We start from the raw sequence: 144,179 nt of genomic DNA on the forward strand, positions 1-144,179 counted from the left end.
TTAATTACCCCAATTGATCAAACAATTCACCATCTATAATTAATTAGTTAAGCCCTAATCCCTTAGTGATCTTAACTTTATTAACCCTATTGGAATCCTAATCCCTTAGAAATTCTTTTTCAAGTTAATCTTTTAGCCCAGTGAATTTTCCACGTTTGCAGTTCATGTAGCCTATCCCTAGTTCATACATGAACAGTTATTTTACCCTTTGTCAGGAACTAGAATCCCAATATTCCTATTGAAAACCCTAACCCTCGCAATCCTAATAGAGTCGCGAATTCTAAAAGAATTATGGATGAAGAACAGAGTAAAATAAATTCAATTGAAATAATTAACTATAAAATTAACCAAACTACAAGGAGTTCACATCAAGGGTTGCGACCCTTACCACAATATAAAAAGACTAGCCAGACATACTCATGTCTGACAAAAAAAATATTCAAAAGAATTCATAAAACTAAAAATAACCGGAAAGAATGGAAGAAGAAATCTTGAATCTTCACTCACCGAAAGCTTGCTCCGATTCCTGTCGCTCGCAATTTCTCCCGTGCCAAAAGTTTTTTTTTACTTTGGTTTCTGACTTCTTTTTATAAGCAACAATCCAATCAGGTCATAATCTTGTCAAATATTTGATTTTCCTTCCGGCTTTAACAATTTCCAGCAATGACGAACTTGAAATTACGAAGACCGACGCCAACCGCGCCAATTCCACGCCATTCGCGCGGGCGATTAATGAGGCTTCTTTGTTTGGCGCGATTTGCGTGGCATTTCACGCCATTAGCGTGAAGAAACAGTGGTTGGCTTCAATTTGGCGCGCCTAGCAAGGAGTTAGCGCCACTTGCGTGAAGTTAGAACAATTTTCACGCCATTAGCGTGAAGAAACAGTGAGTGTGGCGCCACTAGCTTCATTTCAACGCCATTAGCGTGGGATGGCAGTGGACATAGCTCTTTTGGCGCGGTTAGCGTGATTTTCACGCTATTCGAGCGAAACTTGCTTTCCTCCTGTAAAAATATAAAATCAGAATGAATGTGTGTCTGAAGATGGATTATCAATAATTCATTAAAAATAATACTTTTTATCGCTGAATTATAGTCAAATCCTTATTCTTTTTACGCTGAAATATCTATATTCTGAAGGCACATCAAGCACCTACTTGTTCGACGGAGATTGGAGAGAGACAGTTAATGGGGCCAGACTTGGTCCAAGAGACCACAGAGCAGATTGAGATGATTAGAGATAGGCTGAAGAAAGCCCAAAGCCGTCAGAAGAGTTACTACGATGCCAAGCACAAACCCCTCGAGTTTTTTTGAAGGGGATCATGTATTCATTCGATTATCCCCCACTACAGGTGTTGGACGTGCCTTGGGAGTGAGGAAGTCGAGTCCATAGTTCATTGGGCCCTACCAGATAATCAAGAGGGTCGAACCGGTGGCGTATCAACTTGCTTTACCTCCCAACTTAGCGAATCTACATGACGTCTTCCATGTGAGTCAGCTCCGCAGATATATATCCAATGACTCACACATTGTACAGCCTGATGACATAGATGTTAGAAGGATTTGAAGTTCGTTGTTGGACCTTCTAAGGTTCTTGCTCGAGATGAGAAATGGCTTCGAAGTAGAGTTATTCCCATGATCAGGATTCAATGGGAGGGATTGACACCTGAGGATGCCACATGGGAGCGGGAGGATGATATTCTCTGGCGTTATCCCGATTTTGATATCAGGTATGATCCGATTTTAAGGACAAAATCTTTTTAAAATGTGTGGTGAATATAATAACCCTAATTATATGACTTTTAAATTAGAGTTATAATGAGAAACTTATGGTCATAAATAGAATGAAGATAAAATTCTAAGAATTTTGATACCTATATTGAGGGTATTCTGCACAGATGAATTTTCATCTGTTAATTTTGACTGCTGACGCAGTAACAGTTAGTAGAATAGCTCCAAGTTAGCAAATTATAGTTAGAGAGCTAATCTAATGATATAAACATCATGAATGAGGTTAGGATATGATTTGGTGAAAATTGATACCCATATTGGAGTATTTTTGAAAAGTCACTTCTGCCGGGTATTTTGTACTGTTGTAGCAGCAGCCGGTAGAGTCCCGAAACGGAAAAAAGATGAGCCAATAGAAATAGAAATAACCGACTCGCCTCAAAAGATAATTGTGGTCGGTATAAAAAAAATCTTATGAGCAAATCCTCGTGTTGGATCGCATATGCACTTGATTAAACCACAATATATAGGGTTTAATGTTTCTGCTTTTATTGCAGAAAATATTTCTCTGCTATATTCACATAAAAGTGAGTGAGTCCCAATATATATATATATATGGGCTTATCATTTCTCAAGCTTCTTGAGATAACTTTATCTCCGGCCACTAAATTATAATCGTACAAAGATAGATCAATAGTGATAAAGGAAGAGAGAAAAAAAGAGAATCATAATCATTCAAAGGTGAATAAATTAATATAAGAAAATTAATAAACAAAACGACGTAGTTTAGGAGTAACAAGAGAGAAATATATCTCAGGCAGTTTGAGAAATATTTCTCTCTATATATGTGTGTGTGTGTGTGTGTGTGTGTGTGTGTGTGTGTGTGTGTGTGTGTGTGTGTGTGTGGGTAGAATCCTTTTATACTGGAGTCAAACTTTGAAATTTGACATCAAATCATAATCGTTGACTTTCGCCAATCAACAGTTATTGTTTATTGGGAATCAAACTTATCAATTAACTCCAAATAAAAATAGAGTAAATGTTTGTAGAACTAAAAATGGCTATATTTAAAAATAGAGTAAATACCATTTTTGATCATTAGTAAATTTCACGATACCCTTATTAGTCCCAAAGTAAAAAAGGGAAATTATGGTCCTTGTTATTTTAAAATTAGGCCCATGTTTGTCCTTCTGTTAGTGGGCCCCCAACGTCGTTTATAACCTTGCACACATAGAACATTAAGTTGCTGAGTCACAATCCACCTTGGACAAAATACGATGCCGTTGTGTGTATCACTTGCATCTCCCTGGAAGTTGTTGGATTTGGGGTGCTGTGTACGTGTAATAAGAGAAGATGAGTGTTTCTTCTGGCATGGGGGCTCAAGTGGAAGCACTTCAATTGGTGGTAGAACCCTTAGAAGGAGTGCTGGTCCAAGGTGTAAATGCGGGAGGCCAAGTGTTGTGTATACCTCCAAAACTCAGAGAAACCCAAACAGATCATTCTTTGGGTACCCCAATCTCAAGCTATTAATCTTTAATTTGTTTTGATTTAAGTTGAAAGTTATTCTCACCTTGTTTTATTTGCTGGCAAGAGAAGAAACCATATTATGATTTTTTTAGATGGGTGGATGATGCTACTAATGATGTGATGGAGCTGGAAGAAGGTAGAATAATTAAGCTGGAGTTGAATGTAGCTGAAATGGAATTCAAGTTGAAGTATGTGGACATGAAGTTGAATGAGCAAGAAATAAAGATTAATGAGCAACAAAGAAAGATTAACGAGCTATCACTAAAGATGGTTGCAGAGTCTAATAGGGTTGAGAAAGAAATTAGACATGTGGGTAGGTGTGCTAGGGTGTTAGTTGCTACTATTACTGTTGTGGTTAAGATATGTATTTTTGTTGAAAGTAAGCTAGCAATGAAGGAAAGTGTACCAATGTATTTTTGCTGAAATGAAATGTAATGAATATTGTTGTGAATGAATGAGTAAAAAAGCTTGATTTACATGGGTAATTTTTTCGATTTCTATCTTTATTTTTTGTGGTTTCTTTCTTTGCTTGCATGAGGATTTCCAATTGTCAGTGGTAACAGAACCACAATCCAACAAAATCAATTATAATAGGTTGAAGTAATAAGATTTACAAGTGCATATTAACATAAGATCTAACTACTCTAACAGGTTGAGGTATTAAGATATGTTTGATCTGTTTTTTTTAGTAAGAAAGAAGATATTTGTTTTTGAAAATGCAGTAAGTTCAGATGGTGCACTTTCTAGATAGAAAACTTGGACATTTTCTGAGTCTACATTTTGCTGTCATTGTGGTGGCTTAGATACCACATTTCTTGTATAACTAGCTATAGTGCTATTTGAAATGACATGGATAAGACAACCTTCCCTCTAGCTAGTTTAAGGGGACTGAAGAGGAAAAAGAAATGGGATTGAAGACAGGAACTCAACGTTTGACATAATCATAAAAGATTATTGTTGCCATCTGGTCTTATATCTCCTTTACTTTTGATAACACCGGTTGGACAGTTATGGTCTACATAATTTGATTTTTCCAAGTCCAATGCAACCTCAACAACATTCAACAATGCAACCTCATTGCACCTTAACAACATTTTTCGTTTGATAACAAACTCAAACTCATTGCATCAGTCCAACATATGGTCTTTCTGGCAGTAACATGTTAACAAACTCAAACACAAGAGCTGGACAGTATAACCAACAGGAGCAGAAACATGATTACAGCAACTCAATGTTAACAAATTGCTTACGGTCTTTCTGGCAGTAACATGTTAACAAAATTTTTCAACTTAGATTGAAATAAGTAATACATATCAGATTAAAATCAGTACAATAACCAATAGCAACATATATTTCAACTCAATATGCGAGCCAAACCAACAGTTCCCATTTACAAATTATAATCAAATGACTTGTTCTCATTTTTCAGTTACTAAAAAAAGGGCTTGTAATACAAAAAATGACCTGTAACACATTAGGTCCTAGTTACACTGACTAGGATTGTCAACACTAAAGTTCTCCCAAAAGGGGCCTAATTACATTTACATATAATCAGTTCGCCATACAAAAATATATAAAAGCTACTTTGCATAAACTCCAACTACTCATTTTCGTGAAGTTGGGCTTGGTGGCTTAAAATCAGGTGTGGACATGAAGGTGATAAATCTATTCCGTGTGCCACTGTTAGTTGCATTGATAGTCTCATTGGAGACAACTTCAGTTGTTTATGGTGGGATTGACGGAGCTGGGCTGCTACCTATAACATTAAATTCAGCTGGCTGAGAACTGCCTTCTGGTGCAGGGCCTCCCAGGCTGCTACCTCTAACATTAAATTCAACATACATTACACAATCATTGTGAGGAGGGACCACATACAACGAATTTTATTGGGATAATAAACAAAGTCTCAGAACACGTAACTTCTTTGAAGGAATTAAAATGCTAAGCGTATTCTCGTACTACCACCAGAAATCACCCCACTTCCTAGTACTTGCAAGTCACAAGGTTCACCAGTAATGTTGCTCACGAGTAAGGTTGGGGTTTTTCGATAGTAAGCAAAGTCAAAGGAGTGTGTCACAAGATGAATGCAAGGTTGTTGATGAGTAAGGCTGGGGTTCAAATCCTAAACTATGTTGTCTGCTTGTAATACACACAACAACGTCGTATTCTTTCCAAGGTGGATTGTGACTCAACAATTAAACGTTCCATGTGTGCAATGTTACAAACGACGTTGGACGCCCACTAACGGAAGGACTAACGAGGACTTAATTTTAAAATAACAAGGACCACAAATGCCCTTTTTTTTACTTAGGGACTAATGAGAGCATCCTGAAATTTGTTGAGGACCGAAAAAAGTATTTACTTTTAAAAATAATTCTAGATTCAGGAAAAATTAATTTAGACCATAGCCAAAAAAATATATATATTGCTTTCAAATTCAAGAAATAAGAAAGAACTATTCCATATATTCTAAATTTGCAATGGTAACAATAATATTGAAGCAAAATAGGGGACTCTAAAATAAGAAAACATAATCATAAAAGATAAGAAAATAAGGAAACTAATTTAAGACATCGATATTCTAAAGTATATCAAGATATAATTTTAATATTACATGATATCTATTAAAGCTAAAAATACTCTAACATCCTCACATGAAGTGAATACTCTTGGAGCTTTGAAGCTAAAAATACAAAATACAAAATGTAAATAACTAGTATATAACTCATGCCTCAATCAACATTTCATAAGTAATCTCATTGGGAGAGATGGAAACCATTCACATGCTGACTACTCATGCCACACCATGCAGAACCACTAATTCTTGCATTATATGACATTATTGTTAGTTAAATTCCTAATTTTACCATCTCCAGAATGATGGTTTCAACTCTATCAACCCCACCCAGACTATATGTTCCCACACATGGAGGACCACATCATAGAGTTTTCCGTTTTGAAGAAGGAACATCTTACTTAAAGATGGAGATTAGCCAAAGCCAAGACTTGGAAGGGAATGCTATAAAGGAACAAACAGCAACAGTAGTCCAAACCACAGTGATAATTCCTAAGGTGATTTTGGAGATTGATTAATTTCCACGCTGCAAAAAACATTTAACAAAATGTAAAATCATTATATATACATGAAATGTTTCAAATGGGGTTGGATCTAAGTTATACAATTAGGTGAATAAGGGAATGAAATACCTCATATATTGTGACTTGGAACAATAACACTGCAGTCAACAGAACAACATGTGTTGAGAAGGCTACATCATTTGCAGCTACAGGTATCATCTACAATAGTAAAAAGCCAAAATATTACTCATTTGCTTAAAAGAAGATTTAATCATATACACCAACATTCTTAGAATGTCGTATTTCTATTTAACAACCACAGGTAGGGACACAAGTTTCAAATTTCCTTCACATCACAAAACTTTCGAGTGGATAACTTTAGGGGGCGTTTGGTTAAGGAAATTTTTTTGGAATAGTAGGAAAATGTAATAGATAGAGAAATGATTGGAAAGATAGATAAGGTGAGATAGGTAGAAAAATGTAAAAAAAAGTTGTTTGGTGAGAAAAAACTTTACTGAAAAAATTAGGTAACTTTGTAAAATCAACAGTGCATTAAAAGTCAGATAACCGGTTTTCCGAAAAATTCCACCTTCAAATTGGGTTTCTAAACAGTGCGGATATCTATGTTTCTCATAAATCCATACAAATTGGATAGATAGGTTTTTGGTGAAAATACGTTGAAACAAACATGGTGTTTCTAAAAGCCATACTTGAGAAACATAGATATCTGCTGAAAACCTCCCAACCAAACACCACCTAGGAGTTTAATTTAATTCATTAAAAATCACTCCCTATTAAACCCCGATTAGGGAGGATAGGGGTGAGAGCAATCCATTCAAATCCGTGACATTTCGAATATAAAAAACAATTTTACCTTTAATTTAGGAGAAAAGAAGTATAATATAATAGAAAAGTTGGTAGGTTATGATATAGAGATAGAGATTGTGGGACCCATACTTATTTTCAAAAAACAAAAAAGTACGGGTCTTACAATCTCTATCTCTATAACATAACCTAACAACTTTTCTACAACATTATAATTCTATTTCCCTTTAATTTAATCCATTGTTAGGAGAAATTTTTTATATAATTACTAAGGGTTTTCGTTTTATCCTTTAACATAACACAACAAACTTTCCTACCCTCACAACATTTTGTGGGACTCACACTTTTTAAAACAAAAAAATAAATAAAAAATTAAGGCACGCAAAACGAATATTTATAACATTACACAATCACTTTTCCTACAACATAACTCTTATAAAACTCAATTACTAAATCATATAATAATATGATAATGCATAATTTAGTGTGGGATTAGTATTTCTCCCGCAAACGAGAGGTTCTGAGCTCACTCACGTGAAAATAGATGGAATCCATTTTTCTCTTTTTCTTTCCTCTCTCACAGGCCTTATCCACTCCCATGTGTGCGCAAAAGATAACTCATTAATGCTACGAGGAGAAACATTAAACTCATTGTTTTTTTTTTAAAGAACTCATTTAGCATAGCATTGCACTTTTTACACCATCAACATGTAAAAACTAAATTCTATATCTATTGTTTTCGCCATGTTTGTTTAAATTTTTGAAGACAAGAAACAAAATAAAAATTACATGACATATTTATAATTATTAATGAAAACAGATTTTTGGGCATGGCTCGTAAGAATATGCAAGAGGAAATATTTCTGGTCTGGGGAAAGGAGTGGGCCCCATGTCTTGTCAAGATGGGCTTGTGGATGGTGAACCAAAGGATCATGTATCAAATTCATTTTTTATAAGGGAAATAGTACTCTTATGCTACATAAGAGTACATCATTTTCCTACACTAATTCGTTTTTCGTGTCAATTAATTTTTTTTTTCTTTTTTAATATAAAATATGGGACCCACATTTAACTTCTCTCTACTTTTTTTCTCTCCTACAATCCTATAACATAAGAAAACTTAAACCCTTTTTATAATTAAGAAAACCAAATAAATTCTAAAAATATAATACCTATAAAATAAAGAGTTTTGTATTTTTCATGTTACATTACCTGAAAAGATATTCATAATCAAATAATAGTAGCTCAGTTGGCATATAGGAGCTGAGTCGGTGAGGTGAGAGCATGTGTTCGATCCTTTCCGGTACTATTTTTGGGAGGGGTTTAAAACTTTTATCCTGAATTCGCCCCGAACAGAATTGCTTCCCTTGGATGATACATGTGATTTATCCAAAGAAAGAAAAAGATGTTCCTACACAGAGATAAGGTCCACATGATTTTTTTTTCTCTTTCATCATTTCACTTTCTCTCTTATTTTGAATGTGTGTAGGAACATTTTTTTAAGTCATATAACATGACAAATATAAAACCCTAAAATAAATTTAGGGGAAAATAATTATTATATTGTAGGATTTTTTTTTTTCTTACTAATGAGACATCGAATTGATTGCAACAATTTTTTATTTTTATTTTTTTTAATGGGTGGAGGTTCAACCCCTTCTTATGTCCAGGAGAAAAAAAATCTCATGTTGTATTAGAAAAAAGAGACCCATAAATTTATCCCTAAAATAAATAACAATGAATCTCTCATTAATTTAGTTTAAGTATTTCCTAATTTTAAATCACTAAAGTTTTAAAAAATATTGCATATTTTTACCTACTCATTTTAAAATAAATTAAGTTTAAAAGGTTTTTCCTAATTTTAATTCTTTATGATGTCTGTCGTAACCATATCTATCCATTTCCATTTTTTCCATCAATTAAATGTAAGAAATTAAGAATCAACATTGCATGAAATGACCTATTGTGGGACCAGCAGATACCAAATAGGCAAATATCCTAACTTACATCACAACAATTATTTTATTTGTTTTCTTCATTGTAACATCACAATATCCACAGTTAATTCATTACTTTGCATTGAACTCTTGATCTATGATAAAATTTAACAGAAAGGTAGAAAAATCAGAGACAAATTAAATAGAAAATACACAAGAAAAAAAAAAGTGAAATGAAAATAAATACCTGGTCAAAGCCATATTTTTCATGATACTGAAGCCGCGAGGTGTTGTAGATGAGGTACAAGGTGTGCTTTGTGTTGTTCAATAGCAAATAGTTGAAATTCAAACCAACCACACTAAAATTCAATTTTTAATGGTTGAAATTAAAGTTTGGGGTTAAAAAAAAAAAACATAACATAACATAACAGAAGAGAGTGGTGTGAAGTGAAGGAAATAATGAAAAAAGTGAATACCTTTTCCTGAAGAAGTTTAAGAAAACTTGAGGGTAGAAACTGGACGACCAAACAACAAAAGCAGTCCATCCTAATACAGTGTATGCAACTTCAAGGGTACGAGAGTTCCATGTTGTTGTAGAAAATAAGAATATGAAGGCTGAAAGAGAACTTATTTTTCACTATATTTTCTGGTATGAATATAAAATGTATATATAGAGAGCAAGTCATAATCTACAGCCTACGAAATTGGTCTAAATCAAATAATTGATTGACCTAAAATCACTCCCTAAAATTACTCCTTAATTTTCTAATTACAATAAAATCAATTAATGATTTTTTAATCACAATCATAATCTTAAACATTTAGAAATAATATTCCATAAATATTGCTCACGCCAACACTCCCCCTCAAGTTGGTGTATAGATGTCACTATTGCCCAACTTGTCAAGTGAGCTATGAAACACTTTACTTGAAACCGCCTTTGTCAATATGTCATCCAATTGATCCTCGGATTTTACAAATGGGAACTTAACGACCTTTCTATCCAAATTGTGCTTGATAGAATTTCAATCAATCTTAATATGTGTAGTCCTGTTGTGTTGAACTGGATTATGAGATATATCAATTGTGGCTTTATTGTCACAAAAAGCTTCATTTCGGTCTTTGAGGAATACCACAACTCACACATCAATTTCTTCAACCACAACAATTCACATAAGCCTTTTGCCATTCCCTTGAATTCTGCCTCAGCACTAGATAATTCCACCATCTTTTGCTTCTTACTTCTCCAGGTTACTAAATTTCCCCCCACAAATGTGAAGTATCCCGAAGTTGACCTCCTATCCTGCAAGCTACCAGCCCAATCAGCATCAGTATATCCAACAATCTCCAAATTTGGTCCCTTTCGAAACCAAAGTCCTCGTCCAGGAGCACCTTTCAAATAGCGAAGGATTCTTTCAACTGCATTCATATGATCTTCACTAGGAGCATGCTTGAACTGACTAATGACACTGACTGCATAAGCAAGATCAGGTCGTGTATGTGATAAATAGGTCAACTTACCAACCAATCTTTGGTACTCTCCTTGTTTGGTTGCACTTGATCAGGGTAGTTGGCTAACCTGTGATTTTGAACAACGGGGGTATCTGTTGGCTTACAACCTAACATCCCCACTTCAGCAAGCAAGTCTAAAACATATTTCCTTTGAAATAGAAAAATTCCCTTCTTTGATCGTGTAACCTCTATACCCAAGAAGTATTTTAACTCTCCCAATTTTTTCATCTCAAACTCTATAGACAATCTTTCTCGAAGTAAAGCAATTTTCTCTAAATCGTTTCCAGTAATAATCATATCATCGGTATAAATTACTAGAGATGTTACCTTCCCCTCCTATTGTCGAAGAAATAGCGTATGGTCAGACTCACATTGCAAATAGCCATACTTTTTCATTGCAGCACTAAATCGGCCAAACCAAGCCCTTGGTGACTGCTTTAGACCGTATAAAGAACGCTCTAATTTATATACCACCTTAGGATTGGACTGAGAACAATACCCTGGTGGGATATCCATACAAATTTCCTCTTCCAAATCACCATGAAAAAAGGTATTTTTCACATCAAATTGTTGTGATGGCCAATCTAAGTTGGCAACGAGTGATAACAAGACTCAGATTGTATTCAGTTTTGCAACTGGGGAGAAGATTTCTTTGTAGTCTATCCCATATGTTTGAGTATATCCTTTTGCTACTAGCCTGGCCTTGTACCTTTCGATAGACCCATATGGTTTGTATTTCACAGAGAAGACGCATTTGCACCCCACAGTTTTCTTCCCATTAGGAAGTGGTACTAGCCTACATGTTTTATTTTCCTGCAAGGCCTCCATTTCTTCTTCCATAGCCTTTACCCATTTCGATCCTCCATTGCTTCGTGTACCCCTCATGGAGCATGAATAGAAGATACATTCATAACAAAACTCTTCAAGGAGTCAGACAGCTTCTCAGTACACACACAATTTGCAATAGGGTATGTCATTTTTTCTCTCTTCAGCATCCGGATAATATCTATTAGGGGGCTTCCCCCTGTTGATCCTATCAGGCAATTTATAACTCATAGGTACATTAGAATCATTAGGTAAGTGATGGTTTCTTACTTGAGGGATATCCTCGGACAATTGGTCACGTGTTTGGGAAGAGGGGAGCTGTATGATACCTACTTCTTCTTGTGGAGGTATATCATCAACTTCTTCCTGTGTGAAAATATGTTTCAACTACAGTGGATAGACTAGGCTTTACGTCATCAACCATATGTCTGGGAATCTCTACAACATTATTATATTCATCTGAATTGCTTCCATGGTGGGATCACTGCTATTAAGAGACACCTTGTCCCACCAATTCACCTTTTCACCAGTTGTCTCCCCCTAAAAGGTAGAATTGGTAGGCGTGAAGAAACTTTCACCTTCCACGAAGGTAACATCCGTTGTCACATAGGTACGTCGTGTAGTAGGATTGTAGCAGCGATAACCTTTTTGATGGACCCCATATCCTACAAAAATGCACTAAAGAGCACACAGATCTAATTTAGAGCGTCGATTCATGGGAATATGCACAAATGCTACACAACACAGACGCGAGGAGGGATAGTTAACACTGATGGCAATGGAGTGAAGCGCGAAAGAACCTCCAAAGGTGTAGAGAAGTCCATAACTCTTAAAGGCATTCGATTGAGTAGGTGCACGACAGTCACCACAGCAGCGTCCCAGAAACGAGATGGAACATGATGGTTGAAAAGGAGAGCCCTAGAAGTTTCATGTAACATCCCGAGCGCTGACGAGGACGAGGAGTGATCGCCGGTGCAAAGAGGCACGGACAAGGAGCGGCTCCTGACAGGCTTCTAGCGTGGGGTTACATGCATGAATGAATCGAATCGACACCCGAAAAAGAGGGATTCCAAAGACAGTGCAGGTGTGATACTGCACAGTTTGGGATGACTTATAAGAATTAATTGGTACTACCTATACCAACAAGATGCATCTGCTTTTCGGTAGCCCAGAACGGAAGAACTCCACAGTTAAGCGTGCTTGACTTGGAGCAATTCTGGGATAGGTGACCTCCTGGGAAGTTTTTCCAGGAAGTGTGCGAGTGAGGAAAAAGCACATTGAAAAGTCTAGTGTTAGTATGTGGGGATAGTCATTGATTCTTGAAGCGGCCGGGCGTTACAAGTGGTATCAGAGCAGGCCTCTCTTTCAGTATGGTGTGGTTCGAGGACGAACCAGGCGGAAGCTGGTGGACATGTAACATCCCAAGCGCTGACGAGGACGGGGAGTGATCGCCGGTTCAAAGAGGCACGGACAAGGAGCGGCTCCTGACAGGCTTCCAGCGTGGGGTTACATGCATGAATGAATCGAATCGACACCCGAAAGAGAGGGATTCCAAAGACAGTGCAGGTGTGAGACTGCACAGTTTGGGATAGCTTATAAGAATTAATTGGTACTACCTATACTAACAAGATGCATATGCTTTTCGGTAGCCCGGAACGGAAGAACTCACAGTTAAGCGTGCTTGACTTGGAGCAATTCTGGGATTGGTGACCTCCTGGGAAGTTTTTCCAGGAAGTGTGCGAGTGAGGAAAAAGAACATTGAAAAGTCTAGTGTTAGTATGTGGGGATTGTCATTGATTCTTGAAGCGGCCGGGCGTTACAAGTGGTATCAGAGCAGGCCTCTCTTCCAGTATGGTGTGGTTCAAGGACGAACCAGGCGGAAGCTGGTGGGCATGTAACATCCCAAGCGCTGACGAGGACGGGGAGTGATCGCCGGTTCAAAGAGGCACGGACAAGGAGCGGCTCCTGACAGGCTTCCAGCGTGGGGTTACATGCATGAATGAATCGAATCGACACCCGAAAGAGAGGGATTCCAAAGACAGTGCAGGTGTGAGACTGCACAGTTTGGGATAGCTTATAAGAATTAATTGGTACTACCTATACTAACAAGATGCATCTGCTTTTCGGTAGCCCGGAACGGAAGAACTCACAGTTAAGCGTGCTTGACTTGGAGCAATTCTGGGATTGGTGACCTCCTGGGAAGTTTTTCCAGGAAGTGTGCGAGTGAGGAAAAAGAACATTGAAAAGTCTAGTGTTAGTATGTGGGGATTGTCATTGATTCTTGAAGCGGCCGGGCGTTACAAGTGGTATCAGAGCAGGCCTCTCTTCCAGTATGGTGTGGTTCAAGGATGAACCAGGCGGAAGCTGGTGGGCATGTAACATCCCAAGCGCTGACGAGGACGGGGAGTGATCGCCGGTGCAAAGAGGCACGGACAAGGAGCGGCTCCTGACAGGCTTCCAGCGTGGGGTTACATGCATGAATGAATCGAATCGACACCCGAAAGAAAGGGATTCCAAAGACAGTGCAGGTGTGAGACTGCACAGTTTGGGATAGCTTATAAGAATTAATTGGTACTACCTATACTAACAAGATGCATCTGCTTTTCGGTAGCCCGGAACGGAAGAACTCCACAGTTAAGCGTGCTTGACTTGGAGCAATTCTGGGATGGGTGACCTCATGGGAAGTTTTTCCAGGAAGTGTGCGAGTGAGGAAAAAGCACATTGAAAAGTCTAGTGTTAGTATGTGGGGATAATCATTGATTCTTGAAGCGGCCGGGCGTTACAAGTGGTATTAGAGCAGGCCTCTCTTCCAGTACGGTGTGGTTCGAGGATGAACCAGGCGGAAGCTGGTGGGCATGTAACATCCCAAGCGCTGACGAGGACGGGGAGTGATCGCCGGTGCAAAGAGGCACGGACAAGGAGCAGCTCCTGACAGGCTTCCAGCGTGGGGTTACATGCATGAATGAATCGAATCGACACCCGAAAGAGAGAGATTCCAAAGAAAGTGTAGGTGTGAGACTGCACAGTTTGGGATAACTTATAAGAATTAATTGGTACTACCTATACTAACTAGATGCATCTGCTTTTCGGTAGCCCGGAACGGAAGAACTCCACAGTTAAGCGTGCTTGACTTGGAGCAATTCTGGGATTGGTGACCTCTTGGGAAGTTTTTCTAGAAAGTGTGCGAGTGAGGAAAAAGCACATTGAAAAGTCTAGTGTTAGTATGTGGGGATAGTCATTGATTCTTGAAGCGGTCGGGCGTTACATTTCAAGAATATGCATTTTTTTCACTCAGCCACGCCGTTCTGTTGTGAAGTCTCGGGACAAGAAGTTTCATGAATAAGACCATGTCGGTGGAAATATTCATAAAGATATCTATTCATGTACTGCCCACCATTGTCACTGCGGACTACTTGAATCTTGGCATTGAACTGAGTTTGGATCATTTTGTGAAATCCTTGGAATATAGTAATCACTTCACTCTTATCTTTCATCAAATATAACCATGTCAATCCTAGTGCAATCATCTATAAAGACCACAAACCAACGACCCCCCCAGAGAAACCAGGAATAGATAAGGGACCCCACATATCAGAGTGAATTAATGAAAAAGGTACATTATTTCGATTAAAAATAATTGGAAAAGATATCGATGGCTTTTCGCCAAACAAGTTTCACAACTAAATTCAAACTCCTTCAAATCAACAAATAAAGTTGGAAACAATTTTTCAAATAGCCAAATTGTGTTTTAAGTTTGATTAATTTATTGCCTTTGTTTTTTGGATATATCGGCCAATTTTATTGAAAAAGACACTCCTATATATCATCGAAATAAAAGGCCATGTTCCCAATTTTGTTGCCTTGAAAGCGAGAATCTAAATCGGTGTTTATAGAAATAAAACGTGTAAATTGATGCAATTCACCAGTCACGTTCGAAAAATCGTTACATTTTTCATGATGAGAGAAAACCTATTTTTTGGTGATGTCTTGAAAAATAGTTACAACTGGTTATTCTATGATAATACAAATTCATTATAAACTGGTTTTATTTCAGTTTTTGGTTTTCTTTCTTCCACAAAAGGAACTAGCAAATCGTACTTAGGAATGATTGCAAAAGGAACTTATAGCCTTGGATTTCCTCAACTGGTTTTTAACATAAACTTTTTTTCTTTTGGGGGTTTCCTTTTTAACTTTTTAGCATCTTTTATATATCAGAATTAGTTGTTTATGATTTGGCCTGAAGTCACAAAAGATCATTGTCCTTGTACATACATATTTAAGAATGTGCATAAGCAAGCATGTATAAAAAAAAAAAGGTGCATAAGCATGCATATGGACCGTTGTTTATGCAAATCTTATCATCATGCTTCCTCTTTATCTTACAAGAAACTCATATGAATCAACTCCAGAGATATCTGCTGTCAGCAATTTGAACAACATCACAGAAACAAAACAATGTCACATTTTTAGAACATCAATTTTACCATGTTAACCATGTGAAAGATATAGTTCATTATTTTATTTTTTTTGGGTTTGTAAAGTATATTGTATTTTTGGCCTGGTCTCTCTATCTCCTTAAGATAATTAAATATAGAAGGTATATGCCAATAAATTTGTGGATTTATGTATTGTTTAATTTGCAGTTGCATTTTGATTCTCAAGTTTGTCAATTTTCACTTAAGGCCCAAGAAACTAAATTGTCTCTGAAATTATAAGTAGGAAACATTCAGGTGAGATCCCTACAGTGACAAGGTTTGGACTCTCAACATCCTTTAAAAGCACTGAAATGATTTCATCATGAGATCCTTTTTTGAGACCCTTGGTAGAGTGCCAAGTCATAGAAACATGATCTGTTTTCAAAACCCATGAATCCCCAACAACACCAACAAGCTCCCCCCATCAATGCTTTTATACTTAAAATCATCCAAAGCAGTGAAATCACTGTCACTGTGAGACAAAAGCTTAAGGTGAACAGGGTGTGCTAAATGCTAATAGTAGCAAATCACCAGATCCTTTCTTCTCCCACTTATATTCAACAATAAATGGTTCTCGGAGCACAGCTTCACCTGACTCAGGGTAACAAGAACTGAACCTATCAAGAACACCCTCATGTTTCGAATCAGAATCCGGTAACAAAGCTATCCGAATTATGCCAGAAAATGCATCAAAAGTGATTTAGATTGGCTAAGACTAAACTTGATTGGCGAGGAGGCAGATAGGAGCCATGTTTGACTGTTGTTAAAATGGAAGGAGAACTTTATAAGAGAATCATTTCTTGAAAGGATTTCTTTCATGAACTTCACGTAAATAGGCATTTGTTCTAATGCATCCACAAAAGGATTATTGATGTGAAGTTCTTTTAGGAGGTCAAGAAACTTCCTAAATTGAGTGTCTTGCTTCTGTTTTAGGAATATTGATGTGAAGTTATTTTAGGAGCTCATTTACATGTCCATGATTGCCTGTAATTTGTTAAGATAGATGGAAATAGCTTATTCATAGTTTCCCAATTGCTTTCTTATTGGCCGTTAAACATGCCCTTTTTACTATTTTTTTTGTAGTTACTAATTGCAAGGTTTTTCTGTTTCATTACATAATATTGGTCAGGCACCTTCAACACCTGGGAAAAATCTGCTGAAAAAGCTACTGAAAAGAAGCGAAAGAAAATAGAACCAGTAGAGGAAGGACCATATGATCCTGTGGCTAAAAAACTTTGTCGACAAAGGTGTATTAGAATGTATTGTATGGGTACAGTTATCATAGTTTTTTACACACTACAAGTAACAATGTGTAGGTTTCCTATGTATGCTGGTTAGAAAAATATGAATATGAGCAAGTGCAGCTTATATGGTATCTTGGTTTTGGTTGCATGATAAAGTGGTATGTCAGTACTCAGTGTGTTACAATATCTCTGTTAGAGCTAGATCTTCTTTTAGTTCTACTTGAACATTTATTACAATGATTTTTAAGATTTTCTTTAACTAGCTATGGTACTAACACAAGCTTTGAAGATTTGAGGTGAGTTAGATACTTTAGCATTTTATTGGTTTACTTAAGGAAATAATGAGACAATCAGTGAATTATCTAAGCGGAGCCAAAGCTGAAGATATTGCATCTTCTTTCTATAACTTCCATTGCAAATTAAAAGATAAAAGCAAAGGAAGAAGTCAACTCTGCAAAAAAGAAGATAGGTAACTTCATCTTAGATTAGAACCTTTTATGCTGCTTTTACATTTGTGTTTATTTGTTGTGTCTACAGGTGACAAGAAAAATCAGCTTCTTGCTTATCGATATGATCGTTTGATGGAACCTGAGTTATTGAAAAATTGATTAGGCATCATGACTATTTCTCTTTTAGTCAATATAATATGGAAGAGATGTTGGAAATGAATATATGCACATTATTAATGTGAGTGTGTGTATCTTGAGATGTTAAGAATTAATGATGACATTAGATACATGTATGACATGATTGAACGATGAATCTTGCATTTCATTTTGCACGATGAATGTCTTATGGAATGGAACCATTAGACACTAATCTAAGGGTTCTAACCTTGTATGTCTTTTCTCTACAAGCTTCAGTGACATTATACAAAACTTTCACTAAAATATTCCATGTGATTGTGGTTGACCAAAAATGTCACTCCCAGTTATCTTGTATGTATATTGATATTATCCAATAGCTCATTGATTATTCGATTAGTCCGATTCGAGCCGAATAGAACTATATGAGCGGCAAAGCTCCCCTACCAAGTTTTAACACAATTGCATTTTTAGGGATTTGATGAGACAATTGATTAAGCTGAAACAACCTCTTACGAGTTCTATGTTCTTGGTGGTCTTGTAAGAATATTGTCAGACATTCAATTTGTTGGTCATGTGGTCAAAAAATATAAAAGAAAAAAAAGGTAACCTCGAGTTCCTACATCTCTTAATTGTTTCTAATCAAATAATGCAATGCAGTTGGGCTGAGATTGATTGATATTTACAGTTGGTGAAGTTTTCCTTGAGGCTTCCAAATCAACTGATGAAGGACAGAACCAAGAAATTTCAGAATCAACAAATCATAGGGAAATAGATTGGAAAAGAGATCAAAGCCTCTCAAATATTCGATGCATATATATTTCTCTTGGATGACAATGCGGTTCAACCACAACTCAAGGGTGGATTTATTCCAATCACCTTAAACATTCTCTGGTAATGGTTGATTCAAAGACTTGGCATTGTCAAGTTCAACAGAGGTCTGTGATCTTGTATTTTTTTCTGATATAGCAGATAATGCTGGCACATGAAGATGATGTCAAAAAAGACAGACACCTGAAACGGTTTATTCGATCAAAAACAATAAACAAGTAACTTTTATTTCTTAACAGAGACTAAATGTTAAGTGGATGTCACGTTAATAGTTTTATATTATATTTCTCTAATACGGTCTTTCAAGTGACTTAAAGGGTAGACAATGCACAGATTCATCTACTTATTTCAAGTGTAAAGAGTCAATTCAACACAAAAGTTTAAATTGTTAGATGAAGACCGCATTAATAGTTTTATATTATCTTTTTTTTAAAATGAGGTTTTAAGTGGAAGGAATCATGCAACCGTAATTATAAAAGAAATAAAAAATATCTCATATAATAAGAGAATATTTCACAGTTCATACCAGAGATACCAGTAGTTTCCCTGTATTTCCATTCTATTCTTCCAAGAACCTGAAAATTAAAGATAAGAAGTGAAAAATGTGAGTTCAAAGTTCAAACTACAAAGTGAGACATCTAAGATATCTTGGTAAAGGATATGACAGACCTTGATCTATTGATTGCATAACCATTTGAGCATAGTTTTCCATCCCTCCAAAAAAATCCAGTAGAGTGAAACCAATACTCCAACCTTCTCAGGAAATTCATTACTGCCTATATTTATAACACAATCTATTAATTGAAATGAAAAAAAATAATGTCAATAACAATCATTCCTAACTTAAAGGAGAAAGCAATCTTCAGACACATTCAAGCCAAATTAGTAAACAGCCCTTCTTCAGATTATATATTTTCATTCCAAAATATTATTCATTAATGGTAGTTTTGAAAAAGTTTATACATATATCGGCAATCAAACTGAATAATATATCAAAAGCATCAAATTAGAATATGAGAGAAAGAAATTAAAAAGAAATTACTGCAAATTACGATAAGTCCCTGACCGTATTTGTCTTTGTACTGCTTATGAACTGAAGAGCTGAAGTACAAAGACACATTGTACATCAAATACGCCATTTGCTTCACAACATTTATCAAGGCGTAATCAAAGTCAAACCCCACCACTCTAAACCATAAACGAAAAACTCAAATTAAAAATAAAAAAAGGTCTAAAGATTTTATGAACTTCCAACTCTATATTATAAGAGTTTTTTTAGAACATTAAATTTACCATGTTAATCATGTGAAAGATATTGTTCATTATTTATTTTTTTGGGTTTATAAAGTATATTGTATTTTTTGCATGGCCTCCCTGAATGTATTTATCCACTCGAGATAATTAAATATAGAATGTATGTGCCAAGAGTGGATTTATATATAAGAAATCATACTCTCCTATTGTATGAAATTGATCTCTCATGTAATAACATAAAAAAATGTGCCTATTTTTTTTCTTATTTTTTTAAATTTGGTTTGTTTCACTGTTTGTCTCTCAACGTTAGAGAATTTATCTCCTACACTTAGAAGTAATTTTCTTTATATATTGTTTGATTTACTACCACGTCTTGATTCTCAATATGATCAATTTTCGCTTAAGGCCCAAAAAGCTAAATTGTCTCAGGTGAGAGCCCAATAGTGACAAGGTTTGGACTTCGGTCAAATTTTGTAAGTCAAATGCATTTAGCTTCAGGAATTTTAAGGTATGTGGTTTGGGTCTTGATTGATACAAACTTGCACCATACTCTGCTTTATATCTTAATATTTTATTTATTTAATTTAATTTAATTTTAGCTAGTTTTACTTGAATTTTTCATATTTTTACATTCGTTATATATTGTATATGGTTTTGTTTTAATTTTCAGGTGTAATTCAAATAAAAAAAATATGGAGATAATCAAGTAATTTTTATCCTTATCAAAAAATCGAAAAGAGAGCTGAAAAACCTATAACATTATATATATATATATATATATATATATATATATATATATATATATATATATATATATATATATGACTAGTAGACCTAATCTGTAAAGAAGAATACTAAAGAGAAAGAGAGCCCTTATCATCAAAAAGTTATCGTATAAGGGAAGCATACATTTAGAATAAGGAAGAAAGTTATGAGTCGAGCACATTTTTGATATTATATACTCCCTTAATAAAAATAAGAAAAAAAATGGGATGTAAGTGTCAATAATCATAAAAATATGGATAAAATTGATTATATGACTTTTTAGTAAATTTAATAAAAGATGTACCCGTCTCTTCTAGTACCGAAGATATTTTCGGAAGCTACGACAAAGATTCAAGATCAATGCCAAAAGGGATATCAAACCTAATCTACTTCTATCTTTTCCATTTTGAAATCCCTTATGTAGTGATTTTATTTTTTGATTCTAAGATTCGAAAAGTAACTCATCCATGGATTTTTTTATTGGACCTACTTCTTTCCATAGTTAATGAAAGATATTTGATTCTTAATTCAATTATAGCCACTATGTTGTGGGTGCATAGATATAAGACATTTGAGTGAAAGATATTTGATCATCATAATTAAAATCTTGATTTATCACAATATTTTTATGTGTTTATAATTTTTTTTCTTCATCAAAACATTTTTATCAATGTTTCAAGCGCTTTTACGATTTTACAATTTTTTATGATATTTTTTACTTTATGATTTTACGTTTTACGAGTTTTTATCCTCTTTTTATTTTTACGTAAAATCTCATTTTTAACAACCTTGTCTATGATAGTTAAATACTAATATGTTCTTCTGAATTCGTGATGGATTTGAAGGGTAATAAATTATCAAAATCTTAAGAACTTTCAATTAACTAGTACACACTAGAGTTGTTATTATTTTAATTCTTACATGTTCATTTGAACTCAAGAGGAGAATTTAAACTACCTTAAGATAATTTATCTTTAAGAAAAATATCAAACTTCATAAAGATCGTTACAATTAGTTGTAGCAAAACCTCAATCCTTGATGTTCGAATGATTGAATTTCTTTCCATCACTTTTGATTGCTTGTTTCTTTGGTTATTTAAATCAGATTTGCTTAATTTTCTTCTGAATTTAATTTGATTTAATTTCCAATTTAATTGTTATCCTAAATAATTAAAATCACATTAATTTGGTAATTGTTCAATTTGTGAACGATAAGCGGCTCATCGTTTTATTACGTTTCACTTTACTATCTGTTCATAACCGTGCATTTGTGGCAAGCAGCAACCCCAACTATCTTGAGCAAGAACTAGTCTCACTCTCAAAAGACCGCGAGAAAACCTTGTAAAACAAAACATATCCAAATAATATATGAGATTTATATTTCTCATTTAACATGAGATTAGAAAATTTTTTACATATACATAATTCAAATGGGTCGTACTATAAATAAAAAAAAATATATTGCACGCAAAAAGATCTCTCACTGACATGAGAAAACAATTCTCCTATTAAAGAAGAAAGTGTTTTCCGATAATATATAGGCATTAACTTAACTTGATGAAGATATTAAAATAATGAAAACATATTTTCTCATGTTGTGACCTTTCGATTTGCGTGCAAAGCTTTTTTTCCTTTTTTTCTTTTTAATAAATATGGGACCCACTATTAGTTGAGTCACAAAATGATAATTGAATTTTTATGCAACGTGAGAAAATTAAACCCCTAAAATAATATATAAGGAAATTGTGATTCCTAGATCTCTGAGCAATGGTTTTCTGTACGATGGATAGGAAATTTATATGGTGCCAGAATGACAAAACAATAGATGTGACTTTTTTATTCTAATGTCATGATTAATTTCACGAGACAGAACCATGACATATACTTTGAGATGTTTCTGCTCCAAATAAAAAACTTGCTGTTGAATATGTAAATTTAAAGATTGAAGATATTCCATGTGTGAATGCTCTCTCAAAAATATTACGAATCCGAAGGAGAGTCGGCTACACGTTTTAGGTTCTAGAGGAAGAGTAGGAGCCAATTTGCAGTTATAACTTATAAGGAATCCAAATTATAATCCTACGAAAGTAAAAATAAATATAAAATATTAAATATAAAAAATCATAATCACACCAAGTAGAAATAAATATAATATTTCCATTTTCTATAATTAATTTTGAATGCAAACTTCCTTTATTCAACTCAAAACGATATAGTTTTTAAGTGACTGCACCAATACTTATATACAGTCACATTACAAATTCTTTTGCCATATAATAAATATATAATTAGAAGAATTATAGCTAATAAATAGAGTTGGTTTAATGAAAAGTGTTGTAAGTTATAATCCGGTCTAGATCCAAACCCCATTGGTGGTATTTTTCAAGCATTATGTCAAAATTTCACAAAATTAATTTTTTTAAAAACTTGTGCAAGTTTAACACCGATCGAACTAGTTTAAGACCGATTCACCAATTTTGTACCAGATCAACCGATCTAACCGGCTAGGTCGAGTCAATTTTTACAAGCATCAAATTTCAAAATTATATAACATTGGGCCGATTATCATTTGACACCCTTAGTAAAGCCATTTTTGGATATGAAAATGTGGATCTTGTACCTTATATTGTGTGTGTTTTTTTTATTATTATTATTATTATGTATACCCACAGAATCCTTTCCCATACTTCAAATTAATTTACGTTCTCATTAAGGTTTTCATGGAGCTCAATTTTGTACAATCTTATCTGTCTTATCTTTTTAAATCTAGAGACTTACCATCTCAGTACATAAAATATTTGAAAAATTAATTTACCATTATTTCAATCTAGACACTATATATTAAATTTGAGCACTAAGTTAAGCTGGTATCATGCACCCTACATTGCTCCACCAAGTGACCATTTAACGAGATTTCAATTATATAGGCCTTTGCATGTATCAAAAATGAGAAAGACCCCAGAAAAACATGTTATTTGAGAGTAAATATATATGATGTTCTTATTGAAATTATTTGGTTTTTATTTGTAGAATTTTTTATATTATTATTATTAATTTGTGTGAAAAAGCCTATTACATAGAAAAGGCAAAAAGATACTCACTTGAACATATATTAATACAAGATGCATCTAGCTTATACCCCAAAAAACAAAAACTTGCAGGCCTAAATCATGTTTACATGTTCCCCTTGCAACATTGTACCTTCCTAATGATTATCAACTAACTACTAACCAAAAGGGTAGGTACCAATTCAGCACTGGATTAAGAATAACAAATTAGTTACATGTTGAAGGTCGTGGTGCACTTTGGGCATAATAGACAACCTTCAAGACTCTCATAGGTATGTCACCCTTTCAACTGGTATAAGTAAGTCTTGTCATCTTTCTGTTGAATTAGAACATAAAGTCTTGAGGAAACAAGATTTCTTAATTTTGAACCAACTAAAGCTAATGAGAAAAGATTGTTGCAATTACATGAGTTAGATGAATTCAGGTTAGCTGCATAAGAGAATGCCAAGATCTACAAGGAAAAGACATAGAGGTTGTAACATCCCTGTCTCGAGCCGGTTCAATTAACATGCATATGATATAAACAGAAACAGCGGAAGACTTAACTTACAAAAATACGAGCTAACTTTTTCTTTTTCTTTTTAAATTCTCATTCGACGTAAACGAAAATCGGACAGAGTTTCCTCTATAAATCGAACAACTGGGGATTTTTCAATCCCACTCAGAATCATTTCCTGATAACAGTTTATACAGCACAACAATCCAGAAGTACAAGTCATGCAAATATAATCAGATACCCATCCATGGGCGCATGCATAACTTGGCTCAGTGCCGCTAATCTAACAGCATGCAGTCCAATACATAAACATAACTGAATACTACATCATCATATAACGTGCCTGAATACTCAAATGTACATGCATCAAACTGACAGACATGTACAAAACATATACAGACCATATACAAAATAAAGGATCAATGTCATGATCCATCAAAGGTGGAAATACAAAATGACATGAATATACTTCCAAAAAGTAGTAGCCTACAGCCACTCAAAATCCGATCTGTCAACTGCCTCAGCCACGTGTCGCGTCCCTGCCTAGTGAGGACTCACCGGGAATCTGGGCACCTGAAAATATGTCCCCAACGAGGGGTGAGATTACAAATCTCAATAAGCTCCAGGTTTATAGAGAATTCTCCATACCCCTGGCTCACTCCTGCATGAAAGTCAGATACAGAGTATACAAATACAACATATAACAGATATCATAACAGAACAGAGCATATATCCATATCATATCAGAGATGTGTGCCGTCATTCCCAAGGGAGGACCCCAAGCAGTAATCAACGCACGTGTTCCCGAGGGAGGACCCCAAAGCGGACATCCGGGTACTATACAATCAATGGCCAGAGATTGTTACAGAAATCATATTACAGAAGTCATATCAGAGCAAAACATATCATGTTATCAAATAATTCTATATGAATGCATCTATACAAAGCATCTAAATAACAGTCATACAGTCCAACCATAGTGCACTAACCATGGTGGAGCACTCAAGCAGGAAAAGACTCCTTAAACATAGAGCTTACCTCTTAAAGCTTTATCAATCTGCTTACTTGTGACACAAGTTACTTTTATATCTTCTAGAGATTTCGATCTTTTTCAGTCCCTAGGCGCACCTAGAGAAAGAATCCAAAATACAAATCAACAAAATGCTATCATGCCTAGATTTTACATAAGGCATGCATTTTATCGCTTATTTTCGTTTCTTTACGTTTTTGCCAATACACAAGTCTAGACTTCTTTATAACCGTTGGTGTTCTTTAATTTAATCAAACATTCCCTTAAGAATTTTCCACATAAATCATGCTATTTTTCTTCAAAAGCCGCGGACATACCCTTAGGAAATCAAAGTATTTTTCAACCATTTTTCAAGTCATTTCACTTCTTAACTCATCAATTTTATACAATGAATTACAACACATTTTATTTACAATAAAATGTAGCAAAATATACCCCTATACCACCCTCTAGGTCGAACACTACAAGGACATAGGCAAAGGTTCTTTTTCTTCACTTACATGTAACTTACACATACAAATACATGTTTTCATAAGGTTCCAACTTAATTTTTGGAGCATAAAGTCCCTCCAAAGCTCCACAAGGCCTAAACCTAAGGGCATATTTCATATAATTTTTCCCACTTTGGCATTCTCACTAATTTATCAAATTTCCACTTAATTCCTACACATTAAACCTTCCTAATACTTAAGATAAAATTGTGCACAACATCCTACTCTTCACCTATGATGGCCGAACATGTAGAGGAAAGCATAGGATTTTTTTCTAATTTTTTTACATACATACAAATGCTTATTTTCATTTCTTAAATCCAAAACATCAAAGATTCATCATTAAATCAAAGCTTAATACACAATGCTTTCCTACCAAAACATACTCATAACTTTTATAACTTAAATCATCAAAATAATACCATGGAAATAGAGGTTTGTTACCTCTAATCAACTACCCAAAGCCTAGAAGACATCCACCAAGCAAAGCTCCATGAAAAGCTCACTTTTTCTCCTCCAATGAATAGTAACTCGAAAATGGGGGGAGGAAGAACTCTTTCCACACTCAACTATAGCTCAAATTGATAGGTGGAATGGACTCATTGAGTGGTTTACAATCGATTTCATGTGGTGGGTCTTTGGATTTGGTGTAAGATTCAAAGAGAAATCAACAAAACCCTACCCCCCCTTTCCTTGGCTGAAGCTCGGGCATGTAGAGAGAGAAGAGAGTATTTTGTGAGTGAATAGTGCTCACTTTAGTAAGTGGGACATGTATGTATAGGTGGCTCTTTTTACCGGTTGTTTTTCTTTCGCGTATTTTTACTTAAATTGCCCCGGAACCAACTTAAAGCTACAAACATATTTTTATCTTTCTAAAATCATTTACATTAATTTTTATTTCCTAAGAAACAATATTCATAATTCACAGTATGGTTTTTGCACCGTTTTTGACGAAATGCATTGTGCATCACTAATTGTACTTCATTTACTTATGAAACTTAAAACTTATAAACTTATCATTTTCTTGGGCCTATATTGACTTGCTTGGCATATATTGGTCTTTCTTATTCTTATTTCATCAATTATTTATTTCTGGACTCTACCGGTTGCTTAAACAGCAGTACAAAATATCCGGTAGAAACACTATTCACGAGATTTTCACGGAAAGTGTCATACTATACAATTTTTTGTTTTGAACTCATATTTGTCGACAGAATTATCAAATTATGTCTCTAAAATTATTTTGCTCTTTTAAGCTCTACCGGTTAATTCACAAAACTGTAAATTCTCCGGCAGAACGCATTGTTCATAACATAGTCATGATTACAGTCAAAATACTCGGAATCACTCACTGAATCTAATTATGGCATTTAAATTCTTAAATTAAATCTCTAATTAAGATTTACCATTTATGGTCATTATAGAGGTGGCATGATAAGAAGATTATCCCGAAGAAATTTTAGCTAGCACAACAGGTATTATTGTACAACTCTCACATGAGGTTGTTTCCATGTAAACTCAAATCCCGCTAGTCGAGTCCCTTTGTCATTATAAAGGTATTTTCCTAGGATACAGTTGAAATTTCATCCATAGATACGGATAAACCTTTCAAGATTAATGGGTGTAGATTGAAATTATACCATGGAGGACAAGTGAATAGGGACAGAGTGTATGTCCCTTTATCTTCACCTGATAGTTAAGTTGTGCACATCAGGCTTGAAACGTAAAATAAGCGCTAATTGGGAGGCAAGTTAGTAGTTTTTAGTATTCTCTTTTCTTTTCTTTTATTTTTTTCTGTGTCATAGGTAGTTTAATTTTTGCAACATTGATGGTGTGTGCATGCATTAAATTCAAATAGGAAATTGTTAAAGTTTTAAATATGGTGCCACTAGCGCAAGTAATCAAGTTTCCATATTATGACCTTGCTAGTAGCGCGGAAATGGTGCTACCAGCGCTAGAATCAAAGATTGCTTCTGTTTCACCGCGCTGAGAGCGAGGACTAACAGCCAACAAAACCCAACACTATTGCCATCTCCTCTACCCATTCAAATCGAATCACCATAACCAGTAACCGTCTTCTTCTCCCATAAACCTCCCCATCATCTTTTGACTGTTTCACTCTTCATCCACTTCACACACCACCATCTTCTCCCTCATCTCCTTCAACAATAAGGGAGAAGAATAAAAATTCTTATATATACTTGAAATAAAAGGGTATTTGAAATATTATTGAATCGTATTTGAATCTGTACATAGGGGTCTCTATTTATAGAGACTTCTTGACCTAATTTTGACCTAATGGGCTTGGCCCAATATACAAGTTAACGGACTAAATAAATACAAATAAATGACTACATAATTACTAATAAATGACTACATAATTACTATTTACAACAGCAATAAATGACTACATGATTACTAATAAATGACTACATAATTACTATTTACAACACTCCCCCTCAAGCTGAGGAATAGATATTTATCATTCCCAGCTTGCTAGCAAGTTCTTGAAATCTATCTGAAGGAAGCCCCTTTGTCAATAGATCAGCTAATTGACGCCCAGTGGGAATGTATGGAGTGGTAATCAACCCGCTATCAAGTTTCTCTTTGATGAAATGGCGGTCGACCTCAATATGTTTAGTCCGATCATGTTGAACTGGATTATGAGCTATACAAATAGCGGACTTATTATCACATAGCAGCTTCATAGGTCCCTCATATTATATTTTTAGATCGTCAAGTACAATTTTCAGCCACAGTAACTCACAAATGCCTTGAGCCATAGCTCGAAATTCAGCTTCTGCACTTGATCTGGCGACCACATCTTGTTTCTTACTTCTCCATGTCACCAAGTTACCACAAAGAAACATGCAATAACCAGTGGTAGAACGACGGTCAGTCACGGATCCAGCATAATCAGCATCTGTGTAGACTTCTAAAGATAGATTGCCATCACGTCGGAATAACAATCCTTTACCAGGAGTACCTTTTAGATACTGAAGAATTCTCTCTACTGCCTGCATATGTTTCTCCTTTGGATCGTGCATAAATTGACTGACAACACTAACAGCATAAGCTAAGTCTGGTCTAGTATGGGCCAAATATATCAATTTCCCAACTAGCCGTTGATATTGTCCTTTATCAACTGGAGGACTCTGCTCTTCATAGCCCATCTTGTGATTCTGCTCAATAGGAGTATTAGAGGGTTTACACCCGAGCTTTCCTGCTTCTTTGAGAAGATCAAGAACATATTTCCTCTGGCTGATAAAGATTCCTTTGCTCGAATGAGCTACTTCTATCCCTAGGAAATATCTCAGTTTCCCAAGGTCTTTGACTTCAAACTCAGAGGCAAGCCGTGTTTGCAGAATCTGTCTCTCCACAAAATCATCACCTGTGATAATAATATCATCAACATATACAACGAGCACAGTAAGCTTCCCATTTTGGGAGTGCTTGAAAAAAAGAGTGTGATCTCCTTGACTTTGTTTATATCCTAAGGTCATCATAACCTTAGTAAACTTTCCAAACCAGGCACGAGGTGACTGCTTCAATCCATACAAGGCCTTTTTTAATTTACAAACTTTATTTTCTCCCTTCACAGAATCAAAACCAGGCGGAATTTCCATGTAGACTTCTTCTAACTCACCATTGAGGAAAGCATTCTTCACATCAAATTGGTTTATATCCCAATTGTAATGGGAAGCAAGGGATAACAAAACTCTCACCGTATTCATCTTTGCAACTGGAGCAAATGTTTCTTCATAATCAATGCCATAGGTTTGAGAGTAACCTTTGGCAACTAATCGAGCTTTGTATCTCTCAAGAGTTCCATCAGAATTATATTTCAGGGCATAAACCCATCTGCACCCTACTGCTTTCTTTCCAGTAGGTCTATCAATAACCTCCCATGTTTTATTTTTCTCCAATGCATTCATCTCCTCTTGCATGGCTTGAGCCCAATTCCTATCTTTCAAGGCTTCATGTACTGATTTTGGGATTGCAATAGAGTCTAGTGCTGAAACAAAGCTTTTGTGCTGCACAGAAATATTAGCAGAGGAAACAAACTAGGAGATAGGGTATTGAGTACAAGAGGGACAAGATTTCTTGGGACAAGCTCTTTTTCCTTTTCTAAGAGCAATTGGTAAATCATCAGAATCAGTAGTAATGGGTAAGTCATCAGAAGTATTAACATCATGATCAGAAATATGAGATTCAGGACTTACCAGTGGTTCAGACGATTGAGGTTGCTGCTGAGACAATGTGGGTTGTTTCCTTCTTTCAGGTGTCATAATCTTTCGTATCTCTGGTGTACTTGATGTATCAATCACAGGAGAATCAGTCACAGGAGAATTACTCACAAGAGGATCAGACACAGGAGGAACAGACAAAGGAGAAACAGACACAGGAGGAACAGGACCAGGTGGAGGATACACTGACATAGGTAAAGGAGTAGACACTGATTATTCAAACTCAAAGAAGGGAGGTGATGAGATTTCTGGTGAAGGATTCTCCCCCTGAAGATGAGGACCTTGGAAAAAGGACTCAGATTCTTGAAATGTAACATCCATAGAAACAAAAAATTTCCTACTACTAGGGTGATAGCACTTGTAGCCCTTCTTATCAGGAACATAACCAAGAAAAACACATTTAATAGCCCTAGGGTCCAACTTACTGCGATGATGTTTATGAACATGAACAAAAGCAACACACCCAAACACTCGTGGAGGAAGACTCATCATAGTTGGAATAGAAGGGAAAAAAGAAGTCATAGAGTGAATAGGACTTACATGGTCAAGTACCCGAGTGGGTAAACGGTTGATCAAGAATGCTGCAGTAAGAATAGCATCTCCCCAATAGTATTTGGGTACATGTGTCTGAAACATTAATGCACGAGCCACTTCAAGAAGGTGACAATTTTTTCTTTCAGCAACCCCATTCTGTTGGGGGGTGTCAACACAAGTAAGTTCATGAATCATACCGTTATTTCTTATAAATTGGGAAAAGCTATGATTAACATATTCAGTACCATTATCTGTTCTTAGTCTCTTGAGTTTTTTACCAAACTGGGTCTCAATCATTTTATAAAATTGAAAGAACAGTTGTGGTACCTCAGACTTTTCATGCATTAAGTACACCCAAGTTACACGAGTGCAATCATCAATAAAAGAAACAAACCATCTATTTCCAGAACCATGAGGGACTTTAGAGGGACCCCAAACATCAGAATGAATAAGATCAAAAGGTTCAACACTCTTAGTAATACTAGAAGGAAAAGACACACGATGATGCTTAGCAAATTCACAAACATCACAATGAAAAGACTCAACAGATTTAGACAAAAACAATGACGGAAATAAAGATTTGAGTAAACTAAATGGAGGATGACCTAAGCGCTTATGATGAAGCCAAATCAAAGAATCAGCAGTTGATTGACCATGAGACATCAAGATGTGATTTGTTACTTTATTTGCAAGAGATTGTGACACCAGATAGAACAGCCCACCTTGCTCTTTAGCACTACCAATCGTCTTCCCCGTGGCGAGATCCTGAAAAACACAATGGGTAGGATAGAAGGTTACAGTACAATTCAAATCTTTTGTAATTTTATGAATAGAAAGAAGATTCGTGGAGAGTTTAGGAACATGAAGAACATCCTTAAGATGTAAGGACTGCTGTAAGTTTATGGCACCAGAACCCGCAACTGATGTATGAGAGCCATCAGCTACGGCTATTGTATGAGTTCCAATGGTAGGATGATAAGAGGTAAAGGAGTCAGCACAACAAGCCATATGATCAGTAGCACCAGAATCAACAACCCAAGAATGTTTAAAATCATTACATGAAGAAATGAAAGAATAAGTTTTGGAGCTCATACCAGTCATAGTCAAAGCACTAGTATCAGATGGCTTACTCATAGAATCAAGAATGGTTCGGAGCCGTTCCAACTCATCTGGACGAAATGCAGGTTGGGTCTTATTAGGTGTAGGAGTTATTTCAGAGGAAGTAAAATGCGCTTGACCACGCAACTTTGCCATCTTTTCTAAGACAGATTGCTTTCCATAAAGGCGAAAGCATAAATCCTTGATATGACCTGTTCTTTTACAATAAGAACACCATCGATCATCTCTCTTAGGTCTAGAAGAGGTACCATCATAAAATTTTGAAAAAGAACTCCTTTGAGAAGAGGCCATACTGCACAGAAAATGGTCAAAGAAAAGCTCCAAGAAGCCAAAAAATCACAAATAAATACCAAATGATGTCCGATCAAAGAGAGGAGCACAGATCCAGTATAACAGAGATCTTCTCGGTCCAAGAGGTCCCCGGAAAAAATCCGGTGGCGGCTGATGGCAGCGAGAGACAAAAAGAATAAAAAGGTTCTTGTTCTAAAGACAATAGGCGCGGAAGCAGAGCCCTCAGGATCGAGAGCTCTGATACCAACTTGAAATAAAAGGGTATTTGAAATATTATTGAATCGTATTTGAATCTGTACATAGGGGTCTCTATTTATAGAGACTTCTTGACCTAATTTTGACCTAATGGGCTTGGCCCAATATACAAGTTAACGGACTAAATAAATACAAATAAATGACTACATAATTACTAATAAATGACTACATAATTACTATTTACAACATATATCTTGATATTATACTTGTCCTTGACCTTCACTGGTACACATGATCATTTCGATTCCTTGCATAATTGCCACTGGTATATATGGTTAAAAAATTGAGTTGGTAACATGATTGATCAAATCTAGAAATTGTGCATTCTTATTCATATGTGATGTATTCCGAATAATCATGTAGAATGATGTGCAACTTAGAGTGAATTTGATGAGATGGATTAAATCTACTGTTAGATTAAAATTGGATTATTGTTAATGAAATTGGTAATTAACTTGCCATGAGAGCATCTGGTTTGCTGAAGAATTTGCAGATAAGGGTGTTAATGTGTTACATACATAGCACCATAAACTGACTTGCCTCCAGTTTTTATATACTGTTGTGTGCTATATCCATTGCTTGTCAATTCTTACATAATTATTATTTCAATTGGCAAATAGTGGATAATAAAGTATGAATACATGACTTGTGATTGTGGGTGTTATGATTTAATTGATATGGGAAATAGTTGATTCCAAATCTGGGAATTGGGGATATTCAACTTGATTGCAAGTAGGACATCAAATCTAAGTGTTGTAAACCACATTTCAACTTCAGAAAGGGAATAAACTTATCTTTAGAATAAAATTTTTGTGCTTGTTGGTTACTGATTGCAAAACATTCCTAAGTATTACATTGAGCTGTATACACATATGAGGTGACCATTTGACAGATGCATAGCACATTGATCAGTCTGATTTCTTGTGATGGACTGATGAATTTTTGTTTTAGTGGTTCAGATATAGACTTTAACTTTGATTGCACAATACTAGTTAAGTCTGGAAATTGTGCAACTGGAATTGAACTATATACATATTTATTTTTCCCAATTCCCTATTATACTCTCTGATATATATGTTTGGTACTCTTCTGAATTTCAGGGCAAACAGATCTCAAAATCAAAGAAAGGTGCCAATTCAGGTGCCAAGAAAGGGAGTGCAGCAGGGAACAAAAGGCCTAGAACCTTTTCTGAATTTTATGGCAACTGGTTGCTTTTTGCAGCATACCAGGAAAGATATGAAAAGTGGCTCGTGCCAAAACGCATAATACTAGCGAGGCAGATTAGCCTGGAGCTGCCAGAAGACTCCCTCATCCTTGCTACTGTTAGAAAGAGGAAGCGGGAGACCCTGGTCACATTTCTAGCTCCCATCTCGAGCACTATTCTAAGAGAGTTTTGTGCCAATGCAGATAAGGACACCAATGAGACCATCAGAAAGACGTGGTGAAAGGGAAGAAAGTTCCCTTTGATGCAGCCACCATAGATAGCTTCCTTCATACCAATTACTATGCTGATAGGAACTGTGGTTTCATAAAAACTTCCAACAAGATGCAACCCACATTGAGAAAGTCGGTTATACAGAGAAGATATGCCTCAGGTGGCAGAGACACATATGATGGGAATCACTCACCCACATTCTTTTTGGAAAAAGAAGCTAGGGCTGCCAGGAATTCCAGAAAAAGTTGGAGAGGATAGACCTGATTGGTGAGGCTAGCTTTTGGCACCAGTTCATAAATTCTACTATCATCCCCTCCACCAACCTGAGTGATATGAATCTTGAGAGAGCACTATGCTATATGTGCTGATGAGTGAGCAGAACCTGCACATCACTTCTGTCCTGTCTGATCGTACAGTGCACATTATCACTAATGGCAGTAGTAATGCCAAACTTGCTCATAACTCATTGATTACACAGCTCTGCATCAGAGTAGGTGTAGAGATTCCAGATGAGGAGCCAGTTGATGTGAAGGTGGATCATCCTATGACTCAGAGCCATTCATTTCTCTGAGTAATGAAGCTCAGAGAAATGCCATCTAGAAGGCTTCTCTCCATCAGACAGGATCACTAGCTACACAGAGTCCACACGCAGGGGACCCTATTGCTCCTTCTTCTGCCCCTTCATCCTCTACTCGGAGAGCACTTGCTGGACTACTCTATGAGGACTCTCTATCATTGTTGACATGTAGAGACAGATTGAGAGATTGACAATCCAGGGAGACTATTGGACACACATGCTGGAGGACCTATGCAGGGATTGGGGCATTGACACTACGGGCATTGACACTACTGCTTACAGACCTCACTTTCCATCCTCACTAGGTACGAAGCACCGACATTTCAAAAACTCTGACGTGTCATGTCCGACACTTCCTAACACTTTCCGACACTCCAACACGCGTTATAGAAATTCAAAAAAAAGTTCAAAGGTTGTGTTGTGTTAAGTTTTTAGTTCCAACTATTAGATTCGGTTGATTATGATTACCATTTTATTGACTTTAATATAAATATTTAGGATATCTTATGTTTCATTGTAAAATTAATGAATATTATAAGTTTAATTTCATTTTTTTGTTAAATTATTGAATATTAAATATAATATACACTACATAAATTAAAAATATTATTTAATCCTAACGTGTCGAAATCTAACATTTTTTAGAATTAACGTGTCGGAGTGTTGTGTCGTGTCATGCGTCTCGTGTCAGTATCGGTGCTACATAGCTCACCAGCACCTGGAGAGCCTACCGAGCCACTAATTCAACAGCAGCCACAGAGACAACACAAGATGACACTATGGAGGATGCATAGACTGATCATTTGCTGCACCATTCACCATCTATCTTTTACTTTCATTTTTAGTTTCCATTTTGATGTTTTACTTAGGTTTATTTCAGTTCAGTTGAGACATTGGGGCTATATATATGTCTTTTGATACATTCATCTATTTTTATTCTGTTATTGATGTTTAATCAGGGTGTGTGTTCCATTTGGGCAGAAGTTTCATCCTTCGACTAGTTTAGTTCTATTGCTAGGGACAATATTTTTTAAATCCGAGAATTAGGCGCATCATTTGCGATAACTGATGAACTCACACAAAGAGGACGTCTAATAGAAATTTTTTTTTCTGATTCAGGGGAGATATCTTAACCCTTCTATTATTTTTGTTTTTAAATTTTTTTAGTGTTAATAACTCTCTAAAAAACATGCCTAGATTCACATGAGCTTACTAGACAATGCATGACTGTCATGATATTGTATGGAATGTGACATAAGTTTATGACTGCTCGATTGTTTGATTTTCTTGTTGAGAATTCTTGAATAATGCTTAATGTGAAAATTAGGAATTAGATTCTAGCTTGGAAAGAAAAAAATAAAATAAAAATATGTACAACAGTGAAAAAAGAAAAGTGTGGTAGTAAAGGAACAAAAATAGTGAGTTGAAAAAAAGAAAAGTGATGGCAATATTGATTAAGTTGTGAATGAACCTTGAAAGAATATTTGTGTTTCAATCTCAACAATAAATTAGCTAATTTTCAAATATTTCTATCCCTAAACCAAGCCACGTTAAAACCTTGAAAAGACCTTTTGATCAGTTTGTGCATGTTGTCTATGTTCCTCATCTTTAGGAACTTGAGAATAGGATCAAGCCTATAGTAGTGCTATTACATTGATGGAGTGAGTGATGAGATCCCAAACACCAGAGTGATGAGTGTATTGTATATCTTAACGAGGATACTCAAGTTAGATTCTTATTTTCTTTTTGAAACTGATAAGTTATTGGGGATCAGTCATGCTTCACGTAGTAATCTCTGAGAATGTCCATGCAATGTTATGCTTGAGTTCCATGTGTTCTTCTCACATATTTAATTCTTGCTTCCCATTGTTTAATCTTATTGTTGAGGACAACAATATCTAAATCTGAAAATTATTTGAAATATCTCCGGTATATATAGTTTTAAAGGGTAAAAAGAGCAAGAATTTCAAAAAGGCTTATAATTGTTAGAAAGATTGATAATCCATGTTAGGGAAAAGGGCAAAAATCAAGTTACCGCGCCATTGGCCCGGGACTGGCACTGTTGACGCTAGAAGATGAGGAAGCCCCAGTTTTGCCGCACTAGAAGCGCCAATTTTGCACGAATTGTCCACCCCAGTAGCATGGGGTCCACGTTTTTAGTGCCAGAACCAATATTTAAATTCATAACCTTTTATAAAATATAACTTAGAAGAATACACAGTTTTTATTGAATAACTGAATAAAAATAATCTATTGAACTAATATATAAAAAGAAAAAAAAAATGAACATATTACACAAAATGAGAAAAAATCTTTTCAATGAAGGTAAATTATCACCGTTGCGAGAAGCATATAACACTTGCGTAGAACACTTTTTTGTGTATAGAGGCATGTGTTTACGAATAAATTTCACATTCATTCATTTGCCTAACATCCCTTTTCTCACACGAGAACAGTTCATACCATGTACTTAATTATAATGTGTTAATTTGATCTTATTAAAAAAGAAAAAAATTATATTAATCATTAGTTAATATAATAGACTAATATTAAAGTTTAAACATATGTTATGGATATTTTTAAGATAACAGAAGATTTTATAAACTATTTATCTTTTAAAAAAATACATATCCTAATAAGTGTGTCCAATATGGATATGTTATGATATTAAAGTGTATCCAATATCATATCTCAACTCAAAATCTTAAAACATGTCATCTCACTTGTATTGTCTTCACCTAATACTGAAACACATAATCAACAAATACGAGACTTGATCACATTATAACATTAAACTGATAAAGAAATAATAAATAATTACTAATGAGTCATTGAAAAAAGTAATCCGCAAACGCTATTGAAATCAATGTTCTACTCAAGCCAAATTCTAGATTCTAGAATTTTATGGCCACCAGGGACATTGAAATATAGACAGCGCCCACAGTGTTTGATATGGGTGATTTGTAAACGCAACTTAATCTCCTAAAAACCAGGAGTCTTCGGCAAGTGCCTAGTGGAGAAACTATGCGGTGAAATGGAGTGCCATAAAGTGCCCCACTGTGCCAACTTAATTTGAACTTTGACAAATTTTCTTCTCATCCTTATCTTTTCCACGTTTCCATCCACAATTTGTCTCTCTAATATATTGATTCGCCATGCTTTTCTTATCTTCGGTATCTATCTTGGTTCTTCTCAGAATCTCAAGAATTAAAATGATAATTATTCTTTATTGAACTGAAAAGATTTGTACTACTTGTCAATATCATTATCATATATATTTGGAAAAAGTCTTTCTTCTTTTAAACAAGATAGCTTGTGTTATTTTACTTCCACAAAGAGGTGAGATTCATGTTTTTATTTTTATTTTTTTGTTCTCTTATACGATCTATCTCTTTCTCTAACTTAAAATGATACAACTTTACACTTTTTCTATATATTAATTTGGTTTTATACTTTTCATGTAATATGTGAAGAAAATTTTTCCTATATACCATTCGATTTTTGTGTTGATATGGATTCTACATATAATTTTTTCTAATATATGAATATCAGATGACTTTTATTTCTATAATATAAAAAGACTCATTTCATATAAAAAAAAAATATAAAACCCATATTAATTAGTGTAACTTTCATAAAGTGATAATCAACTTTCAAAACCCCATAGTAATCCAATTGTCTTTTCATACATCTTCAGCTGTAGATTCCTATCTCTGGAAAATCTATTTCATAGCATTATTTTTATCTTTATCTCTAGTCAGTAATTACCCGGTAAGCTTTGACATATTTAGAATGCACGTGACTTGAAATTTCTGTCAACTTGGCACAAGTGACGAAAAGGATATTAAAGGATAAATTTCGGTAATATAGGTCTTCCTGATTTATAAGGATAGAAATTGTAATATCCTCGTCTCGAGCCGATTCAATTAACATGCATATGATATAAACAGAAATAGTAGAAGACTTAACTTACGAAAATACAAGCTAACTTTTTCTTTTTCTACTTTAATTCTTACTCGACATAAACGAAAATCGGGCAGAGTTTCCTCTATAAATCAGACAACTGGAGGTTTTCCAATCCCACTCAAAAGCATTTTCTGATAAACAGTTTATACAGCACATCAATCCAGAAGTACCAGTCATGCAGATATAGTTAGATACCCATCTATGGGCACATGCATAACTTGGCTCAGTGCCGCTAATCTAACAGCATGCAATCCAATACATAAACATAACTGAATACTACATCATCATATAACGTGCCTGAATACTCAAATGTACATGCATCAAACTGACAGACATGTACAAAACATATACAGGCCATATACAAAATAAATGATCTAACATCATGATCCACAAAATACTAAAATACTAAATGAAAGCACTATACTCCAAAATAGAAGTAGCCTACAGCTACTCAAAATCCAATACGTCCAAAATCCTCAGCCACGGGTCGCGTCCCTAACTAGAGAGGTCTCACCGGGGATCTGGGCACTTGAAAATATGGCCCCAACGAGGGGTGAGATTACAAATCTCAATAAGCTCCAGGTTTATAGAGAATTCTCCATACTCCTGGCTCACTCCTACATGAAAGTCAGATACAGAGTATACAAATACAACATATAGCAGATATCATAACAGAACAGAGCATATATCCATATCATATCGGAGGAGTGCGCCGTCATTCCCAAGGGAGGACCCCAAGCGGAAATCAACGCACGTGTTTCCAAGGGAGGACCCCAAGCGAAACCAGCAGAGGCGTGCGCCGTCATTCCCAAGGGAGGACCCCAAGCGAAAATCAACGCACGTGTTCCCAAGGGAGGACCCCAAGGGAAACCAGAACATGTCAGAGGTGTACATCGTCAATCCCAGGGAAGCCCCAAGAAGACATCAGTGTACCATATATCAATACAGAAATCATATCAGAGCAAGTCATATCATGTTATCAAATAACTCTATATTAATGCATCTATGCAAAGTATCATATCAACAGTCATACATTCCAACCACAGTCCACTAACTATGGTGGAGCACTCGAGCAGGAAAAGACTCCTTAAATATAGAGCTTACCTCTTGAAGCTTTATCAATCTGCTTACTTGTGGCACAAGTTACTTTTTTTATCTTCAAGAGATCCCGATCCTTTTCAGTCCCTAGGTACACCTAGAGAGAGAATCCAAAATACAAATCAATAAAATGCTATCATGCCTAGCTTTCACATAAGGCATACATTTTATCGCTTCTTTTCGTTTCTTTATGTTTTTGTCAATACTATGCCAATACACAAGTCTAGACCTCTTTATAATCATTGGTATTCTTTAATTTAAATCAAATATTCCCTTTAGAATTTTCAACATAAATCATGCCATTTTACTTTAAGAGGCCGTGGACCTACCCTTATGGAATCAAGGTATTTTTCAACCATTTTTCAAGTCATTTAACTTCTTAACTGATCAATTTTATACCTTGAATTACCACACATTTTATTAAAATAAAATGTAATAAAATATACTCCTATACCACCCTCTAGGTCGAACACTATAACGAAATAGGCAAGGGTTCTTTTCTTTTTAATTATATGTAACTTACACATACAAATGTATGTTTCCCTATTATTCCAACTTAATGTTTGGACATCAAGTCCCTCACAACTCTCCCTAGCCGAATCATAGGGATCAAGACACAAAGGATTTTTCCCACATTAGCCTTCACACTAATTTACCAAATTCATACTCACTCCAACACATTAGACCCTCTAAATATATCAAATAAAATTTTGCACAATGAACCCTATGTGACCCATCATGGCCGAACCTAAGGAGATGCCACACAAGGAATTTCTTTTTCATTTAACACATGTATACATGCTTAGTTCATATGCTTATATTCAAAACATCAAAAATCCATCATCAAATTTCCTTTTAAACTAATTTATTTCACACCCAACCTATGCTCACAATTTCTATGACTCATATCATCAAAATAACATCATGGAATTAAAGGTTTCTTACCCCTAATCAACTTCCCAAAGCCTAGAAGATATCCACCAAGCAAAGCTCCACCAAAAATGTCATTTCTCCTCCTTGATGAATAGTAGCTCGAAAATGGGGGAAGGAAAAACTCCTCACACACTCAACTATAGCTCAAATTGATTGGTGGAATGGATTCATTGAGTGGTTTCCAATCAATTTCATGTGGTGGGTCTTTGAATTTGGAGAATGGATGATGAAGAAATCAAAGAAAGAAAATTTGAAACCCTAGCCCCTTCTCCTCCATGTGCAGCTCGGCCATGCAAGAGAGAGAAGAAGAAAATCTGAAATGAATAGTGTTTCATTTAAGTGACAAGGCTATATAGGCACATGTGGCCCTTTTCATCAGATGTTTTTCTATCGCGTATTTTAACTTAAACTGACTCGGAACTCACCTACAGCTACGAACATATTTTTATTTTTCTAAAATCATTTACATTAATTTTTATTTCCTAAGGAACAATTATTCAAAATTCACAGTAGGGTTTCTGCACCTTTTTTGACGAAATGCACTGTGAAACACTAACTGTACTTCGTTAACTTACGAAACTTAAAACTTATGAACCTATCATTTTCTTGGGCCTATATTGACTCACTTGGCATATATTGGACTTTCTTATTCTTATTTCATCAGTTATTTGCTTCTGGACTCTACCGGTTGCTTAAACAGCAGTACAAAATACCCGGTAGAAACACTATTCACGAGATTTTCACGGAAAGTGCCAGACTACACAATTTTTTGTTCTGAACTCATATTTGACGTCAGAATTGTCAAATTATGTTTCTAAAATCATTTTACTCATTTAGGCTCTACCGGTTAATTCACAAAACTGTAAATTCTCCGGCAGAATGCACTGTTCATAACATAGTCATGATTACAGTCAAAATACTCGAAATCACTCACTGAATCTAATTATGGCATTTAAATCCTTAAATTAAATCTCTAATTAAGATTTACCATTTAGGGTCATTATAAAAATAAAAGTCAATTATATGTAATTTTATCTCTATATTTTTATAAAGAGATATATTTTTAAATTTAAATCCATAACCTTCCTGTCATAAGAAATAACAATAGTACTGGCTGTTGTTCTAAGACTCTGCCCTCATCACCGAAATATCATTAAAAATGAGATTATGCAGCAAAAGAGGGTACAGAGAAATGTAATTAGAGGAGTTGCAATGCTTTCTTTGTTTTTGGCTTAGAGTATATATCCATCATCTTTTAAGTATAAAATCAATTCTTTTGAGTACATATATAGTAATACAATTAAGTCCTTTTTTATGAGTAATATCTCTATAGATCTCAGATGAATGTTCTTTTTCTTGATTGTGTTTTTATTAGGCTTTCTTTCCATCCTCTTATATTACTTTTCTAGTAGAGGTACACATGCATATGGTGTCACGTCTAATATTATAGTCTAATCTATATTATTGTTTACAAAAGTTTCGTATAGGTTCCACGAACCCTTATATGTGCATTGTATGTGCACCTACTTCTTTGATTAATATTCATAACTCAATATTCTAAATTCTCTATTATATGTCATCAGCCTCTTACTTTTCTTTTCTTTTTCTTAATATGACAAGCTTCTTACTTTTTAATATACACGATTGCAAATTCTTTTTATTTACATTATTATTATTATTTATAAAAAATATACTTACAAGATTATTTAATATTTGGCTTTCTTTTATTCATTTAGGGATTTCTATATATTAATTACAAATAAGTTTAACTTTTTTAAAGCATAGTGAAATATTAATTATTTTCATAGATAAAAGTATTTATATTAATAAAGATGTGAGAAATCATAAAATTTTCAATACATTGATTCAAAATTTATTTTTATTTACTTAATATTTAAAGTCATCTAAATTTTAAATATATTTTTATAATATTTTTATATCATGAATAAAGGTAGTGCATAATTTTTCTCACTTCATTTCTGCAGACAATATTTATATATATATATATATATATATATATATATATATATATATATATATATATATATATATATCATTCTCTCTTCTTCTTTTTTGTAAAAGAGATTTTATTATTATCTGTCTAAAATAAATAGAATAATTTTACCCCATAAGATCAAAATAAAAATTATCGATCAAATATTGAGTTAACTCTTTTTTTTTTTTAATATTTCTTCACCGATTAATTGACTAATCGATAAGTTAGAATAACACTGAATCCGTTGTTGATCCACGTGCTTGGCGGTGATTGTGTGAACTTTTTTAACTTATATTTTCTCTCACACACATATATGACAATATTAAAAGGAAAAAATGTTTCTGAGATAAATTATCTGTATTTATTTTCAAAAGCCGTCGTTTTGGTATTGAAATTTTAAAAAATTGCAAATATAAAGACTATAATAACCTTGAAATAAATTAAAATTACAAAAATACCATGATTTTTACCCCAAAACCACGTCGTATTGATTTACTGTAGATAATTTATCTCCGGTAACTGCAGAAAAAGCAAACTCATATTAAAAATTAGGAAATTATTGTTATACGATCTTAACTATATGATTTAATATGTTAAAATTGTAAACTTAGTGTAATGAATATCACTCTGCACTTTACAGTTTTTCATTTCCTCTTTACACCAAGTTATCAAACTCTTTTGTTAAAAAAGAAAAAAAAAACCTGTATCCTTCCCTTGGAGTCATCATTTGGGTAACAACTAGAAAGTATGAGTTCTTAGATTTTCCTTAAAATTCTTGGAATACACCTTGGGCAGTTTTACATTTGAAATAAGCTAAAATAGCTAATCCAACATGTGCATTTTGTCTTTTGTTCAAAAAACATAGCGGTTGGTTGTGGCAATACTAAATTACTTTGATTGACAAACACACTACACATCACAATTAGAAAAAGGACATTGGTTTGTGTCTACACTCGCAATCCTGCAAATAAATTGTTAAAGCAACATATTGATATGGTACAACAACCAAATGCATGCACCAATTAGTTCGATTAATAACTTAATGCGTATATATAGTCAATTAAAAATATAAAATACAGAGAGAGCACTAACCTTGAATAAGTTCAAAAACATTAAATTTAAACTGGTGTCTATAAGAATATTAGACCCGGGAGACTAGAATAAAATGTCTCTATATGTATCTAGCTAGTACTCAGAATAATTAAATAATTAAAAAATTAAGCGGTGTTAATATAAATTTAAATTACAATGAATTTTATATATAACAAAATATATAACAGGTTAGATTGGGGCTTATCGACAGGACAATTATTTAAAAATAAAATAAATAATAGGAATATAAATTTAAATACTTACAAATATAAAATTAGTTATAAATATAATTTATATATATAATTCTATATTTTAAATATTCAATAATTTTTTATTTTAAAAGTTGTTCTGAACTATTTTAAGTGCAAAATATTTCCTTGCTTATTTACAATTATTGTTATTCACTTTTATATTTATTTACAATAAAACTAACTACAAATTTAAAAAGGTATATAAATTCAATACTTAAAAATTCACTTATGTCAAACTTTAGAAAATTTAAAAGAAATAAAGTTTTATTAAAATATGAATTTACCTTCCATAATTCATCTAAATTTGAATCCATTGGTTTGGAATGTTAAAAAAATGGTATTCGCCTAATAAGTGAGAACTAATATTGCATGCAAGGATAAGTTCTATGAGAAAGGATCGTCTCATATCTAATTTTAATATTACCATGTTATGTGATAAATCTCAATTATGATGGTCGTTAATTTGTCATTGAATGATTGAAATTTATATAATCTGATCATGTTAAAATTAAACATTAGAGAATCAATTTCCTTATTCTTTTAATTTTTCTCTTTTTCTATTAAACAAAATGACAAATATTAAACTCTTGATATTTGTATTTAAGACTTTATAACTAGATAAATTTACTTTGTAAATATTTATAACTTCATTAAATTTTAAACAAGTTCATATAATTCAAAAAATTTAATAAGATTTTTATGTTTTTAATTTCTTTTATAATTTAAAAAAGTTTTCAATTAAATGTTTACTAATTATAAAATTATAACCAAGTTCTTAAAATCTATAATAGCAATACAAAATATCTTCCATAGCTACAAATATCCATTTATATTTTAAAAAAAGTTAAAAGTATGAAACTTTAGTAAAAACATTAAATTATGGTAAATTATTTAAAATTCTAGTATTACTTAATTTGTTGTCACAAAAAAATTGAGAGGGTTATATAAAGTATTGTTTGAATAATTTGCACTGAAAAAATCAAACCGCTAAATTTTTACCTATGCTGAATAGATTGTCGAATAATAAAAATCTTCATTATAAGTATTATTTAATTAAAAGTATCTTAAAATATCCTTATTTAAGGAGATAATAAGAAGTGAGGATTTCAAAATATTTTATATTGAACAAATTGTTCATGGATTATAAGGAAAATAATCAAAATTTTGCTCACATTTATGTTGTATATTTGTGTGTAAATATTATTAAACTAGAAAAAATTAAATTATAAAAAAAACAATATTTTGTTTATTGAATGCATCAAGTCTAATGAAAGAGATGAAATCTTTTGATATTGTAATTTTTGATGACCTACGGATTAACCTTAACCTATAAGGCCGAATAAGACTTTGGCCTATACGAGCCTTTATTATTATGAGTTTTTTGGCCTTACGAGCTTTTTGGTCATAACCTACATAGACTAAAGTGACCGTTTTGATAGCTCTACAATAGATCTTATTGGGAGTGGATTCTCTCATATATTAGTTAACATGATCATGTTATGTGGAAGAATCTTGTCCATACAAGGGTGGATTAGTTGTGATAAGGGAAGAGAGAAAAAATGTAAGGATAAGAAATTACAAAATCTTGATGGTTAAGATCCTTTTACATGACAAGCTTATGTTAATTAACACATGAGAGGATCCATTTTCAACCTTATTAAAAAATTATCATGGTGACAAGTCTTGAAGATTTATATGTGATAAATTTAATTAGTACAATACAATTAAAAAAATAAAAACAAAAAGTTTCATTATTTGAGAATAAAGATGATAACAACTAAAAATGTTGAACAAATAAAAGGAAACAAAATCACGACAACTTAAGAATGGAGTCTAGTGTAACATTCAAATAATAATAATAACAAGGTATATATTAAAAAAATATGAAAATAGAATAATAAATAAATAAATATTAAAATGATTAAAATAATATAATTAAAAAAATAACATGACAAAGAGGGGGGCAACGTGGAGGCACTCCCTCCAAACCAAATTGATGACTAAGTTTTAGATTTTATCAAAGTAATGATTAGTTTAGAATTTTATTAGGATATAATTAAGAAAGGGAGAAAACAAAAGAAAATCAGCGGCCACTATATAATATATAACACCCACCCACCCTAATGTTACGTTGAAAGAAGAAGAAAAAAACAAGGAGAGAGAGAAAAGCAAAGGAGAAAAAGAAAGAGAAAGATAGAGAAAAAAGAGAAGAGAGAGAGAGATAAAGATAATATTGAGAGAGCACTTCATTCTCCTATTTTCCTTCTTTTTCAATTATTTTTAAAGTTGATATTTTTGGTTAATTTTTTTAAAGTTGTGATGGTGTCGTTACTATGGCAAACTATTTTCATGAATTTCTTCTTCTAGTTGGCTTTATTTCTATCTTTAGTTTTATTTTATCTTTGTTATATTTAGTTTTCAAATTTTAGTTTTATGAAGCTGGTTATAACACTGATAATTTCTTCGGTAGCAAATTAATATTAACAGAATACATAATTTTTAACTGCATTATTCTGATGTGAACTAACCCACAAATGTTTGGATTCAGATGATAATATTATAAAGGACGTCTTACTTGACTTTGAGCTCAGCCACTTAGAACCTTTTACAATCAGAGACCCTCAGAAGCTGGGTTTTAGAAGTTTTAGTTAAATATTACACATTCTTTACAGTGTTTATTAGTTATTTTTTTATTACGAACATGCTTGAGAGAATGATATTTTTTGTTATTGCGGCAGGACTAGTTATAGTTGAAAAACCTCAATATTATTGAGATTTATCTCACGTGTGTTTATTTTGATGCTACCCTTTCCAGAAAATCAACATGTCTAGTGTTATTCTTACTAGTGATGGATGAGGAGTAGCCATCTACTTTTTTTAGGATTGAACAGAATTCTATATCGTATTGGCAAATGAAGAAGTGGCTGCAATATTTTACCCAGATATGATAGAGACTTTTATAAATAGATCAGACTAGATGAGACTCTAGCGGTGTACATATTTATGATCCCAAATAGTTAGGATGTAACCAATGTAATCCACTAATGTAAGATAGCCTAGGATGTAGGAATCAAAGTATTTTACTAATGTGAAATAGCTTAGAATGTACAAATCTATGTACTTATCTCTGATATATGTATAATTAACTCAAGGGTGTCTACTTTTATCTTATGTATAATATGATCCTATGTCTATTTATATTCTTTTACTCTTTCTTTAATTTTTTATATGAGTCAAGAAGCAATGTGATATTCTCCCTGCTAACTAGTTATAGAGGATGTTGCATTTTATGGTTGAGGTAAATAAAAGACTTAAACTATTCATATGTATCATAGTTGTTTGGAACCTGTCATAGATCATGCATATCTCGAATTATTTAGTAATGAGCGTGATCTACTCATTACCATGAAACAATATATGCAGGTCTATGGAAGATACAAGACAAACATCTTCAATTTCTGAACTAGAAGTTAACCTAGTAACTGATGCATTTACCCGGTTGTCAGAAGCTCTTAGAGAACAAACTGTAACAAACCCGCAAATTATTCAGGAGGTAAGAGAGGACCGTGCAACCAAAAACCACACCTATAACTTTGAAAGTAAAAGTGGACCTACTACTCAGGGAGGACCTAATCATGATTACAAAGGACTAACTGAATTCCGCAAGCATAAATCTTCCACCTTTCGGGAAGATTATAACCCGAGGCAGCTGTGGAATGGTTGCAAGAACTTGAGAAAATATTCCTAATAATTCACCGTGTAAATTTTGCCACATATATGCTGATTGGAGAAGCAGACCATTGGTGGACAAGTACAAAAAGATATTTTCAAAGCCAAATAACATAGATTACTTAAGCGACATTTAAATCTGCCTTTTTCGAAAAATATTTTCCTAAAAGTATAAGAAACAGGAAAGAAATAAAATTCCTTGAACTAAAACAAGGTAATACGACTGTTGGTGAATATGTGGCAAAATTTAAAGAACTATTCAGATATTTCAATTATGTACAAAACCAACCTAATGAAGAATGCTTGAAAACTAAGTTTGAATATGGATTAAAACCTGCACATATTTCATCACTAATTAACGGGTGCAGAGACATTGAGGCAAGTAAGATGGAAACTGAGGAGGCAAGGGACAAAGTTAGAGGTAGAAAACGGAGAAGGAAAAATGAAAACAACAAATGGATGTTTCCACGAGCACAAAACTTAGGAAACAACTTTACTAGCAAGGAAGGGAAGGAAAATGCAAGTTGAATGAATTCTCAGATACAGGCATGTCTAAAATGCAAGAAGAATCATGTTGGAGAGTGCCTAGCAGAAAAATTTGTGTGCTTTATATGTGAGAATTCAAGACACATAATGAAGCAGTGCCCTCAAAATCAAGGTCAAAATTCATTTAACCAACCTATAGCCAAAGGAAGAGTTTTTACCCTCAGTGGCCAAGAAGCGGCTCAAGCTTCAAACTTGGTTTAAGGTACGGGTCTAATACAAGATTCTCTTATAACTATACGTTATGATTCTAGGGCTAACCATTCTTTCATCTCCCTATCTTCTCCTTAGAGATTAAAGTTACTGATTTCCATTTCACCTTCTCATCTTAAAGTCTTTCTTCTACGAGAGGAAAAATAACCATATTCCAAAAGTCTAGGGGAATTGTCCTCTTCAAATCAAAGGGAAATTATTTGAAATAGATTTAATTTGTCTGCCTATGATTGACATAGAAGTGGTTCTTAGCATGAATTGGTTATTTGTCAATTATGTGGTCATTGATTATCATAATAAAAATTAATTTTTATAAAAGAATTATAACTTCCAATTAATCTTTTATTTTTGTCAACCTCACAACTTAGGAAGAGTTTATTAGAAGGGTCACAAGGATAAGTTCTCTTTAATCTTTCAGAAACAAAGGTTAAACTTGATATAACTAGTATTCCTATTGTCTCTAAATACTCGGAGGTTTTTTCAGATGATATTCCATGTTTTCCCCCGATAAGAGAAATTGAATTTTCCATTTATTTGATACCTGGAGTAGGTCCAATTTTTATTGCACCATATAAGATGTCACCCTTGAAGCTCTTTGAACGAAAGAAACAAATAGAGCAACTTCTATCAAAGTAATTCATCACACTACATGTGTCACACTAGGGAGCACCAATGCTCTTCGTCAAGAAAAATGATGGAAGTGTGAGGCTGTGTGTGAATTATAGGCAACAGAGCAAGGTTATCATTAAAAATTAATATCATTTGCCTACAGTAAAAGAATTTTTAGATCAGTTGAGAGGAACCACAGTATTTTCTAAAATAGATTTGAGGTCAAGATATAACCAGATCAGGATCAAGACAGAAGATATTTAAAAGACGGCTTTTAGAACTAGGTACAAACATTATGAGCATCTAGTGATGCCTTTTGGGTTAACAAATGCTCCAGCTGTATTTATGGATTTCATGAACAAAATTTTTAGGTCTTACCTGGATTAATTTATAGTAGTGTTTATTGATGATATTTTAACATATTCTAGGAATGAAGAAGAACATAAGGAGCATTTGAGGATAGGTGTACAAGTTTTAAAAGATACTTAATTATATGCTAAACTTAAAAAATATGAATTCTGGATAAAGGAAGTTAAATTTTTAGGGCATGTGATATCAAAAGAGGGAGTATCAGTGATCCTAGAAAAATTTAGGCTGTAGTGCACTGGGAGAGACCTAAGACTATCACTGAAATATGAAGTTTCCTAGGATTGGCAGAATTATATAAGATGTAATAAAGGGTTTTCAGAATTAGTATTACCTTTAACTAGGTTGACTAGAAATGGAATTCCTTTTGTTTGGACATAACAGTGTGAGGATTGGTTTCAAGATTTGAAAAATAAGTTAACATCTGCACCAATTTTAAAATAATTGATCCATTAGGAAAGTTTGAAGATATATTGATGCATCTAAAAAGGTATTAGAATGTGTTTTAATGTAAGAAAGAAAAGTTGTAGCTTATGGATAAAGACAATTAAGACCTTATGAGAAAATTTATTCAACTCGTGACTTAGAATTGATTGCAGTAGTTTTTGTACTCACAATTTGGAGGCATTATTTGCGTAGGTCAAATTTGAGGTTTTTAGCGATCATAAGAGTCTTAAATATTTATTTGACCAAAAAGAATTAAATATGAGGCAAAAGAGATGGATGTAACTTTTGAAGGATTATGATTTTGAACTTATATATCATCTAGGAAAAGCAAATGTGGCAGCTGATGTTTTAAGGAAAAAATCTCTTCATATGTCACATTTAATGATTAAAGAGATGGAGTTATTAGAAAAATTTAGATACATAAGATTATATGTAACTGTTTTACCTCGAAGATTGGGTATTAGTAAAATAAAGGTGGACAATGAGTTAATAGATAAAATTAGAAAAACTCAGCAGGAGGATTCAAGTTTAGAAAAACTTCTTGAACATGAAGGATTTATCAAGGGGGAAGATGAATTAGTGAAATTTCAAGGAACGATTATTATAACTAAGAAAGAAGAGTTGGTGAAAGAGGTATTAGATGAGGCACAAAACAATAAATTCATGATTTACCCTAGTTCCACTAAAATGTATCAAGATTTGAAAAAGATGTTCTGGTGGTCTTGAATGAAAAGAGATATTGTTGAGTATGTTTCAAAATGTCTAATTTGTCAAAAAGCTAAAGTTGAACATCAAAAGCCTTCAAGATTACTTCAACCATTAGAATACTAGAATGGAAGTGGAAAAGTGTAACCACAGATTTTGTGATGGGTTTGCCAAGAACCCATGAGGGGTATAATGCAATTTGGGTAATCATTGATTGATTAATCAAATCTGCTCATTCTCTTTCAATTAGAGCTCAATATTTCATTGAGATATTAGCCCAATTGTATATAAAAAAATTGTCAAACTTTATAGGATACCTCTAAGTATTGTATCAAATAGATACTCTAGATTTACTTCTAGATTTTGGGGATCTTGCAGCAAACTTTTGGAACTAAGTTAAGACTTAGTACAACCTATCACCCTCTAACTGATGGTCAAAATGGTAGAACCATTTAAACTTTAGAGAATATGCTTAGAGCTTGTATTCTTGAACAAAGAGATAGCTACGATAAATACTTATCATTAATAGAGTTTGCCTATAACAATAGTTTTCACTCTGACATTAAAATGGCTCCATATGAGACACTCTATGGAAGGAAGTGTAGATCTTCACTATGTTGAAATAAAAAAGGGGAAAACAATTGTTAGGACCAGAATTAGTCCTAGAAACCTCAAGACAAATTCAGATGATTAAGAAAAATCTTGAAAAAGCTCAAAGCAAATAGAAAAGTTATTCCGATAAAAGATGAAAACCTTTGGATTTTGAGGAAGGAGAACATGTCTTTCTAAAATTTTCTCCTACCATAGGTGTAGGCAGGACACTTAGAGTTAGGAAACTGAGTCGTAGGAACATTGGTCCATTTCAAATACTCTAAAAGATAAGGTCAGTTGCTTACAAACTTGCTCTTTCACCTCATCTTTTTAATCTCCATAATATTTTTCATGTTTCTCAGCTTAAAAAATATGTCCCAGATCGGTTTCATATTCTTGATGTAGACTCAGTACGAGTTAAAGAAAACTTAACTATTAAAGTAAGCCAGTTGAAATCCTTGATAAGAGTTTAAAGCAACTGATAAATAGGATGGTTCCAATATTTAAAGTATGTTGGGAAGAACTTTCACCACAAGAAGCTACATAGGATAAATAAGAAGATTTACGATAGAATTATCCAGAATTTTTTCTAGAAGGTATGTTTAAATTTTGAGGACAAATTTTTTTTGTAGGGAAGGATAAATGTAACATTCAAATAATAATAATCAAGGTATATATTAAAAAATATGAAAATAGAATAATAAATAAATAAATAATAAAAATATAATTAAAAAATAACATGGCAAGGAGGGGGGCAACGTGGAGGCACCCCTCCATGCCAAAGTGATGACTAAGTTTTAGATTTTATCAAAGTAATGATTAGTTTAGATTTTATTAGGATATGATTAAAAAAAAAATCAACAACCACTATATATGTAAAAATAAAGTGAAAGGAAAGGAAAGGAAAGGAAAGGAGAAAAATAAAGAGATAAAAAAGGTAATGTTGGGATATCACCTCATTATCCTATTTTCCTTCTTTTTCATTTATTTTTAAAGTTGATATTTTTTTTGTTATTTTTATTAAGCTGTGATAGTGTCGTTACTCTAGCAAACTATTTTCATGAATTTCTTCTTCTAATTGACTTTATTTCTACCTTTAGTTTTATTTTTTATCTTTTATTTAGTTTTCAAAATTTAGTTTTATTAAGTTGGTTATAAGACTGATAATTCCTGTGGTATCAAATGAATGTTAACATAATATGTGATTTTTAATTGTATAATTCTGATGTGAACTGGTCTACAAAGGTTTGGGTTCAGATGGTAGTATGGTAAGGGACACCTTACTTGGCTTTGAGCTTAGCCATTTAGAACCTTTCACATTCAGCGACCCTCAGAGGCTAGACTTTATGGGCCTGTTTAGAGCACCTGATAAAGAAGATATGATATGATAACTTATCATATCCTACTTTTATCTCTTGTTTGGGGGGTCAATAGGATATGATTAGGTTATTCTATTGTCTCATTTTATCCTATCCAATACATGATTTCTTATCCTATGGGGGGAGCTGGGTTATGATTCAACAGGATATGATATCAATATTGGATACCCAATATATACCCACACTACTCAATATATACTCACGCTACCCAATATATTTGTATTTATTGCATTATATTTTGTTTTTTGTTTTTTCCTTTTTCCTTCTACATAATCTTATCAGATTGCTAATCAGGTGCTTATCAAACACAGGACATGATATAGGCTTATCAGCTCCATATCATATCCTACCCTTATCAGCCTCATATCATATCCTACCCTTATCCTATCTTGTCCACCAAACGAGCCCTAATAGTTTCAGTTAAATATTAGACATTTTTTTCTGTGTTTATTATTTCTATTATTATTTTCTTATTATGAATATGCTAGAGAGAATGACATTTTCTATTATTGAGGTTAGACTGATTATAGTTGGAAAACTTCAATATTACCGAGGTTTATCTTAGATGTGTTTATTTTTATGCTAATCTTTTGAGAAAATCAACATGTCTAGTGTTGTTTTTACTGGTGACAAATGAGGAGTAGCCATCTATTTTTTTGAGGATCGAACGAATACTGCAACAAGCTGGAAAATGAAGGAGTGGCTACAATATTTTACACGGATGGGATAGAGACTTTGATAAATAGATCGGACTATATGAGAACATATTTATGATCCCAAATAGTTAGGATGTAACCAATATTGTACTCCACTAATGTAAAATAGCCTAGGCTGTAGGAATCAAAGTATTTTACTAATGTGAAATAGCTTAGAAGGTAAAAAAACTATGTACTTATCTCTAATGGGAGAGTTATAATTATTATCTATTTTTTTACTATATCTTATTATCAAATCTTAACTGTTGATTTCCGTCCATCTAACGGTTATAATTTATTAAAAATTAAAAATTAATTAAAAATTAATAATTAATTAATAAATATAACCCAATAAATTACAACCGTTAGATTGACAGAAATCAACGGTTAAGATTTAGTAGTAAGAAGTAGTAACTATAAATTCCCCATATCTAATATATGTATAATTAACTCAAGAGTATTTGCTTTCATCATACGTGTAATATGATCCTATGTCTATTTATTTTTCTTTTATTCTTTCTTTAATTTTTTATATAAGTTAAGAAATAATATGATATTCTCTATGCTAATTAGTTATAGAGAATGTTACATCTACAATTGAAATAATCATTTCTTGATAGAAGAGATCAGAAATATTTTTCCTATCGATTAAAAATTAAAATCCAGGCTTTTAAATTATATTACTTACGAAATTAATTCTAGGTGACTTAATTAAGCATTTGTTCTAATTAATAACATCTATTACTAAAAAAGTTTAATTTCAACCAAAAATTTTAAAGGATTTGAAATCGAAATTTGCTGAGAAAAAGCAAAAACATGATTTCCCTGTCGATTACAATCAGATACAACATTTGTTTAGAAATATATATAATTTTTAATGTTTTTTTAAAGTATATAAATTCAGCTATGTAAATATAAAAAATTTACAACTTTCGCATATGAAAAATAATTTTTTTTTTCTTTTATGAATAAAAAAATTCATATATCTTTTATAAAATTTTGCTAACACATATATTAAAATATAAAATTTAATTTATATGTGCTACAATTACACTGTTATTTAATATTTATCGTAAGGAAAAAATATGTATTATTTTAAAGGATGTAAAGTTGTGTCATTTTAGGTGAGAGAAAGAGATAAATCATGGGGAGAGAGAATGGACAAAAAAACATAAAGATGTGGATCTCACTTCTTTGTAAGAGTGAAATGATACAAGTTGTGTCATTTAAAAGGACAAATATTTTTCTCATGTCGTAATACCTCTCTCCATGTTTTTTTTTCCACCAATATAAATTATAAGTTAATTGTTAAAGTGATAAACTCGAAATCACATGTTTAACCATTGATAAGTACATACATAAAAATTCTTATAAAGTTATTTCAATTTAATTAATGATATCGAGTTCGAATCTGAATATGTAATTACATTAAAAACTTAATAAGGAATATTTTGTCGTGATTGTGATCTTAATCGATTAGACTGAATAATTTGATTAATCAAAGTATTAATAAAAAAAATTCAAAAAATAAATAAATTGCATGTTTGAAGGAACCAAACTCATTCCACTCAAATTAATACATAAATATTAATATGTGTTAGTACATGATTTGATAATATTCAAAATAAAAAATAACGGGATAAATTAATTGTAATATTTTTTAATAAACCATTTAGTATCAAGTCATCAACAGGAACTGATTAATCCAGAATCGAATTGGGTATGATAAAAAATGACAAACTCTCTTTATTAAATTTTTAACACAATTAACCCCAATTAATTTAATTTTTTATACCAAAAATGTATTAAAAATAAGGGTTCAGTTTTTCTACAGTTAATATAGATAAGTTATTTATATTAAGTCAAAAACGATGTCGTTTTAAAAAGAAAATCAAGGTATTTTATAATTATAATTTATTTCAGGGTTATAATAGTCTTTCTCATTATGATTTTTTTAATTTTTCAACCTAAAATGACATCGTTTCGAGAATAAATATAAATAACTTATATACATTTACTGTAGAACGTTAAAGCCTAAAAATAAATTCATACAAAGTATTTTTTATAACTACTTTTATTTAATGAAAAAGTATTTCTCCGGTCACTAGAAATAAAATTATCTCCAGTGAGCTCAAAATGACATCATTTTAAGTTATAAAATTAAAAAATTATAATGATAAAAACTAATATAATCCTACAATATATTATAATTACAAAAATATCTTAATTTTCATCTCAAAACGACATTATTTTAGACTCACCAAAAATAACTTATATTCGTTCTCTAAAAAATCCTTTAGCCTTTATTTAAATATTCAACCGAATTCAGAATGTACATAGCTAAGATTCATAGACCGACAAATTGGAACACCCTCCCAGATTTTTCAATTCAAAATTGTGACGCTGAAGAATAAATATCGAATCCAGGTAATTAAATGATTAAAATCTTGGCCAACCAAACAAACTACACAATCCTAAGACTAAAGTAGTAATTATCTTAGTTGACGAGCGCAGAATTTAACCATTATTATTATGAAATTAATATTTCTTATATTATAAGAAATAATTTTATATCTTTTATATATATATATATGGAAAAGATAAAATTATTTTTAACACTATAAGAAATATTAATTATCCTGTCGAAGAATCAAGAAGAAGACAAAATAGCAATGAATTGGAAAACACGTGTATTAAAACCTAAGCTGCTATTTTAATGCATTCAACAAAACTCAGCCACTTAACACTTCCAAGTGGAAGGGTTATAATAAAACTATTAAGACAAGTATTTGATTATGATTATCACTTTATTAGAACAAGTTTTAAAAAACAAAAACCATTGGCATTATATGCTTTTAAGTTTTATATCTCTACTTCTAGTTTCTTCAGCTGCGCCCACAGTCCCAACACCAAAACCGGAAACCGGTCTTTGGTTTTCTTCGAAACCTGTTTTCATTCCCGAAAACCAGGAGCTTTTTTTTGGTTTGTTCTTTTTTTTTTTCCTCATTGAAAAACCACTGCCAGTGGAATCTTACTCCACAGTATGTGGCGACTCGTTCGCACTCTGACATCTGAGCGTGCGTGCCACGCGCCTCTCTCTTCACCTCTCTAATTTAATAATTTTGTATCCATTTGCATGCATCTGACACGACATCTGATGTATTTTGACAAAAATATTTCTCTTTTTAAGTCACATAATTTATAATATTTTATTTTCGAATTCACACTTTTATATTTTTTATTTTTTTTTTCTTTTATTTATTTTTTTTCTCACTTGAAATGACACAACTTTATATCTTTTAAAATGATACACATTTTTTTATATATTTTTACCCTTCTCCATTTCATTTTTTGTTTGCTTTCTATGTTCGGCATTTGAACCTTGACAACGAGGAAATTGTTCTACAACAATTGCGACATCGACCACAAATGCCGGTCCATTTCATTTTTTTTTTGTTATTACAGATTTCATAATGTCCGCGTCTTTCAGAGGGTAATTTCGAACACAAAAAAACAAATATGATCCATTCCCATTCACCGAATCACCGGTTTAATTCTGTTAGTAAATAATTTATTAATTTAATACGAAAAGATATGTATTATGGATTATGCATTTAAATAGCATATAATCTCATGTGTTATTTGTGAAAAAATTAGCACACACTATTTACGCTTTTCAAGACATACATTATTTTCATGCGCGTCTTGCAGGTTCAACGCACAGTAGGTGTGCTGTAACGTCTGGCCACTTACAAGAATAATGACTGTCCTCACACACTAATATGAGACTTTTCAGTGTGCTTTGTCTTCACTCGCACACTTCCCAGGAGGTCACCCATCCCAGAATTACTCCAAGTCAAGCACGCTTAACTGTTGAGTTCTTTCGATCCGGGCTACCGAAAAGTTGCCAGCTCTTGGGATGTTACATGTCCATCAGCTTCCGCCTGGTTCGCCCTCGAACCACACCTTACTGGAAGAGAGGCCCTGATCTGATACCACTTGTAACGCCCGGCCACTTGCAAGAATCAATGACTGTCCCTTCCCTGCACACTAACACGAGACTTTTCAGTGTGCTTTGTCCTCACTCGTACACTTCCCGAGAAAACTTCTCAGGAGATCACTCATCCCATAATTACTCCAAGTCAAGCACGCTTAACTGTAGAGTTCTTCCGATCCGGGCTACCGAAAAAAGTAGTATAGGTAGTACCAATTAATTCTTATAAGTCATTCCTAACTGTACCGTCCCATGCCAACACAGTCTATGGAATCCCTCTCTTTTGGGTGTTGATTCGATTCATTCATGAACCCCCAAGCTGCAAGATTTGGCATGAGCCGCTCATTGTCCGTGCCCTTTCGCACCAGCGATCACTCCCTGCCCTTGCCCAGCTCTTGGGATGTTACATGTGCGCTGTCTTTTATTCAAGTTAAATAATTTTAATGAGACAAGTTAATGCGAGATGATAGAAAAAAAATTGTTGAGATAAGAAATGATTAAAATTATTATCATTAATTTGTCTATAAATAAATAAGATATTCTCACATGATATAGTCATTTTAAATAACACATAAATGAATTTACTCCCAAATCAACGGTGATATTAAATAACACATGAAAAAATTGACTTCAAAAGCAATAGTAATTAAAGTTAACAAAACCCCCAAGGGTAGCTCAGTTGGCAGCTGAGCTCCCAAGGGATTGCTTGGTGCAGAGATCAAACCCTGCCTCAAGCAGTTTTTTGGAAAATCTTTGGGGGCCAGAGGATAAGCCAAAAAATTTCGGTTGGGGGATTAGTCTCGTCCTTTCTCCGGTTGCGAAGCTTAGTGCACCCACTGTTACAATGAGGGGCTAGCCCAAACGGGCCGTACCCCGAGGGCATGGTGTCCAGAAGGTTGAATGGGGATACCTCCTGGCAATGTACCAAAAAAAAAAAAAAGTTAACAAGAGATGAGAGAAAAAAATTATTGGGAGAGAAAATAATAAAATTATCACAATTAATTTAGGGTTGCTTTTTCTGCAGTTACTGCAGATAAATTATCTGCAGTAAGTCCAATATGACATCGTTTTGAGACAGAAATCATGGTATTTTTCTAATTTTAATTTATTTCACGGTTATTATAGTCTTTATAATTATAATTTTTAATATTCCAATCCCAAGACGACGTCGTTTTGAGAATAAATGCAGATAACTTATCTGCAGAAATATTTTTCTGATTAATTTATCCATAAATAATTACAAAAATTCACATAACATATTAGAGAATCCCCTCCCACCATGGGATTGGCTTTTTTACCCATCTATATCAAATGGTAAATAGTTTAATTTATTTGATAAGTTATTGAGTTTTATTAATCTCATGCAATAGGAGAGAACTCTCTCATGTAATAGCGATAATCATGTGTGGGACCCACCTATTATAGAAAAAGAAAAAAGGAATAAAAAAGTAACACGAAAATCGATGTATGTGTAGAAGAGAAAAATTCTCTCCTATAACTTAAGAGTATATTTTTCCTAAGTTATTTATCATTTTAATGCGAAAAGATGCATGTTTTTTTTTTTTTTGGTAAGCAAAAGATGCATGTTTAAATAACACATGAGACTATCCATTCTCTATGCTCATTTTATTTGTAATATAATGATTCTCATATTTTCTAATTGTACTCTTACTGCATCACTTTACCGAAAGCATATAGTAATTCATGTCATTTATGAATATAATGTTACTAAATTAAATCTAAACGAGTGCTATAATTAATTGATTTTTTATATTTTATTTTTTAAATAAAAATAATTAGTTACATTTTTATATTTTAATATGTTTATTAATCAAAATAAAAACATTAACTAAATGACAGCGTAGTTTAGCTAAATTGATATAATTATATTTTTAAAATTAGAGTATTAAATAATTTATTTTAATTTTCGTTCTAAAACTCTAAATAGTATTTATTTTAAAATGAGTGGAAGTAATAAATATTCTGTTTGTTTCCATATGATTATTATTTTATAAATTTTAATCTTTTTTCACTTTAAGAATAAAAAATAATAATTTTTTTTATCTTTTATTAGCTATATTAAGTAAAATGAATTGGAATAAGATTAAATTATCAAAATTTAATTATTATTTTTTTAAATTAAAGATGTTTAAGAAATTATTTAATCATTATATAAAAGCACTATAATTACAAGTGCGCCACGCCACTCATCAGATTTCGATAAAAGTGAATTGTGTGCATAAAAAGGTGGCATTTATGTGATGTTCCACGCCAGTGACGTGAGCTCCCATGATAGGGAGTTGAATTCACGCGCTTGAAATGAGAATGGGTTTTCTCACCCCCCACAGAATGGAAAATGAACTCGTTTAAGCTACGTTTGAAACTTAGAAAGTGGTTCGAACTTTCAAACATCGAGAAAAAACAAAAAACAAAAAAAAATACCATTGTTGTTTATTCAAATTCCGTTTTTTAGAAAAAAAAAAAAAAAAGGTTAAAAACAGCTGCTTCCCCCAGAACATGTGAAAAACCCAGCAGCGCCGTAACCCACAACACAACCACTATATAGCTGGTTTCCCTTACACGCACTTTCACAATCTTCTCTCTCTCTGACCCTCACACACATTCCTTTTTCCTCTTCACACAAATTCTGAATTGTGAGGTTTTTAATAAAAAAAAGAAAAGAAAAAAAGAGAAAAAGTTGTGACGAAATGCGAATGAGTTGTAATGGATGTCGGGTATTACGAAAAGGTTGTAGTGAAGATTGTAGCATAAGACCGTGTTTGGAGTGGATCAAGAGTTCACAATCACAAGCCAATGCAACTCTGTTCCTTGCTAAATTCTATGGTCGTGCTGGCCTCATGAATCTCATCAACGCTGGTCCTCACCACCTTCGTCCAGGTAATAATAATAATAATTATTATTATTTTTATACCTTCCTTTGTTCTTAGAAACTTCACACAATTGTTATTGTTTTCATCACAAGTTACATGTTATAATCATACAATTATGTTACAATAGACTCACACAATGCATTATAATTGGAGGGGTTGATTCACGTGATAATATGAGTCTAACATGAATTAAATGTTAAAAGAGCATGTTTAAATCAAGAGATTGGGTCAAACCTAGATATTTGTCTCAATTGTTTCAGTAACTTGATTCTAAAGGATAATTAAGGTGGAGTTCGAGTTGCCGGAGAATTTTATCAGCTACTTCTTCTTATTTGAGTCGAATTGAATTGGATTAATTGCATAATAAATAAATTAAATTGGACTAATGAAGTTATATATATATATAATTTGGGTGATGAGATAAAAAATAATAATGGAAGATTTTCAGCCCCACTTTACTATTATTTTTGTTAATTCTTTTATTTTATTTTATTTTGTATGGGAAACAAGTAGAAAAATTTTATTGATTGTGTTTTGGGTTTTTTTTTTTTTTGGGTTTGTTGCAGCGATTTTTCGTTCGTTGTTATACGAGGCATGTGGGAGGATCGTGAACCCGATTTATGGGTCGGTGGGTTTGTTGTGGTCGGGGAGCTGGCAGCTTTGTCAAGCCGCCGTTGAAGCCGTCTTGAAGGGTTCGCCAATAACTCCGATAACCTCCGATGCGGCGGCGTTTGGGCGGGGTCCACCACTTAAGGCCTACGACATACGCCACGTGTCCAAGGATGAGAACTTGGCCGCTTTACATGAAGGTCACCGAGTCAAGACTCGGTCCCGGTTCAAGAGAACCGGAAGTGGAGCCATCATCAAGCCTAAGACCCTCAAAGGAACCGAGGCCGGTTCTTCTGAACCGGATGTGGAGAACCGGTCGGCTAGTCATGAGTCTACGCTGAGCCGTCAGTCCGAGGCAGCGATGGCGGAGAGTGTGGTATCCGTGGAGACTTCGATCCTCTTCCATGATGAACCGGAGTCAAACGTGAAGGTGAGTGACCGAGCCGATGAGAGTGGTGGTGATGTTGGTTTAGAGCTGACGCTCGGGTTCGAACCGGATTCACGTGCGCATCACGTGATTCCCATGAAGAAGAGAAGGATTGAGTTGAAGGATTGGGAGAGCGGTTCATGCAAGATGGAATTGGGTCTTGAGTTTCCGGTTTGAACCGCTCACTCGGTTTTCACTCAATCGGCTTCTCGCAATACTTCTAGTAGAGATTAGAAGTTTTGAACCATTGTTATTAATTTTTTTTTTTTTTTTAATTTTTTGTTCTTTTTTTTCTTGGGTCAATCTTTGTGAATGCGGTACTGTATAATCATGGTTGGTATGTAGAGGGAAAAAGTAAACTTTAAAATTACAAGCACTTATTACAAAGAGAGTGATTTCATTTATGTACCGCACGTGTCACTAAAAACGAAAATTGTGGGATAATATAGGTAAATATGGAATTTTATTTTAATTATAAAAATAATATGAACTAAGATGTGTGTTGGGTATTTACTTAAGATGATAATTCCAATAGTTTTCTTCTAAACTTGGGAATTAATGAATCATTGGATAATACTTCGAAAAGCTAAGGAGATTGAACTATGGAAAGTGTTTTAGGTATGTGCCTATTAACTTAAGAGGTCATTCTTATAAATTTTGTTCCCTGTTAAACTTTGGAATGGATTGTTAGGATACTCTAACCAAAAAATTGGGAAGGACTTTGTGTAGCTGGATCATGCTATTTGGGCCAAATTGGGCTAGGTTGTTCTCAATCAGGATGGTTAATCACGGGTGAATGTCTAACGTTCAAATGTGAAATACATATCCTAAAGTCAAAATTCAAAGCAAAGCTCTTCTTTATTGGAGTTTATATGAATGCCAAACCTTTTTTTTTAAAGTGATTCTACTTGTATCAATTTGAATTATTCATCCTTTGTATAGTACATAATTTACCTCGGAGTACCTTTACTTATGCTTTATGGCTCACAAGAATCATATATATAAATATGGAGGGCAAAAGTTTTGAGAAAGATGTCCTATATTATTTCGAAGGCAATATAACCTAAAGGGTTGGCTTATACGGTGCTTTCCCCAATTGCATTGGGTTAATACAGCGAATGTGGCCTTCACTTGACATATATATATTTTTTAAGTTAAAAGTTATTTTCAAATTAAAAATAAAAAAAATAGCTTAAAAATAAAACTATTCTTAAGGTTTAAAGGGATAAGATGAAATGATTTGTCATTAGAATAAATCATTAGGGTAATGGACAAAATTTATAAATACAAATTTAAAAGAAGAGTAAAACTATGAAATACATATAAGGAATCCAAAAAGCTGTCATACACTTTAAAATAGCTCATTCTGAAAGTTTTTATTTTTTTTAATCATAAAAAAGTTTTTTTTTATAATAAGAGCTGTTCGAAAATTATGTTAGGTCAAATTTCTGCTATAAAAAAAAAAAACTAAAAATAAGACATGTCAAACAAGCACTAAATTTTTTTTTGTCACAATTGACATGGAAGAAGTCTAGTCTCAGGTATATGAAAGTTGACTAAAAAATATATTGTATCATAATAAAAAAAAATTATTTTTGTGCCATTTATGATCCTAAACCTCATAAAGAAAGTTATTACGTGGATTTTATAGGCTCTAAAAGATAATGGCTCAAGGCAATCCCGATTCCAAGTGTGAATAATAAATAATGGGCTTTATCCAACTAAGAAATTTGTGTTCTACCCAAATTCTATCACCTCATGTAAACCCTACCTATTTAGAGAGAGTTTAACTCTACATATACACGCTTCTTAAATCCTAGCTCTCACTACATATCACTCCTTTGGATTCTAGTCTTATTGTGTATAAGTGATGTGCGATTTTCTCCTCTATAGATACCGTCAATTATCAAATCCAATATTAGCTACAATTTCTCTTGGATCGAATATAGTCTTTCTCTTGAAGTTTATGGTATACCTTTACTTAATTAGAATGAGCTAATTCTTCCATTCCAAAACTTTTTATGCATCGAAAGAAAAATAAAAGATATTAAGGTATGAGAATTTTACCACAAAGTTTAACTCAATTATATCTATTCCTTAAGCAAAAACTTGAGAATTAATTTCCCCCGTATGAACAATATGGAACAAACCACAGCTTCTCAAATTGAATTAAATTAGTGATTTTTTGTTTTAAGTGCCATCGGAAGATACCTTCCTCCACTTCTATGCCTAGTATAGAGTAATCAAATTGAAGTTCATAGAATGAATCCTTCACTCTCTTTCTATTGGAATAATATATAATTACTTTATTTCTTTCGAAAATGCTCTTGCTCAAACCCTCTTTCTACAACTTTTTTTTACCGTAAAAAATAATGTGTCACAATTACGGTGTTTTCATGTATAGCATTGCCATTTGTACATGCATGCGAAGAGGTTTAAGTTAGGGTGACAATTTTGAAAATAATTCATGGGTATAACACGAAATATTTGTGTTTGAGTTAACCTATTTTTGAATTTGTGTCGTGTTCGTGTTGATAAATTTTGACACGAAAAAATTTATATCGTGTCGTGTATCAATCCGCAAGCATAACTCTGACCTGCGTTAATCTTTTTTTAGATTATTCGTGTCTTCATGAGACATTACAACGACGTTGGTGAAAGTAATATTCAGTATATAAGTTATTCGTGTCCTATCAATCTGAATAATAAGATTGTCAGATTATTTATGTCTTGTCAATCCGGAAAATAAACGGATCATGTTAGTGTAGAAAGTTTTTTTTTTTTGGTAAACAAAAGGCGTAAGCCAAAAACCAAACAAAGGAGGAAAAGAAAACCTAACTACTGCAAACTATAGAGTGAATCCTTCCCACACCAGCAATGTCCTCAAGCAACAAAAGGTGGAATACTAGGGGAATCCCCCCAATCTGTGGCGGACACAGGATTTTGTATAATGGGGGGAGAAAATAAATTTTTCTATATTATAAACAAAAGTACATACAATCATACATGAATCTAATATAAAAAATTTGAAAGAGTTTTATTACAAAATTCATGGTCAATTGAGGCTCGTTCAATTTTTGATAGGTCGACTTTTTAGCTTGTTGACCAGAATGCCATTACCAAAATCAAATTAAAGGAATTCATGTTTAGAAAGAGAGAAAAAAATTCTTACAAGAAGGAGACAATGTGTACTGCAGTGTGATGTATCCGCTAATTAAAGGAGAAGAAATAAAAGAATCAGCGATCAAGAGTAGGTTTCATTTTTCAAAAAAGAGAGAGTAGGTTTTGTAAAAAGAATATATAAAAAAAAAATGAAGGTTGCTATTCTTAAATATTAAATAGAGATAGAGTAAAATCAAGGAGTATTGGACTAATAGTTAAAAAATAGCCCACGAAGCCCATTAAAATTTTCCAGCCCAACATTAACATAAAGGAGTGTGCAATTCTGAAAATTATATATATTTATTAAAAAAAAATCTGAAAATCTGGGAGGGGCGGTGGCCAACCCTAACCCCTCCCGTGCGTCCGTCTCTGGAAAAAATATTCAGTGGTTATCTTTTTTTTTCTTTTCTCTTTTCTCTTTCTCTCTCACTCTCTCTTTTCCCGGCACACATGTGCCGGGATCACTACATATTCTCTCCCGCCTCTGCCCCCAATACAGATGATCTTCCTACTCCTCATTATTTAGTATATAATTAGCCATCCAATCTGCACAAGTGTTATCCTCGCTTAAAGTATGATTAAAAGTCACAAACCAGTCTCTACGAATCCATGTTCGTATGCGAGAAATCAGATAATTTTCACGGAATGCTTCACCTTGTCTGGTGAGTACAATAATCACACTAGCTGAGTTACTTTCAATAATCACATCCCGAAACCCAGCATTTCATGTCATCTCCAACCCCCTTCGTACACCCCAAATTCCGCTCTAAATGAAGAATATATCCCCACCTTGAAAGCACAGCCCCCCAGCCACCTACCTTGTCAATCATGCATAACACCATCGCAAGCAGTTGGGCCTATATTTGTATTTTGTTCATGGCGAGTGCCTATATATTCATATCTGACCTCGACTCGACACAAACATGACCCGCACCACTAATTTAAATACATATTTATCTCATGCATTCATTTACTTGCATCCAAAATCCTTACCATCATTATTCACACACGTCTCACATATTCCTATGCAAATTATGAAATAACACCTAAGCCTCGTTCGATCTAAACTTTTCTGTTTGATCCTCGTTGTAAAGATACCTTGTATAACATTGTGCAACTATATTTAAGAAAATACATGAAGTAGATGTCAAACAGTGCCAGAAATAAATGTTGGTTGGAATAAAAGAGTGAGAAAACCAAGTAGTGGGATAAGCAGAATCATGGACTAGTGGAAGCAGATGATAAGGTGGCGGAGAAAAAAAACCCTTTAAGGTCCAAAATGTAGATACTGACCCTACTATTATTAGTTGTGTCAAACACATGGGGGCATTCTTCATCATTGAAAGTAGATCAAATGACATTATAATCAAATCAAATCATTATTCTCAAGTTTTGTGGAGCGAAGCAAAAGAATATCTCTTTCTTAAACCATAAAATGGCATTTGTGTCGTTTTTAATTTTTGTTTATGGGCCCTTTAAATTTTATCTAAACATCACGTGTAATTGTGCAAAAGAAAAAAGAAAAAAGAAAAGTCATAGTTAAGGTGATACCAAATTTCTTTAAACTTGTTTGTATTTTAATTATCATCATCCTCTTCCACATCATGTCATGAACTTTATAACAAAAAATATAATCCCCCTCTATTATCTTTGCTAGTTTGGAAGAGTTTTTTAATTAGTGTGCATATCGTAATCCTTGCAATCATTACTTCATGTCTTTCTTCATTGTAAAATTTGAAAATAAAAAATAAAAATAAAGGAAAAAACATAAAGTCATTACAACTTGAGTCATGATAGAACTCTATTAAAGTCTACAAAATGAAGGAACATGTCTTATGTATCCAAGGGCTTCAAACAAACTTGAACCCCATATTTAGGCTTAATTGTGAGGACAACCACAGGTGCATGCTTATAATTCTCTGAAATTGTAAAGCTAAACTTTGAGATCAACATGGCCAATATAATCTTAGCTTCCATCATGGCAAATGATTGTCCAACACAATTTCTAGGGCCAGAAGCAAATGGTATAAAACGGCCAGGTATGAATGACTTTGAAGCAAACCTCTCAGGGTTAAACTCATTTGCATCTTTGCCCCATAGTTCTTCACTATGATGAATAGCCAGCACTGGAATCCAAATTGATAAGCCTTTAGGAATATAAAGGTCACCTAACATAAAGTCTTCAAAGGTCATTCTAGGAAGCACAGTTGCTGGAGGATAGAGCCTCATTGACTCATTAATTACCATATGTAACTGCAACATCAAATAAGACCATAGTTTAGTTTATTATTGTGTTGGCTAACAAAGATAAAAGCTACCCTTTTTTTTTTTGTGGCAGTTACAATATTTTAAGGTAAAGCTGATTCTTTGACCATCTTTTCAAAAATCTAGCCTATTATAAAAAATTTAGTACTGTACTATTTGGTTCACATGAATTTTCTATTGGGCCTTCTTAGCTCTATGAGATAAATAAATACTCATAAATTTCTGAAGTGGGTAGCCATAAAACCATGTCATTGAGTAGAATAGGGTCCACTCATTTTTTTTTTTCATTTTAGTTTTCTTTCTCCTCCAAGAATAATAAAAATGTTAGGAGTCACCAAGAGGTGGTCTTACAATTCTTTATAGAATTAAGTTTTCCATAAATCTATTTAAAAATATTGATATAAATTGTTCATGAAGTAAAATATAATCTAATAATACTAAGATATGTAATGGGGGAGAATCTTAATTTTTTTTAAAAAAGTATGGCTGTAACCTTATTCTAAAATTCAAGCCTTCGCGTACTGAATTAAATAGTTTTTAATTTTTAAGCATTTGGATGCTCTCAAAGAAAGATAACCCATTTTAAATATCCTTGAAAATAACATCAATTACAGTTTCATGAGTGCCAAGATGATCTTTAAATCATTAATATATTTTTTTTGTTTCTTTATAGAGTCATGTCCTAGTTAAACTATAATATTTCTAGATTGTCTTTTCTAAAATTCGAGCCAATAAAATATTTAACATATTTAATCTTAATTGGGCTTTTGCAAAGAGACTACAATGTAACCAGGCAAAAAGAACCTACAGTATAAGAATAAATATTACTAGCTAATAATTTAAAAAGTTAATTACATAGTTTTTTTACTTTAGATTTGACTCATTAGGAAAAGTGTGTATTATTTTAAAGGAGACAAAGTTATGTCATTTTAAGAGAAAGAAAGAGATAGATAAAAAATGAGAGGGAGTTGACAAAAAAAAATAAGGTGTAAATCCACCTCTTTATGAGAGTAAAAAAATATAAATTCTGTCATTTAAAAGAATAAATTTTTTTCCCTGATTCATTATAAGGAAATTTATCTCTCCTTTTATAGGAGAAAGAAAAAATTTTCTACACATGTGCTAACTTTTTTTTGAAAAAAAAAATACAGCGGAGCTCATGTCAGTTTGTGTCTACCCTACAATAGGACAAGTTATTATCCCTTCATTACAAAGTAAATTTTTTAATTGTTATTTAATTATGTACTATTATATTATTAAAAAAACTTACTTTTTAAAAATAAATATTATAGACTCATGTGTCCTAGTTAGAATATAATAATCTAGATCGTCTTGTCTTTTCTTATACTCGAGCTAATAACTAGAAGCTCAAAATCTTCAAGCTTAATTGGGCTTTTTGCAAAGAAGTTACAGTGCAATCAGCAGCAAAAAGAAGCTAGATTAAAAAGTAATATATTATTCTACTTATTTTTTTTTTCATACTTATTTTATCTATCACTTTCTAATATTGTGAGATTAGATTTTCAACTAACAATTTATCATTTCTCTGTTCTTTTAAGATTTTGATCTAACGATATTAAAAAGTAATAAATAAGGTAGGCACGGAAAAATATAGATAAAATAATCTTTCTCTATTAACAAATACTATTTACTAAAAGAATTTTTTTTTTAACAAATACTAGCTATAATTATCTTCCCCATGCTATTATAGGTTATTTCGTCTTTTATATTTATAATTTTTATCAAAAACTTTGTTGTGTTAGATTATTATTTTTGGCAAACTAATTCTACAAAATATTTTTTCAAAAAGAAATTTTCAAATATAGATAATAGAGAAAATTAATTTTTGCCATGTTATTGTCGATGTTATTCAATTTTTTTTTCTTTTCAATTCTTTCAGAATTTAGAAGTTTGTGCTTTTTTATTATTTTGGATATTTGAATTCACAAATCTATTTTTATATAATTATTATTAAATGTAGATAAGAAAATGTTGAAAATTAATTTCAACTTTTTAAATGTTGTCATTTTTTATTTTATTTAATAGTTTCTTTTCAACACTTCCACCGAATGCATTTAATGATATTATTATTTATTTTTCATAATAATAATATTAGTAATAGTAATAATAAATAAATAAATGTTATCACTAAATCTAGCTCTATATTTTAATTTCATTTTTAATTCATTCTCAAAAAAATAATGTTATAGTTATATTTTTTAATTTTTTGAGTTTTCTCTGGATATTCATCAGCCTACAGTCGAAGACTAATTCTTTCGAGGTGTAAAGATCATCGAAGTGAGTTTTGCCTAAATCAACAAAGCATTTTCCATATACAGGACCAGAGATCAAACCTCTGTCAGCATGCTTAAGGGACACAACCATTTACCTACATACCAGGATTTGAAAAAGTTTTGGTCATAACTTTTTACTTTATCTATTACTTTTTTGAAAAAAAAGAAAAATTATTTAAAAAAAGAAAAGAAATAACACTATGCATTTAATGATTTTGAAATTTCCACTAAAGAGAATTTTACTAATATACATATATCTATAATGAAACATATTAATTACAATTTCTTTTTGATAGTATTTGAATCATTATTATTATTATAGTAGAACATTAATTTTTGTTCAATCATAACTAACATGTTATTAAAAAAATTTAAAATATTATAAAAATAATAATTTTCGAATCAATATTATTATAATAAAATATTTATAATGATTTGATAATAAATGAAGGGTTCGCTTTTTCTGCAGTTACTTATCTTCAGTAAGCCAAATACGACGTCGTTTTGGGCGGAAATTATGATATTTTTGTAATTTTAATTTATTTCAGGGTTATAATAGTTTTTATATTTATAATTTTTTAAGATTTCAATACCAAAATGACGTCGTTTTAGAAATAAATATAGATAACTTATCTGCATTAACTGCAGAAATATTTTTTCCATAAATAAATATATGACAAGATGAAATTAAACTAAATCCTTATTATAAATATTTTTTATTCTTTTTATCGTCAACAATTGTACAAATGATTCTTTTCTGTGTTTAATAACCCAATTAAACGTTTTCTTCAATCTGACTTGTGCGGGGTTAGAAAGGCAATTATTATATTGGATCTATAAAAAATGAATTGATATTTCAAAAAATCTGATGTGTCATGTTTGACATACTCTGACACTCCCTGATATTCCAACGCGCGGTGCAAAGACTCAAAAAAGAATTCAAAGATTGCATTGTGTTGCGTTTTTAGTTCTAACTATTAGATTTTTTGGAATATGATTATTATTTTATTAAGTTTAATATAAATATTTGTGATATCTTATGTTTCTTTATAAAATTGATGGGTATTATAAGTTTAGCTTCAATTTTTTATTAAATTATTGAATATTAAATATAATACACATTACATATATTAAAAATATTATTTAATATCAAAACATGTCCTAATGTGTCGAAATCTATTTATTTTTTTAAAATTAACGTGTCAGAATGTTGTGTCGTATCCCACTGTTCCATGTTAGTTTCGATGCAAGATTGACACAATTAAAATTAAAGTACCTATACAAAATGAAACGTATTCTAATGGCTTGATGTAAAGATTTTTTAAAAGCAAATAATTGGAAGAGTAAATTGTTACTAACCACAGTGAGCTTTGATAGTTGATCAACAGAAGGAGTTCCACCATTGAAGAGTTCTTTAACTTCAGCTCTAACTTTGTCTTGCCAATATGGATTACTTGCAAGCAACATAGTTGTCCAAGTGAGTAAGAGTGCAGTAGTTTCATGTCCAGCAAAGAAAAATGTTTTGCATTCATCCATAACTAGCTGCAGATTCAAGTTACCACCATTCTTCTGAATCTCACCAAGAAGCATACCTAACAAATCATTCCCATATGAATTGCTTCTACCCATTTCCACACAATCTTTCCTACTTTGTATGATCTCTATCAACAATCTTTCCACTTCCATCTTTAATGACTTTATCTCCCTGTTATAAGTACTAGGGAAAAACCTACACATATAAATTTAACCATAAGTTCTATATTAACATTTTAAAAAATAAGGGGGACACAGGAATAAAAAATAACAATGTCTATAACTATATATAGAATCAAATATATTCACATATATAAGGGGGTGAATTTGTCACTCAATACATATCACATATATTTACATAAGGTTTATTGTTTATCTGTTCTACGCATACATAGAAGTGTGTAGTGTTCATATTTTTTTTTTCTCTCTTCTCTTTATATAGGTCCATATGAATCCCACATACTTTTATATATGTGTAGGAGAAAAATTGATAAAATTGATCTCGTACGACACGAGAAACGTTAATCTCATTTACATATATGGGGTGATTTTGAATTCTATAAACTCACACACCTGCTTCCAGGAAAGCAAAGATGGCGAGTTGCTTGAGCACAAAGATTCTGCAGCTCTGTGAGGAGATGAAAAATTTGCTTTCCCTTTTCATAGCTTGTACCAAACTCGGTTCTAGAGATGATATCTGCAGTGAGTTTAGTCAAGTACTCTCCAATCTCAACCTCAGTTTTGCCGGATTCTAACACATTTTGCAGTGATTGTAGCATCTCCTTAGTACATTCCACCATATGCCCAGCATAGCCCTATATATACATACAATTATACCCATCAAATTTTTAAGACCAACCATTTCTGACTAATCTCTACAACCCCATATCAATTAGTACCAATATATATATAAACCCAAAATAAATTAAAATTATAAAAATACATTTCTTCCGATTCCAAAACAATATCGTTTTGAGATGATTTTATCTTTAGTGACAGGAGAAACATTAAAACCATTTATGTGTCAGTGTGTGTCACTGATTAATTAGTATCAACAATACCTTAAGTCTGTCTCCCATGAATGCAGGGGCAACAAGGTGGCGTTGGTGGTACCAATCTTCACCATTTGCCATTAACAAACCTCTCCCAATGAAATGTTTGGACCCTTGTTGTTGCTGCCATGATTTCCCAGATATGTTACTGTACTTTGATAAAAATTCTTTGATCAATCCAGTTTCTGTTAGGCACAACCTTGGCTCTATACCATTCCAATATAGAAATCTCTTCCCTGCACAGTCCCATAATTAACATGAATATAAAAAATAAAAAATAAAAAAAATTGAGATACACACACATGAATTGGTATATATATATATATATGTATTTATGTGCATATATATATATATATATATATATTACCATATTGGTTAGACCAAGCAACAAAATGTGGCAAAAGGCGAGCAACAATATCATGGTTGATGGTTTTCATGTCTTGTGAAATGGCTATTGAAACAAGGGAAGCCATGTCTTTGATGTTGCCTGTGAGAAAGCGAGGTTTGGGGCCATGAACACCTTGCTTCTCCATGATTTTCTTGATGCGTATTGGAGTAAGCCAATAACATGAGATGGTGTCATAGGCAACTTTTAAAAGCAGGGTCATAAGAATGACTAGAAGGGTTGTGAGAAACACCATCACCATGGTTGTAATTGCAAGAGAGTGTTTTTTATTTTTATTTTTGGGTATGAGATGTGAATTAGATGCTTGACTCTACCTATATATATATATATATAGCTAGAATTTGAAGGTGACCCCTTTATTTATATATATATAATGTAATAATATAATATTGTGTACATTTGCTAATATAAAAAGGTGTGAATTTTGATGATGGTTTTTTTTTTTTTTTTGAGATTATCCCCCAATAATTTCATAGGTTTCTTATGGAGTAATACAGAGTTCGGGATGGATTCAGGATTAAGATTTTAAATTTCTCCCAAAAATGATATTAAAGAGATCGAACACATACTATCACCCTTACCTAGTTAATTCTCATGCGCCAACTGAACTACCATCATTATAAAGACTTATTTTTCGGCTTGAATGGTAACTCCAGAAACATACCTTTAATGTAACTGGAGTTAGTGGATGCATGAATCATGTTGAGATGCAGGATTTTTTTTTGTAAAAAAATAGGAATTATTAATGTATTGGTAACGTTTACTGATTTGTGTAGCAAGAAGTTTAATTTTCATAAATTAAGGTTTCATGTTGGAGTCTTGTGAATGAAAAAAAAAACGTTAATAGAGCTTTGGTTCCTTAAATGAACTTACGTGGCTGAATTTGGATTTGTTAGGTTCAAAAGTCATTTGAAATAATCGATTAATTCATGAATTGGTGTAGAAATCTAAAACAAAACAAAAAACGCTTTAGAATACATATACAAAAAAGAGAGTAAAATTTAGGACCACAAAATAATCTTCCATTAATTGTGAAGTTTTATTTTGTGAGTAGATCAATTATATGAATTTTCTTTTAGACAAGAATACAAAGTAGAGATATTTTTTATAATTCATTTATTGCATTTAATGTGATTGGGGTTGGTAGAGATTTGAATAAAATATTTTATAGATAAAAAAAAAGTTATTAATTAAATAAATAAAATTCCTTAAATAGGGTATCCTGTAACTGTCGGATTGAAGCATGAAATACAATAATCAAATATGGAATTGTTGAAAATTCTTTAAGATGCAATATCATTAATTGTTGAAATTTTATTTTGGGGAGTGGATTGATTACATTAATATACAAGTGTAACAATCCCAAATATTGTTAATAACTGAAAATTCACCTATACCTTCAAATTAATTGAATTTGGTAGAGATTTGAATAAACGGTCTTGTAAATTTTAAATTTATATAAAAGTTATGACTATAATTTATGAAACAGCGACACTTCAAAAATCCTGACGTGTCGTATCCGACACTTCCTAACACTCTCCGATACTTCGACACTCCAACACGCATTCTAGAGACTCAAGAAAGAATTCAAATGTGGCGTTGCATTGAGTTTTTAGTACCAACTATTAGATTCGTTGGATTACGATTACCATTTCATTGAGTTTAATATAAATATTTAAGAATCTTATGTTTTTTTTGCAAAATTGATTGGTATTATAAGTCTAGTTTCACTTTTTTGTTAAATTGTTGAATATTAAATATAATATACACTACATAAATTAAAAATATTATTAAATATTAAAACGTGTCCTAATGTGTCAAAAACTAACATATTTTAGAATTAACGTGTCAGAGTGCCATGTCATATCCCGTGTGCCGTGTCCTGTGTCGATGTCGATGCAATATAGACTGTAATATTTAAAAAAAAAAAAAAAAAACTCAAACACCATGTGACATAGGACGGTGCACCAGGTTGAGACAAACGGTGCATAGGACGGTGAGTGTGTTAAGGTTTGTGACCCTTAATAGGAGAGTCTTTTAGATTTTGCTATAATCAGACAAAGTCCAATTTTTACTTCCTGCAAATTTAAGATATATTCTTTTATTTAAGTGATGCTGATTTAGTATTGTCCCATTTAGATTTTAGGATTTAATTTATTCAAAAGATAATGTATTTGATTTCTTTGAGTTGTCACTATTATATAGAATGAAGAAACTCAAAACCGAAATCGGATTAGTTGAGTTTGTCAGGACTTTAAATAAAAGGATTAAAAACTATCAAATTGTGGTAGTTCAGTTGGCGCATGGCAATTGAGCAGGTGGAGAGAGAGAGCATGTGTTCGAATCCTTTCAGTACCATCTTTGAGAATGGTTTAAAGCCTTAATCCTGGACTCGCCCCGAATCGGATTAGTTGCGAAGCGATGAACCGATTGGAATATTTTTAAAAAAAAAAGATTAAAAACTTTTCATGTTATATGACAAGAATTTCTTCTCTTATACACAACAAATATGTGGATTTCACTGAATTTTTTTTTCTTTTTTCTCTTTTCAATAGGATCTACATATTTGTTGTATGCATAGGAAAAAAAAATTGTTCCCATTTACATGAGAAAGTCTTTAACCTTTAATAGAAAGCCACTTATTAATTATCATTAATGAATTTAGAAAGAACTTTACCACGTAACAGACAATATAATCTTTCCATCTTTGTGCAAAATCAACGATAAATGCATGTAAGATTTTTAATAGCATATCGTTGGTGTTTTGGATTTCATATTGCAGCAATTTATGTTTACGTATGTATTAGAACTTTGTTGTATAAATACTAAATCCAAAGTCTTATGTTTTTTAAAGGATACGTTTGTACTTTTAATTCTTATGGCACAATTGATGAATTGAATCTGAAACCTTAAGAATGTTGTACCATAAATGTGTAGATCCATGTTAAATAAGTCTACAAAAGAGTAATATCGCTTACAATTTTCGAGTCCAACTCATTAGGCTTTGGATTGAATCTTTACATAAATTTTACACATATGATAAGCATGGCCCTTTTTGTGTTATATATATAATTGAAGGATTATGAATATTTAGTAAGATTATAAAAATTTCTCAATTAAATTTAATTTCATTAAATAAAATGTCAACATGAGATTAGATGCTGGTATGAAAAAATTATACTAAAGATACATCAGACTTACACAATTCTCAGTTTACACCATAATCTCATTTAAGAGCAAAGCTGTTTGACACTTTCAATTGTTTACATTCTCAACTAATGATTTTTGTACTTTCTAAATTAATCCTGAAATAGACGCATATGATTGTAATTAAGGTTCGATTTAAAAATCTATTCAATCAAAGATAATTTAAGAATTAGAAGAAAAATGGTAAATACAAAGTGTAAATAAGCAATTTAGCATGAACCAGCAGTGAAATATGCATTCTCATTGAATGCACTTTCTTCTTTGCTGATTTAAAAAATAGTATTAGTGTTTGAGTCAAAAATTAAAACAACTAATTTCAAGTAGCTTTTTCAAAGTTGAAATCATTGTACCAAAGGGTACTTTAGAAAATATAAATGGTTTTTTCTGTAGCACCAATAAAATCTGAATAAATATAGACATGGGAAATGAACAACCAAACCATAGAGGGAAGTAATCAAACAAGACTAAAGATTATAAAATCATTACAAAAGAGGTCAATGCAGGCCAAGATCTTGTATTCACTTTCTATATCCCATAACTGAAGTGCATCGAAGATGCTACCACCCCTACATCCAACTGTCTATAACAAGAACAACCCATCTAACTCAAAAAGTGAAACCAATGTCAAATGAGCTTCTTTTTTGTTCCTTGTAATCTGACAGGTTTATGTAATACCCACTGCGTTATATTGCAGCCAAGAGTTACAAGCACAAACTGAGAGAAGCACAGATTCATAATCAATGCTTCAAAAAGGAAAGGATACTTCTCAGGAGGATGCATGGTCAAGTAAACTACATGAAGAATAAAAAAGCAACATAAAATAAGGTGTATGGTTGTTGTGCCGAAATAGTTACTAAAATAATTATTCTCTCTAACTCTTTGTTGACCAGGTGCATTGAGTATCAGCATAAAGAGAGCAAGTAAAGCCAAATACGGAACAACCAAGTCGTCACGACATATCAGAGGAAACATGGAGAGCATGGCAAATTGCATGAACCACCTAAAAATAAAGGGCTCTTCAACAGCCAGCAGAGTTGCCGGAAGAAGTGGCAGCAAAATGGACTTCTCATGCACTGAAAGGGCACAAAAGGAGCACAGATAATTTCTCATAAGATAATTCTTAACAAAATCGTCTCCATTCATGAATGTGAAAAGAAAAAGAAGTGCTACCAACCTTGAAAAGAAAACAAGTAAAAGGAGAAAGAACTATTTAGCAGTCCATAAAGGAAACCCAGTTTACTAGGAGACTTTATTTGTAGAATCATTGAGGGAAGACAGGTTATAACTGTTGCAGTGAAGCTGAGGAGCTTCAGTGACTCTGTTGTAAACAATCTCTTCCACTTGATGATAATTGAAGAGGCACACCAAAAGTTGGCCACATAATCCTCAAATATTCCCCTTTCAAAAGGAGCAAGACGAGAGAGTACCTGTTACAAGTGTCACACGTAATTAACAAGGGTCCTTATAAATATCAGAAAATAGTTTTTGCAAAAAGAAAGCATATATATTGTTTAATTTGATGTATCAATCCACGACTTGGGTTGAACTTACTTATACTACTGCCATATCTATATTTATATCCCTCAATTAGATTTAGATCTATTGCTTCCATCTCAAAAAACGTACTTTTAATAACTCATTTAAGGCTCAAGATTCCTAAATTTGTTTGCAAACTTTCAATTTGCAAAAAATATAATTATCTATGAATATCAAACTTGGCTATGATTTTTTTATCTGGGATATTCTCTGTGGCCTACATCATCAGAACTTTTACAAAATATTGAAGCAACACAAAAAGTTTCACTACTTTGGAAGAAAGGTAACACAAAGCAAACCAGTAAGCATGCCTGGATTGAGAATGATAATGATATTCTTTTACTAACGTGAATATTTTGTTGAAATGAAATCATAATTTTTAATTATGTAGTAAGTAGTCACAATCTTTCCTATAGCAAATAAAATACAATGAGGGAAACAGGCAGCATTATTTAATTTACAAACATGCTGCACAATGATGTTTAAACTATCACTGCATCCACATATACCAATTATTGGAATATAAGAGAAATACAGAGCGTGAGGATCATGAATCCTCCTAATAGCAATGAAAATAGTAATAATAATAATAATAATAATAATAAACCCTTAAAGGAGCTATCAAATAGCTCTATATAACCAACAAAGAAACCAATTTAAAAAAAGCAAGGGCAAAAGCCAACAACGAAGCAAGAGAAAATATCCTATGATTCCTATCCCGATTAAAATTCACATGCAGACCAATGGCTGAAAATCCTAGTATTTCCCTGAAACCAAATAAACCACAAGCCCAAACAGATACTATCTATGCCTCCACAAAACCATCATCTCATTTTCCCAAAACTGTACTTGAATTTTAAAGAGGAATTCTGATTGGGTGAATTTGGGTGTCTACAACAGACTATACTGACAAATCAGGCAAAAGACAAACACTAATGCAAGGCTCCCCAACTTGCAAGGGTTGAGGTCTCTATATATTAGTGTGGGTATTAATTACAATGATTCAATCCCTCTTATACACAGTCCTAACTTATTCGATAGTATATACATGATATCCTACCATAATCATCTACAATATTCTCAGATGGTCCATATTCTATCAAGATATTTTAATACTCCCTCTCATGCTAGTGCTTATAGAACATATCTGCCAAACTTGATCGCATATATAGTTGACTCGGAGATCTCTAAGAGCCTTAATGAAAAAATCTGCAATCATGATAATTAGAAAAGAAGAAAATCTGGAGTAGGAGGACAAATTCAATGCTCATTGAACAATCCAAACAACTTTATCAACAAACTGTCAAGCAGACTCAGTGCAAAGGATCTGACTAGGAAATTCCAAACTCCTATACAACATTGGAGACATAGCCTTATATGATGTAAGTACTTGCAAGTTGCAACAGATCCCTTATCTGTGAAGGCCCAACAATCATAAAAACTTAACCTATTAGGTGGAGGCCCATGAATGATTTTATATTTAGCAAGCCCTCATGCAAAATACTATCGACCTTGAAGTTTGGACAATGCGTAGAATTATTTCACGTGTTGAAATTTAATTTAATTATGAAAAATGGGGGAACCATGGATTGAAATTCTAATACACTCATTCATAGGAGCTTTAATACTATGTCGAGGATTAACTTTCCTAAAAACTTAAGCAGTTAGGCACCTTCCAAAAGTAGTAGGGATTCTAGGGAACATTTACAGTGAACGGGCTATGAAATAGAAAATAGAAAAAAAAAGGGAATTTATATATGAATAATCTGGAAGAGTGGAAATTCTACATGTACTCGAATCAGGTAACTAGAAAATTGAAAAGAGTCTAGACTCTAGAATAAGAAACATGGAGTCCAAGCCAGAAGGTTCTCAGTCATAGAGATTCCTAACGTAGTATAAATCCAAGAAACCTGATATCTTTATAAAAATAAAAATAAAAAACATAAAGGCGCATTATGCAAAGCTGAAAGTCTCTATGAGAGAAGGAAAAGAGTGAATAATGAAGTTCCCCCAATCCACAAATCCTCCCAAAGCAGGATATTAGAACCATCTGCCATGAAAGAGAAAAGAAAGGAAAGAATGAGAGAGATACTACAGAAATGAACTCCTACGGTATTGCATGACAAGCATTGACCTCCATCTTAGCATCCCAACCACTCTAACGCAAACCATATATAACACAAACAACCAAACTCCAGAGAAAGATATACAAAAACTGGAATCGACAATTGTATTTCAACTTCTGTAATGCTCTTTGTAACTACACAGAACAGAACTTTCCAATACAAACTAATACCCACAAAATAAACCCCAAATTCCAAATACAAATTAATTTTTTGAGACAATTTCACAAATGGAAAATAAAAGCAAAGTAAAGGATAGATTCAAAGGAGTTGGAGAGCCCCTGATCTCCCAACAGCCCAGAACCCCAAATGATCCAAAGATGCCACACTCCTTGCGTCCTCCCCTCCTTATTCTTTCTCTTCTAACCGTTTTCCACCTTCTCCTCACTTGATGGTGACTCAGCAGCCACGCCAGCATTATTCACGCTCTCCTCACGTGCTGATGGTGATTCAGCATCCAGATCAGCAATCACGGAGTCTAATTCTTTGAAACGCTTCCTACGGTAAGCTATAAATTTAGGGGGGTTGTATCAATACTCCCTCCCCCAATTTAAGCACCTTGCCGGTGCAGCAGTTTTCCTCCATTGCAAGACCTCATGTTGTGTTATCTGTAGCTCAAACTCGACTGTAAGCATTGGTGGTAAGGTTGGACCTAATCAGAAATAGAAATTTCCTTCTTCAACAGAGATATGTGAAAAACTGGATGTATAAGACAATTGGCAGGTAAAGCTAGTTTATATACTACTGCTCCCACCCTTTCTATGACCTTGTAGGGGCCATAGTATCAAGGACTGAGCTTCTCATTAATGCGCCTAGCTAGTGTCTTCAGCCAATAGGGGTGAATCCTAAGATAAAACATATCATTGACCCCCAATTCGATGTCCCTTCTATGCCTATCAGCTTGGACCTTTATACGGTTTTGGGCCATAATCAGATGTTGTTTTAGCTCTTGTAGGATAAGATCTGTAACATCTTTTCCACTTCTACCACCTTAGCACCATGCCCCATTCTAAATAAAGATGGGGGGTCAGTCCCATATAAAGCCTTAAATGGGGTAATTCCAGTGGACGCCTTATACTTGGTATTGTACCAATATTTACCCAACGCAGCCAATGAGGCCACTATTTAGGCTGAGGATGGCAAAAACACCGGAGATAAGTCTCTAAGCATTTATTTACAATCTCTGTTTGCCCGTTGGACTGGGGTGATAAGCGGTACTAAACCGCAAATAGGTGCCAGCTTGTTTAAAGAGCTCTGACCAGAAATGGCTAAGGAAAACTTTATCCCTGTCTGAAACAATTGACCGTGGGAAGCCATGCAGTTTAACAATATTTTTAATAAAAAGCATTGCGACCTCTTTAGCACTGTAGGGGTGACATAATGGCAAAAAATGGGCATACTTTGAGAGCCTATCCATTACCACTAGAACTGTATCAACGCTACAAGCTTTAGGCAGTCCCCCAACAAAATCTAAAGACACATCTGTCCATACCTGATCTGGGACTGCAACAATCCGGCTGGTGTCAAGTTAGAGGCTTTACTGTGTTGGCAGATTTCACACTGGGAGACATAGGACTGAATGGTTTTCTTTATTCCTTCCCAATAGATCAGATTAGAGATCCTTTTGAAGGTTCTAAAGAACCCAGAGTGCCCTCCACTAGGGGTGTCATGAAATTCGCATAGGAGACTGGCTACCAGTTTAGAATTTTTAGGTACCACCAACTCCCTTCGTGCACTCGAAAACCTTGATGGCTTGCTGGATTATGCAGCAGATCCAGTATAACTTGCCGCAAGTAGGGATCTGATTGCTGCTCTTCCTCAACCTGTTCAATCAGTGGCAGCGAAGCAATTGAAGTGGGGGAAAATAGTGCATATTACGTGAGAGAGCATCAGCCACCATATTCTCACGACCTGGCTAATACTGCATCTCAAAATCAAACCCCAACAGTTTGGATGTCCTTGTTGGTCCTCCCCCAATACCCTTTGGTCCATTAGGAATTTCAGGCTTTTTTGATCGGTTTTAACAACAAAGTGCCTTCCCATAAGATAGTGTCTCAACTTCTGGATAGCAAAGACAAGCGTCATTAAATCCTTTTCATAAACTGACTTTACTTGGGCTCTTGGTGAGAACCCCTGACTAATAAATGCCAAGGGTCTGCCCTCTTGCATTAGTACAACCCCAATCCCTTTTCCTGAGAATGATATAAAAAACTGGAATCGACAATTGTATTTCAACTTCTGTAATGCTCTTTGCAACTGCATAGAACAGAACTTTCCAATACAAATTAATACCCACAAAATAAACCCCAAATTCCAAATACAGATTAACTTTCTAAGACAATTTCACAAATGGAAAATAAAAGCAAAGTAAAGGATAGATTCAGATGAGTTGAAGAGCCTCTAATCTCTCCCAAGAGCCCAAAATTCCAAATGATCCAAAGATGCCACACTCCTTGCATCCTCCCCTCCTTATTCTCTTTCTTCTAACCATTTTCCACCTTCTCCTCACTTGATGGTGACTCGGCAGCCACGCCAGCATTATTCACGCTCTCCTCATCTGCTGATGGTGATTCAGCAGCCAGATCAGCAGTCATGGAGTCTAATTCTCTGAAATGCTTCCTACGGTAAGCTATAAATTTAGGGGGAGTTGTATCACCATATTAGCTCCTCAACACTCTATGCTAAAAGGACTAAGGCTCTAAAGGAAATCACCACAATTATTTAACCACAAGGGAACCATTTTAGACACCGAATTCCATTCCCCGATGCCCACTTCTTGCTTCAGTTAACAGAAAACCTTGCGCAACTAACTAAATGATCTGTCTCAGAATCTCTAATGCATGACCATATCCATAAGGAATCATTAATAATTTTGTCTGCCACCCTTACAGGAATCTTAAACAACAACAATAATAACAACCAAGCCTTATGCACTAAGTGTTGCATCATTGATTCAGGTCAAAAAGATTCAACGAAGTTTTATGTTGGCCAACTGCCCACAGGAACCTTAAGCAAGGACAAAATATGCACTCAACAAATAATTCTAGATAAGGGTTCACGCTCTCTGAGAGAAAAGTATGCCCACTTCAAATTGTCAAGTCCTTAAGTAATCTTTTGAAAACCTAAGTAAAAAAAAAAAAAATCAGTCAATAGAGGATTTCCATTCAAAGGCGTATCAAAATACCAAGGGCCTTTGTTAGATCCCCCAACAAATCAAAGTGGCTAAACAAACTTGAACATTAGACTCTACATCTAAACCTTCCATGCTGCTCTTGCCACATTAAGCCAAAAACATCAAGCAAAAGGGTTAACACCAGTATTAAAATATCTGTATCATAGCACAAGATTCTTCTGATGAATAATGTAGCACCAAAATAGAATGAGAAGCATATGTAACTCTGAGACAAGAAGCCAAGAATTTTTCAATGAATTAATAAATTCAAAGGGAAGGGAAGGGTAAAGGGGGTTGACTGTTGAGATTATAACCTAGAAATTTCAGAAATCTGCTTCTTTGTTTGAAAGATATGCCTAATATAATCACATATACATACTTCATTCATGCTCTAAAATGAATAGAAAAATCCCTTCTCATAGACATATACCAGGCTCTAAGTTACTCATTCAATAACTTGAGTCCAGCTTTTTGACTATTTTCTTATACATGCAACTAGGTCTGCATGATTAACTGAACCAAGATGATTATTAATTAGTCTATTGACTACTCAGCAGACAGCACAAAGGATAAATAAATAGTACTAATAATTCTGTACCAAAAAAAAATAGTACTAATAATTATAAATAATAAACATCAAAAGAATTTCAAATGCAAATAAAAAAACAAATTAAATATTTAGGATAACTCTTTGATGCCACAGGGGGAACACATACCACAACCATGTGGCAAAATCAGGAGCATACACACTAAAAGTCAAGATCATATCATCCTACAACATAGACTGGAAAATATGATCAGACAGTCTACTTGATTGTGTCATATGTGCCACTTGTGGGCTTGTGGCACCAACAAATTATCCAATTATCTACCATCATTACAAAGCTTTCTGAAGCTACAAATGCAACATCAATTTACAGTGGCCGTCAAGATTAAACCCAATAACTAGGCATTTAGTAGCCCAAGCTGGATTTCATGCATGTGGCATATATATAATTTAACAAGAAGAATTGCACTAGGCATTTCTGGGCGATAAAAAGAAGAAAATTTTTAACAAAAAAGTAAAATACTACAACCTCTCTGTTTAAAGTAAGCACAACAGCAAAAGTAATATGCTTGTTGTAAGAATAAAAGTAAACAAATGAGAAGTTAGTTTCTAGTAGCCAAGTTAAATAACAATGTTACCTCCAAAATGGAATGTGTTGAATAGAGATAAGGCCACCACACAGCTGCAAAGGTTCCTAAAACCAACAACCCCAGTTTTGACACCTCAAGGATTGGATGTTTACGCCTCAGGCATTTACCCAGGAGATGGCTGAAAAAAGCAGGTGCAAAATATGCACTCATCTGGAAAAGATTACATGCAACAGTTATCATGCCGCGAAGGGAAGTAAAAGGAAAAAATAAGAGGGCATGTGATTGTTACTTCAGATACAGTTCATGATATCCTTAGCTTATTAACAGGGCTACCCAAACCATTTCTTCCATCTGTTATTTTCCTAGCAAGTGTATGGTTCTGTCAACTAAAGACCATCTTCAACTAAACAACCAAAAAGTTCATTGTCACTTATTCCTAGTGATACACAACCGACAGTAACAAAGTCATCAAATTGATCTTATTAAATATTTAGAAATTTTATTCAATTCAAACAAGTGTATAGGCTAATAAGTATATTAGGATACAATTCGGGACATACAAATTAATTAATAAATTATAAGAATCGACCAAGAAAAAGGAAAAATAATCTACAAATCCAACTAATTAATATCCCAACTTCACCGCCAATACCACAAAGAGGACATGTAAATGAATGAAGCAACTGACAGACAAAAAAGATGAAAATTCCCTTAAGAGGAAGAAGCTTACTATAACAATATAAGCACATACACAAAACTTGAATAATATTTCCTCTTTGGGTAGGGTTGAGTAATCATATATCACTACATAGACCATGTAGAATAGCTGGAAAGTATAAAACAAATGAACACTAGACCTATGCAATAATGAAGGAGATTAACCTGTTTATGATTTAGAGCTAGACAATAAAGAACAGAAGCAACAAGATCTTTCTCAGAGAGAATAGCAGCAACAGCTCCAACGGTAAAGCCCAGGCTGATGCAGTTGTACTGGAATACCACAAAATGCAACATTCAAAATCAAGGCACTACCAAACCTGTGACTGAAAACTAAGTAAAGAGCCAAAGGCCATTAAACAACATAATTTTCATCTGAAACCTGAAAATGACCATGATCAATTAAGATCAAACATGGATTTAGCAGAATCATGGTAGTGTGCCATGCCAAGTCATTACGGCTCCTCGAAGTTCGACTGTACTGAACAATAACAAAGTACAGGACAGCTGGAAAGAATATCAGAGCATCAGATGATAACACAGTCCACCTCATGAGTAGTTTTCTGCAGAAGTAAGAAGAAAAATTGTAACAATTGATAGGATCCTAAATGGATAAACTTTCATTTTGGTCCCTGAAAATGTAACTCACTCGTAATTTACTCATTGATTCAAGTCACATTACAAGATTCCTTAAATTAGTCAAACTCATTCCAAGTTACTCCATCTGCCATCTCTAGTAGTAGGGACTAACATAATCAAGTTTGAATAATTCAAAAACTCAATCATACACATAATTTAAAATCAACATCAACATCACCTTGATCCCAAACTAATCGGGATCAAAAGTCAATAAAGCTATATAAAAACAAGAACACATTTACGGATAAATAAATAATAAACAAGTACATGAGGGACTAAATTGCAAGTGAGGTACATTTCCAAGTTCCAAGGACCAAAACACGATTTTAATAAATCTGTTAAATTAGGACTGAAAACAAGTAAAATGCCTACCCAAGATAGGACTCATGACCTCTGGAAGTGAAAAGAGAAACGGAGTCAGGGTGAAAGAATCTAAGAAAAAGGCCATGAATGAAACTCTGATAAGCAGTGAGAGGAGGGTAATCAAGTCCCCAATATCTCAAATCATTGCTGGTGCTGTTTCTATACCATTCTTGAATTGGAAGGTTAAGAGTGATCTCCATCCAATGCCTCTGTGCCTCATAATCCCCAAACTTTGGAGGGTTGGCAGCACCAGAATAAGGATGAAGTGAAACTAACACACGGATTAACATTGCAAACAACCCAACAGTGATGAACATAGATGTTGTTCCTTTCTGAACCAACCAATACCAACAATTGTCATCCCTATCATCATCAACAACAACAGCAGCAACATCAACATCACTTGAAGTGTCTTTCTTCATCTTTCCCTTCTTCTCCATTTTTGAAAGTCAACTCAGTTTCATTTATGCACAAAACTAAAAGTCATAGCACAAAATGAAAATTCAAAAAAAAAAAAAAAGACCCGTTAGCGAAATTATATATTGTTCAAAGTGTTGTCAAATCTTGTGAGAGAGAAAACATGCGAACATACCAAGATGGGTGAGCAACGTTGTTGCTTTGCGGCTGTTTGATGCAGAACAGGATTCACATAGAAACAGATCGTGTGCGAGTGTTGCAACATTCGATTTCGTAGGTTAATTGTACTGAACAATTACCGGACCATTAATTTACGTATAGTCTGGTTTCATTTTATAAATTAGAGTATTCAACAAAATAACACAAAATTCATTTTAATCCCACAAAAAAAAAAAAATATTTTTATTAATTTTTTTATAAGAATTAATATGAATCTTTTTTAAATTCATGAGAAATCATAATTTCAAAGAACTGTAAATTTCATATGAATCACAAGTCAATTTTTTTCTAAGGGATTAAAATGAGTTTCGTGTTTTTTTTTTTAGGACCTAAAAAGATATTTATTCTATAAATTATTTAAGAAAAAATTGTTTATCCTCGAGATAGTTTTATAATTTTATGCAATTCAAAATAACGTTTTTGAGATTTGAAAAAAAATGGGTTTGGTGTTTGTAAGAGATAAAATTATCTCCTAAACATATAAAAATGTGTGGGATCAATATGGGGTCATGGGAAAATAAAAAAACAAAAATAAAATATGGCTCTACATACTTAAATATGAGATAAAATTATTTCTAATAGTATGAGAGATATTAAACTCAAAAAAAATATAGAATATTTTTCAAAATCCAAGACGATGTCTTTTGTACTCACAAGTTGACAACTTGGAGAAGAAGAGGTAGAGGGATAAAATATAAAGAGAAAAAGATGAATTCAGGCTCGTTTGGTGAATTGAATAAGATGAAAGGACCGAAGAAGGATATGATATGAGCATCATAAGGTCATATTATATATTGTGTTTGACGTGCACTATATAAGCTGTTTGATGTTTGCGGCGAACCATAGAATGTTATTTTATGATTTAAAATATAAATATAAAACAAACACTTTTTAAAAAAAATTCATATATTTTTTAAAATACTTTTTATTACTTATTTATACATTAGTTCTTATTTAAATTATCAGAAAATTTAAAAGTTAAAATTTTAAATAAAATATATTATAATACATAAATAACTTATAGTTTTTTTATGAAAAAAAATATATTCTCGCTAAATAAATTTTTAAAATTAAGTTTTAAATTAATTATCAATATTGGTGGTCGGTGGCTAGTGAAAATGGTTGGTAGTGGTGGCACCTGGTGCAGTGGGTGACCGAATGAATTGATGGTGGTGGTTGTGACGCTGATAATAGCCGGTGACAATTGTGATAGCTGACTGATGGCAGTGGCCCAAAGTAGTGGTGGTGGTGGCCAGTGGCAACGACGACGATAGTGGTGGTTGTTATGATGGTGGTAGGCGAGGATGGTTGGTGGAAATAAGGGTGGCGACGACAATGTCGATGCTAGCTGATGGCAATTGTGATGGATAACTGATGGCAGTGGTGGTGGCGGTGGCCAGTGGTGATGGTAGCGATGGTGGTGGTGGTTGGTGTAGTGGTGGCTAGTGGGAGTAGCCAGTCGAAGTGGTGGCGGCAACGCCGATGGTGATTGGTGGCAATCATGAGGCTGATCAGTGTGAAGGGTGGATATGCATAGGGATGTCGAAACAGGTTATGACACGCGGGTCGACCTGCAACACGACACTAATTTGTGTTCGGGTTAACCCGCAAAAAAATTCGTGTCATGTCGCGTGTCAAATTTGTGTTGACCTGTATTTTTTAATTATTTTTTATTATTATTATTTTAGTTTTTTAATTTCGACCACTTTTTTTTGTCAATTACCGTTTCAACCTTATTTTGCTTGTTATTTATGTCATATCATGTCAACCCGCAAAAAATTCGTGTTGAAGATTTTAACAGGAATAAAAATTCATATCGTGTTTGTGTTGATTTAAATTTTGCTTTTTTAAAAAGTTGTTATCCAAACATCTAAAACTTCTCAAAATGACTTTTATTTTAAAAAAGGTAACTTTTTTAAGAATAAAAGCCCATCCAAACGGACACTAAGTCTAATTCTAACAATCAATTTTAGACATGTAAGTTCAAGCCTTCATGACCAAAGGCCTTGGTTCGTTTAGGTTTAGCACCCCTAATCATAATAAAGTTGTGTATTAAGTATTAACCATGTGCCTAATTAAATACAGTCAAACATGTAATATTTTTAAAAACGCAATTAATAAGTTTTGTTTTTTGCCGTTTTTAACCAATTGAACTAACCGGAATTAATCTGGATATAACATGAAGATAAAATTATAACTTGATCATCTAAAGAAATATTTGACATTAATGTGGTCATTTAAAAAATTTGACACCAGATAAATCTTTTAAATATTAAAAGTAATGTCAAACCAAACTGTCATTTTAGTCCCATATAAATCCATTCATTATTATATTATTAAATTTTTTTCCAATCATCATGACTATGGATGGGTTTAGCACGAAATATTTTGAAATTGGTCAATTTGTTTAATGTAGGCTAAATCATAAGTTTGATCTGGTTTATTTTTTAATTGATATGGTCTACTTAGTAAGTTAGTAGTATATTTAAGTCTATTACACCTTTTAGACTTATTAAGAGTTAGAATAATTTAGATGATATTATTTTATTAATTTGAATTATTTAAATAATTTTTTTTATTTGAAAAATAATATAATATAGATTAATTTATAAATTTATAGGTCATGCCTTTTAAAAGTATTTCTATTGCCTTTTTTTCAATATATTTTTTATTTTTAGGTTCAAACTTATTCTATTTTACTAAATATATTACGTAGGGCATATGTAAGTTTCTGATATGTTAAATTGCCTATTCAGATCTTGGATGGATAATTTCTAGTTATGTAAATGATTCTCTCCCATTTAAAATATTATGCGGAAGGATATACTTACCATCAAAAAAGTTTATAACCTTTACAATGAATTTAATCGTTGATTTCCGACAATCTAACGGTTATAATTTATTGGGAATAATAATTAATTAATAAATGCGACCCAATAATTTTCAATAAATAATAACAGTTAGATTGATGGAAATCAACGTTGATTAAGTTAGTTGTAAATGTTGTAAACTTTTTTAGTGGTAAATATATTGTGCTCTATAGTTTATTTACCAATAATTTATGCAATTTCACCAATCCATTAAGGGAGAGGTTATAATTACTACCTTTTATTGTTACTACTTGTTACTACTAAATCATAACCGCTGATTTCCGTCAATCTAACAGTTATAATGTATTGGGTCATACTTATTAATTAATTATTAATTTCTAATATATTATAACCGTTAGATTGACAGAAATCAACAGTTACGATTTAGTAGTAACAATAAAAGGTAGTAACTATAACCTTTCCCATTAATGTATTCAACATTTTCACCTCGTAAGCCTAACAAAACCAATTAATCAAATATCTCAACATACAAATTCCGTTGATATTTTGGAAGTTTGTCCTAAAAGTTGACATCCCAAAAGATACATTACCCTATACATAAATATATAGCCAAAGAAGAAGGATATTCTAACTATCAAAATTTTTTACTACCAACTTACTACTTATCTAATCACCATTAAATTAATATTTTCTCTCTCTTCAAAAACTTTTTAACATTCTCTCTCTTTGATCCAATGGTGATGTTATTTTCTCTCTCTTCAAAAACTTTTTAACATTCTCTCTCTTTGATCCAATGGTGATGTGACGGGTAGTAAATTAGTAGTGAGAATTTTTAGTAGTTAGAATATCCTCACTCTATAGCCAAAGCAAACATTTTTCCATATATTCGCTGAAAAGCTATATAGTAGGGATGTTCACGATCTGGATTGGATCGGTTTTGAAGCAAAAAGTATTTGATCCAATCTTTTTGGTTTCATCATTAAATCATCCATTCGGTTTGGATTTTTTAAAAAAATTTATCCAATCCAATCCAATTTTATTAGGTTTGGATTTGATCAATTTTTGGTTTTTTCGAAAACCTAAAATTTTCTTTTCGGTATTTCTTTAGATATTAATTCCTGGCATTATGTGACAGATTAGTGGGCAGCTAAAATCATTGCAAATAGTTGCAAGTTTGACGGCAGAAATAATGGGAACCTAGTTATGTCTTGAACTGAATCAAATATTAAATTTCATTCCGAGAAATGTGAGATTCAAAGGATAAAATTGTATTAATCTCTCTGTGCAGTGAATATGATAGAGCAGCCATTAAGTTCCCAGGAGTAGAGGCAGACATAAACTTCAACATTTTTGAGTGTTTTATGTACAACTACCATTGATGACCCATTATCAGACACATACAACAAATTGGGTTGCTCAATTTCTCCATTGGAAAAAAATTCAAATGATTATGAGATGATTGTGAAATACCTGGAAAAAACTCAAAGGATCATGAAGCTCAAATCATTTGAGGAACTTGCACAAAGGGTTCTTGCTAGCGATATGTTCACTATTGATTCCAAGTTATATGGTATTTAGAAATACAAATGGTAGTTTATTTAATTCTAATGAGTGAGCATTTTCTCATCAGGTCTGTGTTTTTGGCAATAGTTTGACAAAACTATTGTTTGTTCTGATGCTGCAGCAGAGACTGCAAGATATGGTTTTACTGCTGTGGACAGGCCAGAAGGGTTCTTGGTTTTGGCCATTACTTCTCTAGGAAATGAGATTACCAAGTTGAAAAGCCCACCTGAGGTAGGCACTCATGGTATCCTTTTTTGATTTTCACTCTCAGGAATGTTATTGATGTGGTTTTAACAATGATTGAATCAAGACACAAAATCTTTTGCAGGAAAAGAAGCTTGGAGTGAAGGAGCTAGGAAAGAAGAAAACAGATGAATCAGAGCATTTTGTTTGGAAAGATGACATAAAAATTCCTTCTGGTAGGGAGTGTATTGGATTAGGATTTTAAAAGATTTTTTTGAGATAAAAAACCCTACAGATCTTAAATGACATTTTAGAATTGGAGAGACTTTATAGACTTTTTTAAAAGACTTTTTTTACAATCAAGATTTCATAGGATTGGATTTTAAAGGATTTTAATAGAATTCATAAGATTTGAAATGACAATATGCATCTATAAGATTTTAAAAAACCATATGAATTTTTAACAAACATTCAAAATTACAAGAGTTAATACAAAAGGGAAAGGTTATACTTACAACCTATTTTTGTTTACAATATTTTACAACTATATCTTAACCGTTGATTTCTGTCAATCAACGGTTATCATTCATTGCAAATGAAATATTAATTAATAAGTTTGATTTGTAAAAATAATAACCATTGATTGACGAAAATCAACGGTTAAGATATGGTTGTAAAATGTTGTAAAAAAATAGGTTGTAAGTATAATCTTTCCCATAAAAAAATAACAAAGAAATACAATGAAATTAATAAAAAAAGTAAAACCAAATATAATTTTCTCAATCAGTAAAACATAATGGGGAAGGATATACTTACCACAAAAAAAGTTTACAACATTTACAACTAACTTAATCACCATTGATTTCCGTCAATCTAACGGTTATAATTTATTGGAAATTATTAGGTGGTATTTATTAATTTCCAATAAATTATAACTGTTACATTGAAGGAAATTAATGGTGATTATGTTAGTTGTAAAGGTGGTAAAAATTTTTGGTGGTAAGTATATTCTGCCCCAAACATGAATATAATTTTTAACAAACATTCAAAATTACTAAACAACAGCTTTTCACATAACTAATGGGTTGAAAATTATTTTCTTCATTTGGTATCAAAGCTATGCATATATGAGTATAAGACCCAATTTTTTTTAATTATAAAAAATAATTCTAAATTTGCATATAGAACCTAAAGTTCATGACAAAATTTCGTTTGGAATTTTTTGCAATTGATCTTGAAAACCTTGAGGTTTTAGGAATTTTCTAACCATATATCATATGCATATTTTCATTGAATATTAAGAAAATTTTGAATCTGAAATTTTGGGTTTAATTACAAGAAAGTTTAGAAAATTTCTCAAATTTTTTTCAATCGATACATTGAAACCTTAAATTGCTTTGGGGCTTTTGAGAAACAAGCTTTTAATTATCTATTGACACAAAAATTGTTTGAAATCGTTTCCTATAGTGAAGGAATTTCGTTCATGAATGTATTGTTACGAAATATAGGGTTCATATTATGAAAATTTCAATCTTTCTTTAAATTAATATTGTTTCATTGAAATAAAACGAAAATAATACGAAAGTTCCCCTATTATTTTTTCACTGTTTTATGTTATTTTTAATACAAAAAACACATTTTTGTGCCAAGAAAAATCGCGACCCATAACTTGAAAAATCACTTTTTAAACTTCCAAAATTTCTCAAAAAATGGCTCAAAAATATGTTATTTTTGAGATAGATTGTATTAAAATCTCGTTGGTTTGTTGTTTCTGGATTATTTTGTGATGAAAATCGCTCTAAAATATGCTCTCTTTTTTAGTTTTGACGAAGTTCTCATGGCAGAACCCAATTTCGAGCAGTCAATCTACAAGGAAGAAGAAAACACTGCAATAAAAGAATCTCAAGAAATCCTAGGGGTTGAGGTGAGATTGTGAGAGAGACATCTTTTTTATATTTTTCACTAAAAAGTCTCACGAAATCCACACCAATAGAAAATCCATTAAAATCGTCGGATTTTTGAATACTACGAGATTGTGATTCCATTGTTTAAAGTCCTGATTGAATACCAACGGATTTGGACGGATTCTAAAATAATCCTTTAAAATCCTAATTGAATACCACGTGACTTTTTTTCAATCCATTAAAATCCTAATCGAATACCAACGGATTTTTTTGTCCAAAAACAATCTATTAAAATCCTTTGAAATCTCAATCCAATACACCCCGTAGAATACACCCCGTAGAATAGTTGCCTCAGATGATCAAGATAGCCCCTTGAAATACAATGAGTATGCTATCTACCATCCTAAGCATGTATAACCCATCTTTGATAAGTATGAGCCAGTGTTTCAATCAAGAAAAACACATTTTTGCGTATAGCTGGATCCATGCACTTTTGTTCACAGGTACACATAAGCTACTTGGTGGGAGTGAAGTATGAAGACAAGGGTGTGGTGATGAACGCAACAGAGTGAAAGGGCCAAAAATTTTATGTGTTCTTGTTGTGGATAATTTTAAATTTTCTACTTTTTCTCGTTTACACAATTTTGAATCAACCTCAGGCATACTCTACTATGAATGCCTTTATGCCCCTCATTAAGAGAATATTATGTAAATTTTTGTTTTGTCTAATACAACTTCATATAATAGTAAATGAGTGTTAGAGTGTATTTATACTTTTACTTATTTAAAAAAATGTTAACCAAGTGCGAGCATGAATATGAACTATGATTAGTATGTTATACTGTTGCTTTTGGATAACTAGTATTTAGTAATTATTTTCAAGAAAATGTAAAGAGATTAACTAAATAATAAATTGGCTAACAAATCAAGTGATGGGGCCCAATTCTCAAATTATGGTATATAAATCTTTCAACTTAGATAATGACAGTCTAAAACTGTTACAACATATGACAAATAGTAGATATTTAAACCTGCCAAAATAACAAATAAATTGTGCAAGTTTATGCCCTCCAGGAAGTGATAAATATTGTGGGGGTTGACAGAAAGTCAAACATGTTGTGAAGGTTAGTAAACCTCCATAAATACAATATTTATGGGGGTCTAGAACCTTCAGAAAGTGCAACATTTGTGGAGATCTGAAATCTTCAGAAAATACTCTAACAAATTGTGGCGTTGCACAAAAAGATTCCAGAAAATGTGTTGTGGTACATGCAACACTAGGGGTTGTCGTTTGTGGGGGTCAAAGACTGCCATAATTTAGAAATATGACCCCACAAAATACCCGAATTTTTGTAGTGTAAACATTATTGAGGTGGCACCATCAAATCATCAACTTTGAGTGCACATGATGCAAGATAATATATCTTTATTTGTTAAATTAATACATTTAGTTGGGAGTGAGTTAATTTCATATTATTCTCTCTCAAAAGAATAAATTTTGTTATTATTAATTCTATTCTTTGTTTTCAAATTACAAGTTATTTCCTTTTTTATTTAAAAAATTATTTTTAATTATTTTTTTAATATATACTTTTTTTTTGAAAAAAACTACACCCAAAGTCAAACGATCATATTCAATCCACAAATAACATACCAACATATATTTATATAACATAATATTTTCTTAATATACAATAGTCATATCACTTATATGGTGATTTAATCATTAAATCTGTTATTCCATGGATAATAATTCAATAAATTTGCTTTGGAAAAGTTTTTTTTTTTTGGTAAAGCAAAAATATAGCTTTTGTCTAATAGTATTGCTTTATATAATAATTTCTCGTAGTATTAACCAAATTCTTGCATACAATCATTTTTGGTAACTATATTAATTTGGTTGTCATTATAAAGTTTCCTTATGATATTATATGCTGGATTGAGAATAAATATATTTTTGGTACATTAATTAAAAACCATTATTATAATCAGTGTTTTAAAACTTGAATCTAACCAGGAAGTGAGTAGTGTTATCACTTATCACTAGGTTGCTATCAATTGTTGGTCAAAATACACCTTATAATATATTTATTATATAATTTAATATAAATTTAATTAAACCGGTTGAACTAATGACCCAGTACTTTGATCAAGTCGATGACTGAACCAAGTTTTAAAACACTAATTATAATAATAAATTTTTATATCTAGCATATCTAATAAATCTCCACCTACCACAATCACATTAAGGTGCAAGTATTTGCTTATGTCTTTTTATGTGCATATCTGCAATTTCAAATTTGGAGATTTTTATTTCCTAATTTGTATTTTTTTCAATTTTCATCTTTATTCTAATAAATAACTTACCTAAAGTATGACACAAAATTAAATGAATTTGTCATTAAATTTCCTTTGTGTTTTCTCATAGTGACATTCATGCTATATAAATAACCTTAAGCGAATAACAATATCAACAAAAACACTCTATTGCCCTATTTAACTTCATCTAAAACCTATAACAGGTGAAAGCAATAAGCTTGTCTTCATTTCTCCTCTACTTTATTCAACAAAATATGGTATCTTTGAGCAAGTAGAAGAAATGTTATATCCTCTCTTTATGTATTACTAATATATGATATTATATAGTCTATCCTTTTGTTTATCATATTTTATAATCGTTTATTCTTTTGTGTATCCATTATAGGTTGAATCTTGTTATATATTTAGGGAGAAGATAATTTGATACTTTGACATCTCATTTGAGAATCATTGATCTTGTTTTGAACTAATAACTCTGATTTATAAGTATGCGACACTGTTTATCTGCTTTGATAGGATAATCTGATATTCTTTTTTTTTCAGATTTTAAAAAGGAATAAACATGGCTTTCCCTTGTTCTGCATCCCTTTCCAAGAAGGTTCTCTTCATAATGGGTTCAACTGGCACCGGAAAAACCAAACTTTCCATCAACTTGGGCATGCAATTTCCCTCTGAAATTATCAACTCTGACAAAATCCAAGTATACAAGGGTCTTGACATTGTAGTGAACAAGATACCAAAATCTGAACGTTGTGGCATTCCCCATCACTTGTTAGATGTCATTGAAAATCTTGATTATGACTTCACTGTTGATGACTTTTGCAAGCAGGCAATTGCTGCTATTGATCTCATTCATGAAAATGGGCACTTGCCCATAATTGTTGGAGGCTCCAATAACTATTTAGAAGCACTAGTGGAGGACCCCAACAATGCATTTCGTTCCAAATATGAATGTTGCTTCATTTGGCTTCATGTGTCTTTGCCTGTGTTATTTCAATACTTAGACAAAAGGGTTGATGAAATGGTGGATGCAGGGCTTGTGGATGAGATTCGAAGAGCTTTTGTCCCTGGAGCAGATTACTCTAATGGGATTAGAAGAGCCATTGGAATTCCTGAGTTTGAACAATATATTCTGGTGGAGAAAGAAACAAATGATGAGGCTTATAGACAAAAGATATTTCACGATGCAATTAAGAAAACTAAAGAAAATACTCGTGTGTTGGCTGAAGTTCAACTTGGGAAGATCCAAAGGCTAAATGATGAGCTTGGATGGGGAATGAACATGATTGATTCTACTGAAGTGTTTGAGGCTATTTTAAAAGGAGAAAATTATAAGGATTTGTACCAAGAGATTGTATCTGATCCAAGCATGGATATAGTGAAAAGGTTTCTAGAGGAGACAACAGAAGACCTTACAAGTTACCAAAATGGTGAAGAAGCAGAAAATTGTGCTTAAATGGGCTAGTTTGTTCTTGAAAGTATGATGACTATTTGAATAAAAGAATATAGAATAATTATTATAGCGAGTTTTGTTTTTTATTTGGGTTTAGTGCGTGTACTTTAAAATGATATAAGTTGTGTCATTTTAGTTTTTTATACTATATATGTATTACGAATAGTACATAATTATAATATGAAAAGTTATTTTTTTTCACTTTCCAAGTCAGCTGAAGTGACAAACGAGAGAGAAAAAAAAACTTTTCATATTATAACTATGTATTATCCATAATATATAGTGTTAAAAATTAAAAGGACACAACTTATGTCCTTTAATAGGACAAACCTTTTTCCTTTTTATTTTTCCCTAAAATAAAAGTTTTCTTTTGAGTGTTGCAAAATAATTATGTATGAATTTTCATATGCATATGAAATGTATGTCTCTTTGTTTTTTCATGACCTTTAATGTTCCATATAACAACTACATAACTCAACTTAGACATCGATTCAAATTATCGCAGTGTGAGATGTTGTCAGTTATATTGTGCTTGAGGAATGATAACAGTGTTTGTATGATCATATTATCTTTCTTCTTTTTTTTGGAAATATTTCAATCGGTTCATCATTATGTGATTAGTCTCATTAGGGACGGGTCCCAGGATTAAGGCTTTAAACTCCTCCCAAAGACAGTACTGGGGAGAATCATATCTATCCTTCAAACTTTCTCAAACGGATAAATATTGAGTATACAGACTCTCTTTCAAATGATGACGAATAAACATTAATGCATTTGTTTTATCATTTTCATCTAATGTTCCAATTTTTGTTATTGCATTAGCTAGACATTGCCCTTAAATATGCATTTTCATGTCATCAGGACAAATAATTATTTCCACAAATATTTCACAACACTCTCTCTTAATGACTACACAATATGAACATGTTTTGTCAAATATATGACTTTTTATTTTCTCATGACCTTTGTTGTATAATATAACCATCACATTAATAGCGTGTTATTAACTTATATATGTTTAGAGTCCTATGCAAGGATATAGAGCTTCTATGGAAAACGGTTGTCGTTAATGAATTTAGAATTTAGTGATATTCCCATACTTTTCCAAGAATTTTTAATTTGATTTTTTTTTTCTACACTTTCATTTCTTTCTCTCATATTGCCAATTAATTCTATAACATTGAGAACATTTTCTTTGAATAATAATGAATGAATGTGTTTATGTATAAACAAAAAAATGACTAATTCTTGGCATTTGTATTCTGATTTGCTTGTTCATATAGTATTAGTGGCTAAGGTGTTAAATTCTTAATTCTTAGAATCTAATGTGTTAAATTCTTGATTGAACATGTTCCTTTTAATCCCTTGAACTGTGTTAATACCTTTATTGGCATATTGGGAGCATATCTTTAATATTACAAAAGTAGATACTCTTTTACTTAAAAATAGGAAAAAGAGGGATTTAAGTGATAATAATTATAAATGAGTGGTAGAATAAATATAATTGGATGAGTTATTATTTATCAACTTTAAAAAATTGTAAATTGAATCTTTAATATTATGAGAGTAGTAAAGATATTTTTGCATTAGAGGATTAAATTAATGATGAAGGATAGATATTTTTTACTATAATTTTCAAGGGCAACCATTATCCAAACTTGTTGTTAATAGTATGCGCTTGTGGGGTTTCAAATTATTTCATATATATGTAGTTTCAAATTATTTCATATATGTAGTTTCATTTGTCATAACTCATAAGCATCTTGTAAGAGATTTAGATGCCCTCATTCCTTGGATCAGCCAACGCTAATGCTAATAAGTCTTCTCTTTAACCTAGGCGTGAAACTGAATATTAGTTTGCTACTTTGAAAATATAGAAGAAAATGACCATTAAATTTTAAATTAAGCTGCAAGATCATCAACAACATGTGTCAATTTATGTCTTGACAAAGAAGTGATACCAACTATTGTCACATAATTCCCATTTATAATTCATTGTTTTACAAAGAGATTACTCTCTTCCAAATCTATCATCTCAAGTTCTAAAACCTACTTACAGATAGAGAGAAAAAAACTCTAATTTTGAGTCAGAATTTGTAATTTTTCTTCTCTGATTGTAATTTTTTTTTTTTTTTTGGTTTTTTGGTAAAGATTGTAAGTTTTTAATAATAGTTAAATCCTATAAACAATTTAAAATAGCTCTAATTTCTCTAATTGGTATCTCATACTACAAATAGAGGCTAATAAAATTGTAGTAATGATACGCAACTATTAATAACACATAAATTTTGAATAATAGTCAAATCCTTTAAAGATTTTAAAATAGTTTAAACTGTTAATACATTCTAAATATATCTATTCAATTATTATTATTATTATTATTTACAAAATTGTATATATTTATGTAAATTCATACTTCTATACGTTAGATTTCATGATTGACTTCTTTTCTTGGGACAATGACCATATTGCCACTTTTTAGGCAAAATTTTACCTGATTGCCACTTCTGAAATTTTTTTTGCCAAAATGCCACGCCTGAATCCCGCTGGTCTGACAAGCGGGAATGGACTGGACACGTGTCAGCGTCTGAATGGTCAACCATTCTCGCTGGGCTGCCCAGCTAGAATGACAGAATGCTGACACGTGGCAAAAGCACAGGCATTCTCTGGATGTCTGTACTTTTGCCACGTGTCAGCATTCTGTCATTCTAGCTGGGCAGCCCAGCGAGAATGGTTGACCATTCAGACGCTGACACATGTCCAGTCCATTCCCGCTTGTCAGACCAGCGGGATTCAGGGGTGGCATTTTGGCAAAAAAAAATCAGAAGTGGCAATCAAGTAAATTTTTATTAAAAGAGTGGCAATATGGTCAATGTCCCTCTTTTCTTTTACCATAAATGATACTCTTTGATAGAATCCAACATGAATTGTAAGAGAATCACCTCTCTATCTACTAATCGATAATAACATCAACTAATTTAGATAAAACTCCAAATAAAAGATTTCTAATCATTTAATATTTTTCTTTCTTTTATAATTAGTCTCTCTTTTCCTCGTCTCTTGTTTGGTTTTTTAACTTTCTTTTGAACTAAAAGTAAAAAACAGCAAATACCTTTCTTTTTAAAAGAGAAAAGAAACTGTAAGTCTGTAACCTAGTTTAAATTCGACTAAAAGAAAGAAACAAATTATGTAATGAAGAAGCATCGCAAATATATTAACTCTATTCATTAACCAATTTTAAAACTTGGCTTGGTCATCGACTCAGTCGAGGTACTGGGTTATAGTTCAACCAGTTTAATTAAATTTATATTAAATTATATAATAAATATATTACAAGTTGCATTTTGACCAACAATTGAGGGTAGCCTAGCGATAAGCGGTAGAACTACTCATTCCTATAGGCTGGGTTTGATTTCCAGCCTATGGTGCATTTTGTCAATTTTTTTTCTAAATTTATATTAAATTATACAATAAATATATTATAAGGGTAATTTTGACCAACAATTTGGGGGTAGCCTAGTGGTACATTTTGTCCATTTTTTGAAAAATCCATTTGACCTGCGAGTCACTGAGACTCGACCGAGTCAGCCGGTCAAAGACTAGTTCAACTGCATGACTGATCCAATAGCCAGTTCGCATCGGTGCCCTCATAGAGTTACCAAAACCCGAGTTGAGTTGACCCAGTCGATCCGATCAGGGTTTTAAAACACCATCATTAACTATTCAATATTTAGCAAACCTAACATGTTTTTGCAATGTCACATTTGTGTTGAGTGTCATTCTATATAAGCCTAATGCTACCATTCCATTATAATGTTATATACGCATAATGCAATGGAGTCCACACTTAATGGTGAATTGAGGAAGGCGCTAGGGAGACCGTGTTGGGTTTTCTCTTTCACTAAAGTTCAGTTGGGTCTAGAGTGTAAGAAGAGCCCAAGAAACTTAGAGCTCATTCATCTTTAGGCCAAGGTTTCTTGGAACCCATACATATTCTACATTTATAGTCACCAGCCTCTCAAGAGTCTTCACTTTGTGGTAGCAGAGGCTGAGGTAAGGTCATCTTTCTGAAAGTGAGAGAGTGCTCACACACTGTCCTCTTTCCCTTGAGAGATAGATAGTTTGGAAGGTCTGCCTCAAACCAGCTACAAGGAGATTGTTCATGCTATGACGTAGACGAGATCAGTTCGTGAATGGATTTTACACATAAGGAGGTTGCTCATAGATCTGTGCTTAAAGAGGTATGCTTGTGTGTTAGTGAGATGATGATGATTAAGTAAGAATACCAATGTACTAGGTCTTAAATAGTTTCCATGTAATTCCAATAGTTCCTACAATTGGTATCAGAGCCTTGGTTGTACATTGGTATGTGAATCTAGTTTCACTATTCATGTAATTAGTTTGCTTCATGAAATATGGCACCTAGGATTCTATATTTGTTAGTCATATGAATTGTATGTGTATCCTTTATAATTCTTTACATAAAAATTGATGCTTTCATTTGGTTAATGGCTTTAATCTGTTGTAGAGATTTGATTGTATTTTCTTAGGTTGTAACAAGGAGGCTAATCCCTTATGATTAGATTTCCTCCTTGATTTTTTATTCTAATTTTTGTATATTTTACACAAAAAATTGTAACAAAAGAATATCAAGAAAATGAAAAAAGAAGGATGTTTGTCAATGTTTGGACGTGTTCGTGACTTTTCGGTAGCCGATTGAGAAACTAACCACATGGCGTGAAAGGGGATAAAAGCACGAGATACACGATGGATGAAACGACTAGAAAGGACACCAGACGCATGGCTGCGCGTGGGCCTCACTCGCCGGTACAAATCTGGCGCGTGTAGGCGCGTGGATAACTAGTTTCTTGTGGTTCCAGCGGCATCGTGTTCGTCTCTTCATGGTGGTCCTTCCTCTAGAGTTTCGTGTTGAGATGAGTTTGAGTGACGACACAGTAGACGTGACAGCTAGAGTTTTCAAGAAATAGGTTAGGGTTTCTCGCCAAAGTTTGGTATTTGGTCCCATGTTACCATAAATGGCTTGAACTACATCCCTATGGACCAAAAGAAAGGACAAGAAGGACTGAAGAGTTTTTTTTATCTTATTTGTAATTTTATTTTTATTCTTCTCTAGAGAACCATGGATTACAATATAGTTTATAATTGCTTTGTTTTTATGACTGATTGAATTATATGATTGATAACATGCTTAATGTTATAACATGCCATAAAGAATAGATGGTGCCATATTGTTGGATAACTTGTTAATTACTTAAGCATGATGACTTTTATGTTTATACAACTAAATTAATAGTCATTAGGGTAATTAATTCATATTTCAAAATTTAAATGTAATGGTTATTACATTTGATAGGCTGGATTAATGGCCATTATAACATTAATTCTAATTTTCAAAATATGTGTATAACGAATTTAATAATTTAATGATCGTTATCGTAATTATTTTGGTTTCAAATTATCCTCATAAATGACAATTATTATGATTCCTATAATCTAGATTAATAATTAAGTAAATTTATAGGATAATTTAAATCTAGATAAGTGATTTAAAATTTCCTAAGAGAACTGTTTATTTTGCGAGTAAATTATGGGTATGCTAAAATGGTCATGTGTAAAGCATATGTTGTTTATCATGATTGGATTTTAAGGCCTTAATGATTTCAAAAATTTAGTAAAGTAATGTACGACACATCGCCAGCAATGATTGGATGCTAAGGATAATTTTTGAAATTAAAAAATGGTTTCTCTCAATTGAACAATTCTAGGAAATTAAAAAACTGCTTATGTTGAATGGGAGGAGATTTAAAATAAGAAACTAATTTAACCTCTAGGCGCACTATAGAAGCATTAATAAAATAATCATCCGATGACCCACCGAATAAGCATGATTGAATTTTATTAGATTGGACTTATATAATTATAAGAGGAGATTTAAAATACGAAATTAATCTAGCCTCCAGCACATTGTGGGCCTATCAATAAAATAGTCATGTGAAGCTCCACCAGATATGCATGATTGGATTTAACTGGACTTTAATAATTTCTAAATTTTAATAAAATATTGTACGACCCATCGCTCGACAATACTAAGTTATTAAAGATAATTTTGAAATCAAACAATGAATTTTACAACAAAGCTTATGAAAATTCTCAATAAAAATATTGAATGGGAGAAGGTTATAAATTAAGTAATTAATTTTAAAATCTGCAGGCTCCATTATGGGTCCATTAATAAAATGGTCATGTCATGCCCAGACAAATAAGCATGATCGGATTTATTTAATTGGACCTAGGGGTGTTAACGGGTTGAGCCGAGCCGAGCTTTGGTCTTAAAAGGCTAAGCCTGTGTTTAAATGTGTCATCCTGATCAAGCTTGTTACCTGTTATAAATATAATTATCAGCCTGTGGCCTGACTTATTTACAAAACATAAAAAGCCTTGTTTAGCCTTTTAGCCTGTTTATAAAAAATAAGACAACAAAAATTTATCCAAACAGAATATACAATCAACAAAACTAGTAATTTCATGAATATTCATAAATTCAATTTATATCCAAACAACATAATATAGAACAAAATCGTTCAAAAAGTCTGTTTAACCAATAAAATGAGGTGAAATGGATTGAGGAGAAAGATAGGGCTATTACAAGTAGTATAAAAAAATATAAAATATAAATATAAAATAATATGTTAGGCCGAACTTTTAAATTGGAGTCCGAGGCCTTTTTATTAAACGAGATTTTATACAAGTCTAAGTCTAGTGCCAACAACCAATTTTAGACATATAAGCTAAGGCCTTCACGAGCCGAGCCAAAGGTCCCTGAAAGGCCCCTGGTTTGTTTAACACCCCTAAATTTGGACCTTAATAATTTCAAAATTTTAGTAATATATTGTACGACCTAACGTTGGCAATAATAGGATACTAAGGATAATTTTGAATTAAATAATGGTTAATTACATTTAACTTTGGTAAAGTTATTAACCCTCCAAACGAGGCTCTGGTAATGACACCGAAGATCCAAATAACAATTTTAGATTTTACAAGTGACTTGCCCGACGTAAGCCTTGTAAAGAAAACTAAAGGGTTGTTAAACAAAAGTAGTTAAGAAAATCTATTTGCACCTAATTTGTTTATTGCATTATTTGTTTGTAATTGTGTGTCTTGTTTATTTTTCATAAAATATTTTCTTTCAATCCTTTAGCAATTATTTTGAGTCAAAAACCTCTAGATGGTACCAACTATGAAGAGTAGAAAACATACCTAGATGTTATTCTTAAACAAGAGAAGCTGAATTTTGTCCTTACGATACCAAAGTCATGACCACCTGTAGAGGGCCGCATCTAAGGAAACTAAGACGCAATACTCAAATTAGGAAATGGCAGATATGGTAGTTTGCTACTATGTTATTGTCAGTCTTTCCAAACACTTGTAAAAGAAAATGTACATGGTTAATAGTGGAGTAGAGATGCTTGAGACTCTTAATGACATGTTTACTGCATCTAGCAACTCTGCTAGACAAAATGCAGTCAATGTAGGTTTTGCAAAGAGTCTTGTTAAATCTAAGGGGAAACTGAAGGGTTGTAACAAAAATAAAATGACTTGTTTATCAGTTGTCAAATCAAATGTTATGAAGAAACCATAAGGCAAGTGCTTCAAGTGCGAACTGAAGGGACACAAAAAGAAAAATTACCCAAAGATGTTGAAAAGAACCAGACATGGGTAAGTTAAGGCTTGGTTAGTGGATGAATCAATGATTCAAGAACCACTGATTATGTTTGCTACTATTTGTAGTAGTTCAAACATCGCATGCCTATCAATTGTGGACAAAGAAATTTTAAGCTTGAAAATGGGGAACTTGTTTCTGCATTAGCAGTATGATAAGTTATTTAAAAGACTTTGGTTTTGGGTGATTGTTTATTTGTTCTAGATTTCAAGAGGAATTCAATTATTGTTAGTTGTTTGGTTAAAACATGGTTTGACAATGCAATTGATTCCTCAGTTACATTTTGAAGTTCATCTTCATCTTGTTAGTTTTGATACATTGTTTAAATTGTCTTTATTACCTATGTCATATATCCTATTGAATTGATTATGTTGAATTAAAAGGATGATGAACAAGAATATTCACCAAGGAAATAAAAGTTTCAAATGAAACATATCTTTGACCTTTATGATTGAGTCAGATTACCTTAAATAGGAAATATGATTTAGTTAAAAGAAGGACTGAAAGTTCCATACTCTTTGAGCTAAAAGCTACATATAAGTCTTATTTCTAAGGTAAAATGGCTAAGCCATCTTACAAGGTCAAAGGGATTTACACAACTATTCAACTAGAATTTGTACATACTGATGTATGTGGACCAATTAACGTTTTAGCCAGAAGAGGTTATGAGTACTTCATTATATGAATGGTTACTTTGGATTTGCACAGATGAACATAGTGCGCTATAAGTCTTAAACATTTGAAAAATTCCAAGAGTTTTAAGTCTAAGGCAGAAAAACATCTAGGTGTTCAAATCATAACATTTTGGTCTGACTGAAGTGTTGGATACCTGTCTGATCAGTTCAGGTCTTACATGATTTAAGAGGGGATAATTTTCACAACTATCAACTCTAGGAACGTGTTAGTTGAACGAAGTTGCAGTATGCAGAAATCAAATATTTATAGACTTGGTGAAATGCATGTTCAATTAGTAATCCTTGCTAATGTTGTTTTGGGAGATGCCTAGAAGAAGGCAATATACCTTTTTAACTTGATTCCATTCAAGTCTATTATAGAGACACCTAAAGAATTATGAAAAGGGTGCAAGCCCCGTTCAAACCATATTCAAATTTAGGATGCTCCGACACACGTTCTACAACAGTGGTCAAATAAAATGGAATCTTGTACAGAAGTGTGCATATCTTTTGGCTACCCTAAGAGAATTGGGGATGAGATCTTATTTAGTTCAAAGGATAAGATGATCTAAAAGAACACTCATGTGATTTTATTAGAGGAGGACTAGATGAGAAACTATAAGCCCTTGAGTAAAGTTATTCTTGATGAGACTTATCTCAGATCAAGAATTTTCAAGATCTCTAGAAACTTCATCCTCTGTTCCCTTGATTGTTCAAAGAGGAAAAATATATACCTCTAGGAGATATACCTCTAACTGAATAAATACGGGAACCATAATTGGAAATTCAACATGATAATATATAAGTGGAACTAGTAGAAATATTAGTATCACATGTGGAAGAACAATATCAAGGAGTTGTTAACACATAATACATGGATTCTCAAGAAATTGAAGATCCAAGATCTGACCCAATCTTGGATATACATGTAAATACACAAGGTCTAGTGCAGTATATTCATAGTGGGAGAGAGCCTTGTTAACTCTCAAGTTACCTCTTGTTGAGTGACATTGATCCCACAAGTTACAATAATGCACTAGAAGATGTTGTTGATCAAGTGCTGCTCAAAGCTATGAACCATAAGCTGGAATACATATATTTCAACTATGTTCGATCTCTAGTAAAGGCACCAAGAGGGATAAGACCCACTAGGTGTATGTGGACCTCCAAGGCAAATGAGAGAATGGACAAGAAGGTGAAAACCTTCAAAGCTAGCTTTGAGGCAATTTTTGCCAGACGCCATGCTTGAGTCTATCCAGATTCTCTTAGTTACTGCTACAAGTCTCAATTATGAGATTTTATTTTGGGAGTTGGATGTTAGGATATCTACATGCAACAACCAAAAAGGGTTTATAGCTAATGGGTAGGAACACTGTGTATGCAAGTTGTGAAGGTCCAATTTATAGACTTAAGCAAGCATCCAGGTCATGAAACATCAATTTTTATCAGGTTATCAAAATTTTGATTTTAAGAAAACCTTGATGAATCGTGTGCATTTGTATGTAAAGGATCCAAGGAGAGGCAATATCTTTTATGGTACTTTATATAGATGATATGTTCCTTATTGGAAACACTGTGGAGGTATTATCAAGCCTAAAGAGTTGGCTAGGTAACTGTTTTGGTATTAAAGTACTGGAGAAGCCAATTATATCCTTGGTATAAAACTTTTATGAGACCGGAAGAATAAGTTGTTGGCATCACCTTAGGCTACTTACATTGACAAAACTCTTGTCAAAATTCTACTTAAGAATTCTAAGAGGGGAATTATGTCTCTCAGATGTGAAATTCATCTTCATAAGGAGTAACCTCTAAAGACTCATAAGAAAGAAGAATGCATGAGTAGGATACCTTATACTTTGGCAATAGGTAGTCTCATGTATACTATGTTGGGCGTTAAATCAGACATCTGCCACATAGTGGGAGTAGTGTGATAGTAATATTCTGATTCTAGAGGAACACTAGATTATTGTTAAGCATGTACTCAAGTATCTTTGGAGAACGAGAGATTATATACTGGTATATTTTAGTGAGAGTTTTAAAAAGTTGAATTTTCACAGATTTAGTTTTTTAAGTGGATATTGACTCAAGAAAATCGACCTCGAGCTATGAGTTTTTCACTAAACTAAGATAGCATTAGAGGTAGATTTTGCAGACACAGTTATTAAGAGTTTGTCTGAACTTGTATTCAAGAGGCATGTTACTTCTTCGGGTCTGAAGAGGATCCCAGACTTGCATTAAGCGAGTGGGAAATATTAGTTCATTGTGCTCTTAGAGTAAGACAATAAATAATGTAATCATTTTTTGAATTTTACAAATGAGGTATTATTCATTGTTTAGTGCACACAATTTACAAACATTAAGGTCTAAATCAATTGTGGAGTATATAATCATTTGGATACGATCATAGAGGATATGATAATAGGTTTTCACGATTGATGAATTGGTTTACAACTGTTAAATAAAGTTGGGTGCTTCATTTAGGCTGCAATATTTTATGAAATGGTTTTGTCCGAATCATTGTAAAATATTGGTGTGAATTAACATTCATATTGAATGGATCAAGGAGAGATTTGATTAAGATTATTTTTTCTGTCATAAGGTATCAAATCTCCAGTTTACTATAGTTATGTAATTGCTCTTAATCCTGAACTTATTATAAATAGGTAATTGAATACTTTTCATTCTTTGATTTACCAATAGGTGGGGTTTGATCTTTTGATAGCCAATAACTCGGTATTTTGGGAGTGAGATTATTTACTTATCAATATTTATAAGATAAACAACATAGAGTTTGTAGGATATATCCCCTTGATATGTTTCAGTACTTGGATATTGAAAACATTGGCCAGTGCATGTAATCCATTAGAGAAACTATCACAGTCAATGGAATAAATAATTGATTGAGTAACATAAATCTTATCAGTCAATTATTGACATTCTACAAAGGGGCGATGCATATTCATGCTATATGTGTTATTAATCTTAGAGTTCAAGCTCGGGCTTTTAGTGGAATAACACCGAATTAGATAATCATTTGTTGATTATCAGGAGCCTTGATTAATAACAGCTAGTAGATCCTCAGGCTAGCTCAAGATAAAGGATGAGACATTTTTAGTTGATGACGACTAGTGAGTTACATGATCTTAGGATTTGGGCTCAAGTTTGTACTCAAGAGCAATTAAGAGATTATTGAGTGTTTCCCTTTCACTAAAACCCAATTGGGCTTAGTGTGTAAGAAGAGGCCAAGAACCCTAGAGCATATTCAGCTTAGGGTTAGAGTTTCTTGGAACCCATATATATTCTACACTTATAGTCATCAGCTTTTCAAGAGTCTTCACTTTGTGGTAGCAGAGGCTGAGGTAAGGTCATCTCCCTGAAAGTGAGAGAGTGCCCACACATTGTCATCTTTCCCCTTGAGAGATAGTCTGGAAGGTCTACTGCCAACCAGTTACAAGGAGATTGTTTGTACTGTGACGCAGACAAGATCAGTTCGTGAAGGACAAGGAGGTCGCTTATAGATCTACGCTTAAAGATGTATGACTTGTGTGTTAGTGAGACTATGATGATTCAGTAAGCATACCAATGTACTAGGTCTTAAATCGCTTTCGTATAATTCCAATAGTTCCTACAGAGTGGTTGTCCCCCTTCAAATTTGTATAAACTATTAATTCTAAGTGTCATTTGTGTTGTTATTTGTCATATACCCCCTTTGAATTCTATGAAGTCTTTGATCGCGAATATCATTTTTGCTCTTTTTTTCCGAATAAATCACAGGTATCCTTCACTGGAGACAATCTTGTTTGGGGTGGGTTCAGGATTAAGGTTTTAAACCCCTTTCAAAGATGGTACTAGGGAGGATCGAATATATGCTCTCATCCCTACCTGCTTAGCTCCCATACGCTAACCGAGCTACCATCATTTGATCATTTTTGTTCTTTTTAGTTTCATAAAGTCTTTGTTATATGAAGGGGAGGACATCTAATTTGAAGGATTGGGATGTGTGAGAACTTGATAAATTTAATACCTGAAAACTGGTTTGCAGTGCCTATAAATTATATTAAAATTTTCAGGGTATTAAAAGTATATTTTATTTGAAAATATAAATAGTAAAACATCCTTTAGTTTTGTTTGTCTATCTCTGAAATTTTATATATGTTTTATTAAATTAAATAAATACAAAATATAGCATAACATTTTGTATTCAATTGAATGTTTTCTAGATTTGTTTTATGCCAGGAGAACCTTATTGTTGCTAAGACGTGTAGGTTGAAGGACTCTTATTAGAGAAGGGAAGGATATGAAATAGGAACTATACTACTGAATTCAGTAGGTGGAAAGTGCCAAACTAGAAAATTTAGGATGAAAATTGATTTGATACTTGTTTGACATATCAAAATAGGAGAACATAGAAATAAAATGTATCCATTTTAAGTCTAAGTTGTAATTTCAGTCTAAGCTTGAGAAATAAACTCATGTGTACTTTGATAGGGTTCACTTTTTCTATAGTCAATGTAAATAATTTATTTACATTTAGCCAAAACGACGTCGTTTTGAGGCGAAAATTAAGGTATTTTTGTAATTATAATTTATTTCAAAGTTATAATAGTCTTTTTATTATAATTTTTTAATTTTTCAATCCAGAACTACGTCGTTTTGAGAGCAAATGTAGAAAACTTATCTACTTTCACTTTAGAAACATTAAAGCCATATTGACTTATTTTTATATATTGATTTTTATTTTGTATTCGTTTTAGATTGAATTTAATAAGATGTATACTAAGACCTTATTGATGGAATTTGCCAATCTTGGATGTTCTCTGACATCATAGGGCATGTTAAAATTTTACTTGAAAAATTATCCTTAATTTCTTGAACTTTGCATGAACCAGACACATTATTGTTATTAGCTAGGTATAGCTGTGTTTTCAATTGTGAAAGTTGTGATCAATATAAACTTCTCAATTATTAATTTGATAGGTATATTTTTGGCTGGTTTATTGTGTTATTCAATTCTATTAAGGTGCTTAATCCACGTAAAGAAAAATACAATGTAATAATAATTTTTATTATTTAAGACATCATTGTTTTATTGAAATTTAGAAAGCAAGAGTCAAAAATAAAATCTTTTCAGAATTTAGAATTTATACATTTAGGTAACAAAAATTTATAACCCCGTCAACTCAACTGGTCGTTAACCGGCTTGCAATGCAATGCTGCTTCTTATTTTTTTGGTATAATTTGGAGGATATTCTCTTTCAACTTTCTCCGATTACTTTATTCTCCGAGTATGGTCCGAAAGTTATCAACGAGTGCATTGAGTTTCGCTATCACAGAAAAGATGAGTCTAATCTTTCCTTCGAGAAAAAAGACATGCCCTGATTTGGAGATATCCATGAATATTTATTTTTCATAAAACAATTATTTTTAAACAAATGAATAGGTATTATGCGTACTTTTTTATATGCTACTCCTTTTTTAACACTGTTAGATCAAAAGGAAAAGAATTTGAAGGTTATCGTATTTCATTGGAAAATATTAGAGATGTAAGACACTACTCGACCTAACCTTTTACAATAGTTATCACTGGACCTGGACATGCAACAAAGCCTTTATATAGAAACATTTTAAAGTAAAGTAAAGTTAAATACATTTTAAAGTAAAGTGTAATTCGTTCATTATCTATGCTAAAACCTAAAAGTAACTCGTGTATCCTTTGAATGTTTTAAACATGGAAACATATTTGTTATGTTGTATAAGATAAATTATTCCGTATTTACACACACATAAAAAAAAGCGAAATTTATTGAGAAGAAGAGAGAAAAAAATATTTCATTTATTTATTTATTTTTTTTTTTTGGAGTTACCCAACCCTAATTATCTCTTTGAGACGAGTTGGCTCCCTCCGGTATCCGCACGAGCTTCGACTCTTTGAGCCGGCTATGAGACTAATCCGGAGTGCGGGAGAACAGTGATGGCTAAAGGTTCAGCCCCCTCCCCAAGAATGCATTCAGCGGGAATCGAACACGTATCCAACCCCACTAACTCAGCGCCAAATTACCAACTGAGCTGCACCCATTGGGTATATTTCATTTATTTCTTTATATATGTACGAAACAATTTTGTCTCATAAAATATGATTTCATATTCAGATATAGAATCTCGTTTTTCTACTTTCACCTATTAAGTTAAAGTTTTAGAAAATTAATCACCAAAGAAAAACGATAAATATTATTGAAATTCATACCAGACATTCAATACTGCATTTGAATCAATAATAAAATAGTCTTGGTAGATTTAAGGCATGTTCGATTATATTTTTATATTGTTTTAAAAAAATCATTTCAAACCACGAAAGTTGGGTAAGTGCCAATAGAGGTGTTTGCAATCTAAATTGAATCGATTTCAAAAGCAAAAATCACTTGATCTAATTCATTTGGTTTGATCATTTAATCATATATTCACTTTGAATTTTTTTTAAAATCTGATCTAATATAATTCAATTTTATTCGATTTGGATTGAATTGATTCATGATTTTTCAAAAAGTCTAAAAAATTTCAGTCATATAAATTACTAGCTATATCAAAATAAAGTAATTTAAAATTACAAACCATTGAAAAATTCAATTCTTGAAAACTAAAACAAGTCTTAAAATTTATGAAGAATTAAAATAAATTAATAGATAATAAAAAACCAAAATAAGATAATTTGTTATTAATAACATCCGAAATTTCAAATCACCATCTTTTAAAAATAATAAATATATAATACATTGGATCAGTTTAAATTAAATCAATTTTCACCCTCCAAATTAAAAATCGATCAAATCCAATTAAAATATGCAAAAAAAATTCATTTATCGATTAATTCAATCATCAATTTTTTAATTCGATCACCACAATTTAAATCGAATTGGATCAATAAATTCCCTAAATGCCAATATAAATCCCAATAATACGCGGACTACCCCACAACAAATGGCAGAATTTCAATCTTAAGTAAACCTTTAAAGCGAAAGTTGAATAATTATCACATCCTCAAAAGAATAATTACAATAACATAATCAAAAATCTAATTTGACAAGATAAAAATATATAAAAAAAACAAACACGTTTGATGAATTATATTTTGATAATAAATTTGGGATTAATATTTCTCTTGTAAGAGATAATTTTATCTCCTACACACACATAAACCCATACACTTTTATATATGTGTAGGAAATAAAATTATCTCCTACAACATAAAAAATATTAATCCCAATAAATTTTGAACCACTGTCAGCAGGTCAAAATATCTTAATTTAAAACACTGAAAAATTTAAAACATTGTTTACATTCCAAATAATTGTGCTACTGTTGCATCAATTCATATAACAATAACCTGTGTTGTTAGTCAGATGGCTAATTTATAACACCAACAGAAGATTGATACTGAATGTGCTCCTTAAATCCAAAAGAAAAAAAAATCATCATAGTTTATATTAATTTATTGTAACAGCAATCCTAGCTCCATTAACCATAAGGGAGCAATTGAAAACTTATAAAAGTAAAGAAAAATTATTCATTTGAATTTGATTTCATGTAGTTCCTAAGGACATCTCTATAGTAATTGGTGTTGTTTGGGGCATTCTCCAACTCATTCTTGTCAACTTCCTTCTTCTCTGTCATATTCTTGTAAAATCGTGTCCATTTGTACATGGCACGCTTTAATCTAACACTCTGATTTCCACCAAGCTTGTACTTGATGAAGTCCCTTGCTAGCTTTGCAAGTTCCACGCCATTGATGACATAAATATACTGGAAAAGATGTAGAGGATGTTATCAAATGAGACATGGCACATACATCCTATCAACCTTGTGAATCATGTCTTAAGGTAATAAGTACTGTATCATCAAGAATTTGCATATGAATATATTTCAAGCTCAACAAACTCATGCATTCCAAGGACTTCAGCAAGTAGTTCCTGTTAGCAGTTGTTTAATCTAATGCAATTTATATTTACAGTCATCTACCATTAAGTACACACAAGCACACACAGTTATTTATTACCATTGTTAACTTAAGCTACAACACTTCAACCTTTTCCTTCATTTTTCACACACACACAACATAAAAAAAAAGTGGAGGTGGAAGCACTAATGTATACAATGTAACACACGCATGCGCGCACACACAAGAAAGAGAGAGAGTACCAGAAATATAAAGCCAATTGTTGCTAAAATGACTTGGAGAGTCTCATCCGACATCCCAGCAAAGCCTCCATCCCCTGATCCACCGCCACCTCCACCTTGTCCTCCTGGTGGCTTGGCCCCACTTCCCCCATTGTCATAGTACTCTCCCTTTTGAATTTGCTGTCGTAACATGTCCTCTATTGACTTTCCCTTAAATTGTTCCATAGCTTTCTCAAGAGATTTCCACTGGGAATCCTAATTACATTATTAGTAGTTAGTAAAATTAAGAAAAATTCAATTCAAAATGTGGACTACAAATATATTTTAAGAGCATCTAAGCTACCCCGATTCCTCTACTTACATCCCCTAGAACATGCTTTGTAGAGGTTAATGACAAGAAATAGGCTTGAGTGCTATTTGAAGATAGGGCTGCTTCTAGTAAATCTACCTGTTTTGGCTCTGGTTAAGAATTTAGCTGATACGAACCTTGGGAAAACATCACCCCAAAAGCCAGCCCATGAGATAGGAGAACCCAAAGTCCATATAAACCCTACACCAAAACCTTATGTTTATCGTAACATTCTACCATACTCCGCAACCCTAGCACCCATGCGGGCTAGCTTTGCGCTAGTTTTTTACTAGCCCTGGGCGAACACTGCAATACCAACATCACCACCCATGCCGCTCGATTGCAACCTGGAGACTTAGTGGAAGGCTCTGATACCAATTGATACGAACCTTCGGAGAGCCTCACCCCAAAACCTAGCCCATGAGGTAGCTGAGCCCAAAATCCATATAAACCCCACATCAGAACCTTATGTTTCCGAAGTGGGACTCCAAGTCACATACCTTGGAGTGGGATCGTAACATTAGCCTTCAAAAAATTAAGGCTAAACAATTTGTCTCAAGACTAACTCCCTTTACACCTCTACCTGCTCCTGATGCTTCTCAGCACAATATTCATTACAGTAGAAATATTCCAAGATGAGGCAGCACAAGTTTGGATAAAAGCCAACCAATAGCTTAAGGGAACAAATCTTAAGAAGTTTTCTCATACAGCATCTAGAGTATAATGAAGCATCTATAATATAACAATTGATAAAAGAAAAACGTATAGTATAGTTCAAATGAAGGTGTATTACCTCATTATTTTCCATCATTCCTTGTCCACCGGCTAAACAAACATGTAAAGGTTGCCGAGATTTTAAACTAGGCATATTTTGCAAGCCAGATGAAGGTTCTGATCTAAGGCTCAAGGAAGTCCAAGAGAGAGGTTTGGCATCCATTGATAATACACATGGTTTAGAAAGAAAATGGTGCAAGTGAGATATGTTTTTGACATAAATCCCAGGCTGGCTTGCAGCAACTTGAATGGTGTTCATCTTTGTCAAATAGACCCCTCACCCCAGACTTCAAACATTACACTCCTACACTTCATAAAAGCATGCTTTAAGTCAGAATATTTTAGCAGAAATATTACCTGAAAGTAGTGGGAACTATGTAAAAACAATCTGATCTTGAATTAAGATTTTACATATCAAGCAAAGTACTAAGCAACACAAGTAAAAATGATAAAATGTAGCAGAATAATAAGCACAAAAGGCCAGGTAATTCCATAAGAAAATATGAATTTCCATCCACACCATCCTCTAACTAGTAGAAGACACATTTCTCACTCATTATTTACGCTAAAAACTTCAACACAAAAAATGTGGCAACTCTTAACAGCACAATAATTCCAGTAACCAAAGACCATAGATAAGAGAAATAGAATAAAGAAATACAACAAACAGAAAGTAAAGTAGTAACAGTAAATTAGAAATACAAATCAGTTAGAAATCAAAATACTTCAACCCAACACATCCAAATACCATCCCCACCACTTTTTCATCTGTAATCCTTCTTTCTACATCTTCATGAAATTCCTATTTTATTTATATATATAAAAAAGACATAAGCCAAGAAAAGGGTCTCAATTCAGAACATCATCAAACTCAAAGAAACAACCTTTTAAGTTCAAAAAAATATAAAATTCCAGAATTTTATCTGCATTTGAATAAACAAGAGAAAAAATATATTTGGGGCAGAGAAAAATGTTACACTGCACAGCCGCAAGGGATAATCATAACCCTATAAGGTCATGTCCCAAAATCAATAGCCAGAACAAAAAGTACCTTTACCAATAGAATTAAAAATAAAAAAACTTTAGGGAACAAATAGAAGAGAAATAGAGAATGAAAGATGAGATTGCTTTGCACCTGTGAGAAGCTCCCTCTGGGGTATGCAAATTTTATCAAATAGTGGGAAGACAACAATCTTGTTATCTTTCTGATAAAAAGGAAAAACATTGGATTCTAGAGCATTCCTCAATAACAACGAATAACATACGTCACCTCGTACAATGTTTCAAACGTTGTTTCACGCTCGTGCACTACGTGGGCTTTTGCATGCTCTAGGCCCGAATATTACATGGGTTCGACCCATTTTTATTTTATTTAACATTAGCAACTCTTCTTAAAAAAAAGCTTTACAAAATCATTTGATGATTACATAATATTTTTAACTTAAACAAAATTGATACAACTTAAAAAAAAAACTCATCTTAGAAAATTTTAATTTTTAAAATTTTTTTAATTATAAAAAAAAACTTTTTTTATTATAGAGCTTTTATAAAGATCTATTTAATTTAATTTGTGCTTATAAAGAGAAAAAAAAAAGTTAAAAAAAATCTTTCAAACAGGCACTTAAGTCTTGTATTTACTAATTGTTTATTAAGAGAATTAGTAGTAGCTAAAATTTAGCTTAAACCGATTAATTAAAATTTACTAATTTTTAATATTTAATTACGTGTTCTGTTTAATTAAAACATATACGTAATAGCTTATCAAAAAAAAAAAAAAAAACATAGACGTAATAAATTATTTTTATATGAATGAAAATGACTCGTGTTAACTTAAGAAAAAAAATTGAACCTTTTTTTTATGCTTCAAACAACCAGCTTGCTTGAAATTAAAATTCTTACAAAAAGTCACCTTCCCTTAATTTCTTCTTGGTTTCCATGTGTTTGTTCAGTCTTCACATCCTTTTTTCCAAAACCATTAATTGCCATTTTAATTTAATTTAATTTTCATTTTTGTCATTTTTGCTACTTGAGCCATAGGAGAACCGAACTGCGCTTCCTTCATTGAATATCCTTTACTTGAGTCATTTATACTTTACATTGTAGGAAATACTTAAGAACATGAAATTGAGCTGGAATCATGGCAGGGACTCCAAAACATGGTAGACCAAGTAGCTACCTTCCAAATCAATTTTTATGAACTTCCAACTTATTGTAGCAGTGAATCAATTTCATAACATGCTCACGAACTTCACTAACATCATATCATATTTGATCTTTTCACACACTCTACCCTTATTAGTCAAAATGGTACTAATTGGGCACTATTTAAGATAGCGTAACAAACATCATACAAATGAAGTTCATTTCATTTATGTTTCTACTATTCCATACAAAATTCGTAAATATCTAAAATTTTTGAATGTAAGATGCATCAGAGTATATTGATAATCTGTTTCTGGCATACACCATGTCGTTGAAATCCAATAGTCTAGATTCTAGCAGAGCCCTCTCCACTGTGTTTCAGCATGTATTCTTTCTTCATTTTCTCCAAAACAGAATCATTGGTGCTGTAAAAGAATTAAAAAATAAAAAGGAAAGAAAGAAAGGAAGGAACATATCAATTCCACATACAAAGCTACACAAATACATTAAACTGCATCTCTAATGTTGTCTAGGTAATTAAGCTAATGACAGTCGCAGGGAGAGACAATGGAAAATCAAATTCAAAATAGAAACAAGTATGATAAGCAACAATTAATGATAATATTGACTGATATTTCACCAGCCTGGTCAGAGATTTATAATGGAAATTTAAAAGATTGACTTAGGTCTTGGAACAAATGCAATCTGAACCATGAAAATGAACTGACAGAAACCACTATCCATTTAACCCCGACTAGCGAGGGTAGGGATGAGGGAAATCCTTGTACGCAGCTTTACCCTTGCATACTTGCAAAGAGACTGTTTTTCGAATTCGAACCCATGACATTTCGGTCAAAAATAAACTGAGAGAAAGTAAAACAAAAAGAATATGAAGTCCCCCCAACCCCCCTTCTTCCTCCCAAAACAAGAGGGCCTACAACCAGCTTTGCCATCAAGCTAATATGCTATAAATGCTTTATGTCAACTTTTGGGTTTGCAAACCTATGGTGCACAGGGCTCTCTGACTTGTGAGAGTAGGGGTGAGGGTCGATTGTATGCAGCTTACTCTTATATTTTTGCAAAGAGGCTGTTTTTCATACCCGAACTTGTGATCTTCTGATCACAAGGAACAACTTTCCCGCTGCCCCAAAGTTTGCCCTCCAACTTTTGTGTTTCCATGATTTCAAAATTACTAAAGATGAAACAAGCAAAAGAGAAAGAGAGTACATAATATTTAGGCAACCTAGCACATTGGCTTGCACAAAATAAGTTATGTAAACTAAATCAAGCTTAGATTGTCATGAAATCAGGCTAAGATTGCCATGTAAAGATCTTCGCACAGACTAAAATATGACTATAAGATTGGAATTTTCAGTTGGCAATCCACCCCGGCACATAATCTTAAACCATAGACACTCATATCTGCATGCCAGTAAATGAAATCTAAATGACTTCTGTTAATAGTTGGGCTATACATATTTGCGAATATATCAAACAGGCAAATCTAGAAAACACCTTATCTCAGTCACATTGACAGGTGGAACTGATAAAGTTTACAATGCACTGCAATACTACCAAAAAAAAATTATATTGGTAATGTGGGGGCATTTACGACTACAGTAGAAACAATTTTTTTAATATATATAGTTAGCTAGAAGCTTCTCCTTTTCTGGATCTCCAATGCTGCAGAATTTTTATAGCAAGTACAGTACGAACAAACCAATGAACAGAACTTATTCCAGAAAAAAAGTTTTCTAATGTTTACAAGACTGAAAAAATCTTTTGAGGACTAATATTATATGGTAACATTTTAATATATAAGAAACTAATTTGGTGACAAAATTTTTTGTAGGACTAATGTGGTGACACCTTAATCTTCAGAGGACCAAATTGAGGGTCTACTATAATTTTAAATGACAATCAAAACTCTGCCTTTTTCTTCAACAGTTCAAGACTTACTCTGTTGATTCTCCCTTAACATTGTTGGAAATGCAATATAAAACCATTAAAGTACTTTCACCTAACATTTTAAGCTTTTAGGAGAGTTGGTTTATGACATGGTATCGGGGTCTCTAAGACCAAGTGGTCTAGAATTCAATCATTATTGCCTCCATTCTTCAAATAAAAAAGTTGAATTTCAGCATAAGGTAGGTGGACTTGTGCATTATCCATGCTTCAAGCCTAAAGGGTTCATGGATGAGGGAGTATGTTAGATATGTAATATAAACCATTTATATGCTTTCTTCTAACAACTTAAATTTTTGGTAGAGTTGATTCATGACAAAAGACTAGTAAACCCAACTGAAACACTCTACAAATTTAAATTCACAACTATTATATAAAAAATTCTGAGCAACACCTTAAGATGCACAGGCAATACAAGGAGAATGTGATGAACAGCCAATGGTTATCACCAGTGGGAAATGATGATACATATATTAGTACAAACAGATGCATTTAACTTGTGTAGAAATCAAATCTCAATTTTCTTGTTTTCCTTAAAACAATCCCAATAATGGAATCAAAGGAATCAATGATTAATCTCATAACATAGCTTTAGCTTACAATTGATGAAGACAATCATTCAATTCTTTAGCTTGTTCGCGACAATGCCAAACAACTGACAGTGTTCTCCCCGAAGCACATTGAGCATATTTTGCTGTGTATTGATCACACTCTTTTAGTGCCTTCTGCTTCATTTTGCTGCGTAAAGCTGCAAAATTGATGAAACACCACCACATTAATCTCACAATAAAAAAATAAAATAAAATAAAAATAAAATAAAAAATTGCTTGATCTTAATTTTAACACCATTTTGGATTCATATAAGAAACACCCATTTGAACTAAACCCATGCTCAGTGCAAAAGGGTTGTCATTTCTACTCTAAAAATCAAAACTTTCTTAATTCTTTGTGAGTAACCAAAGGGTGGGTTTAGGGTTTATAGTTGAAGTGAGTAAGTAGTACCTTCTTCCACTTTCTTCTTGACGTGATTATCGCGTGCTTCTTCAAGGTAACCCATTCAAGTTTGAGATTGAAATTGAGATTGAGATTATTCTTCTAACACTTGTTGATTCCCTAAAACAATAACTCAGTTGCAGCTTCAACACCAAAGATGTTCAGTTCAATAAAAAGAGCTGTTGTAATAATAATAATAATAATAATAATAAATCTTATTTTTATTTTTATAGAAAAATTTCAAATAATCCTTACGGTTTTAATTTGAATCACTTATCCCTTTTTTTTTAAAAAAAAAAATCACTTATTTTTGTCCATCCAAACCCATTTCGTTACAAATTTAATTAATTTACCTATTTTATCTTTCTCAGAAAAAAAAAATTGAGGACAAAAAGATAAAAAAAATTGAGATGAAAACTTAAAATGTTTACATAAAAGACTAAAAGTAAAAAAAAAACAAAAATAAGAAGAAGAAAAAACCAAATATGTTGGAATAAAAAAAGAAAAAAAATTGAGAAAAAAATAAAAAAAATAAAATCAAATATATTATAAACTTAAAACTAAACTAAAAATAAAAAAATGAAAATAGTTTAAATCAAAAAAATTAAAATACACCGAAGACAAAAAAAGAAATAAAAAAACTTAATATGTTGAAAACTTACAAAATTAATTTTTTATTTATTTCTTGTTTGTCTTAATTTTCTGTCTTATTTTTTTGGATTTAAATATATTTTATTTTATCTTTTTGTAAAAAAGAAGTCAAAGACTCAAAAATAAAATTCTTTTAGCAATTGCTATTACACTTTGAAATAGAGAACATTAGAACAATGTAAATAAACATATTTTTAATATTTTTACTTTATTAGATGAAATCTGATGCTGGTTTTATTAAATAATTTGAGTTTATTTCTTATTAATAAGGTTAAAATACAATTTTATTTATTCAAAAACTAAAAAATGTTACTTTCGTCAAAAGTCCACGAGCGATAGGTTACAATGGATGAAACTGTCATGCGGGTTCAGACACCGTGTTATAATCTAAGACTTTAGGTTCATGGATCCTCTCACTTATATACATTGGTCCTTGGGTCCTCTCACTTATATATATTTTACTTAGCTCATTACCAATCAATGTGGAACTCATCGCTCAAGTGCAAAACCCAACTGGTATGCTATTTCTCAACATCATATCCCTTGTTTTGTTACTTTATATTTGATTAGCTGCATCATGCAATATTCAAATTTAACAAAATAATAAATAAATAAATAAAAATAAAATAAAATTTTAATTGGTGCCTGAAGCACCAATATGTATTTAAGGGGCACTACAAGCGCCATTATAAAATATGGTCTGGCGCATTTAGCGTCATTATGTAATAAATAAATAAAAAGGGATTGGTGCCAGTAGCACCATATGTTTATATATAAAAAAATCATTTAAACATAACAGGGCCACGTGTAACCGAAGAGATAATGATATTAGATTTTATTATCTAGGTAATGATTATTTAGTTAAATCTTTGTTAGATTTTTTACCAAAAAGAAAAATCTTTGTTAGATTTCAACTATGTATAATAATGATTATAGTCAGCATGTTTGTATATATATGTTTGTATAATATAAAAGATATGTATTTGGCATTTGTGGTCCTTGATATTTTAAAATTAGGCCGCCGACGTTTGTTCTTCTGTTAGTGGGTCTCCAACGTCGTTTATAACCTCGCACACATGGAACGTTAAGTTACTGAGTCACAATCCACCTTAGACAAAATACGATGCCGTTGTGTGTATCACTTGCTTGTGTGTATCACTTACATCTCCCTGGAGGTTGCTCATAGTTATCACATTGCAAGAAAGGAAAATACAGAACCCTAACAATTTCTCCTTTAAAATTTTCCAAAACCATTTCATGTTCATTTCTGCAAAATACACCAGCGTTACTAATTAGCAAGTTTTTGGATTTGTGGCGCAATATAGTACGTGTAGTAAAATAAGATGAGTGTTTCTTCTAGCACGGGGGCTCAAGTAGAAGCACTTCAATTGGTGGTAGAATCCTTAGAAGGACTACTGGTCCAAGGTGTAAATGCGGGAGGTTAAGTGTTGTGTATACCTTCAAAACTCAGAGAAACCCAAACAGATCATTCTTTGGGTACTCCAATCTCAAGGTATTAATCTTTAATTTGTTTTGATTTAAGTTGAAAATTATTCTGACCTTGGTTTCATTTGCTGGCAGGAGAAGAAATCATATTGTGATTTTTTTAGATGGGTGGATGATGCTACTAATGATGTGAGGAAGTTGGAAGAAGGTAGAATAAATAAGCTGGAGTTAAATGTAGCTAAAATGGAATTCAAGTTGAAGTACGTGGCCATGAAGCTGAATGATGAATTGGAAGTTAAGTTGAATGAGCAAGAAATGAAGATTAATGAGTCGCAAAGAAAGATTAACGAGCTATAACTCAAGATAATTGCAGAGTCTGACAAGGTGGAGAAAGAAATTAGGCATGTCGATTGGTGTGCTAGAGTGTTAGCTGCTACTATTACTGTTGTGGTCAAGATATGTATTTTTTATGGAAGTAAGCTAACAATGAAAGAAAGTGTACCCAGTGTATTTTTGCTGAAATGAAATGTAATGAATACTGTTGTGAATGAATGAGTAAAAAAACTTGATTTACATTGGTAATTTTGTTGGTTTCTATCTTTATTTTTTTTTTGTTTATTTCTTTGCTTGCATGAGGATTTGCGTGGTAACAGAACCACAATACAACTTAATCAGTTATAACAGGTTGAAGTAATAAGATTTACATAATTGGTAACAGAAGTTCAACACACTAAAATTTACAAGTGCATATTAACATAAGATCTAACTACTCTAACAGGTTGAAGTATTAAGATATGTTTGATTTGTATTTTTTAATAATAAAGAAAATATTTGTTTTTGAAAATTCAGTAAGTTCAGATGGTGCACTTTCTAGATAGAAAACTTGGACATTTTCTGAGTCTATATTTTATTGTCATTATGGTGGCTTAGTTACCACATTTCTTGTATAAGTAGCTATAGTGCTATTTGAAATGACATGGATAAGACAACCTCCCTTCTAGCTAGTTTAAGGGGACTGAAAAGGAAAAGGAAATGGGATGGAAGATAGGAACTCAATGTTTGACATAATCAGAAAAGTTTGTTGTTCTGGTCCTATATCTCCTTTACTTTTGATAACACTGGTTAGACAGTTATGATCTACATAATTTGATTTTTCCAAGTCCAATGCAACCTCAACAACATTCACCAATGCAACCCAATTGCATCTTAACAACATTTTTCATTTGATAACAAACTCAAACTCATTGCATCAGTCTAACATATGGTCTTTCTGGCAGTAACATGTTAACAAACTCAAACACAAGAGCTGGACAGTATAACCAACAACAGTATTGAAGTATAACATATAAAAATCAGCACAATGGCTGTAGATAACCAACAGCAGCAGAAGCATGATTACAGAAACTCAATGTTAACAAATTGCTTATGGTCTTTCTGGCAGTAACACGTTAACAAAATTTTTCAACTCAGATTGAAATAAGTAATACATATCAGATCGAAATCAGTACAATAACCAATAGCAACATATATTTCAACTCAATGTGCGAGCCAAACCAACAGTTCCCATTTAAAAATTATGATTGAATCACTTGTCCTCATTTCTGAGTTACTAAAAAAAGGGCTTGTATGTTATCAAAAAAAAAAAAAAAAAAAAAAAAGGGCTTGTAATAACAAAAAATGGCCTGTAATACATCAAGTCCTAGTTACACTGACTAAGATTGCCAACACTAAAGTTCTCCAAAAAAAAAAGGCTAATTACATTTACATATAATCAGTTGGCAATACAAAAATATATAAAAACCACTTTGCATAAACTCCAACTACTTATTTTTGTGCAGCTGGCCTTGGTGGCTTAAAATCAGGTGTGGACATGAAGGTCATAAATCTATTCCGTGTGCCACTGTTAGCTGCATTGATAGTCTCATTGGAGACAACTTCAGTTGTTTATGGTGGTATTGACGGAGCTGGGCTGCTACCTCTAACATTAAATTCAGCTGGCTGAGAGTAGCCTTTAGGTGCAGGGCCTCCTTTGCTGCCACCTCTAACATTAAATTCAACATACATTACACAATCATTGTGAGGGGGGACCACATACAATGAATTTTATTGGGATAATAAACAAAGTCTCAGAACACATAACTTCTTTGAAGGAATTAAAATGCTAAGCGTATTCTCGTACTACCACCAGAAAACACCCCAATTCCAAGTACTAGCAAGTGGAGACGCGATCTCGACGCAGAAAGCACCCCAAGACACAAGGTTCACCAGTAATGTTGCTTACGAGTAAGGTTGGGGTTTTTCTCTAGTAAGCAAAGTCAAAAGAGTGTGTCACAAGATGAATGCAAGGTTGTTGATAAGTAAGGTTGGGGTTCAAACCCCAAACGATGTTGTCTGCTTGTAATACACACAACAACGTTGTATTCTTTCCAAGGTGGATTGTGACTCAACAACTTAATGTTCCATGTGTGCAACGTTACAAACGACGTTGGACGCCCAGTAACGGAAGGACCTAATTTTAAAATAACAAGGACCATGAATGCCCTGTTTTTTACTTAGTGACTAATGATGGCATCGTGAAATTTGCTGAGGACCGAAAAAAGTATTTACTCTTAAAAATAATTTTAAATTCAGGAAAAATTAATTTAGACCATAGCCAAAAAAATATATATGGCTTTCAAATTCAAGAAATAAGAAAGAACTATGATGAGACCTTGAGATACATTATCCCAAAAGCTAGTTCAAGGGTGGGAGTGCCCAAAACCTTATAAACCCCACATTAGTTGCCCATACAACCAATGTTGGACTCCAAGTCCCATACCTTGCAAATGGAACCCCAACAAACTATTCCATATATTCATTTATCCATTTATCCAAACCCCATTTATCCATCCAAACCCATTTCGTTATAAATTTAATTAATTTATCTATTTTACCTTTCTCAGAAAAAAAAATCGAGGACAAAAAGAGAAACAAAAAATGAGATGAAAACTTAAAATGTTTACATAAAAGACTAAAAGTAAAAAAAAAAAAAATAAGAAAAAAAAAATCAAATATGTTGGAATAAAAAAAGAAAATAAATTGAGAAAAAATTAAAATAAAATAAAATATATTATAAACTTAAAACGAAACTAAAAATAAAAAAAATGAAAATAGTTTAAATCAAAAAAAATAAAATAGACCGAAGACAAAAAAAGAAATAAAAAACTTAATAACACTTCAAAGCTACAATTAAAATTAAAAGTGTATCCGTGAATCTGTCCACTTCACTTCACTTGGGAAACAAAGATAGCATTCTCTTCTCAGTCTCAGATACAATTTTCATCTAAAATTGGGCGGGATGAAATTTAATAACACTCACTCTTTCTTTCATTCCTCTCTCTTGTCTTCTCTTCTCTTCTGCACGAAAGAAAAACCCTAGTTCCTAGCCCCCTTTTCTTCTCTTCTCAGTTCTCACCCTTCAATCAAATCACAAAAATGGTGTTTACCTTTTCGTTATCATCCCTTCCTTCTGAACGATTCATTGAATCTGACTTGAATGTTTTCTTCAAGCTTTCTTTCTTTCTTTCTTACCTTTGGCCGATGCTCAGCTCAACTCAACTCACAATAGCAATAACAATACTGTTGAAGATCTTGTTCAACAAGCTAAGCTGCCAACTACATACAAGCAGCAGCTCAACTCAATAAGGGTGCTGAGCTGATGGATGAAGGTATTTTTATCACTACTCTCTTTCGCCTCCTCTGCTCTTATTTCATTTCATTGGTTCTTACCATTTCAAAATAGTTTTATTGCGTTTTTTTTTTGTTTTTGTTTCAGCGACCAACACACTGAACAGAGGCATTTCTGAGCTAGTCATCTTCTTGATGACACCCGACACTGATATTCTTCTCAATAATCTTCCTTTACTTGCTGCCGAGTGCTGAGGAAATAAAGGTAACTTCCGATACTCCATACCTTTATTTTTTCTTAAATCCTCATTAATAAATTTGTACTCTATGGTTCATTGTATCTGCTGGACTCTCTTGTGTTTGTGGTGTTAAGTTTGTTGTAGCTTCATTAATCTTTGAAGCTCAGTTTCAGTTCACTCAGTATATTATTACTTTGCCCCTGCTTTTAAAAAGTATATAAGAGGAGCTTAATTAATTGTTGTTTAAGTTTAGTGTGTGATTAATTTAAAGAGAAGAAAATAAATAAATAAATGAATTTGAAAAATTTCTTAATAAGATTAAAGTTTAATTGCTCTATTTGATTGTGTTACTTTATTTGGGGAATAGGAGAGATGCTAGACTACTGTTCTGTTGATCAGAGATCAGATCCTCAGAGCACCTAATGTTGTGATTTGACAAGAGAGCTTCTCTCCTGAGCTTTTCCACTTCCTACCTTTCTATCTCTTAACCTATGTGTCTCTCTCTTTCACCTTTTCCAAAAACTTGGCTTCTTATGGAATTTTGAAGCTTTTTTTCTTTCCAAAAATGATTAAGTTATTAATAAAGATTGAAAGATGAATAATAGTAATATTTTTTTTTGAAATTCTAAACATATTAAATAGTATATCATTTTTTTTTAATTTTAAACAATTATAGTTCAGTTCACCGAACCACCATCACCACCTACCCCATTTACACAGAACCCTCTGTTACATTATTTTATTGAAAGCTAGCTTATTCTTTTTTCTTTTTTAAACTTTCATTCCTCGACCCAATTAAGGTGATGACTTGCCCCTTGGGGTAATGCGCTCCTCAGAAGTCAGAGCAGCCGATTGGAAAGATGAGACCTGATCATTAATTGCTGCGCTCTGTCCATTCTCTCTCATTTTACATTTTCTTTGGACTCTAATTTCACCTCCATAGATCCATTGTGGTCAGTGCTTAAATTGAGAAAGATATATAAACTTAAATTGAGAAATAAATTTGAGGTCCGTGCTTTTGCACTGACAACATCCTAAGCTAAAGCTAGGACTTCAATGTGTTGAGTTGCTGTATTCAGTGTTAGTGTCACTTTAATTGATGGCCTTTGTTTTGTTTGTTACCTGCAAAGTGCTGACAAAAGAAGAAACTATAATTAATGAGAATATTAATAAGATTTTTTTACTCATGAATAATATTACTCGTACGTATATATGTTTTCATTGTTTAATTTTAATTTTCACTGGCATCTAGCTTAAACGTAAAAAATGTAATTTTAGACCAACTTTAATTTTTATATATTGTCAATATAGTTTTTTTTTTGTATTATTATATAATTTGTGGACTATTATCTCATACTGATTAAACTGAAACAGTCCACTTAAAGAGAGACACAAACAGGGAGACAGGTACCATTACTTTATGGTGATTCACTGTTTTGTATAGTTGAGGAAGAACAAGAAGTGGCTTCACTATCTTATGAGCATTCTGATATAGAGAGCAATGACAAAACGTGTTTAGGTTCATATTTGCTGCATCACTTGTGCTTATGCTTCTGGGTTTGTTCTTTTTACTTCATTCCACTACATTCCCATTCCATCTACCTCTCTTGTTTTAGCCAATGTCCATGTTTGAGGAAGAATATTATTATTATTTTTTTAAATTCTAAACATATTAAATAGTATATCGTTATTTTTTTAATTTTAAACAATTATAGTTAAAATCCCTGCTGCTATGACTCCATTCATTATTATATTAAAACTATCTAGCTGTGTTTTGTAGCCTTCTATCATTCATTCACCTATTCTGTAGTTTATAATCTCTGGTGTCATGCATAGTCTTTCGCCTTTTCCCTACAGAGAGAGTCCCTTGCTCCTGATATCGATGTATTCTCTTGTTTATAAGGATGGTAGTATGAGATTAAAGTTTATTTGAGGAATAGGAGAGAGATACTACTGTTCTGTTGATCAGAGATCAGAGCCATTAATTGCTTTTGTCAGTCCTCATTTCACCTAATGTGAAAGTTGTGATTTGACAAGAGAGCTTGCTTTTATTTTTTTGCGTCCACTCTTCTCTCTTGAGCTTTTCCGCTTCCTACCTTTCTATCTCTACGTGTCTCTCTCTTTCACCTTTCTCAAAAACTTATTGCTGCTCTCTGTCCATTCTCTCTCATTTTACATTATCTTTGGGCTCTCGTTTCACTTCCATAGATCCATTGTCTTCACCAAAACCACAACCACCTACCCCATTATATTACAGATCAGAACCCTCTTCTTCTTTGTATGTTCACCCATCAAACAACTAGTGTTTTTTACATGATAATGATGAGGCGTTTCAAAGTAGTGTTTATGTTATTGTTTTCTCAAGAAAGTATGCATATTCACTATTTTCTTTGGAAATATTTTATGGAGGTAATAATGGAGCGGAGCAGAACCAAATATACCAAGGTCCTGCCGGTGTTCTGTGGTGTAGATCCCTCAGAAGTATTTCATCAAACAACTGAAGTAGTCACCTCTCTGGTAAGTTAGTACCTCTTCTTCATTCTGTATTATGTTGTGATTGTGGGGACACAACCAACAGAACTCTAAGATTGTCTTCTCTCAATCTTCTTTGCATTTCTGTTTTTTTTTTGGGGTAAATAATGTTCATTGCATTTTAATCCTTGTTTACGCGTCTGTTGAATTTTTTCTAAATGGTGGTATCAATAACCAAGTTTCTTTGAAGTCATCTAGATTAAGGTCTTTGTAAATGCTTCTTCTCAAGCTTTCTTCTGTTACTCTTGTTTAAAAGATGTTAGCATTTAGTAAAGCCAATTTTTTAATAAATATTATTATGATTATATTTATTTTAGTGTGAATCGCGGGTTTTTTTTTATTAAATTAATCAAAGTAATTAGTCAAACTATAATGAATTATATATATATATATATATATATATATATATATATTGTGATCAATTTTTTCTCATCCCAATCATGTCTCATATTTTTAATAATTAAAATGAATTTTATTTTCGAAAAAATAGAATATATATTTCTCAGCTGTCCATCCACACATATATTTTTTAATATGTATAAAAATTAGCTAATATAAATTATTAAATATAATAAATTTTAATAGTAGCTAAATTAGAACTTCAGAGGGACGGAAATAACTTACGAGTTAAGAGTTAAGAGAATACAACGGTCCTCATACTTTTGCCGCCAAAAAATATAAATTAAAAATTTCAAAAACACTCACGTTTTCTTGATTAAGAGTATAACGGTCATTATTGATTGATTAAGAGTTAACAGAATAAAAGGGGGGTAAGCTACTTATAACAGGATTGAAAAAAACATCTAAAGGGTTTCTTTCTCTGTTTTCACTCCTTAAGGTTTTCTTAGGGTTTCTTTCTCTGTTTTCACTCCTTCTTAAGGTTTTCTTTGGGTTTCCTAGTTTCTTTCTATTGTTCTTGCTTGTTTCTTTCTATTGTTCTTGTATTGTTTTATCAAGACAATGGAATTGGTGAATATGGGAGATGGGTTTCCAATAGGGATGCAAGTAGATGATGACCCAACCAGCCTGTATTGTTTGGCAACACTCCTACAAAGGTGTCAATACCTAGGTATGGTACTTCTGCCCTTTCTTTTCTTTTCTTTTCTTTTCTTTTTTTCTTGAAAATCTTTGATTATGTGCTGATATTTCTTGCTTAAATAGATTGAGTATGTGGGTTTCTTGCTGATATTTCTTGCTGATATTCGACTGTGTTTTTTTTTCTTTTCTTGAAAATACAATATGTTTCTTTTTTTTTCTTGAAAATAGAAGATTGAGGGTGTGGCTTGTCAACAGTTGCTTGTCAATACCATATGAAATATATGTTTCTTTCTTTCTTTTTCTTTATTATTCTGGCAATATTGAGGGTGTGGCTTTTCCATTATGTTCTTGCTTTTCTTTTCTTTTGATTTCGTTTCTTTTTTTTCTTGATAACTGTGGATGTTCGATTGTATGCTTTTGTTTCTGTCTGCCCAGACATCATATTACTGGACAATTAACTGGTTTTTTTGTTTTTTAATTTTGTAGATTTGATTTTGTGTAGTTGAGTTTGTTAATTTTTTCAGTTGGTGTTTTATTTAACAAAACTAACATTGGATATATTTAGATATGTGGGTTTTCTATTTTATTTATTTTTTAAATATCTATGGTTTCGATTGGAATGATAACATGTTGGTTTTTCATCATGTTGAAGATGATGAAAAAGCTGAGAAGATGGAAGAAGACGAGGATGAAGCTGAGAAGATGGATGAGGATGAAGATGAGGATGAAGCTGAGAAGATGGAAGAGGATGAAGATGAGGATGAAGCTGAGAAGATGGAAGAGGAAGAAGATGACGATGAAGCTGAGAAGATGGAAGAGGAAGAGGAAGAAGATGAGGATGAAGCTGAGAAGATGGAGGAGGATGAAGATGGGGATGAAGCTGAGAAGATGGAAGAGGATGAAGATGAAGTTTATGAAGAACTTGAGATAGGTCTTAACCAAGAGGACCTATCAACCCAAAAGCAGTCTCGAGTTGTTTGGACCGAAGAGCTACATCGGTGTTTTGTGGCCGTTGTTAATGACTTGGGTGTTGACAGTAAGTTATTCACTCTTTCTCTACAATGCAAAGTAGTTGTTATCTTAATTGTTATTAATTGCTGCAATTGGTCAATCAATTGATGTTTCTGCTTTATTTTAGCAATACTTTTATTATATATTTGTGTAGAAATAGAAATCAAATCCGAATAATATTACAATGATTATTAGGATTTGATTAATAGATTGGACACTCTTGCTGTATATGTTTGTTATATATTTGTTATTAATTGATGAAGTATATGTTTGCTGTATTTTCCCAATTGCTGTATTTTTTTGTTCAACATTATTTGGAATGCTTTCTCAAATACTCTTCCTAATCTGTAGTGCACTGGAGTAGATGTCATGGCATTATTGTTAATGAAGTCTGACACATTTGTATGTTCTTTTGATTGCAGAGGTTGTGCCTAGAAAAATTCTTCAATTGATGAAGGCTGAGAAGCATCTTACTAGGGCGCATGTGGCCAGCCATCTGCACGTAGTTTATGGGGTTGGCTATTTCCAAGCAGCAAGGAGTTACAAATAGTCCTAGGCAAACAAGTAATATTGTGCCATTTCAGGGGTTGGCTGACCAAAGCCAAGGATGGCAGTTATGCTTTCAGCTCAATAGACTCAATCTTAGATGAAGACTTGGACTTTGATCCTCATGATCCTACTCAAAGGATTGACTTGGATTATTTGTTGTCTATGTAGTTGATAACACCAATTATTTGTTGTCTGTATTGTATTGTGTAGTTGTAAATGGGTTTCAAATTCAATTCTGTTTGTAACTGCCTGTATTTTACAGCACAATGATTAGTCTGATCAACATCAACACTTTTTGTGAATGATTGAACAAGGGTTATTTGAAAAGAATGATGAGTCTAATGTGGATGGAAAATTTAGCTTTCTAAAATTTTTGTGAATGATAACGAAGTGTCAATTACTAGCATAATTGTCCATATATTATTCAATATGTTAATGTTTGTGAATACCTTTTCCTAAAGTTCAAGAAAACTTGGGGGTAGAAACTGAAGGACCAAACAACAAAAAGAGGTCCATCCTAACACTATGTAACTTCAAGCGTATGAGAGTTCCATGTTGTTTCCATGTTCTGATGATATTCACTCACATAAAGAAAGAGATCAAGGCAGAGGGGAATAAGAACTCGTTATATAACAAAGATGAACACAAACTGGTACCGAAGTGCAAAGAGAGCATCGGAAACTGTCATTTTATAACGAGAATAATGCAACCCTCATTCTGTTTTTTTTTTTTCATACATGACTTTTTTTTTAGTGTTATTATATTTTTGTTGGGGATAGGATATGAAAAAGAGTAATTATTCTACTTAATTGGTAAAAATATATATGAAGTAAGAATATGACAATATATCATTCGTGAACTTGTATAGAGATGACACTAGTTCATTACCATTTTCCGAAACAGAAATGTATTAATAATATAATATATATATATATATATATATATATATATATATATATGAAAGGTGGAGAAAATTCTAGATATTTGTGCTCGCTTATAGATCTAAATTATTGAACAATTGTTGTTTAAATCCTTGGCCTGTTTGATGGAAAGAGAGGAAATTTATTTATTTAATCATAAGCATTTCTTCAAAATTATAAGGTTGTCTATTTGTTTTTTTAGTCACTTTTTTAATTTTAAAGGGAAAATGTTTATTATTTTAAAGGACATAATTTTATATTATTTTAAATGAAATTATGTCATTTTAATATATATTTAATGATTTTTAATATTTTCTTTCCTCCGTATAAATAGGAGCATAGAGACCTAAAATAAAAGTCATCTAATTTAACATGACAATTAATTCTTTTAAAAAAGTGACAATCAATTTTTCCAATTTTAAATTTGTGTAAATTTTATGAAAAGGTATATTCTCAAAATCACTAGCAGTGGTAAAAGTGTTTTTTAATCACACTTTATGGTTTTTATGGAGATAAAAAATAAAATCAAATCTAAAAATATATCTTATATTATAAAGGAATTCCATTCTGTGGAAACTTTGCTGACGTGTCGCATTGTGGTTCAATTTCACCATTGTGTTCACACTACAACATTTAAAAAAGTTTCCTTTAATGGTAAATCGGTGAATATAATAAATACAAAAAAGAATTATAATTTCAATTGACAGGATTTGTTACTCTAAATTAATGGTCAAGATTGCTTATTCATTTATTTATAACTACTAAATAACTATTTGTCGTCATCTTTGTTTTTTAAATAATTGATGTTGATCATGTAATCTAATCATTTTTTTTAAACTTTATTCAGTTTAATTCAAATCTTTAAGTTTTTTGAAAAAAAAAACAGGATATTCATTGTTATTAAAACAAATGACTGTTTTATTCCATGAAATAAATGTTAAAAAATGGGATATTCATTGATTTATAACTACTTAATCACTTTTTGTCGTTATCTTTGTTTTTTAAATATTTATTCAGTTTAATTCGAAGCTTCACATTTTTTAAAGAATACAATTCTATTTACTCGAAAAAAATTAATTAGTAAAAAAATAATAATTATACATATCCCGACCTTTGTTCCTTATTTTCAGATTTTTAAATTTGAATCTTTTATTAACCTCTTGATTCAGTGGAATCAGGTATGAGTGTTTTGTTATTAGAAAAAACTTATGTTTTATTCCATGAAAATCTCATTTATAACAACTAAATCACTCTTTTGTTGTCATATTTGTTTTTTAAATAATTGATGTTGATCATGTAATCTAATCGTTTTTTTAACCTTTATTCAGTTTAATTCAAATCTTTACGTTTTTTCAAAAAAAAAATGGGATATTCATTGTTATTAAAACAAATGACTGTTTTATTGCATGAAAATCTCATTTATAACTACTGAATCACTCTTTTGTCGTCATCTTTGTTTTTTAAATAATTGATGTTGATCAAAAATTACATCTAAAGAATCGTTTTTTTAACCTTTATTCAGTTTAAATCAAATCTTTATGTTTTTTGAAAAAAACGGGATATTCATTGTTATTAAAACAAATGACTGTTTTATTCCATGAAATGACTGTTAAAAAAACGGGATATTCATTGATTTATAACTACTAAATCACTTTTTGTCGTTATGTTTGTTTTTTAAATCTTTATTCAGTTTAATTCAAAAACTTCACATTTTTTAAAGAATACAATTCTATTTCTCGAAAAAAATTAATTAGTAAAAAAAAAATAATTATACATATCCCGACCTTTGTTCCTTATTTTCAGATTTTTAAATTTGAATCTTTTATTAACCTCTTGATTCAGTGGAATCAGGTATGAGTGTTTTGTTATTAGAAAAAACATATGTTTTATTCCATGAAAATCTCATTTATAACTACTAAATCACTCTTTTGTTGTCATCTTTGTTTTTTAAATAATTGATGTTGATCATGTAATCTAATCATTTTTTTAACCTTTATTCAGTTTAATTCAAATCTTTACGTTTTTTGCAAAAAAAAAAGGGATATTCATTGTTATTAAAACAAATGACTGTTTTATTCCATGAAAATCTCATTTATAACTACTGAATCACTCTTTTGTCGTCATCTTTGTTTTTTAAATAATTGATGTTGATCATGTAATCTAATCGTTTTTTTAACCTTTATTCAGTTTAATTCAAATCTTTACGTTTTTTGAAAAAACAACGAGATATTCATTGTTATTAAAACAAATGACTGTTTTATTCCATGAAATGACTGTTAAAAAAAATGGGATATTCATTGATTTATAACTACTAAATCACTCTTTGTCGTTATGTTTGTTTTTTAAATCTTTATTCAGTTTAATTCAAAAACTTCACATTTTTTAAAGAATACAATTCTATTTACTCGAAAAAAATTAATTAGTAAAAAAAAATAATTATACATATCCCGACCTTTGTTCCTTATTTTCAGATTTTTAAATTTGAATCTTTTATTAACCTCTTGATTCAGTGGAATCAGGTATGAGTGTTTTGTTATTAGAAAAAACATATGTTTTATTCCATGAAAATCTCATTTATAACTACTAAATCACTCTTTTGTCGTCATCTTAGTTTTTTAAATAATTGATGTTGATCACGTAATCTAATCGTTTTTTTAACCTTTATTCAGTTTAATTCAAATCTTTACGTTTTTTGAAAAAAAAACGGAATATTCATTGTTATTAAAAAAAATGTCTGTTTTATTCCATGAAATGACTGTTAAAAAAACGGGATATTCATTGATTTATAACTACTAAATCACTCTTTGTCGTTATCTTTGTTTTTTTAATTTTTAATTCGAAAAAAATTAATTAGTAAAAAAAACACACTCATACATATCCCGATTAAAACAAACGACTGTTTTATTCCATGAAAATCTCATTTATAACTACTAAATCACTCTTTTGTCGTCATCTTTGTTTTTTAAATAATTGATGTTGATCATGTAATCTAATCGTTTTTTTAACCTTTATTCAGTTTAATTCAAATCTTTACGTTTTTTGAAAAAAAAAGGGATATTCATTGTTATTAAAACAAATGACTGTTTTATTCCATGAAATGACTTTTAAAAAAACGGGATATTCATTGATTTATAACTACTAAATCACTCTTTGTCGTTATGTTTGTTTTTTAAATCTTTAGTCAGTTTAATTCAAAAACTTCACATTTTTTAAAGAATACAATTCTATTTACTCAAAAAAAAATTAATTAGTAAAAAAAAATAATGATTATACATATCCCGACCTTTGTTCCTTATTTTCAGATTTTTAAATTTGAATCTTTTATTAACCTCTTGATTCAGTGCAATCAGGTATGAGTGTTTTGTTATTAGAAAAAACTTCTGCTTTATTCCATGAAAATCTCATTTATAACTACTAAATCACTCTTTTGTCGTCATCTTTGTTTTTATAATAATTGATGTTGATCATGTAATCTAATCGATTTTTTTAATCTTTATTCAGTTTAATTCAAATCTTTATGTTTTTTGAAAAAAAACGGGATATTCATTGTTATTAAAACAAATGACTGTTTTATTCCATGAAATGACTGTTAAAAAAACGGGATATTCATTGATTTATAACTACTAAATCACTCTTTGTCGTTATCTTTGTTGTTTTAATCTTTAATCAGTTTAATTCAAAAACTTTACATTTTTTAAAGAATACAATTCTATTTACTCGGAAAAAAATTATTTAGTAAAAAAAAACACTCATACATATCCCGACCTTTGTTCCTTATTTTCAGATTTTTAAATTTGAATCTTTTATTAATCTCTTGATTCAGTGGAATCAGGTATGAGTGTTTTGTTATTAGAAAAAATGTATGAACCTTATTTCCTACCTCAACCCAACTTATACCAGGTTACTTTTTAACTCCTAGGTCCCTCGGTCTTGCATGAGCTTCCTAACCTCTAAAGCAGGCTTCTCTTTCCCCGCATCATTGTAGATGTTGTAAAGAAGCACATAAGATGCAGCTGCATGAGGTTCAAGCTCTATTACTCTGTCAGTAACACGTTTTCCCATGACAGTGTCCTTATGAAGCCTGCAAGCACCTAGCAAGGCACGCCATATAACTGGGTCATCCTCAAAACCTGAATCAAAAATAAAGCTTTGGGCATCCTCTAGCCTTCCCGCACGCCCTAAGAGATCAACAATGCAAGCACTGTGCTTTACATTAGCTGCTATGCCATAATCTTTCTTCATGATTTCAAAGTATCCTAATCCTTCTTCAATGAGACCTCCATGGGCTACAAGCAGTTAGGACCCCAAGTAATGTGATCTGGTTGGGTTCAATTACAGAAACAGTCATCAATTCAAAATGTCTTAGAGCTTCCTTAGGAAAACCATGTTGTGCGTAGCTACAAATCATTACAGATCAGGATACCACATCAGGGTTCTCTGTCTCTTGAAAGGTCCGCTGAGCGGAATCTATGTCTCCAAACTTTGCAAACATGCAAATCTGTGAGTTCTGAATAATGGCAAAACTTGCAATACTATATTCTAATGCATAACCCTGGATCTGCTCTCCAAGTCTTGCTGCAGCCATATCTGCACAAGCACCCATCACACTTGATATAATGAGCTCATCTGGTTTCCTTCCATAAGCCAAAAATTGATGGAACAAAGACAATGCATTTTCGAACTTTCCATTTTGAATATAACCTGCAATCATGGACGTCCATGAGACAACATATATAACTTAAGACAATCACTGACATGCCTCAAAAGCATTGAAGCTAGGTCTGGCTCTATCTGTTTTGGGGTATGCCTTGTCCTACGTGAATGTACGGAAATGGAAGGGTGAATTGTTTGTAACAACTTTCTACTGGGTTATATATTAGCTTTTTAGACCTTACGGTTTAAAATTTTAAGAGTTAATGATGCATTATGTAATATATATTAATTAATGAATTTATACCTACTTAAAAATTCAACATTTCAATAATCCATTGTGTTATTCAACTGGTCGTTAAGGCATTGTATTCTTTCTTCATTTTCTCCAAAACAGAATCATTGGTGCTGTAAAAGAATTAAAACATAAAAAGGTAAGAAAGAAAGGAAGGAACACATCAATTCCACGTACATAGCTACACAAGTACATTAAGCTGCATCTCCAGTGTTGTCTAGGTAATTAAGCTGATGATGGCGGCGGGGAGAGAGGCAATGGAAAATCAAATTCACAAAAGAAACAAGTATGATAAGCAACAATTAATGATAATATTGACTGATATTTCACCAGCTTACCTTTATCTATTGTACCTTTCTCAGGAAAAAAAAATCGAGGACAAAAAGAGAAACAAAAAATGAGATGAAAACTTAATATATTATATGGATGTACTGTAACTCACCTTTGAAGTTTGAACTACACTACACTGTGTCAATATACCACGCGCGCGAGCGAGCTTGGGACACTTTACCACACACGCGCGCTTTTTATAATTTAGTAGGTAATATATATAATTTCAGCGGAAATATTATAATTAAAGTTTTATTATAATTAAAACAGCTGAAAACAAAACCCATAAGCCAATTAAAATTAAAAAGTGTATCCGTGAATCTGTCCACTTCACTTCACTTGGGAAACAAAGATAGCATTCTCTTCTCAGTCTCAGATGAAAATTGGGCGGGATGAAATTTAATAACACTCACTTTTTCTTTCATTCCTCTCTCTTGTCTTCTCTTCTCTTCTGCACGAAAGAGAAACCCTAGTTCCTAGCCCCCTTTTCTTCTCTTCTCAGTTCTCACCCTTCAATCAAATCACAAAAATGGTGTTTACCTTTTCGTTATCATCCCTTCCTTCTGAACGATTCATTGAATCTGACTTGAATGTTTTCTTCAAGCTTTCTTTCTTTCTTACCTTTGGCCGATGCTCAGCTCAACTCAACTCACAATAGCAATAACAATACTGTTGAAGATCTTGTTCAACAAGCTAAGCTGCCAACTACAAGCAGCAGCTCAACTCAAAAAGGGTGTTGAGCTGATGGATGAAGGTATTTTTATCACTACTCTCTTTCGCCTCCTCTGCTCTTATTTCATTTCAAAATAGTTTTATTGCGTTTTTTTTGTTTTTGTTTCAGCGACCAACACACTGAACAGAGGCATTTCTGAGCTAGTCGTCTTCTTGATGACAACCGACACTGATATTCTTCTCAATAATCTTCCTTTACTTGCTGCCGAGTGCTGAGTGCTGAGGAAATAAAGGTAACTTCCGATACTCCATACCTTTATTTTTTCTTAAATCCTCATTAATAAATTTGTACTCTATGGTTCATTGTATCTGCTGGACTCCCTTGTGTTTGTGGTGTTAAGTTTGTTGTAGCTTCATTAATCTTTGAAGCTCAGTTTCAGTTCACTCAGTATATTATTACTTTGCCCCTGCTTTTAAAAAGTATATAAGAGGAGCTTAATTAATTGTTGTTTAAGTTTAGTGTGTGATTAATTTAAAGAGAAGAAAATAAATAAATAAATGAATTTGAATTTTTTTTTAATAAGATTGAAGTTTAAAATTGCGCTGTTTGTTTGTGTTACTTTATTTGGAGAACAGGAGAGATGCTAGACTATTGTTTTGTTGATCAGAGATCAGATCCTCAGAGCACCTACTGTTGTGATTTGACAAGAGAGCTTTATTTGGTTCCTTGCTTCTCTCCTGTCCTGAGCTTTTCCATTCCACTTCCTACCTTTCTATCTCTTAACCTATGTGTCTCTCTCTTTCACCTTTCTCAAAAACTTGGCTTCTTATGGAATTTTGAAGCTTTTTTTCTTTCCAAAAATGATTAAGTTATTAATAAAGATTGAAAGATGAAGAATATTAATTTTTTTTTTGAAATTCTAAACATATTAAATAGTATATTATTTTATTTTTTTTATTTTTAAACAATTATAGTTCAGTTCACCGAACCACCATCACCACCTACCCCATTTACACAGAACCCTCTGTTACATTATTTTATTGAAAGCTAGCTTATTCTTTCTTTCTTTTTCTTTTTTAAACTTTCATTCCTCGACCCAATTAAGGTGATGACTTGCCCCTTGGGGTAATGCGCTCCTCAGAAGTCAGAGCAGCCGATGGGAAAGACAAGACCTGATCATTAATTGTTGCGCTCTGTCCATTCTCTCTCATTTTACATTTTCTTTGGACTCTCATTTCACCTCCATAGATCCATTGTGGTCCGTGCTTAAATTGAGAAAAATATATAAACTTAAATTGAGAAATAAATTTGAGGTCCGTGCTTTTGCACTGACAACATCCTAAGCTGAAGCTAAGACTTCAGTATTAGTGTTGAGTTACTGTATTCAGTATTAGTGTCACTTTAATTGATGGCCTTTGTTTGTTACCTGCAAAGTGCTGACAAAAGAAGAAACTATAATTAATGAGAATATTAATAAGATTTTTTTACTCATGAATAATATTACTCGTACATATATATGTTTTCATTGTTTAATTTTAATTTTCACTGGCATCTAGCTTAAACGTAAAAAATGTAATTTTAGACCAACTTTAATTTTTATATATTGTCAATATAGTTTTTTTTGTATTATTATATAATTTGTGGACTATTATATCATACTGATTAAACTGAAACAGTCCACTTAAAGAGAGACACAAACAGGGAGACAGGTACCATTACTTTATGGTGATTCACTGTTTTGTATAGTTGAGGAAGAACAAGAAGTGGCTTCACTATCTTATGAGCATTCTGATATAGAGAGCAATGACAAACGTGTTTAGGTTCATCTTTGCTGCATCACTTGTGCTTATGCTTCTGGGTTTGTTCTTTTTACTTCATTCCACTACATTCCCATTCCATCTACCTCTCTTGTTTTAGCCAATGTCCATGTTTGTCTGCTAGTTTTGCTTCTTTTTATTTTATTTTAGTTTAGTTTTCTAGCTAGTGTTTAAGTACATTTGTCTTCTGTGTCTTGGTGTTTATAGTTGTCATGTGTTGGGGGTCATTTCTACATATTAGATGGTCCTTTACCTTTTTTTTTGTTTTTGGTAAATGGTCCTTTACTCTCTGCTTTTAAAAAGTATATAAGAGGAGGTTAATAGTTGTTTAAGTTTAGTGTGTGATTAATTTAAAGAGAAGAAAATAAATAAATAAATGGATTTGAAAAATTTCTTAATAAGATTAAAGTTTAATTGCGCTGTTTGTGTTACTTTATTTGGTTTGTGTTACTTTATTTGGGGAATAGGAGTTCTGTTGATATCAGAGTCAGAGTCACAGTGGTCTCTTTTTGTCAGTCCTCAGAGCACTGTTGTGATTTGACAAGTGAGTTTGGTTATTAATTGCGCTCTTCGTCTTTTATTGCTTCCTTGCTTCTCTCCTGAGCTTTTCCACTTCCTACCTTTCTATCTCTTAACCTATGTGTCTCTCTCTTTCACCTTTCTCAAAAACTTCAGTCTTCAGTTCACTGAAACCACCACCACCATTACAGATCAGAACCCTCTTCTTCTTTGCATGTTCACCCAACAAACAACTAGTGTTTTTTTACATGATAATGATGAGGTGTTTCAAAATAAAATAGTGTGTATGTTATTGTTTTCTCAAGAAAGTATGCATATTCACTATTTTCTTTGGAAATATTTTATGGAGGTAATAATGGAGCGGAGCAGAACCAAATATACCAAGGTCCTGCCGGTGTTCTGTGGTGTAGATCCCTCAGAAGTATTTCATCAAACAACTGAAGTAGTCACCTCTCTGGTAAGTAAGTACCTCTTCTTCACTCTGTATTATGTTGTGATTGTGGGGACACAACCAACAGAACTCTAATATTGTCTTCTCTCAATCTTCTTTGCATTTCTGTTTTTTTTTTGGGGGGTAAATAATGTTCATTGCATTTTAATCCTTGTTTAAGCGTCTGTTGAATTTTTTCTAAATGGTGGTATCAATAACCAAAGTTTCTTTGAAGTCATCTAGATTAAGGTCTTTGTATTTGAAGTCATCTAGATTAAGGTCTTTGTAAATGCTTCTTCTCAAGCTTTCTTCTGTTACTCTTTTTTAAAAGATTTTAGCATTTAGTAAAGCCAATTTTTTAATAAATATTATTATGATTATATTTATTTTAGTGTGAATCGCGGGTTTTTTTTATTAAATTAATCAAAGTAATTAGTCAAACTATAATGAATTATATATATATATATATATATATATATATATATTGTGATCAATTTTTTCTCAACCCAATCATGTCTCATATTTTTAATAATTAAAATGAATTTTATTTCCGAAAAAATAGAATATATATTTCTCAGCTGTCCATCCACACATATATTTTTTAATATGTATATACATTAGCTAATATAAATTAGTAAATATAATAAATTTTAAGAGTAGTTAAATTAGAACTTCAGAGGGACGGAAATAACTTACGAGTTAAGAGTCAAGAGAATACAACGGTTATCATACTTTTGCCGCCAAAAAATATAAATTAAAAATTTCAAAAACACTCACATTTTCTTGATTAAGAGTATAACGGTCATTATTGATTAAGAGTTAACAGAATTGATGAGCAGAATATTTGGCATTATTTGTGCAGATTTGTAATTATATCCTTAATTAATTAGCCATCTATGATTTGTAATTATATCCTTAATTAATTAGGCAGCTGTAGGTTATGATTGTGTAATTATATTCTTAATTAATTAGCTAGCTGTAGGTTATGATTGTATAGTTATGATTGTGTAATTATATCATACTATTTAAATACAACGGTCATCATACTTTTGCCGCCAAAAAATATAAATTAAAAATTTTAAAAACACTCACATTTTCTTGATTAAGAGTATAACGGTCATTATTGATTAAGAGTTAACTGAATTGATGAGCAGAATATTTGGCATTATTTGTGCAGATTTGTAATTATATCCTTAATTAATTAGCTAGTTGTAGGTTATGATTGTGTAATTATATCCTTAATTAATTAGCTAGTTGTAGGTTATGATTGTATAGTTATGATTGTGTAATTATATCATACTATTTAAATGAGAATTCTCCAAAGGAGAACACAAGGTTTTATCCCAATTTCTCTAAGTTTAACATTTTTTTCTCTGTTTTCACTCCTTCTTAAGGTTTTCTTAGGGTTTATTTCTTTGTTTTCACTCCTTAAGGTTTTCTTAGGGTTTCTTTGGGTTTCCTAGTTTCTTTCTATTGTTCTTGCTTGTTTCTTTCTATTGTTCTTGGATTGTTTTATCAAGACAATGGAATTGGTGAATATGGGAGATGGGTTTCCAATAGGGATGCAAGTAGATGATGACCTAACCAGCCTGTATTGTTTGGCAACACTCCTACAAAGGTGTCAATACCTAGGTATGGTACTTCTGCCCTTTCTTTTCGTTTCTTTTCTTTCCTTTTTTTCTTGAAAATGTTTGATTATGTGCTGATATTTCTTGCTTGAAAAGATTGAGTATGTGGGTTTCTTGCTGATATTTCTTGCTGATATTCGACTGTGTTCTTTTTACTTTTCTTTTTTCTTTTCTTGAAAATAGAAGATTGACGGTGTGGCTTGTCAACAGTTGTTTGTCAATACCATATGAAATATATGTTTCTTTCTTTCTTTTTCTTTATTATTCTGGCAATATTGAGGGTGTGGCTTTTCCATTATGTTCTTGCTTTTCTTTTCTTTTGATTTCTTTTCTTTTTTTTTCTTGATAACTGTGGATGTTCGATTGTATGCTTTTGTTTATGTCTGCCCAGACAACATATTACTGGACTATTAACTGGTTTTTTTGTTTTTTAATTTTGTAAATTCGATTTTGTCTAGTTGAGTTTGTTAATTTTTTCTGTTGGTGTTTTATTTAACAAAACTAACATTGGATATATTTAGATATATGGGTTTTCTATTTTATTTATTTTTTAAATATCTATGGTTTCGATTGGAATGATAACATGTTGGTTTTTCATCATGTTGAAGATGATGAAAAAGCTGAGAAGATGGAAGAAGATGAGGATGAAGCTGAGAAGATGGAAGAGGATGAAGATGAGGATGAAGCTGAGAAGATGGATGAAGTTTATGAAGAACTTGAGATAGGTCTTAACCAAGAGGACCTATCAACCCAAAAGCAGTCTCGAGTTGTTTGGACTGAAGAGCTACATCGGTGTTTTGTGGCTGTTGTTAATGACTTGGGTGTTGACAGTAAGTTATTCACTCTTTCTCTACAATGCAAAGTAGTTGTTATCTTAATTGTTATTAATTGCTACAATTGGTCAATCAATTGATGTTTCTGCTTTATTTTAGCAATACTTTTATTATATATTTGTGTAGAAATAGCAATCAAATCCTAACAATATTACAATGATTAGTAGGATTTGATTAATAGATTGGACACTCTTGCTGTATATGTTTGTTATATATTTGTTATTAATTGATGAAGTATATGTTTGCTGTATTTTCCCAATTGCTGTATTTTTTTGTTCAACATTATTTTGAATGCTTTCTCAAATACTCTTCCTAATCTGTAGTGCACTGTGGAGTAGATGTCATGGCATTATTGTTAATGAAGTCTGACACATTTGTATGTTCTTTTGATTGCAGAGGCTGTGCCTAGAAAAATTCTTCAATTGATGAAGGCTGAGAAGCATCTTACTAGGGCGCATGTGGCCAGCCATTTGCACGTATTTTTTTCTTTTCCTTTCTCCTTAAATTTCATAAAACCAAATCTTTTCATTCATAGAACTTTATTTGTTTAACTTTATTTGTTTTTGCATAGAACTTTATTTGTCTAACTTTATTTGTTTTTGCAATTGCTGCAGAAATATAGACTCCGTCTGAAAAGAATCAGCTCTAAGGCAACCCAGCAAGTTAATAATGTCAGTCCTTTTAGATCCTCTTCACCTGGTGGGATGATAGATTGGACACTCTTGCTGCTCTGAATGTGCCAGAGTTGCCTTCTTCGGCAACTCTTCAATTGGGTCATGCACAGAACATAAACAACTCAACCAATGGTCAACTTCAATTCCAAGCAGCCATAGTTTATGGGGTTGGCCATTTCCAAGCAGCAAGGAGTTACAAATACTCCTAGGCAAACAAGTAATATTGTGCCATTTCAGGGGTTGGCTGACCAAAGCCAGGATGGCAGTTATACTTTCAGCTCAATAGACTCAATCTTAAATGAAGACTTGGACTTGGACTTTGATCCTCATGATCCTACTCAAATGATTGACTTGGATTATTTGTTGTCTATGTAGTTGATAACACCAATTATTTGTTGTCTATGTATTGTATTGTGTAGTTGTAAATGGGTTTCAAATTCAATTCTGTTTGTAACTGCCTGTATTTTACAGCACAATGATTAGTCTGATCAACATCAACACTTTTTGTGAATGACTGAATTATTTGAAAAGAATGATGAGTCTAATATGGATGGAAAATTTAGCTTTCTAAAATTTTTGTGAATGATAACGAAGTGTCAATTACTAGCATAATTGTCCATATATTATTCAATATGTTAATGTTTGTGAATACCTTTTCCTAAAGTTCAAGAAAACTTGGGGGTAGAAACTGAAGGACCAAACAACAAAAAGAGGTCCATCCTAACACTATGTAACTTCAAGCGTATGAGAGTTCCATGTTGTTTCCATGTTCTGATGATATTCACTCACATAAAGATAGAGATCAAGGCAAAGGGGAATAAGAACTCGTTATATAACAATGATGAACACAAACTGGCACCGAAGTGCAAAGAGAGCATCAGAAACTGTCATTATATAACGAGAATAATGTTGTTTTGTTTTTTTTTTCATACATGACTTTTTTTTTAGTGTTATTATATTTTTGTTGGTGATAGGATATGAAAAAGAGTAATTATTCTACCTAATTGGTAAAAATATATATGAAGTAAGAATATGACAATATATCATACGTGGACTTGTATAGAGATGACACTAGCTCATTACCATTTTCCGAAACAGAAATGTCTTAATAATGATATATATATATATATATATATATATATATATATATATATATATATATGGCAAAATGATTCCTGCAGCTGCTGTATCTACAGCAAGCAAGGATCCGCATCCGGATCCTAAGATACGGCAACGGATCCTGAGTTTATTTTATTTTATTTTTTTTAAAACCGTGGAGCCCACTTTTCTGTGTCAGCTGTAACACTATCTACGGCTGCTGCAGAAATGTTAAGCCCTATATATATATATATATATATATATATATATATATATATATATATATATATATATATATATATATATATATATATATATATATATATATATATATATATATATATATATATATATATATATATATATATATATATATATTGAAAGTGGTGAAAATTCTAGATATTTGTGCTCGCTTATAGATCTAGATTATTGAACAATTGTTGTTTCAAATACTTGGCTTGTTTGATGGAAAGAGAGGAAGTTTATTTATTTAATCATAAGCATTTTTTCAAAATTATAAGGTTGTCTATTTGTTTTTTTAGTCACTTTTTTTTTTAATTTTAAAGGGAAAATGTTTATTATTTTAAAGGACATAATTTTATATTATTTTAAATGAAATTATGTCATTTTAATATATATTTAATGATTTTTAATATTTTCTTTCCTCCGTATAAATAGGAGCATAGAGACCTAAAATAAAAGTTATATAATTTAAAATGACAATTAATTGTTTTAAAGAAGTGACAATCAATTTTTCCAATTTTAAATTTGTGTAAATTTTATAAAAAGATATATTCTCAAAATCACTAGCATTGGTAAAAGTGTTTTCTAATCACACTTTATGGTTTTTATGGAGATAAAAAATCAAATCAAATCTAAAATAATATTTATTATAAAACATGATACGCTAAATAACCTATTTTGTTCAAACTCACCATTTAGATATGGGAAAATTCCTGTACATACATTTTGTATTATAATTATGCACTAAATTAATCAGAATTCATTATAATATTTTAAATTTTGGATCCTTTCTTTAGTAATGGTTAAACAAAGGAATACTAGCATTTTTTTTGTTAACACATTATTGATATTGCCCTTGTAAAAGTTGTGTTTTAACTTTGAGTAATTTATTGTCTTTATTTTTTTTTGGATATATCAGCCAATTTTATTCAAAAAGACAGTTCTATATATCCTCGAAACAGAAGACCTTG

General features: G+C 32.4%; 6 protein-coding genes across 7 annotated transcripts; 2 read left to right on the top strand and 4 right to left on the bottom strand.

Moving 5' to 3' along the window:
- Positions 1-59,439: 59,439 nt before the first annotated feature.
- LOC133311950 (LOB domain-containing protein 41-like) lies at positions 59,440-60,858 on the top strand. The gene is made up of 2 exons (XM_061513082.1): positions 59,440-59,629; positions 60,189-60,858. The coding sequence occupies exons 1-2, from the start codon at positions 59,440-59,442 to the stop codon at positions 60,833-60,835; spliced, it is 837 nt and encodes a 278-aa protein (XP_061369066.1). The 3' UTR covers positions 60,836-60,858.
- Positions 60,859-65,653: 4,795 nt separating this feature from the next.
- LOC133311958 (cytokinin hydroxylase-like) lies at positions 65,654-71,611 on the bottom strand. The gene is made up of 5 exons (XM_061513094.1): positions 71,332-71,611; positions 70,974-71,200; positions 70,486-70,727; positions 69,739-70,108; positions 65,654-66,073 (listed from the first exon to the last, which is right to left on the bottom strand). The coding sequence occupies exons 1-5, from the start codon at positions 71,609-71,611 to the stop codon at positions 65,654-65,656; spliced, it is 1,539 nt and encodes a 512-aa protein (XP_061369078.1).
- A 3,461-nt stretch (positions 71,612-75,072) lies between these two features.
- On the bottom strand, positions 75,073-84,979 carry LOC133311927 (probable dolichyl pyrophosphate Man9GlcNAc2 alpha-1,3-glucosyltransferase). The gene is made up of 7 exons (XM_061513062.1): positions 84,857-84,979; positions 84,274-84,740; positions 83,645-83,825; positions 83,428-83,535; positions 82,594-82,755; positions 75,752-76,004; positions 75,073-75,650 (listed from the first exon to the last, which is right to left on the bottom strand). Exons 2-7 carry the CDS (start codon positions 84,702-84,704, stop codon positions 75,202-75,204), a joined length of 1,584 nt encoding a protein of 527 aa, XP_061369046.1. The 5' UTR covers positions 84,705-84,740; positions 84,857-84,979; the 3' UTR covers positions 75,073-75,201.
- A 9,283-nt stretch (positions 84,980-94,262) lies between these two features.
- Positions 94,263-95,156, top strand: LOC133311933 (adenylate isopentenyltransferase 5, chloroplastic-like). Its single transcript, XM_061513067.1, has one exon. The coding sequence runs from the start codon at positions 94,263-94,265 to the stop codon at positions 95,154-95,156; it is 894 nt and encodes a 297-aa protein (XP_061369051.1).
- A 15,840-nt stretch (positions 95,157-110,996) lies between these two features.
- LOC133311915 (uncharacterized) lies at positions 110,997-114,121 on the bottom strand. Of its 2 annotated transcripts, none has more exons than XM_061513055.1 (4): positions 114,002-114,121; positions 112,886-113,175; positions 111,765-111,998; positions 110,997-111,368 (listed from the first exon to the last, which is right to left on the bottom strand). In XM_061513055.1, exons 2-4 carry the CDS (start codon positions 113,123-113,125, stop codon positions 111,129-111,131), a joined length of 714 nt encoding a protein of 237 aa, XP_061369039.1. In that variant the 5' UTR covers positions 113,126-113,175; positions 114,002-114,121; the 3' UTR covers positions 110,997-111,128. The 2 variants fall into 2 exon arrangements, with proteins under 2 accessions (XP_061369039.1, XP_061369031.1); XM_061513047.1 differs by having other exon boundaries at positions 112,886-113,170; positions 114,002-114,113.
- A 1,038-nt stretch (positions 114,122-115,159) lies between these two features.
- On the bottom strand, positions 115,160-118,112 carry LOC133311967 (uncharacterized). Its single transcript, XM_061513107.1, has 3 exons — positions 117,976-118,112; positions 117,574-117,721; positions 115,160-115,433 (listed from the first exon to the last, which is right to left on the bottom strand). Exons 1-3 carry the CDS (start codon positions 118,028-118,030, stop codon positions 115,355-115,357), a joined length of 282 nt encoding a protein of 93 aa, XP_061369091.1. The 5' UTR covers positions 118,031-118,112; the 3' UTR covers positions 115,160-115,354.
- Positions 118,113-144,179: the final 26,067 nt, after the last annotated feature.

Source organism: Gastrolobium bilobum, unplaced genomic scaffold (assembly GCF_033153095.1).
Source record: "Gastrolobium bilobum isolate Gb01-03AN ecotype WA unplaced genomic scaffold, APGP_CSIRO_Gbil_v1 utg28261, whole genome shotgun sequence".
Classification (NCBI taxonomy): domain Eukaryota; kingdom Viridiplantae; phylum Streptophyta; class Magnoliopsida; order Fabales; family Fabaceae; genus Gastrolobium; species Gastrolobium bilobum.

What these genes read in the sequence shown, in the direction of transcription:
- LOC133311927 (XM_061513062.1), bottom strand. Translation starts at nt 84,704, where the DNA reads ATGGAGAAGAAGGGAAAGATGAAGAAAGACACTTCAAGTGATGTTGAT. An exon ending in GGTCATGAGTCCTATCTTGG is followed by an intron (nt 83,826 to 84,273) that starts GTAGGCATTTTA and finishes TTACTTCTGCAG; the next exon opens with AAAACTACTCATGAGGTGGA. An exon ending in CAACACATTCCATTTTGGAG is followed by an intron (nt 76,005 to 82,593) that starts GTAACATTGTTA and finishes CACTTGTAACAG; the next exon opens with GTACTCTCTCGTCTTGCTCC.
- LOC133311915 (XM_061513055.1), bottom strand. Translation starts at nt 113,125, where the DNA reads ATGAACACCATTCAAGTTGCTGCAAGCCAGCCTGGGATTTATGTCAAA. An exon ending in GAATGATGGAAAATAATGAG is followed by an intron (nt 111,999 to 112,885) that starts GTAATACACCTT and finishes TAATGTAATTAG; the next exon opens with GATTCCCAGTGGAAATCTCT. An exon ending in CAATTGGCTTTATATTTCTG is followed by an intron (nt 111,369 to 111,764) that starts GTACTCTCTCTC and finishes CATCTTTTCCAG; the next exon opens with TATATTTATGTCATCAATGG.
- LOC133311950 (XM_061513082.1), top strand. Translation starts at nt 59,440, where the DNA reads ATGCGAATGAGTTGTAATGGATGTCGGGTATTACGAAAAGGTTGTAGT. An exon ending in TCCTCACCACCTTCGTCCAG is followed by an intron (nt 59,630 to 60,188) that starts GTAATAATAATA and finishes GGTTTGTTGCAG; the next exon opens with CGATTTTTCGTTCGTTGTTA.
- LOC133311933 (XM_061513067.1), top strand. Translation starts at nt 94,263, where the DNA reads ATGGCTTTCCCTTGTTCTGCATCCCTTTCCAAGAAGGTTCTCTTCATA.
- LOC133311958 (XM_061513094.1), bottom strand. Translation starts at nt 71,611, where the DNA reads ATGGTGATGGTGTTTCTCACAACCCTTCTAGTCATTCTTATGACCCTG. An exon ending in TGCTTGGTCTAACCAATATG is followed by an intron (nt 71,201 to 71,331) that starts GTAATATATATA and finishes GGGACTGTGCAG; the next exon opens with GGAAGAGATTTCTATATTGG. An exon ending in CTTTGCTTTCCTGGAAGCAG is followed by an intron (nt 70,109 to 70,485) that starts GTGTGTGAGTTT and finishes TTATATGTGTAG; the next exon opens with GTTTTTCCCTAGTACTTATA.
- LOC133311967 (XM_061513107.1), bottom strand. Translation starts at nt 118,030, where the DNA reads ATGGGTTACCTTGAAGAAGCACGCGATAATCACGTCAAGAAGAAAGTG. An exon ending in CAAGAAGAAAGTGGAAGAAG is followed by an intron (nt 117,722 to 117,975) that starts GTACTACTTACT and finishes TCAATTTTGCAG; the next exon opens with CTTTACGCAGCAAAATGAAG. An exon ending in AATGATTGTCTTCATCAATT is followed by an intron (nt 115,434 to 117,573) that starts GTAAGCTAAAGC and finishes ATTCTTTTACAG; the next exon opens with CACCAATGATTCTGTTTTGG.